The 144179-nt window shown below is 46.5% G+C and overlaps 2 protein-coding genes and 2 long non-coding RNA genes across 5 annotated transcripts; 2 read left to right on the forward strand and 2 right to left on the reverse strand.

The window, feature by feature from the left end:
* Positions 1–11208: 11208 nt before the first annotated feature.
* Positions 11209–14998, reverse strand: LOC149361168 (F-box/LRR-repeat protein 12-like). Its single transcript, XM_089572605.1, has 3 exons — positions 14801–14998; positions 13608–13848; positions 11209–13086 (listed from the first exon to the last, which is right to left on the reverse strand). Exons 1-3 carry the CDS (start codon positions 14881–14883, stop codon positions 12343–12345), a joined length of 1068 nt encoding a protein of 355 aa, XP_089428731.1. The 5' UTR covers positions 14884–14998; the 3' UTR covers positions 11209–12342.
* A 248-nt stretch (positions 14999–15246) lies between these two features.
* LOC149361169 (uncharacterized) lies at positions 15247–82566 on the forward strand. 2 transcript variants are annotated; one of them, XR_016288915.1, is made up of 3 exons: positions 15247–15361; positions 18324–18434; positions 69421–82565. It is a non-coding gene; the product is annotated as an uncharacterized LOC149361169 (long non-coding RNA). The 2 variants fall into 2 exon arrangements; XR_016288916.1 differs by lacking the exons at positions 15247–15361; positions 18324–18434 and adding exons at positions 63006–63824; positions 68357–68434 and having other exon boundaries at positions 69421–82566.
* Positions 21778–25723, forward strand: LOC149361170 (uncharacterized). The gene is made up of 3 exons (XR_016288917.1): positions 21778–23736; positions 25191–25328; positions 25434–25723. It is a non-coding gene; the product is annotated as an uncharacterized LOC149361170 (long non-coding RNA).
* A 32028-nt stretch (positions 82567–114594) lies between the features above and the next one.
* On the reverse strand, positions 114595–116616 carry LOC149361171 (uncharacterized). Its single transcript, XM_089572606.1, has 5 exons — positions 116340–116616; positions 115963–116263; positions 115412–115585; positions 115256–115330; positions 114595–114844 (listed from the first exon to the last, which is right to left on the reverse strand). Exons 1-5 carry the CDS (start codon positions 116440–116442, stop codon positions 114607–114609), a joined length of 891 nt encoding a protein of 296 aa, XP_089428732.1. The 5' UTR covers positions 116443–116616; the 3' UTR covers positions 114595–114606.
* Positions 116617–144179: the final 27563 nt, after the last annotated feature.

The following is a 144179-nucleotide window of genomic DNA, read 5'->3' on the forward strand; positions in this document are numbered from 1 at the left end:
CTTTTTGCTTGGTTGAAAAAGCTCTTTTTTAGGCTGTGCTCGCAAGACTTGATCAAGAGCTGCTTTTGGCTGGCAAGAATACAATTGTATGTGGCACTGGCTCGAGGTGCAGCTGCACCTTAGAGTCGTCGGCCATGTATGTGAGGCCGGTGCTGCTGCTACAGCAGCACCTCACTTAATTGGCCGCATCGCAGGCGCTCGGTATGCGTGTTGAAGGCTCCTTCAATGCAAATTGGCGGCAGTCTATGCGCCAGCCATGTTGCCGACGGTCTACACTGACAGGAAGTCCACTCATATATGACACGTCCGGCTACGTGACCTGCGGCTGTAAAGCAGCAATGCCTGGAATGAAATAGTGGGCTCTCTTCGACGTTATTATAACGAGGTTCAAGTGTGCCCCAGTTTCTGGCTTTTGCAGGGCACCAGCGAGCCCATTCGCCCAGCCCAGCGCTGGTGCAGTCATGGGTGCATCTCTCATCCGGTTCCCAAAGATATGTCGATCATCTCATTTTCTTTTAGTTCACCATCCCATTCCACGAGTTTCTTCATGTAAAACACCACCCATTCATGCAAGGTCTCACTGAATCAGCGTTAACTCTGTCATCAGCACATGTCCCTCACTCACCTGTTCCACTATGCTGTTAAAAATCAAGCTGGATTAGAAGAAAAATAAACCTGTACATTGTGCTGTGAACTAAGGCTTTCATGCGCCAGATGAGGGTAGAATTTTTCAACATTTTGTAAAAGAGCTTAAGTATGTTGAAAAGCTCCATTTGTTGGAAGCTGCCCTACTTTTTAAAATGTAAAAATGCAAGAAATGTTCACTAATATTTTCTCCTCTGAGTGAATTACGGTGAAAAGCAATGCATTCAAAATAAAACCATGGGATATGTTTCTTCATCAGTTTCTTGTGTTTTGTGAATGAACATAAAATGTGGTTTACATTGATCACTTACCCGCACATCTCGTACGTTGGTCTAGATATCTTCTTGTGCAAGACTAAAACAGTGTGCAAGGTGTGCGTGTCCAATGTGAAGGTGACATAAAACAGCTTCAATGAAACAATTTTGGTGTGAGCATGACTTCCATTCACCTGCGATGCGAGTTATTATCTGTAGCTTGCTATTTACTTCAAAAAGTGGTGGGGTTTAACGCAATTGAACCAAGTACACATGTGAAACAGGGAATACTTAAAGGTGCACTGAAGAGGAATCTGAACTCGTATTTTTACCACTAGAACTCGATCTACACGTTCTGAGTGTTCTTGTAAACTTCGAATCATTGCCCTGTGCGGCCGATTTCCTTAATTTAAGTCGGGTTAACGTCTGGCTCCCGCCTTCTTTTTTTTTTAATTCCCCGCGAATGGTGGGAGGAGTCGACCAACATTTCGCCCAGTCCCATGGCGGCTTGCCGCTCTGCCATCGGCGGAGTGATACATAGTGATCGGCGAAAGCAGAGTCCACGCGTATTTTTATTTCCGTGGGCCTAATTTGCAGCTATGTAGCCTCTGACTAGCCCTATTTATTCACGGAAACCTAAAAGAAAAAAATAAAACGAAAGCAAAGTAGCCACGTGACTGCCTGAAAGGCACTACATGAGACTCCTCTCCCCGTATGCGGGAATTCAAAAAAAAAAAAAGGCGGGAGCCGGATGTTCGATTTAATTAGGGAAATCGGCCGCACAGGGCAATAAATCGAAGTTTCTAAGGATGCTGGGAACGTGTAGATCGAGTTCCCGCGGGAAAAAGACGAGTTCAGATTCCTCTTCAGTGCACCTTTAAGCTTCGCCGTAAAGGCTCTAGTGGGTTAATGCCTATATATGAAGAATTGATTTTTCTACTTATCATTCACGGACGGCGGCGAGTCCTCGTACCACTATCAGCGCAGTAGTTAAGGGATGCGCCACTGCACTACACTGGTAGGTGGCTGTTTCTATCACAGCTACTGGTAGGGACTGTGCAAACCATGTTGCTCTTCCTAACTCCTGAGCAATCTCTTGTGACCAATCATTAATTAACTGCCACGGTGGTCAGTTTGCTCACAATCCAATGGGCAGGTTGTGACGATGCCACAAGGTAAGAAGACAAGACAGGACAAGATTCTTGCTCAGGGTTGGTATAGTCTGGAGTACTGCTTTCACACTGTATTTCATTTAGACTGCCACTTATCTGAGCACACAGTGTACCAACTTCATGCAGTTTATGTAAGGAATGTTTACTTTCTTGATTTCTTTGCGCCAAGGTTGCGCTGCACATCTACTTTCTTGTTGCCACTGACTCTGATGCGTCAATTTGTGCATGCAGTGGTGCCAAGCAACCTCTCTGTTCTCTTCTATACTTCAAACTCACAAAACAGAGAAGCACCAATGTCTCATCAGCACTCTATACATTATAAACACTATCTGTAAAGCATCCCTGACTTCCGTCCACATCTCAGCCCGGAAGCTCCATGATATGGGCCTCTTATTCCCCTTTCCTGATCACTATACCTCCACAGAGACAGGCGGTAGGCTCGAGGGTCCAGCATTGTGCAAAGTCATTGGATTCTAAAGCCTATCTCTACTCCCTTGCACTATCCCCGAGTGCATCTGATCCTTTCCCCCATATCTCCGGTTCGCTCCTGTGCCACATCACACGGCCCCTGGTGTGAATGAGAGGCACAAAGAGTTACACCACACACACCGTTGCATACACTGATGCCACCACCCTGAACGTGAGCTCGGCAGTTTACATTGTCTTTATGCCTTTGCAGCAAGACCCACAACTTCACACATGAGGCCCTTCTTCCCGCTTTGCAATTCCACAGATAGTGCCCATTGTTTGTATACACCATCATGTCCAGATGCTGGGCAGGGCATGTAATGCGAAGGCAAGATAACCGATGGTCCTTAAGGGTAACGGAGTGGATTCCAAGAGAAGGCAAGCGTAGCAGGGGGCGGCAGAGGGTTAGGTGGGCGGATGAGATTAAGAAATTTGTGGGAATATGCTGGGCGAAGGACAGGGTTAACGGTGGCCGTTGCTGGCGAAGGACAGGGTTAATTGGAGAGACATGGGAGAGGCCTTTGCCCTGCAGTGGGCATAGTCAGGCTGGTGATGATGACTTGGAGGCTTTGCTTGCACCAGCCCTGGTGAATTCCCCGTGACGTCAGGGAAGACCTAGATGCCTTCTGTCCTCTGGTCACCATGCAGTGGGTCCTTTGCCATTCACAGGAAACGAGCTGGCTCATCAACTAGTCCTCGATTTCCACATCTTGGTGTCTGTGATCCCCGAGCATGTTCTCATCCCTCAAGCTCCAACAGCCCTGCTCCCTACGCCAATCTCATACCCTTTATCCCTTTCCCTTCACTTTTCCTCTCCTGGAGGGCCAGGCTGTTGATGGCAACCAGGTGCAGAATAAACAGGCTGTTTCACCTAAGATATTCTGCAATACCGTGCTTTTTTCAGCATAGCATCGTCAGCAGTGTAGTGCATCAGAATACAACTGAGACATGCTAACCAGTAGGATGTGTGACTAATATCGAGTAGTTAACTTTGTAACTATTACTGTAAGTGTCCTTATTTATTCAGCATACATTCCACCAGCAAGTAATATCCATATTAGCTTTTAGAATTTCAAAAACGCAGCTACCGCCGGCGCTGTGGCCCAACAAATTTTGCCTGCACAGTACCAAAATACATGCGCTTACAGAAAGCATAGAGGCAAAGCAACCCCTCCAGTGCATGTAACACGTCACAATAGCCAAAATTTGCGGGGCCACAACGCCAAGGGTAACTACATTTTTGAAACTTTAAAAACCAATATAGATATTACTTATGGTCGCTACATGCCTCTTGAAAAATAAGCAGACTAACAGCAATAGTTAAAAGGTTTACTAAATATTAGTTACACATCCTACTTGTTAACACAGCTGAATTGTGATGCGCTACCCTGTTGACAATGCTATGCCAAAAAAGGTGCGCTTTTAACTCAAAAAGCCTATCTTTAAAAGCTGTGAAGCATCTTGTGTGAAACACCCAGTAGTGAGCGCTTGATCTGCGCCATTTAACAAAATGATTCTTTCTCTGCATCTGCAGTCACTGCCTTTCAAGACATAGCTGGTACAAAGCTCTGTCAATTTTGTGTTACCAGATATTTGACAATATGCTTTGTACATATCTCAAGAACGCCTAGTACAATTCGTTCAAATATCTACGAAGATTTCTTGTAGGTACACAAAATTTTAGACTATCATCTTATGACAGATTACTGTGGCATGCAGGCTGGCACCGAGTCACCCACTCATCGGCACACATTCAAGAAAAGCAAATACCACAAATAAAATATCGCATTTCCTTCACTGAACCAGAAAACTTTCACTCATCTTTAAGTATCACTCCGCAAGGTACTACCGCCAGGTGAATGAGGACTGCCGACCAGCCATATTACCTGAGGTTTACTTGTGGCTGATAATTTGTCCGACATGCAGTGTTTTCTAAGCTGAAGACTGTGATTCCATCCCGAACACCAGAAATCAACTCTGAGGTAAACGCTGTTCCTGTAAAGCAACAGCACAAGCAATCTACAAAAAAGGTTCAATAGAAATGACTCAGTGGCTAACGAAACATGTGTGGTTTGACAAATTTAACTTCATTGCAGTTTTTTCAAATAGCTAGGTGCTCAATGGGCCCCTTGTGCACATCTGTCGACCACATCTCAAGGTCTCATCAATCACTGAAGTTTCACAGACACCTCATTAAGCTCTTGAGCCAGTTCGAACACAAACACAAGGATGACATAGTGGCAAAAAAGCTACCACAAACACCCGTGGTCCATTAACCAGACAGTATGTTAGTGTTCCCTACAGGATTCCATCAGAGCCAAATATGGGGAAAGCAGTTCATTTCGAACTTCAGTTTTGTGCTCCTAACCAACGAGTCGAAATCAAATCAACTATAGCAAGAGTGGATGCCTCACAGACAGGCTGTGCTGCAAGAATGATCAAAGACATGCACACCATGTCAGAACGCACAAAGACCCTTCAGTTTTTCTTCTGTTGCTCACAGGGGGATTTTGACGCTAGTGATAAAGCAGCAACAAAAATTTTTAGGTTTTAACGTAGTTAAACCGAGTAGAGGTGTGGAAGCATGTGTTTGCAAGTCTGGCAATGATATTAGACTCAGGTTTAGCTCTGTTCCATGTTAAACTGATCTGACCTGTTTGCACCATACATCGTTGATGAAGATGACGACATGCAATGCAGAGTGCCAGAGTGCGCTGCAGTTCCATGTGAGGCGTGTTCAGCTGCAGCGATGACCTAGTACTCTCATGCAGCAATCTGCGAAGCTGATCTGTTCGCACTGGTGTGGGTTCGACTCCCAGTTGTGGATATTTATTTGATTTCTTTTTAACTTGACATGCCGTTGCTACAATAGTCAATGGCACAAGAAAGTCCGAGGCAAGTTTCATGGTTGGTACTAGTGAGCGTAAGAGTGCTTTCACAATAAAGCGCAAGGTAGGAAGGCAGATTCTGGGAGAGGGATAATACGGGCTGGTTGGTACATGTCGACGGAAAAGAAAAAGCGTTTTTCGAAGACGCGACAGAGGACAAGACAGACACCTGCGCTGACTAGCAACCAAAATGATTTATTGCAAAAATTGAAGCAGCATATAAAAGACACCTGGCGAGCAAGATAACAAGAGCAATAACAAAAAAAAGGAAAAAGGAAAACCACACGCCACGCACTTGGGAAGAACTATTCATGGTCACTGATTAAGATAAGCATGTTCCTGTGGGAACAAGACTATTGATGGGCTACTGAAACATGTGTCATTTGCATTTTGTATATTGTAGGCCTCGGAAATGAGGTTTGTGGGTTCGACTCCCGCTGCCAGCTGGGTACCCACCGGTTTCCTCAAAATGGGTGCAAGCTATGCCCCGGCCTGGTGTTCGGTTTCCTGGGGCTGCATAGCTTGGGAAAGGAGCCTGCGCCTTCAAATCCAGTCACTGTGGGCTTAACGACTTAAATGTCTTGTCTTTATATCTGGAGGACATGGTGGTACAGTTCAAAAACGCTTCACACTTCTTGCACTGTGCACAATGAATGGCAAGATGATATCTTTGGCATGCTCACGTAGGCGGTCGCTGATGCAGAGTCCCGTCTCACCGATGTAGAAATGGCTGCACGACATTGGAATGCAAAAAGAGCGACTATGGACAACGCCAACCGTTGCATCAAAGAAGGTGCAGAGTCCCTAGGCCAAGAGGTGAAGAAAGGAAGTATGCAACGCCTCAGTGTCGCCACTGGAGCCTTCAGGGATGCAGGCATCAAGTTGCTCCAGTCCGACAAAGAGGGAGGCTGCATCATGGCGCCAAATGACTTCTATTAACAGAAGGCTCAAGCAGCTCTCCATGCTAACGCCCGAGATGTCAAATCACTAAAATCTTCAAAATTGCAAAACAAAGCAGTCCAGCTATGTGAGCAATCCGGCCTATCGAAACTAGCCTCTTGTATCAAGGCATACAAGGGAACCAACCTATCAGTGTTCTTTATGTGTCAAGACACACAAAAATCAGTGCTCCGTCTGTGTGATCTTGTCCGAATGCGGCATGTGGCAGCGTGAAGTTGCAGCGTTTTTGCACAGTGCCTTTTACACCTAAATGTAGCTGACCCATCCCTCATCAGAAGGCCCAAGGCTGTATCAAACTTCCCTCAATATAAAGAAATTCCTTCAAATGCCTACCTCTAGTAAGCGCCTTTTCTGTTGACGTGAAGGACCGATACTATTCCTTGCCGCGGAAATAAGTGAATGCACTGATCGCTTCAGAGTGACGTTCCAGAACACATGTGGAATGAAGCTTAGCATTGACCGCTTCAGAGTGATGATCCAGAACACATGTGGAATGAACGTTAGTAGTTTTCTAGAGATGGTGAATGGGTCGTAATCTGTCTCAGGTCTTGCCTTGCTCTGATCTTGAGTGACCTACTTCTTGCTTGTTATGACAGCCAAGCTTGATGACACAACCGTTGTTGAAGTCATGCGCTACATTGTAGACTTTTAAATTTTTTACCACACTGATAACGCTCAGCAAACTTAATGTCTTACAGTTGACTACAGAGTATATCCCACTAACAACAGGCGCTTAGGCTTTTAGATCTAGAACTTATCTCTAACGAACATTTGTGTTGGGTGTATTAGCCATGGTCCTGATGGGCCTTTTCAACAATGCTTGCTTAAAAGCTGCATTGCACAGGTCATGCGTACATCAGACAGAAACCAGTTTCCAGACACAGGTGGACGACCTAGACCACAAGATGCCACATGAAGATTTTGTCAAGCATTGTGGAATCTTTGCTTGCAGAGTCCAGAATCCGAAGGAACAAGCACCCCAATGCTGACAGGATGGTCATGAAGAAAACAGCATGTATCCTGTATGTGCCCAAAGTTTTGCACAACCTCAAAAAGATTGTGAGTAAAAGCGGGCGTGAGGTTGTTCTTTTCAGCACGGAATAAACTAGGAGGGCTGTGCAGAAAAGTGAACGAAAAAGGAAAAAGAAAAGAGGGTGTCAGAAAAAGCACCAGAACAAGTTTGTTGAATGCAGCATTCATGTAATGTACAAGATTCCAAAGTCATGCGACCATTTCTGTATCAGTGAGACAGGACGTTGCATCGTCTGCCTACGTGAGCATGCAAAAAATTTCTAAAACAAGTCGCAAAGAAATTATTTTGCCATTAGACTGCACAAGTCTGAAGCATTTTTTAGTTGTACCGCCACCATCTCCACATATAAAGACGAGACCTCGAGGCTCAGCCTACGAAATACAAAATGCAAATGATGCGTGCATCAGCAGCCTGTCGATAGCCTTGTTCCCGCAGGAATGTGCTTATCTTAATCAGTGACGATGGACAATTCTTCCAGAGTGCGTTAAGTGTGGTCCCCCTTTTTTCTTGTTATTGCTCTTGTTATCTTGCATGCCAAGTGTCCTTTATATGCTGGTTCAATTTTCACAATAAATCATTTTGGTTGCTAGCCAGCGCAGGTGTCTGTTCTATGTCCCGTCTTCAAAAGCACTGCTATTTCTTTTCCGCAGACATATTCTGGCTGGTTGCTACAGCAGCACGCTATGCACCACGTGCACTGACTTAATGGGACACGTGGCGGTGCTGTGCAAAAGCTTTATAAATCAAGCAGGACCTAAAATTTCGTACTACTTCAGCCTCTTAAAAAAGAATTTTTTCCTTGCATGCACATTCGACACGATCGTTTGGAGCAGTGTTCGCAGCATCGTTGAAGCAGATGTGCAAAACATGTGCACACCGTGTACTGACGGTAGGTGGTAAGGGACGGGAAAACAAAACTGGACGGGACTGGATTCCATCCGCCATCTTTCTGGTCACAAATCGAGAGAAGGAACCAGTCATGTCTCCGTGCCACGGCATGTACAAAGGAGGGAATGGAAGGGACAATGGACCCCATATTTTGTCCCATATTGCTCCCTCCTGCTACCCAGAAGAAGTGAGAACCACAGCGGTGGCTCAGTGGTTATGGTTTGAGGCTGTTGACCCGAAAGACACGGGTTCGATCGTGGCCGTGACGGTCGCATTTCAGTGGAGGCGAGATGCTAGAGACGCATGTCTCGAGCAATGTCAATGCACGATAAAGAACCTCGGGTGGTTGAAATTATCTGGAGCCCTCTCCTATGGCATCCCTCATAGCCTGAGTCGCTTTGGGACGCTTGGGAGCAGAAAACTTGAAAAGGTGCTACAACGAGCTTTGCCCCCCCCCCCCCCCCCCCCCCCCCCCCCCCCCCCTCCTTTCTTTTATGAAGAGCCCTGTGCATGCTATGCTCTGCACATGGTGTGGGATCCTCAGCCTCTTTGCATTTGCTGCAGCTCTTGGTCTCCAGAATAGCGTATTGATGCAGCCTTGGCACAATTTCAGCAAAAGCTACCAATTTTCAGCAGTATGCAGCAGGTTTAATGCAATTGTGCAGGTTGGCACGATTGACACAGCATTCCCACCACTGCATCGTGTGAGTGACTGGTCTAAAATGCGTGCAAATACGAGGGGACTCACATGATCCGCCCGCCTGTATCACTGGTGAGTGGGTTGCAAAGCAGCGCCACAGTAAATCTGTTCCCAAGTACGCTCATCCCATGAACTTCTGCTGCCAAGTTCAGCAACAAGTTCAGCAGTAATTTTTCTAAGCCACACGAAGCACTGCCTCGGACCATGCAGTCAAGTTTCAATATGCTAGCTTTTGATGTTTGAAACTTTATGCAGTACTTCAAAAGACGATTTACAGTAACAATTAGAGGGAATGGAAGAAGAACAATATATGGTACCTTCAACACAAAATGGTCAAAGAACACTTGCAGTCACCGTTCAAGTGCCACATCTAAAAAATTCGCAGACACCTAATTACACTATGAGTTGCCATTACGACAGCATTAGAAGCTGTTGATGCCTATACCAGAAGTAATGCTACTTCCCCCTAGTCCCTAATGGGCGAATTTTATGACCAGCAAAAGATTTTTTTGAAGTGAAAGCTTCTCTAGGGGACCTCAGGTTTCAATCGGGAACCATGCAAATTTGACCTTCAAATGACCTTGAGCTTCGAAAACAAAAGAAAGGTGCATAACTAGCCCCCTGGAACCGTGGACACCTTAGTTGCGCTTTAAGCTACGAAACCAATGGAGCCATTGGAGCTTGGAAAGCAAAGGCGCACAACTGCCCTCTTGGAACAGTGGACACCTCAATCGTGCTTTAAGCTACGTGGCAGTAGTGACAGATGTGCGCTGCATGCTTTGGCATTGACAACCTAGTGGCAGAAACGCTGCACTGAAGCCATGGGCTGTCGGCGTTCATTGTGTTCATTGGCGCTGGCATTGTTTTACACTGCGATGATTTTAAAGGGACACTGAGGAGAAATTGAAGCTGGCTTGTATCGACAGAATACCAGCTCCTGATTACAAAAACGCCCCTCATACTGACAACAAAGCTCTTGTAACGTAGAAAAGAGCAAGAACCAAAATACAGGTATCGCCGCCACAGGCCAAACTCGCAAGTACAAGCTTATGACGTCATAGGACAAAACAGTGTTGCTAGAACCAATGGTTCTAGAAACATTAGAACACGAGAAGCCACGAATCACTGTGGCGCAGCAAATGCATGCGCAAATCTCCTTGACGTCGCCAGATGGCGCCACATATCCGGCAGCTACGCGCGCGCCTGCAGCATCGGGATCAATCAGCGCCTGCTCTCCGGCAGTAGGCGGGCTCCCGGTATTCCGCTAGCGGTAACAAGGTACACGGTATGCTAAAGGTGTCTATTTGCGAGAACTTCGTTGACGACTCCGAGAACGGGATCCACCGTAACGCTGGCAAAACGCCGGTGCAAACGTAAACGAAGCGACTGTAGCGACGGCCGCAATAGCCGATAGATGCCTTCAACGTGCGGCCGGCAGTAGCTTTGTTTTCGGCTGCTGCCAGGCCGCACTGCTGGCCGTCAGAAATCACGGAGTCTGCGTAACGTCATGCGCACGTCATGTTTCACGTCACTTAGTCCTGTGTCGTCATAGGAGAATCCCAAGTTTGAATCAGAGCGGCGGGAAAAACTTCTTCAACTTCGAATCCAAATTTCTCAGAAATAAATTCATCTTTCGCTGCCGGCCAAGTGGCAACAAAGCCATGAAATGCCAAACTATCGGATTTTGCTGTAAAAAAATATTGATAGAGCTCTCCTCACTGTCCCTTTAAGGAAAGGAAGTGCGCATAACTGGCTCCCTGGGTCTGTGGTCGCCTGAATCGCACTAATAGGTATGTAGGGTGATGAAAGAGAGGGATGTGGGCTGCAAGTGTTAGTGCTGACAACGTTATGGCAGACATGCGGCACTGCTGCAATGGGCCGCACCGTTCATTGGGTGAGCAAACTCTCGCGATCTACCATTAACTACCACCTGCCAGGGTGGCAGGGTGGGCGCGCTGCCTATCCAGTGTCCGGAACGCACTCAACATTACAGACGCCAAGCCGCTTATAGCTGACCAATACGCCGTAGCTTTCGCTCTCTAGCCAGGTTAAACAGTAGTTGAACCGCACCAGTGTTTTCTGATGACACTTCTAATGATATCGGACTAAAAGGGAAACATTGAGAAAGACCCTTCATAACTGCTCACAGCAGAACTAAAGTTGTTTGCTCTCTGTAGTCACAGACACAGACTTGCTGGCACCCATGCAGAACAGAAATTTTTTAATGCGCCATTAAGATTAATAAAATAAAGTGCTTTGCTCCATTACATTTACAACTCTCGTGCCAATATTTTTCGTGTTCTATATTTATGCTCGCATACTGATAAATAAACGGTACTAATAAAACAGTACAGAAATAGTGTGAGCACTGAAGAAAAATGAGAATACACCACAGCAGGAGTTAAGCCAAACATACAAGGCATGCTAATTTCATCATCTATTAGCATGTCAACAAAAGAACTAAAACAAATGGACAACATGTGCATGATCATGTAAATCAACCAGATGACCAACCACCGCCATCTCTGTTAAGGGCTCCCTATCTTCAAGGTTGCACATATACGGACGCAAAAATAGCTACAGGTACCAGCAGATGATTTAGCTGTGGTGATGTAATCAGCTATGCAGAACTTTTTGCTGGGATAGTTGGTGCACGATACGGATCGAAGAAGTGCCAACATAGACGGAGACAAGAAAGTGACATGGACAAGCGCTTGTACTTGACACTCTTTGGTGTTCATCTGTGTTGGCGTCTTTTTGGTCCGTATTATGTAATCAGCTATGCTTTCTTCAAAACACCACAACAAATCTAAGGAAACTACCCTAACAAATACTGGACAGGGGCTCTTCTACAGCTGCCTAGCCAAGGTATTGCCTTTTCTTTTTCTGTGAGCATGACATTGAAAGGGGCCACACTAGTGTCCCAACCCTCAGCCCAAGTCAGCATCTTGTGAGAATGCTGCAAAGAAAACCTACCACCCTGTCCACCTACAAATTAGTCCACCTACATGGCCTATCATTGCATGAAGTCCTACACATAAATATGTACCTCCACTTATGAAGTGGAATGCCACCTTTATGAAACACAACACATGCAGGGTGCACATCACGTCCACAAGCCATGACTTCAACTAGCTGCATAAGGCCTCGTCTATCACAGCACAGACAGTGGAGTCAGTGACTTTTTGAACCATTCTCCCATGGTGGAACACACACAACAGCTTTTCAGGTGCAATAAGCGACACATCACCGAGAAAAAATGCGATTTTTCACACTCTGAAACGGCACAAATTTCCAGCAGCCAGGCCTCTCCACCACTGAATCAGTGCCTCATTCAGCCAAGAGGGGTGACAGGCAGTTTCAGGTTCTGCACCACATCGGAGGCAAAGTGGCGGCAGAAGGTGCTGGCATTGACGTAGAACGGCAGAAACTGCACAAACTGGCACGAGCTGGGCACGGCCTCCTTCACCCTGGCCCTCACGTCGGCCGACATGTGGCGACTGGTCACCGCCAGCCACACCAGACGCGGCACCATCTCCAGGAGCCGGTACAGCGGCTCGTCCTTCACTAGCGTCCTCCGGAGGCAGATGTGAGACAGCTTCAACTTGCGACGGCCCCGGAGCTGCTGCGAGACCGACACAAACGCCTCGCCCGTGCACGCCGTGTGGCCTAGAAACAGGAACCGAAGGTTGGCGCCATGCAGAAGGATCATCTCCACACCCCGGTCACTGACGTCGGTCCCCTCAATGTCGAGGGCAACGAGATGGCTGATGAGAGGCAGGATGTTGCTCAGGCCTCCGTCGTTGACGCGGTGACAGCCTTCCAGACTCAATGCACCGAGGGACGGCCACTGTTCCAGCCGGCCCAGTTCAACACTCGACATGAGGTTGCAGTCGGCGAGGTCAAGGAGCTGAAGACCGTGCGGTGGAGGGCGTCCAATGTCGGCACGAAAGAACTCGGCTGGGTGAAAGAAGGAGCTGCGCAGCGAAAGGTGAGTCAAGGTCGGCGGGAGGTTTGAAACTGACATGTCGGTGGTTGTCATGTTGCGTGCAAGGAAGGCGTCTGTGAGGTGAAGTACCTGCAGAATGGAAGCCACCAGCAAAAGAAATGCATCGGTGAATTGTTATTACTACTTCACTCTTGAGCAAACAATTATGGAAAATGAAGGTTACGACAAATACAATGAGATACAGGATGCTGATCCGAAAGACGCGGGTTCGATCCCGGCCGTGGTGGCTGAATTTCGATGGAGGTGAAATTCTAGAGGCCCGTGTGCTGTGCGATGTCAGTGCATGTTAAACAGCCCCAGGTGGTCGAAATTTCTGGAGCCCTTCACTACGGCGTCCCTCATGGACTGAGTTGCTTTGGGACGTTAAACCCCAATAAACCAATGAGATACAAGAACAAAATTGACTACACAAAGAGTTCAATGCCACAGATTGAGAGGGACCTCTTTCAGTGCTTACTCTGATGGCCTTGGCAACTGTAATTACGAATGGTCAATTTGTGCCACTCAGTAGCTGAAAAATTGTGATGGGCCATGAGATCACCTTACTTCCCCTGCAGTTCGCACAAATCTCAAGAGCTGTGACCACTCGCCTTCAGCGACGGGCAGTGCTGCGTGAGGTGCTTGAAGAACTTGGGCGTGAAGGTGTGCTGCGCCCTCCGGTTCGAGAAGAACATGTGCGCGTTGCCGGATATCCGCACCTCCACGACGTTCGCATCAGCGTGGGTTCGGAGGAGACGCCAGGCCTGGTGCGCCGACAGTGGGTGCGTCGAAACGTCGATCACCTTCCGCAACACCTTGTCGCGAGCAACCCGTCGCCAACGCCGGCACACGCTGAAATGCCATTCCATGAAAGACAACGCGTCAGTGAATACCAGCGTCAAGCACTGTCGAGGCTATCTGTGTGACGCTGAAAGTGCCATTGAAGCAAACGAGCAATACAAATTCATCAGGCCGTCTAACAAGGCACCAACATAAAGTGGTCAAGAAAGGGCTGCTACTGCTTTGCACCGTGCAGAAGTTCGTGTGGCGCCTAGGAGCGTAGTCAGATAATCGGTAGGCTGGACAGTCGGCTCCTTCCTCGTTGGCGTTGCATAACCCTCCTCGCAACGGCACCCCTCCTCCTCCGCTCTAAAAGTGTGTTCGTCGCATTTTCCCGTTGTTTTCGTTTGTTACTGGATGTTTCTATTGCACTGATTTGTGCACCTTGTTTGAATTATTCGTAGCGGCGACTTGGGTTTTCTTATAATGTTTGCACTCCTTACTTTGCACCAGCGGAAAATAAAATTGTGTGCAGTTGACCTACTGCTTGCCGCTGTCCTAGAAGGAATGAATCGAGCTCCGAAAAGTCTACAGAGAGAATACTGATGCTGCATCTAGTTTGTTTCATTCGGGCTGCATTTGCTCAAAACAAATTAATTTCTTGCCTTTCCCATCGAATGCCGATTGCAATAATTATCCGGCAATTCCTGAGCGTGGAAACGTTTTCGCGGTATCAGCGCGGACGCCAAGCAGTCACAAACAAAAACAGCTGTCAGCTCTTTCTGAAGACGACAATCGACTTCAGCTAACGTCCAAACTTATTGTGCCCAGTTGTAAGCGTGTCCAAAACATGCAGTTGAGGCAGTCCGTCACCCATCTCGAGCTCTATGATTCGCATTAATTTATCCATACACTGTGTGCTCAGAACGTAGTTCGCGAACGCCCAGAAAAGACGTTTGCCGAATTCGCTGAGACAAAGCTGGATGGACATCTCGCCAGGTAGGAAACACAAATGGTACGTTACCTGGCGCAGGAACAAAGGTCCTTGAACTTCAGGTGTTGAAACATCTCTAGAAGAAGGCTTTCCGGTAGGTCTTCGATTTCCATTGCTGCTTTCAAATGGCGCAAATAATGAATCGCATCAATTTTGTTCGCACTGATTGTACACAAAGTTTACGTACACATGGGCGCCGCCATCTTAAGAAATTCATAGATGACGCATGGAGGAAAGAAATGAATGATATGATGCGTGGATAAATGACAACACACAACCACTGATCTCCACAAGGTGCCCATTACATCTCCTGAATAAATTTATAATCAATAAATTTTTTTTAAATTTTAATTACACAACAAAAATTACGTTGCTCATTTTTTTAACTAAACTTTTGTGGCTTTGACAGCTTTAACTTCAAATATTGGTTGACTCGTCACGAGCGTCCCCTGCTTATCGTAAACCTTCACGTGTTTGGCCGCCGCATTTACGCATTTACTGCGCGAATATGAGCCCGCGGTTTTTGCTCTTGGGCCCTGGCGCTAGTGGCTAACCGTCGCCCACTTGCTCAAGGAATGGAGCTTCATAAAGGCAGGTTCAAACGCCTTGTCCTTATGTTGTGCAAAAGTTGGTTTCGAGGAAAAGACAGTGAGAGTAGTTTCGTGGCTGATTGTTATTAAGCGGGCGGAGGACTGAAATGCTCAGAACATTGTACGCTTTCATGCTGGCAGTTTTCTACTAAAATAAATTTATTTGTAGATTCTTGCTCGTGCAACACTATGTCACTCTGCATTTGCCTGTTCTTTTTATCGGTTCAGACATCAAGCACAGCGAGCTAGTTATGTTTCTTGGTGGTTGCATTCTTGCCACCGGCATATTTCATATCTGTTGGTTGCATTCGACGTGGTTTCGGAATTCTTTCACAGCGGCCATGCATAGCGTTTAAAATTCATCCCGATTTCTTTACCAGTTATTCTAGCTTTGATTCAAAATCTTTATTTCCAACTTCACTTGTGGTCATTTCACGTACTTCTGAGTAGGTTTTCCGCCTCTTTGTGGGGGTTCTACGCCGTATCCTGGTGGATAGGTGCGATTTCAACTCTGGTAAACAGTAACTTCTTGCGAACTCGGGCCTGTTTGGGAGGAAAGGCAAGCAGTGTTTTCGAAATTTGCGGCGAGCTGTCATTATTGAAGTTCGCAAGGACTTCTGTTCCAACTTGCTTTTGTGAAATGCAGGCCGGCATCTTTGTTTCTCTAGAATTGACTTAATTCTTAAAAATCAGAACTATGTATGGGAGGTATTCACTGAGGCCGCGCTACCAGACGGCGCGAGCGTCGCCGCGGCAAACGCGCCATGTTTGCGGTCGTTTCACGCCAGCTCGCGCAGTGATCACGGTACGCCGTGAGGTACCCGGCAGTGATCCGTAACATATTTGCACGTTGTTATTACATGCATCAGCGACCGCGTACGCTTATTGTGCATGAAGTTTGCAGCAGAATTCCTCTGTGCCGTGATAAAACAGAGCTGCCCCAACTCAGCAGCAAAACTGGCTGGCTGCACTGCACATAAAAATGTACACGACTTGCTGCTTTTAATATCAGTTGATAACTGTCAGCTAGTCATTCAAGGCACATCGTGGATAAACAGCACGATTAACTACCGAAATTCCAAAACTAGCACCGCAGAAACTGATAATTCCAGCGGCAGAACGGTCAAACAAATGCTCGCAGCACGAACGTCAGACCCAGCGAGAATATTTTGCAGTTTTTATTGTAGCTACGTAGCGCTGCTTCGAGCCGTAGCAACACGTCACTTTCAGCAGATAGAGGTGACAAGTTAAGCTACAGCTAAGCGAACAGACCCTTCGAATTACTCACCTCTCCAAAAACAGCACTTCGGCTTTCGGCACCTCGGCCTTCGGCACCCTAAGCACGGCTCTTGGACTCACCCGCTTGTCAAGTAATTGCACCCTCTCATAGGTTTGTATGCTTTAATTCCTTGGCCTGTCAGCAAACTTAAGCCGTGCACAAGATGGGCCTCGATACCGGTGAATTCAACGCGCGGAAGCAGTCCTGTACGTCGCACACCATGCCGGCGCCTCCGCATTCCTACGGGGGGTCGACCTTTTCACAAGGTAGAAAGAAGCGTGCCCGCTCTTTTCCGCTTCGCACAGTTCACGGAATATTTACTCAGTCACGCGGCGGTACGGGTCGGGCAGAAATTACCTGCGGCGAGACGCGAAATACACTCACATTTCACCCACCACCAGCTACTTAAACGCTGCGGCTGGCTGCGGCGGACGCGTGCGCGACCACCAACATGGCGAATGCCGCGCCGGTCGCTAGCGCCCCTTGCGGATGACGTCATGTGAATACCTCCTATTAGGAGAGCTTATACCTCTACGGCTCGCTAATATGTCTGAAGTAAGCAGCGCATTTTGTTAGTGGAGTTCGGTAAGGGTGGGAGGGTGAGGCAATTGTGACATTGTGTTCAGCATACATGCCCTCATATTGTCTGTGTTCATGTGGCTGTTGGAACAACTGAGACCTGCAAGCGGTTGAATGTGCTGTTGGGGTGGAAATGGCCGGTTGTACTGTGCAGTGATCATTGGTTTGTGGTCTCTGCCCGCCAGTTGTCATACAACCCAGCTGTGACTTTGTGCAGTTAGGGGGCACTGCTGTCATCGAGCCATAGTGCATTTATGCCCTGTAACTGTCACTCCGCAGTGGCTAACTGTCTCTTCCATCACTACTAAGCTAGCACAAAAAAAGGGATGTACAGAAGATTCTCTCCTCTTCTGTACATTCTGTACAACATTAGAACAAAAGTTCTAATGTTGTCTCTCCTTTCCATTTGTGTTGCCTCTCCTCTTCTGCATGTTCTGTTTTTTTGTGCACAAATTTTATAGTCTGGGAAAACACAGCCATGGCCATTGAGACAGCATTTAGTTTTGTTTATTTAGTTTAATTTTATACACTGCAGCCTCACATGAGGCTATGGTTGGAGGAGGTAAAAAAATGCACGGTAACAATCAGCAGCTCATGATATACCGTGAAAGCGCAAGAAAATGTGCCATAGAAACGTGTCAACTACAAGTCACAGCATTTAAAACTCTTACATAGGTAGTCAATCATCTGAGTGATTGGGGCCCATGCCAAACGCCAGAAGCACCAGCAAGGGGGGATCTTGCTGCCTAACCTTAAAGTATAGATAAGCGGCTTTTTCAGTGGTTGGGAATGTTGTTATATCAGAAACCAGTAATTGTATTTTATGCTTTTGTCACCAAATTAGGATGTTTCATGTGTACAGCATACATTGGTCTCTGGAGTCCTTTTCAATTCCATTGCTGCTCTTTTTGATGAGTTCATAGTCAAATGTTGCACCTTTGGCATAGTTGACTGACCAGTTTGCTTTTGATTTTATTGGATTTAATGTCGCAATGCAATTCAGACAATGAGGGGCGCCGTAGGAGTGTGCTGCTGATAATTCTGACCGCCTGGGGTTCCTTAAGATGGCCTGACAGCATGTTCCTCTATCATTTTGCCTCCTTAGAAATGCGACCGCCATAGCCGGGATCGAGCCTGCATTTTTCGGGTCAGCAGCCGGGTGCCATAACCACTGAGCCACCATGGAAGCTGACTGACCAGGGAATACAGCAACTTGGTACTGCCTCATCATTTCTAGTTTCTTCATCTTTATACTTTGATATGTTGTCTTGAGTTCAGACAGCAGGTCTGCAGAGTTTAGAGTTTATCATCTTACCTTTGTAGACACTACCATTGAATTCATTGGTTGCTTTGACAATCTGAACTGGTGGCACATTTCTGACTGATATACTACTCAAAGATAAGACAACAAAAATTATTATTAAGTTGTCATTCTGTAGAGTAAGGCTCTCCTCGGTTCTACTCGGTTTATCTGACTGAGTGACTCAGTTTTCGGAGTTAATTGCTTTTTAACTCTTTCCTGTCCGCGGGGAAAATGGTGGTTTTCAGGTCATATCATTAATATTTTCATTTCTTTAACAAAACTTGCTTGGTACAGGAGTGTATGGTACCGAATTGTAGAGGAGGAAATTCTCTTCACATTGTTATTAGTCACAGTCAGCATGTTTATTGAGTTAGAGATGAAAAAAAATTATCAGAAAGAAAATTGTAGTTACAAAGAAAAAACACACAAAAACATCAAAGTATCGTCACAAAAATAAAACAAAAAATTTCGAAATATATATTTTTTACAACAGGGATCGATGCAACATTGCAGCAAATTTTAGTTTGCTGCGAACAGTATTAGCTGGGCTAGGAAAGGAAACAGTAGTCCTAGTGACTATCGTGCCACCGCGCGAAACAGTTCCTTGTTGCCGTGAAGCAGAGGTTGGCCGCACATGTCTCACAGAAAACATTTGCTTTTTGTTCCACCTTTTTTTCTTCGTACTACAATTTGCAGTTCCGGTACTTTGCATTTTCTGCGGCTTGTGCTGCAGCCCCTGAGGTGAATCACGAGGCGGAAACAGAGGGCGAACATTGGGGTCCTCAGGATGTGGCTCATCAAATCCGAGGAGTTGCTCGATCAATTCAAATCTGAACGCGAACTGATCACATCTTGATGTCCTCGACAATTCTGGCGCTTCGGGATGCTCCTGGCGATGCGCGTCAAAAAGTATGAAGCTGTTGACGACCGCGCCGCCGAGCGCCGTGCGCTGAGGTCGACCCCTGGCTGTCTTCGAGCCGAAAACACGACTCTCTGCGCTGCCGGCGGCAAGTAATCCTGCCCGAAAGACGTTGACACCCTGCATATAAGAGTTATGACCTTCAGAACACTCTGATCTTTTCCGATAAGCGCGCAGCAAAAGCGGAACATTTCGGGGGAGAAAGCGAAACTTACCGAGGCATGGCTGTTGGCGTTCCGGGTCGGTCTGACGCAGTTTCGCTGTCGGTGCTGAAGTCTGAAGAGCCGAAGTCGTCTTCTGAATCCTCACTGCTGCTGTTCTCGTCCAAAAACGAACTCTCAGGAGCATCAATTTCTGTGGAAACGCGCGGTTTCGGCACTGCAGCAGCGCGTGACGTCGACGCCGTGGTGGAAACAAGGAGTGCCGGTCAGCTGACTCCGGAGGGGCTTCAAAAATCACCGCTTGGCGGAAAAAATCAAACCAAAAGCGAAACTGAAAGAAGTGTTCTTTTATTTCACACTGGATGACGCTAGTTGTCCAGGAACGCTTCAAAAAGCAGAAAAATACGAACTTGAAACCATCGATAGCGGGCTATCGATGGGAATAGGCGCAGACAGGAAAGAGTTAAGGAAAGAAGCATGCTTGAATGTTTATTCATGAGAGATGAGAGAAGCCAACAGCCACAGAAACCAAGGGGCACCGGGGATTTTTAATTAATTTATTTATTTTGTGGTGTAGATCAATTTAGAATATTACTGAATATGTTATTGCTTAAAGGTAATTGATTAGAAAACCAGAAGAAAAAACAACCACATGCCGCCGGTGGTATCCGAACCCACGACCTCCGAATTACGCATCCGGTGCTCTACCTCTGAGCTACGGCGACGGCTGTCAAACCTTCTGCTTTCGGGGGTATTTATGTTTACAAATGGGAGTGTTCATCAGCGCCACCCACGTTCGTAAGCGGCGGACGTAGCACGTCCTGAGTTACCGTAGGTGTGACGTAGAATGTCATCAAACGGCGAGGGTGGAAGCTGTGTGAGAACCCTCTTATGCTTCCTAAGGCATCAAGGCTGCCAGAACCGAGGCCCTCGTTAAGCAATTAAGCAGACAAGGGAAGGGAATGAGGGGCTCGTTATAAACATGACAGAAGCCAACAGCTACAGAAACCAAGGGGCGCAGGGGATTTTTAATTTATTTATTTATTTTGTGGTGTTGATCAATTTTTATTTATAGAGAATTGTATATTCGGTAGCTGTTTTAACCACATTTCATGGTGCCTAGCAAGTAAGTGTGTAGGATACTGAACACTAGCCATACATAGCCACTGTAACCAGCCGCCTCGGTGGCTCAGTGGTTATGGTGCTCGGCTGCTGACCCGAAAGACGCAGGTTCGATCCTGGCCGCGGCGGCTGAATTTCGATGGAGGCAAAATTCCAGAGGCCCGTGTACTGTGCGATGTCAGTGCATGTTAAAGAACCCCAGGTGGTCGAAATTTCCGGAGCCCTTCATTACGGCGTCTCTCTTAGCCTGAGTCGCTTTGGGACGTTTATGTTTATGTTGGTTTATGGGAACCCCATAAACCAAACCAACCAAACCACTATAACCCTGCACTCCTTAACTTAGAGAAGCTGGTTGCACAGTGTTAACATTGGTACAAAGGAGCTAGAAAAAATTACCAGGTGACCATGAAAGATGCTGCAAATTTAGTGCGCACCGTTTGCTTAACCCCAAGTCACGGCCGGCGTTATTGCAACCCGGTCGGAATAACGAAAAGCCGGCCCGAAGCGTTATTTTCACCCATTGATTGCCTTGGCTTTGTTTATTGTTGTCAAATGTGATTTGTTCCTGGTTGTACCCTGGTTGGATCAAGCGTCATGTGCTGTAACGTTGGGCAGGATCGTGTGTGACGTGAGCGTAGTGTGGTTGTTTTCATGCCTCAGCACTCACTTCGCATTTCGCTTCATGGATGATGTGAAGTCGAGATGGTCCTAAAATTGACTTGCTGACCTCTGTGTTCATTCTACAACTCGGTTTAAGTTTAAAGTTTCCTGCTTCTCGTGGAGAGCCCCTTTATTAAGCGTGCATCGTTCCCTTCAGTGTATTTCGACACCAACCTCGGAAAACTTCTTGTGGCATTTGGTGATTTCAGAAATTGATTTTTTGCCACTGCAGAGCCTTCTTGAGAAGGTAAGTGTGCCAGGGGCGTAGCCAGGGGTGGCTTATGGGGCTTCAGCCCCCCCCCCCCTCCCCCCCCCCCTTCCCCCAATCTCCGAAATTTTTTCAAACTCTCACGGACCGCAGCACGGCCCAAGTACATATAGCGACTTCTGCTATCATAGTTTAATTGTTGCCTGGATCGTCTGTCATTCCGTGTGTAAAGTTTACTGTGATTGCACAAGATGTTTATTTGCATTGTTTGACGCATTATGTATAGTGACTTTCGGTTAGATATGTTGCTAGGTTTTGTGTATACATACAGTGACTTTGATTCCAGGGACACTTTTCTGTCCTTTATCAAGTTGTATCTTCTGATTTCTAATACTCCATTTTGTCTTTGCACTTCTAATGTATATTTTGCAAAACTTCTCGTTTGTTCATGTGCTCGTTGTTGCGACTAAAATTTCGGCACAATTACTCGCAATGCATGACCGGTGACGGCTGCTGCTGCACAGACAGCGTCATTAAGATTTTTCTTTGGCCATTGCATATGTACAAAAGTGTAAAGGTTGTTGAACGACAAAGGTTCATTAACATATTTTTCCTCTACTTGCTCATTTCATGGCCTTTGTTTTTCATATCAGCGGCATGCACTGCTTTGCTGCTTTCAGACTGATATAGTTCTAGACTTCGTGTGATATTTTCTTTACTTATTAAATACGCAGAAACATGGAAGCATTGCTATCAGTTATGTCTGCCACGATTTTTAAGACATACGGATACATTCTTTTATTTAAAGAACTGCATATTTCACTTGTCTGGACAGTGCGTAGCATTATCTAATACACAATGGCATTGCCAATATGGCAGTGCAGTTGTTATTCTTACATTTGATCCCTCCACAAATCCTATGAGGAGGCTGGGCTGCAACATGAGCCCCCCCCCCCCTCCCGAACAAAATTTCTGGCTACGCCACTGAAGTGTGCAGCATTTGAGAAAATTGTTCCGTTTGTATTTGTTTAATGCCACGAAGGTGTGTTGTCACTGAGGGCCTTAAAGCCCAGTATGCACAGATGCCGCACACACCTTGTGCATTTTGACAGAGGGAACGACTGTCTCGTGTCACTCTCCCTATACTTTATGTAGTGAATACTTCTGTAAAATGGTGCAGTCTATGTCGGGCCTGCTGTCTATTTCGTGAAAGGTATATCAGGGCAGCTGTCTTGTGCAGCTTGCCTTGCGTTTTGCTTCGTTATTCCTTTCAGCAGATGGGTCACTCGATGCTCTCTTACCGGTTCACGTCTTCCTAGGCCGGCCAGATGTCCACTAATGTGCATGTGATACTTGGTCAGCTGCATGAACCTACTGGGCTTGTGCCAGCTAACTTTGAGACCATATTGTTAAAGTGATTCATATTGTATGCAAGTATAAACCAATGAAGCCGAGGAAAAGTGCACAGTGACCATTGCATATTACTTATTTCCCCAAAGGAATTCTAGAACACATTTTTACCGATGCAGAGTGGTTGCTCCTAGTGAAACAATGCTGAAAAGTTGCAATGATTTTTCAGACTTGCTCACAAGAGTCAAGGAATGGAATGTGAAATGTAGTGTCTACCTCAGCTTGTTGTTTTTTTTACTAAAGCCACTTCTGCTCACTGTTGCCAGTTGTAATCCTGCGCTAAGCAAGGCTGATCTCAGCCATGCTTCATCGTTTAGTTGTCGGGGCCTTTTTCAACAAGGCAGAAAATTAAAAATTATCTTGTTGATGGATTTATCTACTCGTTCAGGCATCAAATGCAGCATTGCTTATTATGACACTTCATCACACGCACTCTAACAAACAGCATGTGAAATTCCAAACTAGTGACAAATATCTAGGTGATCATGTTTTCCATTCTATAAGAAAAAGTAATGTAACCATGAAAGCTGTTACTGGGTAAAAGTAAATTGGTTACCGGTCTGAAATTGAATTGTGAAGCTTTTTGTCATTTTGATAAATTTAATTTGGCAACATTTTAACCCTTTCAGGCGCCATTTATTGTTTTGACTGAAATCAATTATTTTTTCACCTAAGAGGTATATTCAGGCCCCAAGAAAGGGAATTTGTCAGTTTTCGAGCGTGAAAGACCAGCAGGTAAGTTTTTACAACGATGTGGAGAATTCCGTACAAAGTGTCAGATTTGTTAGAAATAATAACATCGAAATGTTCTCGTGCCCTAGGGATCAGGGAATCACTTTGTGTTCCGAAGATGCACATTACGCTCGAAATTGAGCAAAAACCATCGATGTTTTCACTTGTGGCAAAATCTGTTCTGCACAAAAACGGCAGACAAAGTGCTACCCAGCTCACTCTCATGTAAAATATTATTTACGGCATTCGCTACATGGTACAAAAAAGCAACTTATTTGCAAGAAGAAGGGTGCTCAATTTGGTTGAAATAATGGAATTGCTATTAAGGGGGGAAGCTGGTCTTAGAAAAAAAAATTTGTTAATGAAGTCACAATTATGCAATCTTCAAGAAACATGTATTTTTGCATGCTGATTCCAAATATGTAATTTAATTTTATGTAAAACAACTCCTTCTGCATTTATATAATATGTTGTATAACTTTTTTGCCGAGAGCTTTCAATAAATTTTGCTGCAAGAAATTTGCTAGGACGCATGCCATTGGCTTGACTTGACATCAAACTATGCAATAAGGACAAAATTATTATCCTGCCTATCATAGAAGTTAAGCAAACAAGGGAAGGGGAATGAGGGGCTCGTTATAAATATGACAGAAGCCAGCAGCCACAGAAGCCAAGGGGCACAGGGGATTCTTGATTTATTTATTTGCTTTGTGGTGTTGATCAATTAAGAATATTACTGAATATGTTATCGCTTAAAGCTAATTGATTAGAAAAGCAGAAGAAAAAACAACCACATGCCGCCGGTGGGATCCGAACCCACGACCTCCGAATTACGCGTCCGGTGCTCTACCTCTGAGCTACGGCGACGGCTGTCAATTCTTCTGCTTTCAGGGGTATTTATGTTTACATGTAACCTAACCTTGAGAGTGTTCATCAGCGCCACCCTCGTTCATAAGCGGCGGACGTAGAACGTCCTGAGTTACCGCAGGTGTGACGTAGAACGTCATCGAACGGAGAGGGTGGAAGCTGGGTGAGAACCCTCTTATGCTTCCTATGGCGTCAAGGCTGTCAGAACCGAGGCCCTCGCTAAGCAATTAAGCAAACAAGGGAAGGGGAATTAAGCAAGCCCGGCCATAACATTTCTGGCTTACTTTTTGCACAGCAGGAAAAAGATATATATCTCCTTGTGATGTTCAAATGATGCATTAAATATCAAATTCTGCCTACTACTTTGGCTTTCCCACCTGGTACTTTCCCAGATGTGTAGGGTTATTGTCATGTTGGAGGCCCATTAATATTATTATTAGGTTGCACTGTTAACAGTCAAAGCAAGAAATCAGCCTCCATATTTATCCAATTTTTACCATCGCAAGCTTGAATGAGAATTTCTAGGCCTTATGACTGGGCAAAGAAAGGAGTGGAGCCAAATTCATTTACCTTAACCCTTTTCTTTGCAGGCTGGCGCAACTCGAATCCAGGCATTCAAACACTTAAGCTTGGCCTGTATGATGGACCTGTACAGGGGGCATGCTATCGGTTTCCTACATACCCCATTCAGCCAACATGTCCATCCGAAGACTTCAAATGCAGTAACGGTAAGTTGCAGTCCAGTTCTCTAATCTAGTTCAGCTCTGTATACCAGCAGTGAGATGTGTGTCATTCTTGGAGGTGTTGGTAATGTCATGTCCTTGGTTTTTAAGGGGCTCTGAAGCACCTGCTAAGGAGACTACATAAACTCGCTCAATCACTGCGTTGTGTCGTCGTGAACACCTCAGGCAAGTAAATGCACTTCTACATGGAACAAAGAAGCCCACAAACATTAGTGAAGCTTGGCAAGTCCTTTCCTGTGACTTTTTCATGCTTGAGGTGCCATCCTCCATTGCATGTTTCTGTGTTACTCCGTTCAGAGACTATTATTTACATTCTTTCAGGCGCCATGCAGCTACCCATGACCAATTAGCAGCTTCATTTTGGCAGTTCAGCAGTCGGGGGGGGGGGGGGGGGGGGGTAGGTCTAAGCTGTCTGTCACCTCCCCCAACCCGGGATATCCCGCATGCACGTCAGTGGAAGAGCGGCAACCTTTAAGTATTCAAAAAGTGACCAGAGGAGAAGGAAAGTCGCGAAGACGATGAAATTCAAATCTTGACTCGGATTACTTTGCTTCTAGCAAACTCATTTAAAAAGTTCTTGCTGGACGGTATCCATGAAGCGGCATCCTTTAACATCCCAAGCATACCGCAACTTTATTGAGAGCTCTTTCAAAGCCCTTCAATACATGAAATTAGGCCAACACATGAAGTGTCATGTGTTGTGTCGCTATAATTTAGATGCTAGGCAAGTCCTTGAGGTTCATGCCTGGGTCACAAACTCCTCATGAATGCTGATTCAAGCACGCATTTTTTTTTTTGTGTTACATTCTTGGCTCAATGTATTGCGTATTACACTCCAGATTCAGGCTCTCTTGATAGAGCTATCGTCTTGGTGCAATTTGCCGGTGTTGCTGCCTCAAAAGGAGCCTTTTTTTTTTGCCAAAAGTTTTGTTACACTCTAGTTCTTGTAGGATGTCATCTTTAAAACAGTTGAAGCATGATAAAACCACCTACTTCCCTCAAGCCAACTTTTAATGATTCCAGAGCGAGAACTATTGCAGCCAAATAACTTTGCCTGCCAAGCGAATGACCTTCACATGTAAAATTACTTTCCCCTTCTATATAGCCAAGATTCTCTGCAATTTTTAAAAACAGGCTTTTCCCATGAGAAGAAAGAGCTCTTTTTTCAGCACAGCATTTTCGGAAGTGTAATGTTTCATGATACAGCTAAGATCTTATAACTAGCAGGCTGGTTAAGTAGTATTGAATAGCAGCTCTTTAACTATTGCTGTTACTATACTTATTTACTGAGAAGTTTGTAGCCCTCCGTAAGTAATATCCATATCAGGTTCTAGAATTTTGAAAATGCAGTTACCCTAAACCCTGTGGGCCAACAAATTTTGTCTATTTCGACGATTTACATGCACTGAAGGGGGTTGCTTTGCCTGCGAGCATTTTGAAAGCGAATGTATTTTGGTGTTATTTGGGCGAAATGTGTTGGGACACAGCACTGATGGTAACTGTGTTCTCGTAACTCTAAAAACTCGTATGGATATTACTTACGGTCCGCTGCACGCCTCTCGGTAAATAAGTAGACTAACAGTAAGAGTTAGAGAGTTCACTGATAAATATTACTTAACCAGCCTCCTAGTTAGTACGTCTTAGCAGTATTCTAATGTCCTACACCGCTGACAGTGCTATGCTGAAAAAAGTGCTCTTGTAACTCAAAAACCCTGTGTTTAAAAATTGCACAACATCTTAGATGAAACACCCAGTAGATAATGACTTGAAGCCACATCATAGGTTGGCACACTCACTGGTGAGTTCACTCATATCACCTTACTCACACTCACGTCTGTGAGTGGACGCGAGTGTGAGTGTGCGAGTAGATATGAGTCTGGGTGATCATGAGTGTGAGTGAGTTGATGTGAGTGGAGATAAGTGTGAGTGAATGGATGTGGGCGTGACTAGATGTGAGTGACGAGTTGACATGATTCGACGTTAGTGGCAAGTGGGTATGAGTGGTGAATGGATGCGACAGCAAAATAGGTTGTATGTCTTCTGCGATGACAGTGCTATTTTCATGTTGGTGAAAGCTGAGGGAAGCGAATATTCACTACTGAGGGCGCTCGAGGCAGCACAAGGCACCATACTGGTGTCTTTGGACAATCGAAGCAGGGGATTCCGCTGACACTGGAACGGCAATCTTTTATTGCTGTTCGCTTTTCTAGTTCACCGTTGGCATGGGCACAGACCCTTCGCAGGTGCAAAGTGCCGCTACGAGTTATATGAGCTCCCTTTGATAATTTCGCATTACCACTGCTCTTGTGACTCTTTTCACAGTTTTTACATGGCTCGTGCTTATTTGTGCACAGTTCCAGTGTTTGCTCCTGAAACAACGACCGTCCACTTCTTGGCCATAACTAGCGTAAGGTGGTATCTCGAGTACAGCGGTGGACGCTTAGGCTTTTTTCTGTGCCTGGGTCTGCGTACTGTAGAGCTCTGCCCTTGCCGTAACCTTTTGGCTGGGGCTGGACTCACGCGAAGAACCTGACCTACTTGGCCCAGCCCTTGAACTGCACAAGCTTGGCTCAAGCACGGAAATGACGCGAAAACCAAGCGCAGTTGTTCGTAACGCGAGAGGTTCTTCTTTCTATCTTGCACTTGAAGGAGCCTTGCGTCGCAAATGAAGCATGTGGTTTTTATTTTTTTATGTACGGCATCTTACATGGTGATGTCGTGATGTCAATAAAATAGCCTAAGTGGTAGTATTTAATGTTTTAATGGGCACCAAAGATTATTGTTTCTTGTCGGTGGTGATAAAAAGCTGTGGCGATTTCCAGCAGTGGATATGAGGTGGCAGCCAAACTGGCTGCACCCTTTTTGTTGTTGGATGTGCACTTCGAACTTAATCCTGATATACTCTCTTAAGAGATCTGAAATATAATGTCTCTGAGTATTGTCACCGTTTTGCTCGAGAAAAAAAACTACAAAACAAAAAGCAGTACAAGCGAATGAAAGGTAATAACAATCAAGCTAAGCCAACAGTTTTCCTTTCGCCTAAAAGTATCGTGCACGTGAATGCTGCTCTTCAAACTGCCAATACCGAGATGTCAGCGATGGACATCATAGCCGAAAATGTGCTTTTAGTGCATTTAATAATAACAGTCGCCGACCGTTTATTCGGACCTCACGGGGACCGCGGAAATGTCCGAATAAACAGGTGTCTGAAAAAACAAATTCAGAAAAAAAAGAAAGAAATCGTTTATTTACATGCTGCCCTTATCCGGTCTCGGCAGTAGGCTTGAAAAAATCGTGAATGCGCCGTTGTACCCTGTTCTGTTTGCGTGCGATGAGATCAGCCTGAATCTCGGAGAGGGTCGTGCGGTCACTATAGGCGGCTGAAAGCACAGTCACCGCTTGTACAAGCTCCGCGTGCGACGGCAGCGGCGCACTTGGTGCGTCATCTTCAGACTCCGAGTCATCATTGTTTGGCGGGGCAGCAGAAACCTGACGAATGATCTCGTCGTCATCGAGTTCTGCACATGTCAGCACAGCACTGTCAGCATCTGAGAAGGTGTCAAATGAAACAGTGTCCGGAATCGCAATGCCACCACTGCGCAGGTCCCGAAGAACATCTTCGGCGTCAGTAGGGAGCACATCGGACGGCGACGGATCCTGGGGCACCACGGCATCCGCTTCATCAGGTCTGACAAATCCAGCATGCCGAAAGCAGTTCTGCAGAGTGACAGGGGTCACCGCCTTCCAGGCATCTGCAAGCATGTCTATTGCCGACAGAAGGCTAACCGCATACTGCTCGCCGGTGTCTACGCAGAGGATCATGCGGCTCAAGAGGCGTGTCCTGTACAGGACCTTCAAATTTTTTTTGACACCCTGGTCCATGGGCTGGAGTATACTCGTGGTGTTGGGCGGCAGGAATTCCAAGTTGATGGACTTGAGACTGTGGATATGCCCATGTGCACTGCAATTGTCTACAAAGACAATTAATTACCTTCCGGTCGAGTTTGCGGATGTACTCACTGAAAAGCTGCTGTGTGATCCATGCTTCTGTGTTGGCTTCATACCACACGGGCAGCGACTTCACGCTCTTGAAACACCTCGGGTTTCTCGATTTTCCTACCACCAGAAGCGGAAGCTTCTCCGTCCCCGACATGTTGCTGCCTATCATTACGGTGACGCGCTCTTTACTATGCTTCCCGCCGTGACAAGGATCGCCCGACACAGAAAGGGTCTTTTCGGGTAGCATTTTATAGAATAGAGCTGTCTCGTCGCAGTTAAAAACATCGTCCGGCAAAAACTGGCGCAACAGCGACTCCAGAGTGTCCGAGCGATAATTTGCTACAAGGGTCCGGTCGACGGCACCACTCTCGCCACACATCCTTCACTCGTACCGTTTTTTGAAATTGCGGAGCCACCCGTCACTGAACATGAAGCCCTCGATGTTCATCCGGAGAGCGAGCGTTTCTGCCTTCTGCTTCAGGAGGTCTCCCGAGACAGGAATCCTCTTGGCGACCGTGGCACACAACCACATGTGGAGAGCTTCTTCGAGCTTCGGGTGGCTGCCGTCTCTAAAATTTTTCCTTTCCAAGCTTCAGGAAGACTTCGTCGCTTCGCCGAGAATCTTTGCCTTGTTGCGGATGTAATCTGAGACCGTCTGCCTCGAAACACTGAATTCTCGGGCAACTTCACTTTGAGACCGACCGCTCTGGACAAGTTGCACAGTGGCGATCTTTTTCGCCATTGACATTGTGGTGTATTTACCACGCTTGCCGGCTTTCCCCGGCGCAGACTCCACGGGCACTGTCGGCGCCATTAGACACTTATGCCACGTTGAACTAACGCAAACTCGACTCAGACCACCACCGCACAGTCACGCAGGCACAAACGGCACAAACTTAAAACGTGGCCGAACACCAGCGTCGCACGCGGATAAACAAACAAAGCGTCTGCTGGATTGCCTTGAGATGGCTTACTAAGCTGCGGCTGGAACTGGTGTGGTGCGCCACCATGCGGTGCGCTACCGAACCACGCGGAAACGATGATGATGAGCGGGAATAGGGAGCCTGCATGCACCGGTTTTTTAGGGTGGTGACATATCTGAATGTATCGCTGCAGGCCGCCCCCAAATCTGGCGGAAAAGCCGCCGTGAGACTATGGTGGCCAACATAGTGAGACGTATCGGCCACTAAATTTGGCGGGCAGCCATTTTTATTCTCTGCAGGTGTTCAGGAGCGCTGGTACTGCTTGCATGTGCATGCATTTCCACACTCGAAACCGTTCAGAGCGGTTACCACAGTTCAATATGCCGCACGTGGCTACAATTTAACTTCTAAACGCCGACGACGGAAGGTAGCAAGGCTGCATTCTCGCCGAAATCTGGTCCCAGCTCATTAGTTCGTATGGGTATTCGATGGGATCGTCACGGTCAGTTTGCGCTGTGTTTGTCTCGCCTCTTCTCGTCCGTCGTTTTTTCCTGCTGTGAGTATGTCCTGTGATCTAGCCTCTTCAGCTCTTATTGCATGCTCTATTGCACCTGATTACCGGCAGCCGCCGCGGTGGCTCAGTGGTTATGGCGCTCTACTGCTCATCCGAAGTTTTTTTTGCAGCCATTCATGCAACGTGTGCGATGATAAGTAAGGTGCAAGACCTCGCCACTATAGAAACACGAAGCCACATATAAAGACCATCACTACAGTGCAATCTGCAATTTTGCACTGCCTGTTGCTGCTGTTCTGCGCTCAGAACGCATGGGGCGGAACATCTGGTAGAGAGAATCAGAATCATGTTACCATTGTCCGTATTAATGGGACAAAAATGCATGGGTCCCAGTGGGCTCCGTGCATATTCACGCTGTCGATAGTCCGGACAGCGAGTTTCCATATTAATGAGGGGTAAATTCATTGAAACGTTGGTCCCCAGAAAAGGTGTCCATAATTCGAGTCGTCCATATCAACAGGGGTCCTATCACTGGGGCACAACTGTACACCATTAACACAAAATGTAAGAGATTAGAAAGGAGAGTTAGGATTGTACTGTAAAGAAGCACGATGTGGAGGCGCTTGCATACAGTGAATGTAACGGTGGCCCATGCACAAATACAGCAGGTAGGTGTGCAGTGTGTTGCTCATCGAAGTCTTCTAACAGGAAGTTTACTTATGAAGTAACATATTTGACCCACTATCTGGCTGATGGCTTTACACATCAGGCAAAACTTGCTTATGCGGCACAGTGGTCAAGTGGCTACTTTAAAATGTTTTATATTAATAACTACTGCCATGCAAAGTAAAAAAAAAGGAAAGAAATCAATATGTTGCATCCAGCAGACAACCCAGAAACAGTCTGTATTCACACTATGCCACTTGGTTCAGAATTAGAAAGAGCAGCCTACAAAAACCTTTCCCGATTCTTTTCCTTGACCTATGATAGGTTTACTCCAGCACACGTCTTGCTGGAATGTGCCTCAACACATCGAGCCATTTGTTGGCGAAGATGCATTCGCAAGCGTGAGCGAACATACTTCTCCAAAAGCAACCTTTCAACTTTTTCTTTGTGACAACTACACACTGCTTCGAGATTAACGTCCACGTTTTCAGCCAGGAACCTTGATATGGTTCTGAATGGAGCCTTCGTGTCCAAGATGGTATCAGCTGTGACAAAGGCCTTGAAATGTTCCTCAGAGTGAACCAGAACACCCATCACAGCATTGCTTGGCCTGATTAGGTTGTGAGCCCCCTTTACGTACTCTTTTAAGTTGATGAGGGCATTGTAGCTCTCCTTTTCTCCAACTAATACTGCTCTGCATGGCTCGCAATTCCCAGTTGCTTTCAATACAGCCTTGAGAAGAAATCCTCCAAAGTAAGCGAGAATGTCACATTCAGTTGAAGAAATTTCCTCAATAATAAGGTCCTTTAGCTGCTCCTCGTCATCCTCAAACTCCACAAGCTGCTTTCGAAGAGTTGGTCCAAGAAGGTCAGCGAGGTGCAGGCTGTCGTCAGTGTCATAGCTAGATGATTTCGGTGTATGCAGAAACTGCCCTACACAAACTAGCTTCAAAGCACATTTCACATCGTATGCACTTGGGGCAGGCTTTTTCATCCGCATGATTGAGAAAATGTTTCCCAGGCAGTCCTGGCTCAATCGACTGGTCAGGATGTATGCATACCCACGGTGGTACAGAAGTTCTTCTGCAAGGCTAAGTACAACAGATGTGGAGATCGGAAGGCCTGCCTGAGACGGCTTCCAGTGTGCCGTTCCCATCTTCACATGTCGCAACGTATGTTGGGCAAGGTGAAGCGTTGCTATCGCCTCTTCATACTTGGCAACATCTCTCTTGCTCAGAGCAAGCACAGGATGACGGGACGACATTGAACTATACCATCTCCAAAGTAGCTCGAAAAACCAAGCCGTTGCCTCTGCTTCTGCTGGAAGCCTTCCTTTCTGGATTAGGTAGCGAATACCAGCAGGGGCTTCTCGAAAGAGCTGTACAGCAATGCTTACTTTCATTTTGGTAAAATGTCCAGTGCCCGCATGGACAGCAGACAAGCCATATGCTATCTTAAGGTCGCTATCAGAGTCATGCTGGAGTACTTCCTCTACATCCTTAATGTCGACTTTGTTGCCAGGAAGACCCTGCTGGTTCACTGTGTCAGTGCTCAAGTAGAGAAACAGCTGATCCACAGAAGCTGAGCCCGAAGGTGTTTTATAACATGTGCTGGGTCTGCCATAAAATGCAGCAGCCTACCTTCAAGGTGAGGGTGAGGTATACTGCTAACTGTTTCAGAGCTTCGGTGGCTAGAAAGCCCTAGCAACCGCCACACTGCGCAATTTGCTGATTCCGTATCACTGGTTACAGCAAGAACTCGTAGTGATATGCTGTGGAGCCTTTTTATAAGGCTTTGAAAACGAAGTCTTTCAGCAGCCGTCCATCAGTAGATCTGCCTGTGAAGTGGTATGCAACCACTTGCTACACTAACGCGTGATTTGCAACATTGTCTGGCATGTCGGGCAGGGTTGTGCTGCCAGAAAGGTAGTCTAAAGCACGGTCATGCTCGTACCCTTGAGCGATTTCCATTTCATCCATGAAAAGGACACAGTCCTTTTCAATATCTTCCATGGCCTCCACTTTCCGTTTTAATACATCGAACACTTCATCGAGGACGCCTGGAAGGAAGTGAATGTTTTGTAACCTCCTGATCAGGGTTCTGTTTGAAGGCAGGGGATACGATAATGATCGCAGAAGTTCATAACCAGCTGCACCACATGCATGCTTGATTTGCAGCGATGTTCTGATTGTTTTCTCAGACCAAACGCATCCTCTGTTTGTTTTTCTGGTCATTACCTTCTTTTGGTCTTCATTTAGGGATGTCATCTTGGACATGGAGTCATGTTTTTGGCGCTCAGACTTAACTTGTCGTTTGAGGCTTCGAAAAGAGGCCTTTGCCTGGTTGTGCAGCATTTCTAGCCTCTTGTACTTCCGTGTTAAGTCGCTGTACCTTTTCTTCAGCTCTGCAGTGACATTGCGTGCAGATTCTAGTTTTTGGCTGGTGTCGTTTCCAGAGAGAGGGAACAAGACGGGACTGGAAGTTTCGGGGTTGGCACAGGACTCTGCCATTTCTTCTGGTGGCAGTTCTGGCACTACTATGCCATTGCACTCTGAATTAATGTCGTTCAGCTGTAGTGAAGGGAGCATGTTCTGAGAAGTGCTACCACTGAGGTTACCCAAAGTGTGGCTAGAGGGCTCAGTGGATACATGGGGGAGGGATGAGGAGCTGCACTTATTTCCATAATCTAGACTGCTAGCAACAGAAATTTCCGGAGTGATGGTAGTGGCAGCATAAATGCTGCTTAACTTACTACACGCGGCAGTAGTAGTCCTCTGTGAAGGCTCCTCGTCCTCATCACTGTCAACACTGCAGCTGACAACTACACACCTTGGCAGGCGAGTGTTTTCCTCTAATGGTATCGAAGTTGGTGAACGCATGCAGGGCTGCCAAGTTGGTGAACGCATGCAGAGCTACTTGTCGAGCTACAGCTGCCTGGCGTATGACACACATTCGAGTTGTCATGCTGGTGCGGTGAGGGGACCTCATGACTATCACAATTCTCAGAAAGCTGATCTTCCACAGGTTCAGCTGCCATCTCATCAGGGCACAGGTTTGGTGCGCCACCACACTGGCTTGTAGATCCATTATTAGCAGCCAGTTCAGTTGCCTCCGCATTGGCCAAGGCTGCTTCTTGGAAGAGACGCTTTGGTGGCTTGCGGCGTTTTGGCACAGCTGCAAAAAATTGTGAACAAGTAAGAATTTGGTTTGAGGTGCTTATGCATAAGTTGGTCGCGCGTGTCAAGAAACTCCCTCACCATGTTTGTTTGCTTTGCCAGGGCTCTCACCACGACATGGGTCGCCCAGTCTGTGCGCTATATGTCAGTGAGTTTTAGACCAACTGACCTGTCTGCTTTGGGGCCGCAAAAGAGTGGCAGCACCGCACTTCTCATCCGCAAATCCGAGTACGCTTGTATTATTCAATTTGTTTGCACCAAGTGTAGAAAACAGCCAAACGCTGCAGCGAGCACTCAAAACGTCCACTAATGGGCCAGCAGCCTACATTTGGTGCAGCATTGCATGAACCTCGGAGACACACAGAAAAATGAGATAACTTGTGTCAGCATATTTAGGGGGTGATAAATAACCCTCCTGTGCCGAACAGATAAAGTTAGGGTAATGCCAGGGCAATCAACAAGCAAAATGACCAGAATTCGGAACGAGTCGTGGTTTTTCTCAGAGTGAATGCAGAACTGTTAACGCTGTTCAGTGACTCTGCCCTACTGTTCCACATTGGTATGATAACATCTGTGGGTTTCTAAGTGGACACAGGCCACCACCCACCGCGGGTTCGAGCTTCGCGCGAGCCAAGGGCCCCGATCAGCCGTCACCACACACCACTGGGACACCGATGCAGCGCACTCAACCTCCGCTGGGAGGAGAGCGATTCGCCGCAAAGAAATAGGCCTCCAAGTTCACAAAGGAGACGTTTATTCACGTCGTCCTTCAGCAGTACACACACACTCAATCGTCACCCCGTCCCGGGGGCGCGCGAGGAGCAAGGCTCCGCTGCGCGCACGAAGCGACTCGAGCAATGCGCGACGCTAGCACGCCGCTGCAGGAGAATGTCCCCGCGGCAGTGCTGTGATCTCTCTCTCGTGTCGACCGTTGGGCCGGTTGCGAGAGAGAGTGGGCAATCAACGCAAGGTACGCCTGTCTGAGGTCGCTGGACCCCGCTGGACAGGCTCGAGCCGCTGCAGGTCAGAGGACACGTGCGGGCGAGCTCGAGTAAGCACTGGTCCGAGCGGCAAAGGCCGGCAGGGACAAACAGTAACGTACGCACCTTTCGCTGTCTAGGAGGGATCTCTCTCTCCGGGCCCCGCTCGGACGGTCGCGCGGCGCGCGGCCGCCCAAAGCGGGGTCCCGAATTCCCGCCAAAAGGCTCCAATGGCAAAGGCCCTTGGGGAGCCGGGGCGGAGCTGTGGCTAAATGACAGTGATTAGTCACCCAGCCGCCTCTCCACCGCCTGAGGCGGGGGCAAGGGAAAGAGGAGAAACAACGCGGGTGGCCGGCACAGCCGCGCAAAGGCGACGGCGCAAAGCCAGGATTCCCACACATCTCACTCCATGTTAATGACTTGAGTGCATGCCGATCTGAGGAAGGTACAGCCGACCTGCCTGTGAGTTAGCTACAACTTGTCTTAGGGCGTTGGTGTCATGATATGTGAAGCAGATAGTAAGATTGCACACTATAAGCTCTGTAATAAAATGGAATGAAGCAGCAACATATTTCCAGTTTCCCCTAGCACAGCACAAGAGCCAGCCATCAACACAACATGCTGACTGTGCATATACTATAATAAGTGGAGAAAATACTGCCCTTTGGCGAATTAAAAAGGCGGTTGTTCTGCACGAGATTGTCAGCAAACTGCTACCAACCCTCGATTCTAGTGACGTGTTTTGCAGTTCTTGACACACCCAATAACAGCAGCTTTATATTGTGTTTGTTGGTAACTCGCAAATCAAGTGGCAGTTTCTATGTTGAGGACTTAAAGGAATAGAAACCAACTGCTCGGCCATTCAGCAGTGGGATGGGCTAAATTGCGGCATTCCAAGGAATTGTAAAGAATGCAATTATGGCAACTTCTAATACCCCGAAATGGAATGGGCAACACTAGAATAAGATTATGATGCTGGTCCTCATTCTAGTGCAGAATGGTATGTCCTTCACGAGGAGCAAATCGCACTCCTCATGACCGTGAACGGTGCAGTTAAGTGCACTCAGAACACATTAGCTGGCTTTCTGCAAAGTAATACGGAGAATCATGTTTTTTTTTTACCTACTGCAGCAAATGAAAATATCACGGAAGACATAAGGTTTTACACATGTAATGGTGCCGTGAAGACAACACACATCCTTATGTTATTTGGACTGGCTTTTGAAAGAACTTGCCCTTAGGCCTTCAATCAAAAGGTGACAGTATTTTAAGTTTCCAGAAAGTAATGTCAGCAGTTACGTCATTGGTGCGGCAACAAAAACATAACAATCTGTACATTAACTTGATGTAAGCATCCAACGTACGAGCCGACAAGAATTGAAGGCACGCTATTTTACAATCTGCCTTTCAGCAATCACTTTAGTCGCCAGCAGCCCATCACACAGACTAACCCCCGTGATGTCCCAGGTGCAAAGTGGGAAAGCGGCTGGCAAGTCATTACCTATTTTCGCATGTCAATCTTTCAAAGGAACCAGAGCTGTAAGTTGTCTCGGCGGCACATATAATGCACACTGATGCATGGTTACTTAACTTTAGCCTGGTAAAAAATCTCCAGCTCTTTTTTGGTCACCGAGAGAGGCCTAAAGCTTGGAATTTGCTGCTACGTGAAGAAGTCATGGCCAAATTTTGAACTGTACATTGTGGCAACCAGCATGTATTTTTTATGCATTAGTCATCCTCGCCACCTGTGCAAGAGTTGTGGTTTGGGCTTGGTTGGGTTGCATTGCCAGAGGAAGCAGTGCGAAAAGACGAGGACGAACACACTAGTTGACAGGACAGGTTTCAGACTGCCAATGATTTATCGAGAGCAACAAGCAGCTTTTTAAATACCAGCCAAGGCCCACGTGACACCAGAAAAAAAAGAGCAAAACAAACAAAGCACAGATATCTGCATATCAAAACACCATCCATTGATAAGGGTCTTGATGGATCATGTTTTGATTTCAGTATTTTTTTTTTTTGCTTTGTTTGCTTTTACTGTTTTTGCGCTGTCAGGTAGGTACTGGCTGGCATTTAAAAAGGCGCTCGTTGCTCTCAATAAACTGTTGATAGTTCAGCGCCTGTCCTGTCAGCTTCTGTGTTCGTCGTTTTTTCGTGCTGCTTTTTCCAGCCATGCTTCCTCACCATTGCTTTGGAGGCGATCTGCAGAGCGCAGCAAAACCGTCATGTTCCATGGGGTGCTGCCATCTCTGTTATCTTCATTTAATTGTTTTGTATTCCCCATTTCACTTTTTCACATCTGCATAAGTGGCCTTATTACCGCAAGGTAGTGCCTGACAGTATGCATAAGCATATTTAGGCTGCAATGAGCTTGAATTAAAATTAAATATGGTGCAGACTTATATTTATTTGCCTAAAGTGATCGTCATTGCCACGTGCCCGATATGTTTACTTCTGTGGTGCACATTCATTGTACACCACTCTCTCTCCCACCAATGCACGTACACACGCACGCACACACACGCTTGCACGCACACACACGCACACACCTCCCGAATACCCGTTATGCCTCGGGTTAAATTCTACATATATCCTTTCTTCCAATTGTGGAGGCCTGCTAAAGCTGTGATAAGCACCAACAAGCATGAATTTTCAAAAGAATTGAAAACCCACAATCCTACATCGATATTGGCATAAACACTCACAACGAAAAGCAAACAAACTTGGGATGGCATTTCTTGTTAGCTTCTTCCAGTTATCCTTTCTTTTCTGTTCAAAGCTGCAGTCCTCAAAGTGGGCCTGCAACACAGAAATTTAGTAAATATCACCAGTGTATCACCAATGCTTCGATTCTCATAGCACCCAAGCAGCTACAAGTGTAAGTGTGTAGAGTCTGAAAATATATTGTTACGTAGAAGACAACGAAGAAGCAGGCAGTGGCGCGGGACGGAGCGCTCGCGCTAGGCCTGCAGCCATTAAAATCATCTTGCACCTACCATCAAGTCGCCTGTATTCATCGGCTTGCCGCCACGTATCAATATCACCACTTATGCATCATGAAGGGGAAAGCTGTTTTTCATAGGCATCTTATCTATGCAGGAATGATAGCAGTGTGTACGACAGCCCTCCACTAGAGCACATAACATGTCAAATAGTAACCCCAAAATAAATTAATCAGAGTTACTGGTAACTACGCTGGCATTAGCAAGGAAGTCGAACTTGTTTAAAAGCCCTGGAAATACACCCGCTGTAAATCAATGCACTGCTCAATATCTACAGCCTGCTGCAGCCGCTGCCTATTCCCTTTCACATGGCCTCTTCCAGCATTTTGTATCAACAAATTTCTTGCTCTGGCCATGGGAGCACAACCATTTTCAGAATAACAGCAATCAAGCTATATAACTATGAATATAATGTCATGATATCACACTATTATTCCTAAAGCAGCCAACATCAACCCGGCCGAAGGTTCCGTTTTTATTTATTCTGCGTCTGCGCGCGGTCTCCAGATTTACTTTTCCTCGTCTTTTGAACTTGATTATTGTGCTTGAATAAGTGCATGAGAACGTTTGCGCAGACATGGAATGCCAGCGAGATATATTTCAGGTTAGTGCCGTCGCTGCAACGTTCAAGGTACAAACAGCAACAATTCCAAACCTTGCTGTGCGGGGCTCGTGCAGTTAAAATCGTTTTCATCTTTATGTGCTGCTTCCGCTGCTGCTGGCAATTATTGAGGCTAGGCAGTGCTGTTTGCGAGGGCATTACGTACGCAAAATTCAGTGTGCTGTAGCACGAATCCCGACACACATTCGCTCGTTAGGCTGCCGCGGTGGCTGAATGGTGAAATGCTCGGCTGCTGGCCCGAAATACGCGGGTCTGATCCCGGCCGCGGTGGTCGCCTTTCGATGAAGACGAAACGCTAGAGGCCCGTGTACTTGTGCAATGCCTGTGCAGGCTACAGAACTACAGGTGGCCGAAATTATACAAAGCGCTACACTATGTCGTCCCTCATAGCCCGAGTCCCTTTGGGGCGTTAAACCCTCATAAACCAAACCAAACACTGACTCATCAGTTGACTGTTGATATTCTTGATGTACGCATGCAGCAAGACTTTATACTGTATGCCAAAAATCACTCTGGACCCGCATAAGGATTGGAGCAATACTTACACTGCATACGTATGCCGAGGCGGTCGGTGTCCATCGGTCTCGCTTGATTTGTGCAAGCCAGTGTTTTCTTCTGGTAGGGCTGGCCGGAAAACGGAACATTCGCACGCCGTTGTGGCTGTTGTTCGAGCACTGCGGTACGCAGCAGCCGGTCATGATTCTCGTCGTCGTGGTCGGGACGAGAAGGGGTACCGCCCGCGGCCGTGCGGGCGCTACAGTTGCGGGAGCATCCCACGGCTTTCACACAACACAGAATTCAATTCCTTGCAAAACACGAAAGCAGACTGGCTTCCGGCTTCTCCATGTCGCTGTAGCGCCGACCGAACCGCACAAAATAGGGAGGGAACGTCAGGCTTGGCAATGCGAGGAGCACCTATCGCACTCGCTGCGTCGCGTTGGGCTGGCGGGTGGCAGTGGCCTATCTGCGAATCAAAATGGCGGCAGGGGGAGCTGGCAACAGCGCCGTCCGCAACATTCAGCGGAATTCTGGCTACCGGCGGCATGAACGCCTACAAAGGCTGGCACCACCCTAAAAAGCGGTACATGCAGGCTCCCTAAGCGGGAATTTGCAGTAGCGCCACCTCGTGGGGCAGCAAGGAGGCTCAGTTCAAAACAAAAATGGCGTTGAGCGAAGTGAACCGCGCGTCGGTGAGCGTCGGTGCGGCAAGTGCTGCCGGTCGAGTTGGCTCAAGGAGTGTCCGAAAAATCAGACGAGAGGCTGCAAGATGTCCGAACTTTCGGCAGTTGTTATACATTACGGTCTATGGGGAGAGTGGCGGTGCCACGAAGCATTCTGAATAATCGAGCATGTCCGAATTTTTGGAGTCCGAAAAATCAGTCGGCGACTGTAAAACTCTTTCGTAGCCCTATGTGAAGGCGCATGTTCCTACAGACTCAAACTTCCTAACACTTTGAAAATATTTGAAAATATTCGAGAGTTCCGAAGAGTGCTATTTGATTCGAAGCCCGAATCGAATACCACATTATTCGCTTCGATATTCGAAATGTTCGAATATTCGCACAAGCCTGATCTGCGTTACAAATGAGGCATCCAGTGACACTGTATCTGGTGCACTCTCTGCAGACATTAGTGATCATTTACCTGTTTTCTCTTTCATCTCTACTGTGCATAGGAAAAGCGTCTGTTGTGAGGGCGCTGCTGGGGCTAGAGGACCACAGGCCAGGCTTGGGTACTTTAGAAGACAGCCTTTATTGCTGCCAACACATATTTGCAATAATTACACTGGGCCTGAGCTTTGCAGCTGAGCTCGAGAAGGGCTAGGCAAGCGCACCGCATGGCGGGCAGGCTACTACCACCCAACACACCACGCAACTCGTCGGTCGTCTCCCTTGCTCCGAGCGGCAGCGGGGAAGGCGGCGTCACTGGGATGGTGGCGCCATCTGTGAGGTAGTCGGCGAACTGGGTGCTTGAGAGGAGCTGGTACCTCACATCCGGCCCCACTTTTTTCATCAAAGTCCCTTTTGATGAGTGCAAAAATGAAAGTAAACTCTGGGCAATGTGGGAAATGGCAATGTGGCAAATGGCAACTAACAATAGGCCTGGCAGGTTCACAAAAGCACTAAAAATTAAAGGCGAAGTCAAAGGCAAAGACGGGCATGAATAACACTAAACAAAGCCAAGAAAGTACAAGCAGAGCACTTTCAAAGGTCCACTTCATAGTCCTGGAGATAGGTGGGCCGACGGCACTTTCTTACGGGACGCTGAGTGTTCAGCACTGAAGTACTTTCGGCTGCAGAGTTAATTGTCGAACTGCTGGTCGACTGCTGCAGGTTGGGCGAATTGCACTGCTGAGGGCACGCAAGCACATCTTGTCCAGTGAACGAAGGCAAAGCCGGCAATGTGTCCTCTAGGCCTCTTGTAGGCAGGGGTGGTACGTAATGTTTCATTTGCGACACATGCACTGTTCTTGGCTGAGCTGAGTGCTTGGTGGATGGGCTGGAAACAGGGATGGCTCTGAATGTGGCAGGCGTAAGACATTCCACTAGGCAGTAGATGCCTTTGAAGCGAAGGGACAGTTTCTCAAGTCCCTGTAGCACAGGTTGTTGGTGGCGGATCCACACGAAATCACCAACACTGAATGTATGTGGGCGGTGTGTTCTATCGTAGATGCTCTTTCTACGATGTTGAGCTTCTTCAGAGTTGGCCATGACTTCAGCACGAAGTGCTTGGACATCCAGAAGGCGATCCGTGAAGGAAGAGTTGCTCACTGGACGGTGGCGTTCCGCTGGTAGTCTGGGTATGTACCCAAAAAGTAATTCAAATGGACTGAAGCCAGTGCTGGCATTGAATGCAGTGTTTACAGCGAATGCTGCTTCCTCTAATGTAGTTTCCCATGATGGCTTATTTTCTGGGGAGACCTTGCAGAGGACTGATAATAATGAGCCATTGCTGCGCTCGACGAGTCCATTGCCTTCTGCCGTGTATGCTGCAGAGTAGTGTATTTCAACCCCATGAAGGTGCATGAAGCGGACGAACTGAGAAGATTCAAAAGCAGCACTATGATCCGAAAGGCAGTGGTCAGGTGAGCCAAAGCGATAAAAGACAGAATGTAAATGTTCAATAACTTCTTTTGCACTTGTGGAGCGAACAGCAGCAGGCACCACGTACCGTGTTGCAAAGTCTATGACATTAAGGATGTAGTGAGCAGTCTCTGTGGGTGGCATCATGATGTGGTCTATCGCGATAATCGAAAAGGGCACATCTGATGAATGCATTAGTCCCAGAAGACCAACATTCTTTGACGCAGGGCGGTTATACATCTGACATGTTTGGCAAGATGAAACATACTCTTTCACATCGGTCGCTAGTCCTGGCCACCAGTATCGGTCTGCCAGTTTACGCAGTGTGCGGTCAGTGCCCAAGTGACCTGCACAGTCATGCATTGAATGGAGAATTGCTGGACGCATCTTTGCAGGAACAAATATAGTGGTAGGTCCTGTGGATGACTGCTTGTACAGAACTCCATCTATATCCACTATGTCTTCTGAAAGACCTTCAGCTATGTGCTGTCGTGCTTCTGCACACTGGGGATCGTCTTGCTGCAATTCAGCTAATGACCGATTGTCAGAGAAGACAGCAAGTGACAATCGTGAGAGGTGGTCAGCAACTGTATTTTGCCGACCAGGCCTGTGCTCCACGGTGAACTCAAACTCTATCAGGTCCATAAGCATGGATGTGAAGCGGCGTGACGGTCGGACGTTTGCGGTGAGACAGGCAACCGTCCAGTTGTCAGTGATAAGACGAAACTTCTTCCCCAAGAGGTAATGGCGAAACCGTTGTGTCACTGCCCAATGCACGGCGATGCACTCCCATACATTGCTGTGGAGTTTCTTTTCATCTTGGGTGAGTGCCCGGCTGGCATATTCTATGACTACTTCACGGCCATTCTGAAGCTGAGACAGCACAGCACCCAGGGCGGCAGCAGATGCATCGGTGGACACCGTTGTTGGTGCATTCTCACAAAAATGGCCTAGGAGAGGGGCTTATTCGGTAAGTGCTGATCTAACAGCCTGGAAAGCGTGTTCACATGACTCATCCCAGTACCACTGTGGTGCCTTGACCAAGGAGAAGAGAGGCGCCACAATCTTGGAAAAGTTCCTGATGAAGCGGCGATAAAAATTGGCAGTTTGCACCCACGACAACAGTTCCTTCTGGGTCTGGGGTTTTGGAATGCACAACATAGCACCAACTTTAGCTGGGTCTGGCAGCTTGCCCTCACTACACAATATGAAACCCAAGAAACTGATGGAGGGAAGACCAAACCGGCACTTGTCAAGGGACACTTTTAGGCCATGTTGCTGTAGAAGCTGAAGTACTTGGATGAGCAGTTCCAAAAAGTCTGTGAAGGACGATGCGAACACGAGGATGTCGTCCAAATACACTCTGACACCCGACCTTGCAGGAGGTTGAAGGTCTTGAAAGATGAGTTGCATGGCACGTTGAAAACGTTGAAGGGGCATTCTTTAGTCCAAAGGGCATACGTGTCCACATGCATGTCCCACTATGTGTGATAAACGCTGTCTTGGAGTAGTCTGCCGGTCGTAGGCTGATTTGTCAGTAGGCAGATTTCAGATCCAAACATGCAAAATAAGATGCTCCAGCGGCGTCTTGCATGATATCATCAGCATGGGGCAACGGGTGTGCAACACTTATGGTGAGTTTGTTCAGTGGAACATAATTGACGCAGAGGCGCTTCTTCGCCCCTCTTGACACAACGATGACTGGAAAGGCCCACGGCCCAGTGGCAGGCAGGATGATGCCTTTACGCAAGAGCTTGGTTGTTTGTTCATCTAAGAACTTGCGGTCCTCTGCACAGTATCGGTATGGGCTTCTGCTGTAAGGCACAGCATTGGGCACTAGGTCGATGCAATGTTCCACACCTTGGAAATGGCCAATGTCATCCTCATCACGAGCAAATGTGAGATGATGATCAGAGAGAGCAGTAGCCAGAGTTACTTTCTGTGTCTCTGAGCGATCCTTTGCAACTAAGGCAGGAGGCAGGTCAGGATGAACTGTTACAGCTACTGTACCATCCGGTGCAGTAGTACCTTGTTCTGGCAGGTTCTTGCACAAGGGTTTCCAAACTGGCTCCATTCCTGGGAGGGGCACGTCCTGGAGAGCCAGTGAAGATGGCACTTCAGTGCATTGATCCAGGAAGGACTGCCGAAGGATCACTGCACATGAGGCACGTGGATAGAGCTTCTGCTGCGCCTTTATGACAGTACCCGAGGCAGGATGGTGAAGTTCGGCTGGATTTGGAGGCTCGAACACGAGTCGTGTGTTGCTGGCACGAAACCAATCTTCACCCAGTATCACAGGCAAGACATTGTTGCTGATGATGGCGGCTTCCACTAGAGCTGTGATGGGGCCCACTGTAATCTTCAGGCAGACTGTACCTTCAGGATGCACACTTGATCCACCAACGACTGCTAAGGGCTCATGTGTCCAAGGTATCAGAGGAAGATCTTTGACTGCTGACTTGGTAATTATCGTCACCTTGGACCCTGTATCCGGAAATGCATCGTAGGATCCCAAGAGTCTGATGCTAGCTGTGAAGAATGAGCATTCCAGCTGAGAGCCATAGATGTCTTCGGAAGGGCTAGCGTGCAATGCAGGGGCTGCTGCGTGAAGTAATGTGGCGGCTGTGGCCGGCTGTTGTGTGACAGTCTTTTGTTTTGTGGGGCACTTTGATGCTAGGTGGCCTTTTTCATGACACTTGAGGCAAACAGCTTCACTCAATGACTGTCCTGGACGAAAGGCTGGAACACCATAACGTTCTGACAGGGCTGAGTACCGAGCTTCCTTTTCAGAAGGCGGCAGATCCGCTATACGAGGACGATTTGGAGGGCTGGCAGCACGGGATGTAGGCGCACGGCTGGGCTTGGGATTGGAGACAGCCGGAGGTGTCACTTCAGATATAAATGGCATCGAAGAGACTTGTCTGGAAGGCGGGCTGCCGTTATTGTGACTGTGAACGGTCTGCCCGGGACGATGAGCAGGGCTCCTTGCGATCTCCATATGTTGTGTTGCCCGGTCAAGCTGTGTGCATATGTCAATGAAGGTCGCCACTGACGACGGACGTTGCGCTGCTATGCTTGTCGCTGTGCCTGGGCTCAAAATACCTTGCAAGAGATATTCAATTTTTTGAGGCTCGGTCAGCGGTGCTGGACATTTTTCGATGGCGCGAAGTTTTGCGTAGGCATAGTCGCGGAGAGACCGAGGGCTGGTCTGCACCAGGGACATAACTTGCTGCTGCCATTGCAGTAGCGTCAGTTCGTCGGCAAATGCGTCGAGAAAAGCTTTACGCCACGCATCCCAAGTCGGGAAATGCGCGCCAAGAGTCAGGTGCCAATTTTTTGCTGTCCCTCTCAACTTGCGGCGATGAGGAGGGTTGTTTCTGGCGACCATGAAGCAAGCTGCTGCGTTCGTTGAATTTCTTCGATCCACATACGCGCACTTTGCCTGTGGCAGTTCTCGAACAATGGCAAGGTAGACGATACGTCAGGCGTGGTTGTCACGTGTATCTGCGGCTTGTAAGGAACTTGGTATTGCGGTGACGACGTTGGAGAAAATGGCATTCCAAATGGCGTTTGGGAGTACTGTGGCTCCGTTGCAAGTCCAGGTGTTGCTACGAAAGGCTGCGGTTGCCGCGGCAGCGAGAAAAGTTCTTGCGCTGGCATGGCTGCGGCATTGTCAACGAGCGGCTGCGCGGAAAAGTACAGTGGCGGAGGCATGACGCACGAGGCTGCATTTGGGGCTGCTTGAACCTTCGTAGTAGGAGGAAAGGCACTGAACTGCACTCCAGGCGAAGCGCACATATAATGTTCATAAGACAAACTGTTCGAAGCAACTGGCGCAGAGGCAGGTCTGGGCGCTTGCATGGGCAAGGCTGCACGGGCGTCTTCCAGGCACGCTGTGAAGCGCTGAACTAATTCTTCTCTTGACCCAGTAGCGTCGATTCCGCGGCGCATGAGCTCTCTCTGAATAAAGTCAGAGCTGAAGCACGCGACTGTAGCGGCGTCGGCTTCGGCCCAATTGATGCCCAGCATGGCGCTTATTTCGTACGAGTGGACAAAGACGTCGTCTAGACCAGCATGGCGAACATGGCGGGGGCCGAGAAACAAAGGCTGCGTCTAGTCAGGCATGGCGGGAGCGGCGTGCTCGAATGGCGAGGCTGCAGGTTCTGTCGTCGACTGCGCCAAATGTGAGGGCGCTGCTGGGGCTAGAGGACCACAGGCCAGGCTTGGGTACTTTAGAAGACAGCCTTTATTGCTGCCAACACATATTTGCAATAATTACACTGGGCCTGAGCTTTGCAGCTGAGCTCGAGAAGGGCTAGGCAAGCGCACCGCATGGCGGGCAGGCTACTACCACACGACACACACTACGCAACTCGTCGGTCGTCTCCCTTGCTCCGAGCGGCAGCGGGGAAGGCGTCGTCACTGGGATGGTGGCGCCATCTGTGAGGTTGTCGGCGAACTGGGTGCTTGAGAGGAGCTGGTACCTCACACTGTAATAAATTAAAATATCAATTCCGAGACATTAATTTAGAATCGCTTAATAGATTTAGTACTTTGATTGATACTAGAGATGTAAATCAAGAAATTTTGAATGGCATGAAAAAAACCGTTTTTTCAGGGTTTTTTTCATGAAAAATTGAAAATTTTGCAAAACGTGACAAAAACAGATTTATTTGCAACAGCTATCAATAATAATGCTCCGAAGTTCAGTCGAATATGCAGTTATGGATTTTATATTGTGAAACGAACTTCTTGTTCTATTGCACCGAGAAAGGGAATGTGAAAACTGATCTACACTCGATATCGCACTCAGAGTCACTGTTGCTGTATGCGGCACTACGCGCAGCAGCATGAATTGAAGTTGTGTCCACAGCTAGGTTCGACTGCACAATTCCACAATTCTGTGCGAAATTATGGCTTCTAGCATTTTTTTCCAGAATTGTGTGTTCATAGCCACATTCTCTTTCTTTGATGACGTTGCGCTTGTGTGCATCGGTAGGAATGATAGAATGTTAGGAATGGAATAATTTAATCATTTAGCAACAAATTAACTTCTGCTACTGTCTTGATTGACACGCTTGCTTCCCCATCCACTCATGTAAGGTAGCACATAAGCACTGCGGTTCTGGCAGCACACTCGTGTGCTTCTGTGCGATGAGTCACGATACTGGGGCCTATCAGAAGCACCATTTACGTATTTACGCAAATACAACGTGCGTTCCTTGAATCACATTTGCTTTAGAAAGTGCTTACCGGCAGATCTGGAACTGAACTACGAATTTCGTGCGAATTGTTTTTTCTGTTCTTTGAGATAGCCTTAGTGAGCTCACCCACGACACTACGAGATTTGAGAAAAGGCCAACTTCTCGGCGACCCTGGCCATTCAGGTGAAGTGTGCTGATTCTGTGCAAAAGGCACCACACATTAGTACGTGGGAGGCTTTCTGTGGAATACTGCCGATTCTTTGTTCTCAGTTTGCAGAATTAATTTTCCTCCAAGGAAATTAGGGGGTTTGATGGTAACTGCTCAGTTCATTAATAAGTGTGCTCCCACTTAAGTAAGAGACCCCTGACCTGCTCTTTGTGCCAAATCTCGTTGCTATGGGGATTCCGTATGTGGGAAGTAAAAAATGTGCAGTCGCTGGCCTAGTCTGACATTGCCACTTTTGCAGGCACGTCTTGCCCCGTCACAAATAATGGCATGGCTTCTAATCTTTCATATGGACCCACTGACTTCTAAGCCACTGCAGTGCGATAACTACTGGCAATGTGGTCACAGTGCAGGCAATTGCAAGTCCAGCTTGCATTACTGCAAGTGTGGGGCAGTCATTCAAGGAATACATGCACAGAACAGAATGAGAGGTGCTGCCTTTGCTCTAAGGCCCATGAAACTGCCCCTCATGGGCAGAATCCCAGATCTTAGAGAATCTTAGAGATTATTGACAAGAAGCTCTATTTGTGACAAGAGGCCTTAGCCAAAGTTATAGAGAACATAGGGCTACACATCTGTGGCAACTCTTCAAGGGGGTTCACGTTAACTTCCAACGCTATCTCAGGCGACCACGGCTGCCATGGAAACATCCATGAGTAAGGGGGTTGAGCCAATTGCAGCAAGGGTACAAGAATGCGTGACATTCTTGCAGCTCATCTGATGCATGCCATGCAGGCTGGTATGGTGCCTCTTGCGATGCCTGTGCCCTATCAACTTACCCAGCCTTCAATTTCTGACAAATTTCGGCCCCAGGAATTAATTATTGCCCCTTCTCCTAGATAATTTGTAAACTATTTGTAAATTTTTATTTGTAAACTAATTTGTAAATCGTGTCTTATTTCAGAGGAGTGTGTGCTCTGCCCTGGCTTCTGTTTCCAACGTCGCCAAAAATAAAAAATTATGTAGCATCTGCCTCACTCTTGACAAATTCCACGAAAAATCAAAGTTTCTGGTACAATCATCAAAAGGAATTTCATCCAAAGGCAAATCCTTTTTGTTGCTGGCAGAATGCAGATGGTTGTAGGGTATATAAGGCAGAGAAAAATTGCATGAAAAAAATTGCTTCATAACCAGTGCCCAAGCAACTGGATTCATCAGTGGCATCTTTCATCATCACTGCCATTTCTTCATCCCTGCCGTTGTTGATTGCACAATCTAAAAAAAATGAAAGACAAATATGACCCTCAGCATTTCTAGTAGCCTGTCGAATTCGGCCAACCAGTGAGGAGTATTTGGTTTTTTATGGTCGAGGAAAAAGCTCACGACCATATCAAATGTACCATCACTAGGTTTGGCTCCAAGAAAAAGCCATTGAGACAGTAGAATCAATGGCCAAGGGATTGGAGAAGCAGATCTTGCCTTTTCTTCCTTCCTGGCCAGTTTTCTTTGCGTCAGTGGATTGTGACTCGCAAGTTACTGATTCAGACATCACTTCTGTTGTATTGAGGCTGCCGCCAGCTTCTGCGCCTGATCTCGATGGCGTCATGTCGAAAATGCCTGAGATTTTCTTTTAAATGTCCCCTGATTGCTTATTACAATTGCTAAATTGTTCCCTCAAATATGCCTGGGTACTTCCAGAGTGGAAGCTTGCCAAGGTGAACCCATTACTTAAAAACCAGGGCAGGGACCATGTTTTGGATATTTGGCCTATTTCTTTAACCTGCAATGTAATAAAATTATATGAAAGGGTTGTGCACACTTGTGTTGTGAACTATTCTCAGCCTCTACCAAACTTCTTTCAGGCCGGGATGTTCGATGTGGAATGTGCATGATGACCTCGGGAGTCAGATTCTCTTTGCTCGATGCCATGGCATGTATTCTACATTGGGTACACTGGACAAATCCAAAGCTTGAGGCAATGTTGAACACTCCAGGGTGAAGATAAAAGAGTCACCCCTTGGAAGGGCTTGTGCAAATTCTCTCTGCTGTGTAATATCACATGACTGATGTATAAATTACGTGTTCTTTTCATTAAAACTTTAGTTGCGAGTCAGCGCTCGTCTGTGGTGACACTTTCTTTTCTGCTTTCACCTGTTTCGCGCTGTAGCACCCACAGTGAACTTACCCAACTTACCCAGCTATCCATCCTTCTTCTTCTCTAATGGAGAGAAATGGAATAGGTGTTTGTCATCAAATTTGTGCCACAGTGACTGCATCCATAACTTATTGACTCAACACTGGGAATGAATGCACTTGGGCACATTTATTCATATGTTTTCACTTGAATATTATGGGCTCCGCGATCGATGTAGGTAGTTATTTTCGACTATTTGTGAGAGAATTCAGGGTACATTCCCTTAAAAGTCCTGAAAGGTACTTTGGTTTCGTCGTCATTGCTGCTGCTGCCCTCTGGACTCTTTCAGCTGCTATACAAAGTGATCACAGACAGTATAAATGCTCGACTTGTCCGCACCTTACAAGCGGTAATTTAAACAAGTGCCCAGGGTTACCCAGCGATTTTTCAACCTGTGCTAAAGATAGTAATCTTGCCTTGGCCAATCTGGAAGTGGTATCATAACATACTTACGGGTTCTGTGAAAATCCACCTTTACTCGGAAATCTAGTATGAATTCCTGAGGATAATATCTTCGTAGAGAGAACTGTGGAGAGTTAAACTGTTCTCCATTCTGAGCAAAGGGCGTAGGAGCATGTCGCTGGGATTCACCGTGAATAAATTTGGCACTGAAAATTTGAGATTTAATTTGTTGCTATCACAACAGATTGTGTATTGCACTTCAGATGCCAACTCGAGGGAATGGTCAACCCGTTCCCCTGGTGCAACGCCTCTGTGTGCTGGGACTCCACACACAGGCAAATGCAGATGCCAAATACACCATACACCTCCTAAATAAGCAGATAGCACAAATAGACAATGTCATAAAACGTGTGGCAACCCACAGTTACAGCCTGGGGGAACAGGACACGCTGCGCATGGTGGACGCACTCATTGTCAGACGCCTCGCATACGACTTTCCCTACTGCAACATCACACTCAAGCAGACAAAAAAAGGCCGTTATCATCTTACAGAAGCCCCGCGCATCCCCTTGTACACCAGCAGGGGCAGGCTTCTCCAACTCCACAACAACTTCACAACACTCCACAACTTCACAACTGCACAACAACTTGACAGCACTCCACAGCACGACACTTTAGAGGCCTATGGGTCGAACCGGCACCAGCATCTGCATGTTACACCCGGTGGCTGCAGACTCCTCCGACAGCTCGGATACCCCATCGTGGAGGGGACGCCGGACACTGCAGTGAGACCGGTTCCGACTCGTATAGCTGAAAAGCTGCGACTCCAACCTCTGCTGTGCAATATGAATCCGGAAGACGAGCTCGCGCCGTACACCTCACTAGCCAATTTGAGAACCACCAGGGTGTTTTGCACATGGACGTGCCGCTCCACCACGATAGTGGGATTGCCACTGCTGAAGCGTCCTCCATTATGTTACTATGGCAGCCTTGCGCACTCGGGACTAAGGGGAAGCAGAATGCATCGCCCTAGGCCCAACAATTGACCGTGCAGCTCGGCACACCGATGTGATGACCATCTGCACCGATTCACAAACCACACGCAGACACTTTCTCTGTGGCACAATCTCATGCAAGGCCACATGTGTACTTGAACACTCACCCATTCCACAGCACCCCGTTATTGTCATGCGGGGACCTGGGCACGGGGGTATCCTTGGTAATCTGCGCGTTCATGCGTGCGCTCGAGAAATCTCTTGGCGAGCGCCAATGGATCCCTCTCCCAACCCCCGTGGCAGCGGCAACAATGGCATTCCTCACTACTATGCGGTCATGACATACAACAGTGAGAATAGGGGCCTTAACCCACCGCCGCACCACTTCCTCGAGAGTTGACACGCACGAACTCACATGTCTCGTCGGAGAGTTGCATGCACCCGGCTTACCCAACTTACTGTTACACCTATCGGGCCCCAGCGGCCAAACTCTACCGTTATCTTTGAGCCTGCCCGCAACCGTAGCCGTCGGGCTCATACTGAACCCATCTCGCTCTTCCTGGGAGGATGCTGTGCTTGCTGCTGACCTGATAAACCGGCAAGTACTGGGCACCCAGACGAAGTGCAAGGCGGAGGCCAGTGGACTTCTGGACTTTTAGGAGCCCTCCGAGGGTTTAAGTCAGCTGATCAGCATTTTTATGTCCCCAAATCTATTGTTGCTATCTGTTGTTTGGGCAGCAACATTAGCAAGAGGGCTCACAGAATGTGGTCAAAAGGTAAATCTGAAGATGGAAGACAAATTTGAATCGAGGCAGAAAAGGAAAATGACGAAGAAAACAAGCAGAAGAAGAGAAAAGACGAGGCGAAGGGTTTAAAAATAGAAGAAATGATGTGGTATTGAGGCATGTGATTGTAGTCTTAGCATTGTAAGGTAGCAAGCAGGCTTTGTAACCGCCCGGGGCGTAGTCACCAGGTGTAGACACTACTGGCTACCTCTCTGCTCCCATCGTTTATGGTGTAGCCTTTTCACTGCAACAAGGGCCCTAGTGGGCATCTTTGGGACATGATAATGGTGACGTGGTTGGTAACCCTGGACCTTTGTTGTCACTGTGAGGGATTCGGTCCAGTAGGCTCGTGTAACCTGTATATGTTGTTTGTGCACTGTTGTACGCTGTGAATACGTACCAACTAGCCCAACTTCTCATGTTAGCATTGTTAATACCCTCTTGTATGCGTTATTTTCTACTGTCTACAACCGCCTGGTTGATTGCTTCTGCTTATAAGGCACGAACATACAGAACACTGCAAACTTTTTGGCAATCTGTGAGATCATAACGAACATCTCCGTGAGAGCTGTAAAACCTAGATACTTCACATGAGGGCTTGCATACGCGCTTGTTGAGTAAACTATTGCTTACCTAACAAGCTATTGCATTGGTAAGCTATGGCATTGCGATTGTAACCAACTGCTCAAAAGTAAAGCTGTCCATATTTACATTTGTAAGTTTCCAAAATATGGTTCAATTGAATACTCCGTCAATGAGGCAAGAGTGAAGACGACTAGTTTTCTGTGGGTGGTAGTAAGATGCTTTCTCATATCGTGGTCCTTGTCCTTGCCTGCTATTTTGTATATCAAAATTTGACAGCCTTCATTTCCTTGTACAAAATGCACCTTCGCTTATGCATGCCATTTGTATAGGGGTTATGGGATGGCATCTTATTTGCCTAACTTTCTGCGGTGGAAAATCTTTTATTTCACGAATTGACAACTGTTGTGTTTAGGTAACATAACTGTAGTTTAATTCGCATTGGTTACAAGTGACCTGCGTCTGGTCGTACATACACAGTCGTTCCAGGAGGGTCCTTTCTCCACGAACACACACAAGACAGTTCGCTCTAAGGCGGCGACTCCACCTACCGTACTGCACACAACATACACAGTACTTGCTGAGGCGGTGGCGCCATCTAGTGCAACGCACACAAGACATGCATACACAGCAGCGCCAATAAAATCTGCGGTTACCTGTTGAGGTAGTTGGCACCATTTGTCGCAAGCACTGTGAGGCAGTTATACTTTGATGTAAGGACCAAATGAAACCTTGACCTTCACGCTATGCAGGCATGTTCAGGTGTGCGTTGTTGCGGGTGCTTCAGTAGCCCAGACTGATTTCATTTTGAGACGCAGCAGCCCAGAACTTGTAATTCCATCTGTGAGACAAACAGGACCAGTTTCACTGTCCCAGCAGGCGCGAGGTCAGAGGTATTTAGTAGCTGTGCAGTCTGATCTGTTGACTTGCAGTTCAACTGTCGCAGACAAATAAATCGCCTCATTTATGTTCTAGTCGCTAACTTTTCACTGCTTGTTTAATTTCAGCTTCAAGGATTGTCATCATGCCTGCACACACTGCCGTGTATAGAAGTATGCTAGCTAGCTGCAATGATCTTTGTTGTAGCAGGTCGTTTGTAGTACAGGAGGCAATAGGGCTATCTGCTTACTCTGACATGCTGCCCTCCTTAGTAATATAAGTGATAGGGAACTGAGACCCAGATTAAATCAGGGTGATTACAGAGCACATGCTCTTAACGAAATAATTTAAAAAGTCAATGCTTGCATTTCAACAAGAAAGGACAGGGCCCAAATCTGCACAGATTCAAAAAATAATACTTACAATCTTCTAGTGACCATATTGCACCTGATGAAGCTTACTGCATCAGTGACATTTCACTGGAAGAATTATGAAAAGTTTGTTCACTAAAACTTAGTTTCATGCATGTCACATAATGCAGCTGACGTGAGATTAAATCTAATGTTATATCCCTTATGCGGCTTCGAGTCCAAGTAAGGCAGCAATCGTGTTGCAAAAGAGATGTGTGCCCGGGCCGATCGATGCAGACCGGGGTGAACGGGTGGAAAGAAACAAGTCGGCAAGGTAGTGGTAACTGTTGTCCTTCCCCAGTTCCTTGCCGGGCCGGATCATCCTCTTGAGCTCCTCGAAAAGTTGCGTCGTGAATACCCAGTAGTAAACCTCTTTTGGACAGCAGGATATTGCACTGGCGGCTCGTTGGACATCGCCTAGGACGTTAGTCTTTCCCTCTGCACACTAATGTCCCTGTATCCCGGCATCATGGGTTGTGCAGGCATGTAGGAACATGTCGGCAGTGGCGGAAAGCATTCGGAGGGGCTTATGCCCTGTCCAGGCTGTGTAGTTGGGCCAGTGATTTAGATATTTAGATAATCATCTGGCATGTTGTACGGTGCAGGTGCCAGGAGCTCTCGGAAGTGAGTTTCAGTCTCTCTATGCGTTCAGGAGTTCCGCCCTGGGCTTTTGTGTTGAGAAGGCGGTAGTTAAGCGCTATGCCAGTGGCAATGGTGATCTGAGGAGGTGGATCCGTTCTCGCGAGGGTGACGTCGGGGAGGTGGTGTTCCTGGTCAGACAGTTCCACCTTTAACAGAGATAAAGGGGTTATCTCCTTCCTCCCCTATCACCTGATCAAAGGATGCCCAGTCAGACAGGAGGGTCGCTCTCAGAGTGCAGAGGTACATAGCGAGGAACCACGCGGCTCGATCAGGATCTAGATTGCCATTACACAAACCGCCGTGCACTTGTCTGGTGATTTGGTCGGCCGGAATGCGCAGGTTGTACATGACTAGACTGGGTTTGCTGTCAAGCTTAATGAAATATGACACTATTTATGCTTCAAAAACATGTTTTTATTAACGATACAATGCCGATCGAAGCATGTCAAAATGAAAAATAATCGCTGATTTGCATTTGTTTGCGCTTTCTTCGCCGCGACTCGAGAAGCAATGTCTGCAACTTGCCCAACATCTCCAGAGCAGCATCCGAATTATTATTGGTAGAGAAATAGCGTGCAGCCAGATGGAGTGCTGATGCTGCTTCACATGTGCTCGGGGGTGGCAACAGATCTTCCGCTTTGTCGGATTCGTCGTCGCTCTCATGCGTGCTCGTTGCTCTCATGCGTGCTCGCCGCACGAGTCGTGCTGCTGACTGCACACAGCCTCGATAATCTCGGCATCACTTTAAGGCCCCGATGTCTCCATGCCGTTGTCTACGTCCACAAAGCTCTCAAAGTCAACACCCTCCGATAAAACAGCGTAGGCAGGGTCCAGCACGATGGAGCCATCACGTTGAACCACTTGAACATCAAAGTCTGCCATGCTGCAGGCTTCTGTGGCTTAACCAAAGCCATACTTGCGGAAACAGTTTGTGATGGTGTCTGCCTTGACGCTGTTCCGCGATGTTGCCAGCATGTGGCAAGCTCCGAGCAGGTTGACATCGTATGGCTTCCCGCTTTCCATACACACAAGAATCCGCTCTAGAAGGTGGAGCATGTACAGTGTCTTGCAATTTTTGATAATCCCGAGGTCCATAGGCTACAGTACAGCAGTAGTGCTTTTTGGCAAAAATGCCAGACGGATCGCCTTCAGTCCATTGATGTCACCATGCGCCGAACAGTTGTCGACAAACAAAAGAATATTCCTATTCTGTGCCGCGAACTTTCTGTCTCGTGTGTGCAACCAGTCCGTGAAGATTGCTCACGTCATCCAAGACTTTTTGTTCCAAGTGTACTCAACAGGGAGCGTCTTCAGGCCTTTAAAGCAATGAGGCTTTGCTGCTTAGCCTATCACTAGCAAGCGGCACTGTTCCGTGCCCGTCACGTTCGTGCACACTAGCACGGTAACCTTTTCCTTGCTGTGCTGCCTGCCCGAGCATGTATCGTCTTTATAATTCATAGTCTTGTTTGGGAGCAGATTAAAATAAAGTGCGGTTTCATCAGCATTGTAGACATCACTGAGCGAGTAATCAGCAAGATACCCCTTTAGTTCACCTGAGACCCAATTTTCACAGGTTTCTTTGTCTACTGCGGCTGCCTCTCCACAGACGTTTTTTAACGTCAGCCCGTGGCGGGCCTTGAAACGAGATAACCAGCCTTCCGATGCATTTATCATAGCATTTAATAGGTGTAATAGTACATCATGGGTCACAGCCAGCTGCAATAGTTAACGCATTTGCTACAGCAATTAGGCCACAGTCAAAGCTCCTGTTTTTGCACTGCCTTTACATGGACATTTAGATAGAAGTGAGATCCATCATATTCATTACCTGGTGCATTGCACTGAGTGGAACGTCCTCATATAGTGAATCGTACATAAAAACTGTATTAGGAGAGCCTCCACAGTAGCTCACTGTTACCCAGTGCCCAGGATTTGGAATGTGCAGAATTTGGATAAATCTGCTCAGTTTCTTGAATTGCAGTTTTTGCCCACAGTGTGTCCTGAAACCCACATCTCTTCTGGAAATCTCTTAGAAATTATACATTGTGCAGCATTTATGATATTGTCTGACAGTCACCCTGTGCCTTGCAAATCCTTCACATCCACAGAGGTTATTTTGTAGGGATTCCAGCTCGTGCGATTGAGAACGGCTTCAGCAAAAACAGCAGTGTCATCATCACGCCACTCCTCTTTGACGTGCTGCATGTCGGACGCTGAAGCCTGTTGCTGCACATTACTAGGAAAGCTAATCTCAAAGCACATCTTTTTTCGTGGCTGCTTTTTCTGCGGTGCGATTCTCTTGTTACTTGCTCAGCCATGAAACAACTTCACAAGAGCAAGGGTCATGACTGCTGGCTCCGTTGAAGGATGCCCGGGCGTAGGAGTCATGTTTGGTCAAGCTGTATGAGTTTCAGAAGTTATTTGACCCTGAATTGTAGTCTCTTTACAATCATCACGTTCCGCGACTTGCCGGCTTTGAAGTTGACTCCTGTCACTATCTGTATCATCGCATGCTTCCTTAACACACACTGTGTTTTGATGCTTTTCTACTTGCTTACAGTTTTTTTACTGTTTCATCTGCCACTGAAAACATTTCTTTATTTGTGGCGTGAGCCATAACTTTGTCAACGAATTTGTCACACTCTCTCATCCTTTCCATAAATTCACATTTATTGCATTCTGCTAAAATACTTGCGAATGATGAGAAATGTTTACTGGTATATTTATACCTAGCTTCTATGGTATCAATCTTTAGGTCTCCCTTTGTTGCCTTAGTAAAAAGTTATGTCTATGTTTTGATGCAGGAAAGGGACATCAGTTTGTATGAAGTTCGATTTTAGCCATTGCTGTGCAACACATCTTTTATCAAAAAGCTCTACATTTTGTTTTGCTTTTACTGCAAAAATTGTGCCTACATGGCAGCCCATATCGTCTGTTAAATGTGCACACTGCCATGCTGTTGGTAACTGTGTAACATTTAGTACTTATATGGACCAATTGTTGGTCATTGGATATCATACACTTTCCATCGCTGTGAAACACGTCTTTTATCAAAGAGCTTTACATTTTGTTTTGCTTTTACTACAAAACTTGTGCCTACATGGAAGCCCATACCGTCTGTTAAATGTGCACGTGCATACTGCCATGCTGTTGGTAACTGTGTAACATTTAGTACTTGTATGGACCAATTGTTGGTCATTGGATATCATACACTTTCCATCGCTGTGAAACACGTCTTTTATCAAAGAGCTTTACATTTTGTTTTGCTTTTACTACAAAACTTGTGCCTACATGGAAGCCCATACCGTCTGTTAAATGTGCACGTGCATACTGCCATGCTGTTGGTAACTGTGTAACATTTAGTACTTGTATGGACCAATTGTTGGTCATTGGATATCATACACTTTCCATCGCTGTGAAACACGTCTTTTATCAAAAACCTCTACATTTTGTTTTGCTTTTACTACAAAACTTGTGCCTACATGGAAGCCCATACCGTCTGTTAAATGTGCACGTACACACTGCCATGCTCTTGGTAACTGTGTAACATTTAGTATTTGTATGGACCAATTGTTGGTCATTGGATATCATACACTTTCCATCGCTGTGAAACACGTATTTTATCAAAAACCTCTACATTTTGTTTTGCTTTTACTACAAAACTTGCGCCTACATGGAAGCCCATACCGTCTGTTAAATGTGCACGTGCAACTGTCATGCTGTTGGTAACTGTGTAACATTTAGTACTTGTATGGACCAATTGTTGGTAATTGGATATCATACACTTTCCATCGCTGTGAAACACGTCTTTTATCAAAAACCTCTACGTTTTGTTTTGCTTTTACTACAAAACTTGTGCCTACATGGAAGCCCATACCGTCTGTTAAATGTGCACGTACACACTGCCATGCTCTTGGTAACTGTGTAACATTTAGTACTTGTATGGACCAATTGTTGGTCATTGGATATCATACACTTTCCATCGCTGTGAAACACATTTTTTATCAAAAACCTCTACATTTTGTTTTCCTTTACTACAAAACTTGCGCCTACATGGCAGCCCATACCGTCTGTTAAATGTGCACGTGCAACTGTCATGCTGTTGGTAACTGTGTAACATTTAGTACTTGTATGGACCAATTGTTGGTCATTGGATATCATACACTTTCCATCGCTGTGAAACACGTTTTTTATCAAAAACCTCTACATTTTGTTTTGCTTTTACTACAAAACTTGCGCCTACATGGCAGCCCATATCGTCTGTTAAATGTGCACACTGCCATGCTGTTGGTAACTGTGTAACATTTAGTACTTATATGGACCAATTGTTGGTCATTGGATATCATACACTTTCCATCGCTGTGAAACACGTCTTTTATCAAAGAGCTTTACATTTTGTTTTGCTTTTACTACAAAACTTGTGCCTACATGGAAGCCCATACCGTCTGTTAAATGTGCACGTGCATACTGCCATGCTGTTGGTAACTGTGTAACATTTAGTACTTGTATGGACCAATTGTTGGTCATTGGATATCATACACTTTCCATCGCTGTGAAACACGTCTTTTATCAAAAACCTCTACATTTTGTTTTGCTTTTACTACAAAACTTGTGCCTACATGGAAGCCCATACCGTCTGTTAAATGTGCATGTACACACTGCCATGCTCTTGGTAACTGTGTAACATTTAGTATTTGTATGGACCAATTGTTGGTCATTGGATATCATACACTTTCCATCGCTTTGAAACACGTTTTTTATCAAAAACCTCTACATTTTGTTTTGCTTTTACTACAAAACTTGCGCCTACATGGCAGCCCATACCGTCTGTTAAATGTGCACGTGCAACTGTCATGCTGTTGGTAACTGTGTAACATTTAGTACTTGTATGGACCAATTGTTGGTAATTGGATATCATACACTTTCCATCGCTGTGAAACACGTCTTTTATCAAAAACCTCTACGTTTTGTTTTGCTTTTACTACAAAACTTGTGCCTACATGGAAGCCCATACCGTCTGTTAAATGTGCACGTACACACTGCCATGCTCTTGGTAACTGTGTAACATTTAGTACTTGTATGGACCAATTGTTGGTCATTGGATATCATACACTTTCCATCGCTGTGAAACACATTTTTTATCAAAAACCTCTACATTTTGTTTTCCTTTACTACAAAACTTGCGCCTACATGGCAGCCCATACCGTCTGTTAAATGTGCACGTGCAACTGTCATGCTGTTGGTAACTGTGTAACATTTAGTACTTGTATGGACCAATTGTTGGTAATTGGATATCATACACTTTCCATCGCTGTGAAACACGTCTTTTATCAAAAACCTCTACGTTTTGTTTTGCTTTTACTACAAAACTTGTGCCTACATGGAAGCCCATACCGTCTGTTAAATGTGCACGTACACACTGCCATGCTCTTGGTAACTGTGTAACATTTAGTACTTGTATGGACCAATTGTTGGTCATTGGATATCATACACTTTCCATCGCTGTGAAACACATTTTTTATCAAAAACCTCTACATTTTGTTTTCCTTTACTACAAAACTTGCGCCTACATGGCAGCCCATACCGTCTGTTAAATGTGCACGTGCAACTGTCATGCTGTTGGTAACTGTGTAACATTTAGTACTTGTATGGACCAATTGTTGGTCATTGGATATCATACACTTTCCATCGCTGTGAAACACGTTTTTTATCAAAAACCTCTACATTTTGTTTTGCTTTTACTACAAAACTTGCGCCTACATGGCAGCCCATATCGTCTGTTAAATGTGCACACTGCCATGCTGTTGGTAACTGTGTAACATTTAGTACTTATATGGACCAATTGTTGGTCATTGGATATCATACACTTTCCATCGCTGTGAAACACGTCTTTTATCAAAGAGCTTTACATTTTGTTTTGCTTTTACTACAAAACTTGTGCCTACATGGAAGCCCATACCGTCTGTTAAATGTGCACGTGCATACTGCCATGCTGTTGGTAACTGTGTAACATTTAGTACTTGTATGGACCAATTGTTGGTCATTGGATATCATACACTTTCCATCGCTGTGAAACACGTCTTTTATCAAAAACCTCTACATTTTGTTTTGCTTTTACTACAAAACTTGTGCCTACATGGAAGCCCATACCGTCTGTTAAATGTGCACGTACACACTGCCATGCTCTTGGTAACTGTGTAACATTTAGTATTTGTATGGACCAATTGTTGGTCATTGGATATCATACACTTTCCATCGCTTTGAAACACGTTTTTTATCAAAAACCTCTACATTTTGTTTTGCTTTTACTACAAAACTTGCGCCTACATGGCAGCCCATACCGTCTGTTAAATGTGCACGTGCAACTGTCATGCTGTTGGTAACTGTGTAACATTTAGTACTTGTATGGACCAATTGTTGGTCATTGGATATCATACACTTTCCATCGCTGTGAAACACGTTTTTTATCAAAAACCTCTACATTTTGTTTTGCTTTTACTACAAAACTTGCGCCTACATGGCAGCCCATATCGTCTGTTAAATGTGCACACTGCCATGCTGTTGGTAACTGTGTAACATTTAGTACTTATATGGACCAATTGTTGGTCATTGGATATCATACACTTTCCATCGCTGTGAAACACGTCTTTTATCAAAGAGCTTTACATTTTGTTTTGCTTTTACTACAAAACTTGTGCCTACATGGAAGCCTATACCGTCTGTTAAATGTGCACGTGCATACTGCCATGCTGTTGGTAACTGTGTAACATTTAGTACTTGTATGGACCAATTGTTGGTCATTGGATATCATACACTTTCCATCGCTGTGAAACACGTCTTTTATCAAAAACCTCTACATTTTGTTTTGCTTTTACTACAAAACTTGTGCCTACATGGAAGCCCATACCGTCTGTTAAATGTGCACGTACACACTGCCATGCTCTTGGTAACTGTGTAACATTTAGTATTTGTATGGACCAATTGTTGGTCATTGGATATCATACACTTTCCATCGCTTTGAAACACGTTTTTTATCAAAAACCTCTACATTTTGTTTTGCTTTTACTACAAAACTTGCGCCTACATGGCAGCCCATACCGTCTGTTAAATGTGCACGTGCAACTGTCATGCTGTTGGTAACTGTGTAACATTTAGTACTTGTATGGACCAATTGTTGGTCATTGGATATCATACACTTTCCATCGCTGTGAAACACGTTTTTTATCAAAAACCTCTACATTTTGTTTTGCTTTTACTACAAAACTTGCGCCTACATGGCAGCCCATACCGTCTGTTAAATGTGCACGTGCAACTGTCATGCTGTTGGTAACTGTGTAACATTTAGTACTTGTATGGACCAATTGTTGGTAATTGGATATCATACACTTTCCATCGCTGTGAAACACGTCTTTTATCAAAAACCTCTACATTTTGTTTTGCTTTTACTACAAAACTTGTGCCTACATGGAAGCCCTTACCGTCTGTTAAATGTGCACGTACACACTGCCATGCTCTTGGTAACTGTGTAACATTTAGTACTTGTATGGACCAATTGTTGGTCATTGGATATCATACACTTTCCATCGCTGTGAAACACGTCTTTTATCAAAAACCTCTACATTTTGTTTTGCTTTTACTACAAAACTTGTGCCTACATGGAAGCCCATACCGTCTGTTAAATGTGCACGTACACACTGCCATGCTCTTGGTAACTGTGTAACATTTAGTACTTGTATGGACCAATTGTTGGTCATTGGATATCATACACTTTCCATCGCTGTGAAACACGTCTTTTATCAAAAACCTCTACATTTTGTTTTGCTTTTACTACAAAACTTGTGCTTACATGGAAGCCCATACCGTCTGTTAAATGTGCACGTACACACTGCCATGCTGTTGGTAACTGTGTAACATTTAGTACTTGTATGGACCAATTGTTGGTCATTGGATATCATACACTTTCCATCGCTGTGAAACACGTCTTTTATCAAAAACCTCTAAATTTTGTTTTGCTTTTACTACAAAACTTGCGCCTACATGGCAGCCCATACCGTCTGTTAAATGTGCATGTGCAACTGTCATGCTCTTGGTAACTGTGTAACATTTAGTACTTGTATGGACCAATTGTTGGTCATTGGATATCATACACTTTCCAACGCTGTGAAACACGTCTTTTATCAAAAACCTCTACATTTTGTTTTGCTTTTACTACAAAACTTGTGCCTACATGGCAGCCCATACCGTCTGTTAAATGTGCACGTGCAACTGTCATGCTGTTGGTAACTGTAACATTTAGTACTTGTATGGACCAATTGTTGGTCATTGGATATCATACACTTTCCATCGCTGTGAAACACGTCTTTTATCAAAAACCTCTTACTACAAAACTTGTGCCTACATGGCAGCCCATACCGTCTGTTAAATGTGCATGTGCAACTGTCATGCTCTTGGTAACTGTGTAACATTTAGTACTTGTATGGACCAATTGTTGGTCATTGGATATCATACACTTTCCATCGCTGTGAAACACGTCTTTTATCAAAAACCTCTACATTTTGTTTTGCTTTTACTACAAAACTTGTGCCTACATGGCAGCCCATACCGTCTGTTAAATGTGCACGTGCAACTGTCATGCTGTTGGTAACTGTAACATTTAGTAGTTATATGGACCGATTGTTGCTCTTTGGATATTATACACTTTCCAGGTTCTTTCATGAACATTTCAGATTGTTTGGCCACCTGTTCCCTTGCATATTGTGTGCATTCTGCTGACGCCAGCAAATAAAATTTGTTAGTGTGGCGAGTGTCAATGCCAACTTTAGTTTCTTTGAATTGACATGACTGACTGACAGGGTATCATATTTTATGTGTTTTATCTGACCTCTCACTCCCTCCACTAGATGCATTTCACGCCTCAGAAATTTCTTCAACTTTTGGTTATGACTCCCCATCCTATTGTTTGTATTATTTCCTGCAGTGCACACATTACTCCGATAGGCGTGAACCCACATAGTCATACAGCTATGCCAGTTTTTATAATAATGTGCAAGAAGAGTTTTATCATCTTTTAGTACAGTTTTGAGATCGAGGAGCTGTTCTTCATGAATGTCAACATCTCAAGTGAAAGCTAATTTGGTAATTATGGTTTTCACATTACTCTTATCCATGGTGTTTGAACTGTGCTGGGCTATTTTATTATGCAGGTGCTTCAGAACATGCCAAGAGCACAGCAAGATTCTGCACTGAGCCAAGATTTCGGTGACTATATTCATTTCAGTGAAATCTGTGTCCATTACTACAACCTTTCATTTTTGCTTAACACCTGGATTTAGCTTAGGAAAGTATCTAAGAATAATTTTAGGATTTTAGTTGTCTCTCACTGAAGGAATACATAACATATGGGCCTCCCATAACTTCTTCCATCCTCACAAAGCATTGAATGCAAGACATAACCCTCTCTTTTTATTTTATAGGTGTCATCAGAGAATAATACCTTCGGGTACTTTTCCGCTAACTGGGTCATAAGCTTTGATTGGAGCGGTATGAATAACAGGTCGCCATTAGTACTTTTTTCTACGTCAATCTTCCACCCCATTTCACTAGAAAGAAGCTTCTCCAACTCTTACAACAAATGCTGACCATGACATGCAGTGTTTTCTATTTTATGACCTACCCTGTGCTTCAGGTTTCTGATGTCCTAAGATGTCATCAGTTTTTCTGTATGCCTAAAAGCAGCTTCCCTGATGTCTTTTGGGTTTGCATTGCAAGAAATCAGATCTGCTATATATTTTTTTTTCAAAGGACATCCTTTGTTTTTCCACTGCTCAAAGCTGACCTTGAATTCTCTGTAGGTTTTCAATTTGGTACCTCTGGAGGGGTTTACACCACCTCCTCCAGTTTGGCCCAGTGACACAGCGTTGGACTTTTCAGTTTCCTTTTTGCCATAACTCGATGGCAGGCTACTCTGTTCTGGATGGCGGCTAATGCTGCGCTCCCCACTCCCTGCCTCAGCCGCATCTGCAACGCCTGAATCCTCAGCTTGTGCCATTTTGTCGCGTTGTGTACAAAGCTCCCCACCAACCGAGTGCTTAAGTGTCCTACTATTGCCCGCCATAGTGTTGCCTCTGCTTGTCGAAGATCGGGAGACAGCACTTTGTTCTTGATTTGCACCTGCAACAACAAATCCACATGCCCAGCCGTGTCCTGTCACTTCTTCCATAACAGACACAGCTTGTTCAGCCCCTGCCTTCGTACTGAGTGCAGCATTGCGCTTTGTGGCCTCTTCATTTTTATTACTGGTCTTAGCCATAAAACATCTGATGTTTACTTTCATGTGGCTGCCCCAGTGCCAGCAAAGTGTGAATGACCGATTGCTTCTTCCTTTCCCCAAAATGCAAGCCATAGATCTGGGTATCTCTGTTGTAGTGCCAGTGCAGCGCTGGGGAACCGTAGGTGGTTTTTTGGAATAGTGAGCGGCACCTTTGTGCGCCTTCTGACTGATCCAGACACCGCCAACAAGTGCAGGGGCATATGCGCGGCACATTTATTTATTTACAGTCGAAACCCGCAATAACGAAATCGCCAGGGACACCAAAAAAATTCGCTTTCGCGAGAATTTCGTTGCCGCGAAAATGAGACAAAAGATAGAAAACAGCCCGCAAAAAGAAAATTTATTGCCAAAAGTCAGTCAGCTTAGTTTGCCGAGCCTTGCCTTGCAGCAACTTCATGGTTCTATTCTCACACTGCAAGAAGTGATCCATTGCCACGTCGTCGTGTGCGCCTAAGAACGACCGGATCGTGTCAAAGGCGTCCAACACATTCCTCGGGTTCGGGTTTACCGTCTCTCCATGTTGTGGACCTTGGTCCTCGGTGTCGTCAGTTTCGCACACGCTGCTGATGATAGCCTCATCGGTCATTTCTTCATGGACAACTACGTCGTCATCAGCGCGAACGAAATTATCGACACTGAGGCCATCTGGAAAAACATAGTTGTCGACGGCACAAAGGTGCACCCCATGCGTTGGCCAGCGATTGCGGCACTGCACTGGCAGCACAGTCATCATGAAGTGTCTCTTCAAGCACGTTTTCATTTGGCGACTCGTCCACGCATGATGTCTGCTGAGTGGGGGCGAAGCCCGCATGCTTGAAACAGTGCTCAATGACGGTCGGACGCGTCGCAAGCCATGCAGCGGCCAGCATCTCAAGAGCCATGAACAAGTCCACGTCGGTGGGGCGCTTGTGATGAGGGTTAAGAATGAGACGCTGAATTAGCCTCTCTTTGTAGGCGCACTTCACACTTCGCATGACGCCTTGGTCTAGTGGCTGCACAACAGAAATGCACCCGGGCAGAAAAAAAAACAACCGCACGTTTGTGAGCTCCATATGAACATGATGGGCGGTGCAGTTGTCTAAAAAAAGATGCACCAACCTGCCTGCCTTTCTCATGTCCGCATCGAAGGCCTCAAGCCAGCTGGAGCGGGTCATCCATGACTTCCCGTTCGAGGTGTACTGGACAGGCAGCGTGCGGTTCCCCTTGAAGCAGCATGGCTTCTTGCTCCGGTCAATGACAAGAAGCGGCCGTTTGTCACATACTGTTACGCGCTGCTTGCTGTGCTTCCCTCCGTGGCATTTTTGACCTTTCAGGTCCAAGGTCTTCGAAGGCAGCATCTGATAGAATAGACCCGTTTCGTCCGCTTTATACACGTCTGAGGGTTCGTACTGCCCCAGGATTTCTCGGCAGTCAGCTGCCACGACGATGTTGCCACCGGGTCCACTCCTGCTGCTTCTCCCGAAATCACCTTGGCCACAATATCGTGACTGGCTTTAAAACGGCTCAGCCAGCCAGCGCTTGCTCTGAATTGGTCATGCCCGAGCATGCAGGCAATGTCCAGAGCCTTCTGTTGCAGCACTTTGCCAGACAGAGGCACTTTGTTTGTGCGCTGTTCACAGAACCAGGCAAACGCCGCCTTGTCAACGTCCGGGAACGCCGCAGCCGTCATTGTTTTATGCTGTGCTCGAGCACCATTCTCAAGTGCACCGAGAATGGCTGCCTTGCTTTTCAAAATTGTCAACAGCGAGCTGCATGCAATCCCGTACTCGTCGGCGATATCCATTTTTTTTCTGCCTTTTTTCTGCTTGAGCAATGATGGCAGCCTTCTCTTGGAGAGACAAAATTCTTCGTTTTTTGGCTGGCGGAGATATCTCAAACGCAAACGTGCCGACTGCTGCTCATACACACCGCCACCGCACACAACAAACACATGTGCACCGCTCGCAGGCCTAAAAGTGCAGTGCCGATGATCTAGTGTCGCCCCCTGATGGTGTCGCTGCGAGGCTGCCTTCCCTGAACATAGCCTCCGAGATAAACAACCACGCGGAACCGATCACAGAGGACATGCGCTGCGCCGGTATGGTGGCTAGCACCGGCTCAAGGTGGCTAAAGTTTTTAAAGTCGTTTCGGCTGCAAGGTTGCCAGGCGCCAACAGTCTCGCTGCAGCCACGCAAGCGCGCTATTGCATTTTGCTCAATTTGAGTGCTTTTTTGACGCTGTTATTCATAATATGGGAGACAGTACGCGGACCGACGTTGCAGAAAATTTCGTTATCGTGGGATTGCGGTACGAAAATGTTTTGTTACCGAGAGATACGAAATACATTGGCCCCTATGGGCATTTGCCGGGAATTCGGAAATATTTCGTTGCGGCGAGAATTTCGTATTCTCGAGATTTCGCTATCGCGGGTTTTGACTGTATTTACATACCTACAGCGCCCCTGCAAGCATGAGTGTAGGGGGAAAAGAAAAAAAACAATACGAGTGCACAGATGATATAATACAAATTCTGCAACAAATTGAAAAGCATGAAACAAGCAGTGAAAAATAAAATGGTATGTATACATGTAGTTGTCTTTATATTTGCATCAGTTAATCACACTATCATGGTGAGTGCAAAACACAGGTATGAGAAGTTAAACGAAATGCTAAAACCCATTCAAAAAGAATATTTTTCAGATTCTAGATAAAAGCCTAAGGGTTTCCGGAAACAATTTCTGCAGGCAAAACATTCCACTTATGTATTGTCTTAGGGAAGAAGCTGTTCTTCAAAGAAGATGTCTGCTCGTGTAGATACATATGTTGGTTTCTCTAGATATCTATCTTTATCGATGCCTGTTCTAGAGTTATTGATATTATAAAATAGCGACATGCGCAGGTCGCTATACTCATTAATTGCTTGCTGCAAGCATTCCCTGCCCCCACTACACCTGTCTCTTCATTTCCTGGGATTGCACAGTGCCCTGTTGTGCTCTGACAATACTTCTTACAGCTTTCAAGACAAACAAATCAGCGCTCGAAGAAGTTGTACAAAGAGAGTATTGCGGTAGCAAGGGTGACAAAAGGCATGTATCTCGACCAGAGAGTCCAGAATGAAAAGAAACCCATCTTCTCATTGTAGAACTAAGACAGCGGGTTATCAGAGTTGGGTGAAGTAGTTTCATCTTTGAAGGCCATTGTCTCAAATAGGTGCTCCTTTTCCTCTGCGCCGCCGCGGTGGCTCAGTGGCTATGGTGCTCGGCTGCTGACCCAAAAGACGCGGGTTCGATCCCGGCCGCGGCGGCTGGAATTTCTTTGGAGGAGAAATTCTAGAGGCCCGTGTACTGTGCGGTGTCAGTGCACGTTAAAGAACCCCAGGTGGTCGAAATTTCCGGAGCCCTCCACTACGGCGTCTCTCATAGCCTTAGTCGCTTTGGGACGTTAAAACCCCATAAACCAAACCAAACCTTTTCCTCTGCTAGCCAAGTCCAGCGTTCCCATGAGCCGCTAGTACCTCTCGGTGGTGGAAACTGAAGTGTTGAGAAAGTCAAGTTGAACAGGTGAGTCAAGTCAATAGTGGTTATAGCCCCGTTAGAGAAAGACGAGCAGTGTGACTCAGGAGTTTCTGGAACGTATCGCCCCTCTTTGTATATATAATGATCAGCACAATTTCCATTGGTGTCTCGGGGAATCTGGTAGCATGGACACATGTGAAAAAGTCTGTCATTGAACCACTTGGTTTTCACTTGAACTCCCATTATCCTTCGGATGAGTTCGTCGTCCAATTTGGCAGAGCTTTCAATCAACTTCCTTGTGGTGATCATGAGGTCCCCCACACTGCGTAGGAGTTGGAAGAGATTGTAGTTAGTTTCACTGGACTCGTATATCACGGAGGTAAGGATCGGCTTGAGATCATCAAGAGAAGCGGCTGCTGCAATTTTGTTGACTTTGTACACTTTGGTAACACCATATTTACCCGTTTTCTATTTGTCTTTTCCGTGTTCGGCTCCAAGTCGTACTTTCAAGATGATATTATGATGACTGCCGATTCCGTCTTCATCAACATCGAGGATCACCCCTGACGCTTCACCTAAACGATGCAGGAAAGGTAATTGACAAGTCAAGGGGGAGCTCTCCTGCTGGTAACAATGGACATCAACCTCGAAGGAAAATGGGGGCTTCAACCTACCATACAAGATGGTTGTCTCCTTGTCCAGGGTGTGGTAGTCATCCTCCAAGCTTATCGTGTCTCCTCGGGCAGTGACAGTGTAAGAAAACACTCCTGTGGTGTTCATGAGAAGGTACACCGGGAATTCTGAGACGTGCCAACCACACCTCCAGGTTGAAATGCAGCTGTGACGAGCAAAGACCATCCATTCCTCATTGAGCCCATTGTACTCCTTGGACTTTGACCAGGTCAAGGCGCTCCTAGGATCAAAGCATTTGTCAGCTTCACTGCCCCAGCACGTTTCTCCTTTCCTTGGGGGGTGCTGGTGTGTCTCTGCAGAGCGTTGCTACTCTTGACGTTCTCAACATCTAAATGTAGGTTCGCTGTCTGGCATGAAATGCTGTGCTGCCTTGATGCCTGCACTGTGCTGCCTGGTTCCGACTGCCTGTACCAATCGTTCTGAACAAGACTGGATGCTGCAGTGCGCCAATGGACATGATACGGCACTCCTTGTGGTACACTCCCACACCGCCGACAACTGCTGGAGAACGAGCGCAACGTGTTTGCCCGGATGGCCGCCGCTGCCGCTTACCACTCCGAGTAGATGGTTTGGCACGTGGCCCACCACTTGTCGCCTGTGGCGGAGAGGCTTCTTTTTCGCACTGCCACCCACAGTCGTTGCGTACGTCTTGGTGGAACTTAGTAGTAGCCATACTAGTAACCATAGTAGTAACCACATTACTGGCTTTACATGGACATTTAGATAGAAGTGAGATCCATCATATTCATTACCTGGTGCATTCCACTAAGTGGATTGACCTCATATAGTGAATCGTACATAAATTCTGTATTAGCAGAGCCTCCACAGTTGCTCACTGTGACCCAATGCTCAGGATATGGAATGTACAGAATTTTGATAAATTTGCCCTGTTTCTTGAATTGCAGTTTTTGCCCACAGAGTGTCCTGAAACCCACATCTCTTCTGGAAATCTCTTAGAAATTATAAATTGTGCAGTATTTATGATATTGTCTGGCAGTCACCCTGAGCCTTGCAAATCCTTCACATCCACAGAGGTTATTTTGTAGGGATTCCAGCTCGTGCGATTGAGAACGGCTTCAGTAAAAACAGCAGTGTCATCATCGTGCCACTCTTCTTTGTCGTGCTGCATGTCGCACGCTGAAGCCTGTTGCTGCACACTACTTAGAACGCTGATCTCAAAGCACATCTTTTTTCTCAGCTGCTTTTTCTGCGGTGCGACTCTCTTGTTACTTGCTCGGCCATGAAACAACTTCACAAGAGCAAGGGTCATGACTGCTATCTCCTTTCAAGGATGCCCGGGCGTAGGAGTCATGTTTGGCCCAGCTGTATGAGTTTCAGAAGTTATTTGACCCTGAATTGTAGTGTCTTGACAATCATCTCGTTCCACGACTTGCCGCTTTGAAGTTGACTCCTGTCACTATCTGTATCATCACATGCTTCCGTAACACACACTGTGTTTTGATGCTTTTCTACTTGCTTACAGTTTTTTACTGTTTCATCTGCCACTGAAAACATTTATTTCTGGCGTAAGCCATAAGATTGTGAAAGAATTTGTCACACTGTCTCATCTTTTACACAAATTCACATTTACTGCATTCTGCTAACATACTTGCAGATGACGAGAAATGTTTACTCGCATATTTATGCCTAGCTTCTATGGTATCAAGCTTTAGATCTGCCTTTGTTGCGTCGCTGAAAGTTATATCTATGTTTTGATGCGGGAAAGGGACATCAGTTTGTATGATGTTCAATTTTAACCATCGCTGTGAAACACATCTTTTATCAAAAAGCTCTACATTTTGTTTTGCTCGTACTGCAAAAATCTGCCTACATGGCAGCCCATACTGTCTGGTAAATGTGCACGTGCACACTGTCATGCTGTTGGTAACTGTGTAACATTTAGTACTTATATGGACCGATTCCTGGTCATTGGATATCATACACTTTCCAGGTTCTTCAATGAACATTTCAGATTGTTTGGCCACCTGTTCCCTTGCATATTGTGTGCATTCTGCTGACGCCTGCAAATAAAATTTGTTAGTGTGGCGAGTGTCAATGCCAACTTTAGTTTCTTTGAATTGAGCATGACTGACTCACAGGGCATCGTGTTTTCTGTATTTTATCAGACCTCTCACTGCCTCCACTAGCTGCATTTCACGCCTCAGAAATGTCAACTTTTGGTTGTGGCTCTCCATCCTATTGTTTGTATTATTTCCTAAAGTGCACACATTACTCCGATAGGCGTGAACCCACATAGTCTTACAGCTATGCCAGTTGTTATACTAATGTGCAAGAAGAGTTTTATCATCTTTCAGTACAGTTTTCAGATCGAGGAGCTGTTCTTCATGAATGTCAACATCTCAAGTGAAAGCTAATTTGGTAATCATGCTTTTCACATTACTCTTATCCATGATGTTCGAACTGTGCTGGGCAATTTTATTAGGCAGGTACTTCAAAACATGCCAAGAGCACAGGAAGATTCTGCACTAAGGCAAGATTTCAGCGATTATGTTTATTTCAGTGAAATTTTCATCCATCATTGCAACCTTGCACTTTTGGGTAACAACTGAATATAGGTCTAGAAAAGTATCTAAGAATAATTTAGGATTTCTGTTGTCTCTCGCTGAACAAATGCATAACATATGGGCCTCCCATGACTTCCGTCCTCACAAAGCATTGAATGCAAGACATAACCTCTCTTTATTTTATAGGTGCCATCACAGAATAATACCTCCGGGTACTTTACTTCTAACTGGCTCATAAGCTTTGATTGCAGGAGTATGAGCAACAAGTCACCATTAGTACCTTGTTCAACGTGAATCTTCCACCCCAATTCACTAGGAAGAGGCTTCTCTAATTCTTACAACAAATGCTCACCATGATATGCAGTGTTTTCTATTTTATGACCTACCCTGTGCTTCAGGTTTCTAATGTCCTAAGATGTCATCAGTTTTTCTGTATTCCTAAAAACAGCTTCCTTGATGTCTTCTGGGTTTGCATTGTAAGAAATCACATCTGCTATATCATTTTTTCAGAAGACATTAACACACGGTATTTTGAGTACCACATGAAAACTTGAGAACCTGTTTTGTGGTTGTGATCCTCTTCTGTGCTTGTAATTTCATAGAATGGGTTTGGAGGAGGCCGAAGCACAAGTTTTCATTTTGCCTGGCAGCCTGATCCATAATGTTGATTCGGCCGGATGCTCTTCCCCCTGATATTGGGTTGGCTCGCATAACAAGTGAAAGTAATGTGTATGTATAGAAATATTCTTTCACTTTTGTCTTTGACAAAATCAATTGGCTTTTTGTCGGATTTTGAAATGCAGTTGGGTGGCATCTTTTATTATTCCACTGCTCAGAGCTGACATTGAATTCTCTGTATGTTTTAAATTTGGTACCTCTGGAGAGGTTTACACCTCCTCCTCTTCCAATTTGACACAGTGTTGGACTTTTTAGTTTCTTTTGTGCTATAACTCGATGGCAGGCTACTCTGTTCTGGATGGCGGCTAATTCTGCACTCCACACTCCCTGGCTCAGCCACATTTGCAACGCCTGAATCTTGAGCTTGTGCCATTTTGTCACGTTGCGTACAAAGCTCCCCGCCAACCGAGTGCTTAAGTGTCCTACTATTGCCCACCATTGTGTTGCCTCTGCTTGATGTCTGGTGATGTCTAAGACGAAACCTACGTATCAGCTAGAACCACGTCCATGATTAATTTAGAGATACTACAAACAGGCAATTTATACAAAATTTATATATCTATCACTGTTCAGTGGTACAACAATATGCAACAGCACATTTATGTCCCTTCTGTTCAAACCATTTTTTGATCATGAACTGAAAGATATGTACTCTGTGCTTGACTGCTTGCGGCCAGGCCCTGCCAAAAAAAGTGGTCGCACACTGTGCTGTTTTCCAATGATTTTTTTTATGCGCATATCGTATATTCGAACGTTTATTGGAGAAGTTTGGTCTCTCTAGGTCTCATAAGGCCAGAAAATTCTCTTACCTTCAAGAGCTCCGTTAGCAAGGCGGTCTTGGCAGGTGTCCATAGCTCCTCTTCAGGTGGCGGTGCGGCTGGAAAGGGCTGGAGCAGACGCTTGCAAGACTACTGATGTCGCACTCTGCTCGACGTGAAGCCTAGCGTTTCCAGGTGCGATGAGGACAGGGTCGCCGACTGCACACACACACGCACGTCGTGGTGCAAATGGGCAAAACATCAAATGCGTTGATCTCCTACAATCTTTTTGTTTTTGCTGCAAACTGAGACTGCCGGCAGTCTGTAATCTAGAGCAGAAAAAAAGTTCGTATACTCACCGTTGGTAATATAAACGAGCTTATTCTCGTGAAGAATAAGTTGTCCATCTTCCGTGATGCACGTCCGTGCCTGCAGTTCGGTGCTGTCTTCCGCTCATATATTTACGACGTGGTCCATTGGGGCGAGCATCCGTCGCGGTCACGGCTGCCATTTCAAATATGGCATTGTGTGTTCAAAAACCCCGCATCTTTTCTGTCGTCTGCTAGCTACGCTTGTAAAAATCGCAGTGTAAAAAGTGTAGTTTGCAAGCTGCACTTTTTGTTAAAAAAAATGCGTTCATTAGGTGGGCAGAGCTACACTATTTTTACACTGGCAAAAAAAAATGATTTTATGATGGACTGGCTACACTAGTGTAGCCAATGTAGTTAAAAAAAAATGGCCCTACTATTGCCCACCAATGTGTTGCCTCTGCTTGCACAAGATGGCAAGACAGCACTTTTTTCTTCATTTGCACCTGCAACAACAAACCCACATGCCGAGCCGTGTTCTGTCACTTCTTCCATAACAGGCACAGCTTGTTCAGCCCCTGCCTTCGTACTAACCATGGGTGCAGCGTTGCGCTTTCTGGCCTCTTCATTTTTATTACTGTTCTTAGCCATAAAATACCTGATGTTTACTTTCATGCTGCTGGCCTCGGTGGCAGCAACGTTTGGATGACCCATTGCCTTTTCCTTCCCCAGAATGCAAGCCACAGGTCAGGGTTTCTCTGTTGTAGTGCCAGTGCAGTGCTGGGGAACCGTAGCTATGTTTTGGGAATTGTGAGTGGCACCTTTGTGCACCTTCTGACTGATCCAGACAACGCCAACAAGTGCAGGGGCATATGTGCGGCACATTTTCTTTAATTGCTTGCGGCAAGCATGCCGTCCCCCACTACACCCGTCTCTTGATTTCTTGGGAGCGCACAGTGCCCTTCTGCACTCGGACAATACGCCTCCTTACAGCTTTGAACATTAACTTTGGGGTGTGCTACTGTGTCTCTGCAGAGCGTTGCTACTCTTGACGCTCTTGACATCTAAATGTAGGTTCGCTGTCTGGCATGAAATGCTGTGCTGCCTTGATGCCTGCACTGTGCTGCCTGGTTCCGACTGCCTGTACCAGTTGTTCTCAACAAGACTGGATGCTGCAGCACGCCAATGGACACGGTACGGCAGTCCTTGTGGTACACTCCCACACCGGCGACAACTGCTGGAGAACGAGCGCAACGTGATTGCCCTGATGGCCGCCGCCGCCGCCTACCACTACCAGTGGATGGTTTGACTCCTGACCCGCCACATGTCGTCACTGGAGAAGACGCTGCTTTTTTCACACTGCCACCCATAGCCGTTGCCCACATCTTGGTGGAACTTAGTCTATTAGTAACCACATTACTGTCTTCACATGGACAATTATATAGTTAGAAGATCCATCATATTCATTACCTGGTGCATTGCACTGAGTGGAACGTCCTCATATAGTGAATCATACATAAAAACTGTATTAGGAGAGCCTCCACAGTTGCTCACTGTGACCCAATGCTCAGGAAATGGAATGTACAGAATTTTGATAAAGTTGCCCTGTTTCTTGAATTGCACTTTTTGCCCAGAGTGTCCTGAAACCCACATCTTTTCTGGAAATCTCTTAGAAATTATACATTGCGTGGCATTTGTGATATTGTCTGACAGTCACCCTGTGCCTTGCAAATCCTTTACATCCATAGAGGTTATTTTGTAGGGATTCCAGCTCGTGCGATTGAGAACGGCTTCAGTAAAAACAGCAGTGTCATCATCGTGCCACTCTTTGTTATGCTGCATGTCGCACGCTGAAGCCTGTTGCTGCACACTACTTAGAACGCTGATCTCAAAGCACATCTTTTTTCTCAGCTGCTTTTTCTGTGGTGCGACTCTCTTGTTACTTGCTCGGCCATGAAACAACTTCACAAGAGCAAGGGTCATGACTGCTGGCTCCGTTGAAGGATGCACGGGCGTAGGAGTCATGTTTGGCCCAGCTGTATGAGTTTCAGAAGTTATTTGACCCTGAATTGTAGTGTCTTGACAATCATCGCGCTCCACAACTTGCCGCTTTGAAGTTGACTCCTGTCACTATCTGTATCATCACATGCTTCCGTAACACACACTGTGTTTTGATGCTTTTCTACTTGCTTACAGTTTTTTACTGTTTCATCTGCCACTGAAAACATTTATTTATTTGTGGCATGAGCCATAACTTTGTCAAAAAATTTGTCACACTCTCTCATCTTTTCCATAAATTCACATTTACTGCATTCTGCTAACATGCTTGCAGATGACGAGAAATGTTTACTCGCATATTTATGCCTAGCTTCTATGGTATCAAGCTTTAGATCTGCCTTTGTTGCGTCGCTGAAAGTTATATCTATGTTTTGATGCGGGAAAGGGACATCAGTTTGTATGAAGTTCGATTTTAACCATCGCTGTGAAACACATCTTTTATCAAAAAGCTCTACATTTTGTTTTGCTCGTACTGCAAAAATCTGCCTACATGGCAGCCCTTACTGTCTGTTAAATGTGCACGTGCACACTGTCATGCTGTTGGTAACTGTGTAACATTTAGTACTTATATGGACCAATTCCTGGTCATTGGATATCATACACTTTCCAGGTTCTTCAATGAACATTTCAGATTGTTTGGCCACCTGTTCCCTTGCATATTGTGTGCATTCTGCTGACGCCTGCAAATAAAATTTGTTAGTGTGGCGAGTGTCAATGCCAACTTTAGTTTCTTTGAATTGAGCATGACTGACTCACAGGGCATCGTGTTTGCTGTATTTTATCAGACCTCTCACTGCCTCCACTAGCTGCATTTCACGCCTCAGAAATCTCGTCAACTTTTGGTTATGACTCCCCATCCTATTTGTATTATTTCCTAAAGTGCACACATTGCTCCGATAGGCATGAACCCACATAGTCTTACAGCTATGCCAGTTTTTATAATAATGTGCAAGAAGAGTTTTATCATCTTTCAGTACAGTTTTCAGATCGAGGAGCTGTTCTTCATGAATGCCAACATCTCAAGTGAAAGCTAATTTGGTAATCATGCTTTTCACATTACTCTTATCCATGATGTTCGAACTGTGCTGGGCAATTTTATTATGCAGGTACTTCAAAACATGCGAAGAGCACAGGAAGATTCTGCACTGAGGCAAAATTTCAGTGATTAAGTTCATTTCAGTGAAATTTTCATCCATCATTGCAACCTTGCACTTTTGCTTATTGCTTAAAAACTGGATATAGCTCTAGAAAAGTATCTAAGAATAATTTTAGGATTTCAGTTGTCTCTCGCTGAACAAATGCATAACATATGGGCCTCCCATGACTTCCGTCCTCACAAAGCACTGAGTAGAAGACATAACCTTCGCTCTTTATTTTATAGGTGTCATCAGAGAATAATACCTCCGGGTACTTTTCTTCTAACTGGGTCATAAGCTTTGATTGGAGCAGTATGAGCAACAAGTCTCCATTAGTACCTTGTTCAACGTGAATCTTCCACCCCATTTCACTAGAAACAAGCTTCTCTAACTCTTACAACAAATGCTGACCATGATATGCAGTGTTTTCTATTTTATGACCTACCCTGTGCTTCAGGTTTCTAATGTCCTAAGATGTCATCAGTTTTTCTGTATTCCTAAAAACAGCTTCCTTGATGTCTTCTGGGTTTGCATTGCAAGAAATCACATCTGCTATATCATTTTTTCAGAAGACGTTAACACACGGTATTTTGAGTGCCACATGAAAACTTGAGAACCTGTTTTGTGGTTGTGATCCTCTTCTGTGCTTGTAATTTCATAGAATGGGTTTGGAGGAGGCCGAAGCACAAGTTTTCATTTTGCCTGGCAGCCTGATCCATAATGTTGATTTGGCCGGATGCTCTTCCCCCTGATATTGGGTTGACCCGCGTAACAACAAATGAAAGTAATGTGTATGTATAGAAATATTCCTTCACTTTCCTCTTTCACAAAATCAATTGGGTTTTTGTCGGAATTTGAAATGCAGTTGGGTGGAATCCTTTGTTTTTCCACTGCTCAGAGCTGACCTTGAATTCTCTGTATGTATTATATTTGGCACCTCTGGAGAGGTTTACACCTCCTCCTCTTCCAATTTGACACAGTGTTGGATTTTTAGTTTCTTTTGTGCTATAACTAGATGGCTCTGTTCTGGATGGCGGCTAATGCTGCACTCCCCACTCCCTGCCTCAGCCGCATCTGCAACGCCTGAATCCTGAGCTTGTGCCATTTTGCCATGGCAAAATGCCATTCTGCCATGGCAAGGCAGCACTTTCTTCTTGATTTGCACCCACAACAACAAACCCACATCCCGAGCCGTGTCCTGTCACTTCCATGGCAGGCACAGCTTGTTCAGCTCTTGCCTTCGTACTGAGTGCAGCATTGCGCTTTGTGGCCTCTTCATTTTTATTACTGTTCTTAGCCATAAAATAGCTGATGTTTACTTTCATGCTGCTGGCCTCGGTGGCAGCAACGTTTGGATGACCCATTGCCTTTTCCTTCCCCAGAATGCAAGCCACAGATCTGGGCATCTCTGTTGTAGTGCCAGTGCAGTGCTGGGGAACCCTAGGTGGTTTTTTTGGAATAGTGAGCGGCACCTTTGTGCGCCTTCTGACTGATCCAGACACCGCCAACAAGTGCAGGGGCAAATACACGGCGCATGTTCTTTGATTGCTTGCTGCAAGGATTCCGTGCCCCCACTACACTTGTCTCTTCATTTCCTGGGACTGCACAGTGCCCCGTTTTGCTCGGACAACACTTTTTACAGCTTTCAAGACAAACTTTGCGGGGTGCTGGTGTGTCTGCAAAGCGTTGCTACTCTTCACGTTCTCTACATCTAAATGTAGGTTCGCTGTCTGGCATGAAAGGCTGCGCTGCCTTGATGCCTGCACTGTGCTGCCTGGTTCAGACTGCCTGCAACAGTCGTTCTGAACAAGACTGGGTGCTGCAGTGCGCCAATGGACACGATACGGCAGTCCTTGTGGTACACTCCCACACCGCCGACAACTGCTGGAGAACGAGCGCAACGTGTTTGCCCAGATGGCCGCCGCTGCCGCTTACCACTCCGAGTGGATGGTTTGGCATGTGGCCCACCACTTGTCGCCTGTGGTGGAGACACTGCTTTTTTCGCACTGCCACCCACAGTCGTTGCCCACATCTTGATGGAACTTAGTGTAGTAGTAACCACATTACCTTCGTTATTGTGTGCAGGAAAATTCACCTCATCTGCCCAATGTCCAGCCAGAGCATCAGCACGAGCTCTGTGCATTTGCACATATGGTGGCTGCCTACAAACACCAGTGCAGGTTTGACACATGGCGCCCCCCTTGTCGCCAGTGGAGGAGAGGCTGCTTTTTTCCACTACCACCCACAGTCGTCCACATCTTGATGGAACTTAGTGTAGTAGTAACCACATTACCTTCGTTGTTGAGTGCAGGGAAAATCACCTCATCTGCCCAATGTCCAGCCAAAGCATCAGCACGAGCTCTGTGCATTTGCACATATGGTGGCTGCCTACAAACACCAGTGCAGGTTTGACACATGGCCCCCCCCTTGTCGCCAGTGGAGGAGAGGCTGCTTTTTTCGCACTGCCACCCACAGTCGTTGTCCACGTGTTCGTGTAACTTAGTGCAGTAGTAGCTTAGTGCAGTAATAGCTTCCTCCATACAGGCACTTACAGACAACATAGTTATAAAGCCAGCATTGTGAATTTGTATGCATTTCATATGAGTTTACACCCAAAATTTCACAGAGATTTGTCAAAATAAGCAAAATTAGTTAAATCCTATCTCCAAAGAAAACAAAAATAACTTTCCTTTTGAATGCACATTTTGTAGATTAAACAGCACAGCATACTCTAGCCATTTAGTTGTGCACTGCAGCTCTTGACTCTCCATAAAATGTAGGAGCAAACACTTGGCAGCTCATTGGCTGCCATGCTCGTTGCTACCACTGACAACAATCTTGCATCGCATTTTGAGCCATCTGCCAAAGCCATTTAGCTAGACATGGATAAGCAGACTTCAGCACCCAGCTTCATTGCTGGGCTCAGCGGCAGTATACCGATGTGTAATGATGCAATCGTCGCCTCTAGCCACATTGAAGGGGAAAAAAATAAATATACAAAATAGTGAACATATTCTGCAAACCTGGCAATCCATGCCGTTTCTAAGAGGAAATGAGTGTCACTAGTATCCCTTTCATTATATATACTGTGAAACAAAAACAACAGTGCACGACAAATGAAGACAACGTGCATCTACTCTAGTGGTGTGCTTTCAAATGCTAGTTATAGCACACACTGCTTTGCATTTTCGTTAGCATGTATAACTTATGTTCGGTTTCACTATGATGAATGCTACTTAGATGGAGTTGCACTGATTTCTGTTATGTTTGTTGTACTTCCCTTCCTGTGCATGCAGTGTACATGTGATGCAAGAAGAGCGAAGTAGCGGGTACAGGCCAGGTCAATAGACACCCAACACTGCTTTTACTTGTTGCCCTTCGAAAGGCAAAGAGAGAGTGGTGAAGAGGGCTAGTACTGACTGGCCTAATTCTGCACGTTAATGTCTTTTCAGAGTTTGTTTCAATCCCTTTCAATTTTGTTTGGAAGGCCACAAATGTACGTTTCTTCTTGATTGACGAAATTTATGGAGACACAGGTGTCAGCCACCTCTCTTGGTAACACCACATCAAAAACTGTCATGTGACAGGAAGCACTCCCTAATGTGAGGGGGAACAGCCAGGTTGTCAGAAATGATCACAGGCCTGCAGAGAAGAATGCAGCTGTTCACTTCCTTCAAGAACAGTATTTTCTCAATGCGCTTCTAGTCTCCACTGTCCGTCCGTACAAGTCGTGTCTGATTTTGATGGTCTCTCATATGCAGTGCTGCAATATATCTGCTTGCCCTTTATGAACTGCTCATATTCCATGCCACATGTCACAGAAACCCCACAGCAAAGCTGAATTTTGTCCTGCTCAGAGGTGCTGAGGGCTGTGTCTTTGCCTTTTCCTAAGAGAGAAAGGTCATGCACTTTCAAGGCACTTTTTACAGGTGTGTAGCCTATCAAGCCCTTGCAGACCTGCTTTTCTTATTTGTAAGAAGGTCGCCTTCAATAAGCCAGTGAAGCTTCTGCAGCATGATCACTCTTTCTGTAATTTGGTGCGGCAGACCATTTGCTGATGACACAAGCCACACAATGCTGCCATTGCCATCCTCAAATACGAAGGCTGAGCGAGCCCAAGGTGTTGCAAGACATGAACGTTGAACGTCATGAATGCCATCTCATACAGTGTCTGGCAGCGGAAAACAAAGGTGTTCAGAAGAGTCTCTGAAATGAAAAACAATTACTTCACGTGACCCTAAGAACTAATTTTAAATAATTCCATAGAATAAATTTTGAACTGTTAAATAGTGATCTTATTTTTGCTATTAACCATATCGATGCAGTGTTAGATTATGCAAGTATTCTTACAAATTATGTCCCAACTTGTGATAAGGCAGAACTTATGAACAAATGAGAGTGGCATAACTTTACATCACATATATGATTTACCACACTGCAGTGAAAAGATTAATTTTTTGTTACAACATGCAAATTTTGCTGCTAAGTTGGAGGGTTTAGAGTTCATGGTTTAAAATGACAAAAAAGAATGATAAACATAGGTTGAATTCATTTTTTGAAATTTGGTTTAATCAAAAAATATTCTGTTAGGAACGGGGCCACAATATCCCACCGCTGCCACCAGTGTTGAGAACGGGGCCACATGCCCACCGCTGGAACCAGTGTTAAAGATGGGGCTTCTATCCCACCGCTGGAACCAGAGTTGAAGACGGAGGGGTCCTGGAGATGACTAACTCGTTTAGCCTCGCAGGTACCGGCTCCGAATGACGATGTCGGACTGCGTTACCGAGGAAACTGTACAGAAGGGTTTATTCTACATATTTACAGATGAGAATCGAATCGAATGCAATGCGAATCTCCGATCACACAACAACATTCCGTTAAATACGGTTCGCGTTCCCTAGATCCCTGACTGGGGAACTTGGTTCGAATAACGTTGTCCAATCGGATGGGCCATTGATGACGCTGGCGGTACCACCCACGGCAGGGCGGTGCTGATGCCCTCTCGCTCTCTCACAGCTCGGGGGATGAGAAGGGGAAGACAGTCATCAAACACAGATGCATCACCTTGACCACTGCCGCAAGTGTTCTGTGCGTTGCCTCCGTGGGAAAGCAGAATCCCGCAGTCTCCTCGCAGGTGGTTGAACCTTCTCGAACTCCCCCGCCGGATGGCCGAAGCACGAGACCCATTCGACACAGCGTCTTTCAATTAGCAGCCTCGCTCAGCGTGACCTTGCGTAGCATCATCCCGTTCGGTGACCCGAAGGCCGACTCGGCCAACGTATACCGCTGCTTCCGCCGTGCTTCATGTGCATCTCTGCTTCCAGCGTTGTTGCTGCTGTGCCAAGTTCTCGCCGCATCTTTGCCTAACGACGACACTCGTCTGACAGTAATTTCTCCCAGGTCCGTGGGACACACCCTCCTTCGATCGGTTCGGAGGTTCGGTGATTTGGAGTGCAACAGCCCCGGCCGTCGTCGTCTATGCTTCTGCCGCCGGCGCCAGGCCTCGTCATATCCCTTGCTTTGCGATGAGTCACACCCGGTTCCCAGGGCCACGTTGTCCACTCTTAACAGCTCGTCCGCGGCCCGAAAAATCTCGAATGGCCAGCGTTCACGACCGCTGGGCAGGAAGAGATGAGGCTGGAGTCGGGTGGAAGGGCTGGTTTCCAGTAATGGCATCCAAGCTCGAACATTCAACAAAGAATGGCATCAGTGGACTGTTCCACGAGACAGGGCACTGACCCACAAGCAAGCGCTCGGAATTTGCCAAAGACCCACCAGGCTTCCCACAATGACAACAAATGTTTACTAAATCATGACAGAATTTTGGCGCAATTTTGGTGCCGAGAAAGCGCAAAATATCCCCTTTGAAATCGCCAAAGACGGACTGCTTGTACCAAGGTTAAAAACAAAAACCCACACACAGTAGGTGGTCCTACCAAGTACTCCTGTCTACAACCATCGGCTGAATCCATCAGCATTTCCGTGCGGTTTTCCCTTCCTGAAACGCATCAAGAAATTGTTTTTGGAGAGCAGGGCTCCGTCTAAGCAAGCGACCATTTTTGGGGGGACAAAACTGTCATAATCATGTTTGAGACGATGGTCAGTCTCAAACATGAACTTTGCGCCGTTCAAGTAACTCTGGTAACCCGACATCTGTGCCGCCTAAACCAAACGCGCGCTCTTTGTCTAAAGCGCTTAACGCTTCTCTACATGTCAGCCTGCGGCTGACGTACTGAACATGGTGCTCTTCGTGGCCGTCGCCAACTTGTCTTAATATAGCACCCAGTTCTCTATCACTGGCGTCACACTGAGCTTCTTTAACAAAATAAGTGGCCCGAATCAAAGGTCTGGACACGAGCGCTTCCCCCAGACGAGTTTTCTCTTCGGTCATTTCAGTGTACGTCAGTGAGGCTCCCTTTTCGTAAGGTGTCAGTCAATCAAGAGATCAACGCTCCGCCTACGCGACGCTAAGCGTAGTTCTACTCGAGCGGCACTCCTGTGAAGGCCGTTATCTCTTGGTAGCATGGGAAATCGACACCTGTGATTTCTAACTCAGTGACGCCCTAGCCTTTCTAACTCAGTGACGCCATAGCCCTTGTCTAAGGTAAGGAAAAAAAACTAACCTCCGATCAACTCGTTTTAACTCAAAAAGCAGCCTTTCCATGCCTGATTTCATAAACACACAAAAAAAGAGGAATAAAAAAAAAACAGCTACTTCAAATCGCCACGCGGGGGGGAAAGCTGACTCCCCGCCGCCGAGTTGAAAGGATTAGTCTTTCAGACGCGCCCGCCGGGGTCGCGCTTTGACTGATTGTACTGCGGTCAACTCGTGACAAAAGGCTGCAGAAAAAAACGATCCCCTACTCTCACTGTCGTTTCCGCGCCCCCTCGAGGCTCTCCGAAAACCTTGGTCGCTCCTACAATGTCGATAACCGACTCTGGCTCTGGACAACGAGCAGTGACCAGCGCGAGAAGGTGCCTCTTTCTCTCGCCCCAAGCAGGAAGCTCGGCTACTCATTCGCCATGCGCGCTTCCTAGAATACGGTGCCAAATGTGAAGGACGATTCCATTTCAAGTGCGCCCGCCGAACACGCCTGCATGTGTCGTCTCGGTTGTTCGACGCCTGCGTTCGCATGCGCTGAGCACCGCGCAACCTTGCGCTTTTTGATCTCTTGGGACGCTTTGCTTTTTTTCTAACTGGCTCTTTGTCCCGACATCGCGGTCTAGGCTTTCTTACAGGCCGATGCCCCTTGAAGCACTTTGCGCTTGTTCTGGTCGGAAGACGTGCTCTCCCCTTTTCATTACTGCGGTCAGCCTTTGACTCGCGTGCCGCCTGACCAGTAACTGCAAGCGTAAGTTTACGAGGCGCAACGCGGGAAGGCTTCGCCTTTCCTTCCACCGCATTTCTTTCTTTCGCCCCTGTCTGCGCAACCAAATTTAGGGCTTTGAATTTGATCCGTTTCCTCTTGGTTCTTGCCCTTTTCCTTTTTCTGCGCCTAGACTGTGCCGCGTGCGTCTCCTGATGACAACTAGCTATCTCTAGTTTTTCCGTCGCACCTCGGAAATATTCATGAAATTCCAAACTGGCCTCTGTGCCTTCGCAGCAGAGTGCCAGATCCACGCAGCTGACAGACGGGCATGAAACTGCCCCTGAGATCCCCAGCTCATTCCCTCGGGAGTTGTCCTCTCCAGCTTGCCTATCGCTCTGCGCGCCATTCTCTGCATTGCAGTGCTCAGCTACAACTGAGCCCGCCTGGTTGTCGCTCTGCGCGCCATTGTCTACATTGCAGTGCTCAGCTACAACTGAGCCCGCCTGGCTGTCGCTCTGCGCGCCATTCTCTCTACTGCAGTGCTCAGCTACAACTGAGCCCGCCTGGCTGTCGCTGTGCGCGCCATTCTCTCTAATGCAGTGCTCAGCTACAACTGAGCCCGCCTGGCTGTCCTTTTGCTCGGCAGTCTCGCCTTCTGCTTGCGCCAGCATTGCCAAGGTAGCCTCTCCGGAGCCTTTGTCACTGAAGCCACTGTGACATCCCAACTCGCTCTTACCGCGGTTGTTACTCTCAAAAGGGGTTTCCACTGTTTCTACTTCGAAACCTTTCTCGATAGGAAAATCTCCCTTTTCGCGGTCCTGCCGGTTTGACGCCTGTATCGACTCTACTGAAAGGGTCGCGCTCGTAACTGTCCCGACAAAGCTGTCCATTGCCACTCCTACCTCACTTGGAGGAGAATCCTCGCACTCGTGTCGTTGAGACGCTATCTCGGAATGCTCTCTCTTAGCATTACGTCCAACTACACTGGACACGGTCTCGGATTCTGCGGCTTTCCTTGGACTACCGCACCCATTGAACGCGTTCTCTGCCACTTCCCTCGTGGTGTCGCGATTTACCAACGCGGCTACGGTCACAGACTTCTCGGGTCTTATCTGCGGACCTATTTCATAAGCATCGCTTGCTCTTTCAGGAGTTCCGGCTCTCACACTACCGCCCTTTCTTCGTATTTCGTTTTGAAGTTCTAATATCTTTAGTTTCCTTGTTTCAATTTCAACCTTCCACTGTTGCCGTTGCCGTTCCTTCTCTTTTTCCCACTCTCGATCAGCTTCCTTTTTAGCCTCCTGGTCGGCTTTCTCTTTAGCCTCCCGGTCGGCTTTCTCTTTAGCCTCCTGGTCGGCTTTTACTTTGCGGGCTTTTTCCCCTTGTACCAAATTCCACGTATCTACCAGCAACTGATCGTTATGCTTGACTTGTTTAAGAATGAATTCGCCCAATTCAATTTTGGTTAGTTTGCTAGGCACTTCAACCGACAGTTCCTCGCATATCAACAGCAAGTCCGACTTGTACAACCTCATTAGGTCCATGACAACGCTTTCTCCGCTCTGGCTCTGCTAACACAACAATGCCTTGAGAATAACCCCTCTCAAACGACAAAGCCCTGATTCCCAGTCAAGATTATTCTCTGAATCTTAAAGCCTGGCGAATCCCATAGCAAAAGCCAAAACGCTCACCCGTGGAGAAAGCACGATGTCGCACGGTCCATCCCAGCTGCTGCCAACCAGTGTTAGGAACGGGGCCACAATATCCCACCGCTGCCACCAGTGTTGAGAACGGGGCCACATGCCCACCGCTGGAACCAGAGTTGAAGACGGAGGGGTCCTGGAGATGACTAACTCGTTTAGCCTCGCAGGTACCGGCTCCGAATGACGATGTCGGACTGCGTTATCGAGGAAACTGTACAGAAGGGTTTATTCTACATATTTACAGATGAGAATCGAATCGAATGCAATGCGAATCTCCGATCACACAACAACATCCCGTTAAATACGGTTCGCGTTCCCTAGATCCCTGACTGGGGAACTTGGTTCGAATAACGTTGTCCAATCGGATGGGCCATTGATGACGCTGGCGGTACCACCCACGGCAGGGCGGTGCTGATGCCCTCTCGCTCTCTCACAGCTCGGGGGATGAGAAGGGGAAGACAGTCATCAAACACAGATGCGTCACCTTGACCACTGCCGCAAGTGTTCTGTGCGTTGCCTCCGTGGGAAAGCAGAATCCCGCAGTCTCCTCGCAGGTGGTTGAACCTTCTCGAACTCCCCCGCCGGATGGCCGAAGCACGAGACCCATTCGACACAGCGTCTTTCAATTAGCAGCCTCGCTCAGCGTGACCTTGCGTAGCATCATCCCGTTCGGTGACCCGAAGGCCGACTCGGCCAACGTATACCGCTGCTTCCGCCGTGCTTCATGTGCATCTCTGCTTCCAGCGTTGTTGCTGCTGTGCCAAGTTCTCGCCGCATCTTTGCCTAACGACGACACTCGTCTGACAGTAATTTCTCCCAGGTCCGTGGGACACACCCTCCTTCGATCGGTTCGGAGGTTCGGTGATTTGGAGTGCAACAGCCCCGGCCGTCGTCGTCTATGCTTCTGCCGCCGGCGCCAGGCCTCGTCATATCCCTTGCTTTGCGATGAGTCACACCCGGTTCCCAGGGCCACGTTGTCCACTCTTAACAATTCGCATTCTTCAGATATATGCTTTAGCTTGCTGGCTGTTTATACGAGTTACAGTCAGTCACAGCATAGAACTAACAAAATGCGGACACCAGGAGAGCACTACAACAGTGGGATAGTTTGAGTAAGTAGAGCAGTTGTTTGTTTTGAGGTATTGATCATCTACTTCAGACAGTTGAGCACCGAGTGGACACCAGTAAGCTCTGTTAACTTGTCGAGCTTCATCTTGTAGCACAGCGCAGTGCAACCACAGCCTGTCATCTCTTTATCACAGCTGTTACTTGGTTAAGGAGTTTTTACACGCTAGGTATGCAAGCTGATGTTTGGAACTGTAACAAGCCACTTTAGACTCAAAGCAATGCACAAGTGTCACAAAATAGTGTCATGTTGTGGCTTGTACGAAGGTTCAGGGGAACTTGTATCACTGTCGTCATCATGCAAACTTTGTGGTTGGAGACTTGCCCGGCGTTTGAACTTTTGCTGCAGTTACATATTTCTTCCCAATCCAAAACTTAGTCCTTGTGAAGCGTTTTCTGCTTTCACAAATCGTTCCGTGACTGAAGAAGTGAGCAGTGTGCCAGTCACAAGCAACAAATGTTCTATGATTTATCCACCACCAGATAAAGCTATTCTGACATAAAGGTTACTAGACAGAAAGGCCCAGTTCTGCTTGCCTAAGTGGGGTAAGTATGTGTGTGTGGTTCTTCTGATACTTTCACTTACTTTTTTATCATTTATTTGGGTTTTTGCATGCCAAGTATTTCTAAATAAACTTCTATTTATGTCTTTCTCCTATGTCTTCATCACACCTATGTGCTGTCTTGGAGAACGCGTTTGTGTGATGCAAAATTAGGCTGTTAATATTGTGAAAAAAAGTGCAAAAATGCTGTCAACATGCTCGCGAGCATTGTTTCTTGCTTTGCTCAATGGCTTGTGTTTTGTAGCGCGTACTCCAGCGCATAGTTCCTATAATGTAAACAGGTCAGACAAAGTTTCAGTGTGTGGGTGCACTCTACCTTAGGAGGGAACGCAGTGAATGTCATGTTTGCTGCGGTACTGCGCAGATTGCCTGCATTGCATGCAGAAAGCTGCAGGTTTGCCTGTGCAGTCTATTCACTGAGTGCTTCAAGTCTGCTACTCACGTGAAACGGGATAGTGAACACAGAACACAAGCAAATGGCCTCCGTCGTCGTATAATCAAAAGCGTTTTTCTTAGTGTCCTGCTTTTGACTCAGCAGCACTACCTCTGATATCAATGTAAAAAAGTTTTACTACTATGTTTTCTGAACATCGCGTAAGTGGAGTTATTTAATGAAGTGACTCCAAGAGAAATCAGTGGGAAGGAACACACGCACGGTGAAAATAGAGCAAGAGTGAGCCTCTTGAAGAAGAAAAAATAAATTTATTGCACGTAATGACAGGAAGTCGTTATTCCATTTGCTTTACGACCTTGAGAAATGTCATCTATCTCCTCCACGTCCCCCTCCTCGACAAAAAAAAGGAACATTTTTATTGCTTGTAGGGGAAATTAATGCAATCGCAAACTAGCACTGGACAGCAATGTTAGACACGATATTGAAGGCATATCTATGCATTGAAAGAGCATTACTTTAAGAGAAGTTAATTTCATGAATTCATGAATGCAACAACGAAAAACAAGCAAAAATGCAGTATTATCAAAAACTAGTGGCATATACGAAAATAAATGAAATGCACCAACCAACCTCGAGAACTTCATCAACGTGTATAAAAATTGCAAGAATCGACAGCAATGCAAATGACAATGCTACTTCCTCTTTGGTAAATATTTGATTACACAGCAGAACCTAATAATTTATTGCATCTTATACACTAACGTGGCGGTATAAACAAAGGCCTTAAGCACGGGTTTTTACGGTTACCTGCGTAGCAAGTCGTACATTCATTCTTTGAAGATTATTCGGCTGCACGTGCGCTGCTTTCAACTTCGGCGCCACCTTTAGGTGCTTGTCCCTTTCCGTTTCGTACAGAGCCTTATAGTGGCCGAAATTTATGTGTTGCATTCTAGCCTGAAACACGAATAAAAATGGTAGCAGATTTTCCTCACGACAATGAAAATATTTCGTCACGGCTATACTTACTTGGCCCCTTTGGTGCTTTAGAAGATGATTTCTCACGCACTTGATGATGTGTGGCACATCGCAGACAAAGATATGAACTTGCCGTCCGGTAAGCATGGATGTGGCTGGTACCAGCCATGCTGCCACACGGATTTGTTGCTTCCCGCTCCATCGCTTACAATGGTGAGGACTGTTGCTCAGTACTTGTGAAGCCTCACCACTAGTTCCGCCAAGATGCGCCCAGGAGCTGCGCTTTTGGTTGCGAAGCTGGCAATTGGCTGCACCTATCCTTCAAACATTGACACGAACATAAGAACTAACTCATGGTCTGCCTGCTCGCTAGCATTTCCGCTGACGACACCACCGTAGTCGATGAAGCCGTCGACTGTGTATGTAGATTTGTTCAAGTCATAGCATTTCCGCTGACGACACCACCGTAGTCGATGAAGCCGTCGACTGTGTATGTAGATTTGTTCAAGTCATAACATTGTTTTAACTTAATTTCGTCCAAGGTTAGAGTGCCGAATTTTCCATGGCCATCTTTTGTTTCCATGCGCTTTTGGATTGCTTCAAGAACAACAGCATTAAAACCATATTTGCAGGGAATGCCCTTCAGTATTTTGAATTAGGCGACTCCTGCTTTGTAGTGGTAGCATCTTGAGCTCATTCAGAAGCTTGTATGCTCTCGGACTTGCCAGTCTCACAGGCATGCAGTTAAGAAGCCATTCGGCATCATATCTCATTCCAGATGGCTCTTTGGCTTTTATTTGCCTAAATACCATGATTAAAGCCAGCCGTTGCAGGTTTGGAAGGCCCTCTAGATACCGTTCTAGTTGCTCTTCTGAGCTCTTCTCGAGCTTATCATTTAACTCCGGTTTTACTACCTTCCTTTTCTTGTTAGCTGCCACAGATCACAGCAGGGCTTTTCTAAGATATTGTGTCTTTAGTTGTTGCCGATGTTTTATTTTTTCAGAATTTTTTGCTTCCCGAAATTATCTTCGCAGCCTTAAAGGTGCACTGAAGAGGAATCTGAACTCGTCTTCTTGCCACGGGAACTCGTTCTACACATTCCTAGCATTCTTAGAAACTTCGATTTACTGCCCTGTGTGGCCGATTTACCTAATTAAATCGAATTAAAGCCCGGCTCCCGCCTTTTTTTTTTAATTCTGCCTCGTACGGTGGGCGGAGTCAACCAACGCGGGGAGTGCCTTTCACCCAATCCCGTGGCGGCTTGCCGCTCTGCCATCGGCAGAGTAATATGTAGTAGTCCGTAGAAGCAAATAGTCCGCGTGTATTTTTATTTCTGCGGGCTTATTTTGCGTTTATATTATATGCGAATGAAAGTATTTATTCATGCAAACCTAAAAAACAAAATGAAGCGAAAGCAAAGCCTCCACGGAGCTGGCTGAAAGGCACTCCCCGCGTTGGTCGACTCCGCCCACCGTACGAGGTAGAATTTAAAAAAAAAAAGGCGGGAGCCGGGCGTTAATTCGATTTAATTAGGGAAATCGGCCACACAGGGCAATAAGTCGCAGTTTCTGAGAATGCTAGGAACGTGTAGATCGAGTTCCCGCGGCAAAAAGACGAGTTCAGATTCCTCTTCAGTGCACCTTTAAGCAATAAGAAGAAACTCACCGCGACGTTATGACAGACAGTTCTTGTGATCTCGTATCTCCGCATGAGCTTTGAGTTGTGGCTCCCTCACACAATTTCCTTTCATCGACCTGCTTCAAAAGAGCTTCTATATCAAACACTCGTAACGTGATATGAGATCTTCTTGTGCAGCTTGCTATACGCGTTCACAGTACATGATATTCGCTCATCAATTACAATGGTCTTCTCAACAAGCAAGTTCCCCTGCATTAGACGGCGAGTGTAAAATATGCCGCATCTTTTGTTGGTTTTGTCATCACGAAAATATTCAAATTTCCAGTGCGTTGTCGATAATGCTGCAGACTCCAGATGATTAAGATTATAATCACTTTCAGCAGCGCAACTGCATTTCGGAATGCACTGATGCGCTTTCGGAATCCTCCAAGTTACCTTGTGGCACTGCTGTCGTGACACAGTGGGCACCAAGATCCACTGGAGGCTTTGGCGCACTCTTTGGCGTAGTGCATTTCGGATATTACACAACGCAGGGGCAACACACGAACTGATGCAAATGCCTCTTCTCTGCAAGTACATTTCTGTTTCAAGGGAAACAAACCTAGATCTCAGGTAATATTCAAGTAGGGATAAAAATTGTCAACCCTTATTCCAGCTGAGTTCTGGAATGCAATGGCCCCATTATATTCAATATACACTCCCGTACAGATTTGAAAAGGTCACTATGCGGAACTGAATAAAATAAATCTTCTACATCAACAGAAAACAGGTATCCTTATAGAAGACTGCACTTTTAAAAAGGCTGTCACATCTGCACAACTCTTGGTAGCGAAAGGATCGTCTACTTCCAGCCCTTTCAGATGTTTCAGGAGAAATTTGCTTCCTTTTGCTGCCAAGAATCCCGCTCACTAACAATGGATCTGAACGGCATGTCTGGCTTATGGGTTTTCACCACGAAAAACACAAAGAGACCCCTTCTGGCAGTCGATGATTCCCTTTGCCAGACCGGAGAGCTGCAGCTGATTGCACAACGCGATGGCTTTCGTTTTTACTATACAGGCACTCTTCTTCACCTGAACAAAGTTCTTCAATATGGCCTGCGTCGCCTTTTCTTTGAATAGGCCCTCCGGAACCACCACAAAACTGCCTTCTTTGTCCGCTTGAAGGTCTTAGGTCGTTATCCTTGAAGAACGCCACGACGTGTTGCATGCGCTCCTTTGGGGAAAGGTCCTTTTTCCGGGATGTCCTCAGTATTCCGTCAACACCATCCAAAAGGCACCTTTCCCAGTCCTCACCGGCTTTATCTGCCAGCTTCCTGCTCAGGGAGAGTAGCTCGAAGGCTGGGATTCTTGGAGGAACACTGTACTTCGGCCCTTTTGTTAGGGTAACGGCAACTTATTCTGGAACGGAGGCATTCCCAAGGACGACCAGGCTCCTAGGCTTTGCAGCCTTCTTTTCAGGCTTCTGCGGGAGAACAGAAAGGTAACGTTGCCACAAAAACTCTGTGGATTGCGCTGCGTGAAGTTTTAGAGCATTCAGTTCCTTTTCAGCGAGCCAGTCAGGGTTAAAGTTGAAACACAAGTCGCGCAACCAGTCATAAAACAAACGAACTTGTCTTCACAGTTCAGAGTTAAGAATTCGGCAAAGCCGTTTGACGTGTCCAATGAAAGGCTTAATCACACCAAGAAAGGCATTCACTTCCGAGGGAATAAGTCCCTTGCGGAGACAAAATGTAATGAATGAAATGAAATGAATGAATTGGAAGGGCGAGTGTGTTGGATGTATTCCCCCCCCCGAGGAAAACAGGAACTGCTTCCGTACGGATTGGCGCATTCGAAGACTGTCATAAGGGTGATCGCTTCACTTTGCCTCGAGTTCGCATTGCTTAAAGGGACAGTGAGGAGAGCTCTATTAATATTTTTTATAGCAAAATTGGATAGTTCGGCATTTCATGGATTTGTTGCCACTTGGCCGGCAGCGAAAGATGCATTTATTTCTAAGAAATTTGGATTCGAATTTGAAAAAGTTTTTCCTGCCGCTGATTCAAACTTGGGGCTTGCTTATGACGACACAGGACTAAGTGGCGTGAAACATGACGTGCACTTGACGTAACGCAGACTCCGTGATTTCTCTCGGCTAGCGGTGCGGATAGCAGCAGCCGAAATGAAAGCTACCGCCGGCCGCGCGTTGAAGGCATCTATCGGCTATTGCGGCTGTCGCTTCGTTTACATTTGCACCGGCGTTTTGCCAGTGTTACGATGGATCCCGTTCTCGAAGTCGTCAACGATGTTCTTGCAAATAGACACCTTTAGCATACCGTGTACCTTGTTACCGTTAGCGGAGTACCGGGAGCCCGCCTACCGCCAGGGAGCAGGCGCTATTTGGTCCCGATGCTGCAGGCGCGCGCGTAGCTGCCGGGTACGTGGCGCCATCTGGCAACGTCAAGGAGATTTGCACATGCATTGGCTGCGCGCGGGCTCCCGGAACTCAGGTACCGGTAACGGGAACACGGTACACGGTATGCTAAAAGTGTCTAATAACTTCGGCCTGCACTTAAGCGACCCCAGCCCCACAGAGCGTCAAGTAGTTGGAAGTCGACTGGCACAACTGGGAACGTTTCACCGGGCGAGTGTACGAAGACTCAAGGTGCTTTTTACACTGCAAACTGCCTTGTACGATCACCAAAAATCATGCCATTATATTTTTTCATCGACCGTGACGATCATCTGACCAACCTTAATAGGCACCTTCAAAAGTTAACTAGCATTTGGAGCGGCACTTGGAGTTCCTCTGCTGTTCCGCGCCATGATATACCGAAACTCATCTGGCCACCTGTGGCGCCGCCAAGTATTGAATTTCTTCTCTTGCAACATTCAGGTTGTCTTTTATTGGTCTTCCTTGTATGATAAAAGTGCACTATTGGTTTCAAAACAAAACTTACTTCAGTATTCAACCGCGCAACATTCGTTTGTCAGCCTCAGTGATTCGTGGCTTCGTGTCCCAGTGTTGCTAGAACCAATGGTTCTAGCAACACTGTCTTGTCCTAAGACGTCATCGCGCTTGTAATTGCGAGTTTGGCCTGTGGCGGCGATACCTGTATTTTGGTTCTTGCTCTTTTCTACGTTACAAGAGCTTTTTTGTCAGTATGAGGGGCGATTTTGTAATCAGGAGCAGGTAATTTATCGGGAGGCCTTCACTACGGCGTCTCTCATAGCCTCAGTCACTTTGGGACGTTAAACCCCAATAAACCAACCAACCAAGCCAACTTCAATTTCTCCTCAGTGTCCCTTTAAAGTTGCATTGAAGAGGAATCTGAACTCGCCTTTTTGCCGCGGGAACTCGGTCTACACGTTCCGAGCATTCTTAGAAACTTCGACTTATTGCCCTGTGTGGCCCATTTCCCTAATTAAATCGAATTAACGTCTGGCTCCTGCCTTTATTTTTGAATTCTCTCCCGCACGGGCGGAGTCGACCAACGCGTGGAGTGCCTTTCAGCAAGCTCCGTGGGGGCTTTGCTTTCGCTTTATTTGGTTTTTTAGGATTCCGTGAATAAATAGTTTCATTCGCAGATAATATAGCCGCAAAATAAGCGCAGAAATAAAAATACGCGCGGACTATTTGCTTCTACGGACTACTACGTATTACTCCGCCGATGGCAGAGCGGCAAGCCGCCGCGGGACTGGCTGAAAGGCACTCCACGCGTTGGTCGACTCCGCCCACCATACGGAGGAGAATTCAAATAAAAAGGCGGGAGCCGGACGTTAATTAGGTAAATCGGCCACACAAGGCAATAAATCAAGGTTTCTAAGAATGCTCAGAATGTGTAGATTGAGTTCCTGCGGCAAAAAGACGAGTTCAGATTCCTCTTCAGTGCACCTTTAAGTCCTGTGCTCACATGGCTGAGGCTAGCTTCAACAATCAGATTGAAAGGCTTCAAATCGCTGGCTTCCCACGTTCTGTCGTCTGCAGCTTAGCGGAGACCCTCTTTCAAAAAATGAAAGGCAAAAGGAAAAAATCCCATTATAACGTGGGGTCAAGGCGACCACAAGTGGTCCCTTATATAAACCGAGTGGTGCACAGCTTGAAGAAGGTTGCTGGCCGGTACAACGTTCCTGTCGTTCTCTCCATGCCCAAAAAGCAGAGCGGTTTATGCTCGCGGATCGGCCAGAAGAAGAAAGCCCTGTGCGAAAAGGGGCACTGCAGGCATTTCGTTTCTTGTGCTGTCGAAGTGGTGTATGAAATCCCACTGACGTCTACATAGGCCACACGGGTCGCTGCATTAACGACAGGGCACGGGAGCATGAAAAATCGTTAGAAAACGGAGGCAGGTCGAATTTGCCCCTACATTGTAAAGATTGCAAGTGTGAGCCAGTGCTTATAACGGAATGAGGATTCTGGGCAGGAGTAGCGATCAGGTGGCACGTGAAATTCTTGAGGCTTTCATGATCAAAAAGAAGGCCAGCATTTGTGTTAGTGGCACTTCGGTATCCCTCCGTCGAAATAAAGTGTCCTTTCTTGACAGTTTTTGTGATGCGACTTTTCAGCCCTGCATTTCTAGCTGTTATTTGTTTAGGTGGGTTGTTAATATTGTTCTTGGTTTTGCTTTTTCCTTTGTTGTTTTTTGGGTTCTGACTGCTTTTGCTTCACATGTTTGACTCTGCTTTTGCTACGATTGTCATTTGTTTCTTACTTTTATTTTTGGTGTTTGATTTCTGACTTCTTTTGCTTCTCATGTATGACTGCTTTTGCTATGATTGTTTGACACTGCTTTTGCTCCTCTTATGTTTTTTATCAGAATCTGTTGGTTTATCTGCAGGGGTTAAGGTTGTTCCTGACCTTGCTGCTTCTTTTCCACGTGTTGGGTTCAGAGCGACAATGCGATGAGTCTCATGCTTGAGCTGTATGTTAAAATATGCCGCCTTTCCGCATAATAAACAGATGGTAGTGTGCGCATGTGGTGTTCCTTTCTTGTTAGTGTCCTTGTTGCGCCAGCGTTCATTTCATCATGCACCGACGATTATTATAGTATGCGTGTCATCGGCACCAGCCTTGTTCCAAAGGGAGATGGAGAACCTTTTCCGAGGGCTGCCACATGTTGCAGTATATTTCGATGACATTCTTGTCACTGGCTCGAATGACTCGGAGCATAGTCGCAACCTCAGTGCTGTCCTATCTAGACTCCGTGATGTTGGACTTAAGTTGAAGTTTGACAAGTGTCATTTTTTCGTCCGACAAGTTGAATACCTCGGGCACATCATAAGCAAACAAGGCCTGCCTCCAAGTTTAAGCAAGGTATCTGCCATCCTTCATGCACCTGCACCCCGGGGTGTCAAGGAGCTTCAAAGTTTTTTGGGACTTGTGAACTTCTACAGGCGTTTTCTACCAAACCTTTCCGGACGCCTCCGCCCTTTGCATTTACTTCTCATCAACGAGAAGAAATGGGTGTGGGGAAAAGAGCAAGAAAATGCATTCAATGCAGTGAAGCAGTTCATAACATCCTTCCCATGAGCATTTCACACGGTGCTCTGCCTGTGACTTCATGTGGCGTGGTTCTGTAATGAAATAAGAACCGTGAAATCTGGGTTTGAAAAGATCCAGATCCACTATTCTTGATCTTGTTCTTGACAGTCAGTACGACACGCTCTGCCGCACCATTCGAAGCTGGATGGTATGGAGGCACAAGCATGCGACGTATTCCATTATGTTCCAAGAATTCCAAGTACTGTTCACTTGCAAAGGCAGGCCCATTTGTCGGACACTATGAGATCCGGCAGTCCATGCTGCGCAAATGTTGTTCGCAAAGCATTGACAACAGCATCCGCTGATGTTGACGCCACTGGAAAAACATCGACCCACTTTGAATAGGCGTCAACAGTGACCAGGAATGTATGACCCGTGAATGGGCCCCCAAAGTCGACTTAAAGCTTGGCTTATGACTTTTTCGAAAGTTTTGTAATAACTGAACAGTTATTATGTATGTTATCGCGGAGGTCTACGTCTTAGCCGGACCGTTTTCTCGGCAATACATGTAGTGAGGCTCAGGGCAGGCGAACACTACATGTTGTTTTTCCTGCATTGCTATGGCAAATAGGCAATTATGCGAAATGTCTGCAATTATGAAGAAAGGATTGCGAAGCATGAAGTTGAAATTTCTTGAAGCAATTGCAGGCAGAGGAAGCAGGGAGTCTTGTCCCTTCACCGCCCCTCTTTCCAAGGGTCTATGCGGTAAAGCCCCAGTGTTTAAAGGCACCAGTTTAGTCCTGCGGCAGCATTTTGTGCTCGCTCATTACACATTTGTTGTTTGAGGCCCTTGACCAGGGCCTCTGTGGAAACGGCCATGGCGTGTGCTGAATGCGTTGCGGTGCACGCAGGTAAGCTTGGCAGGTTTCGCAGCTATTTACTCTTAGCGATGTCTCTATCAATTCCCGGCCACCAGATGTGGCTTCTGGCAATTGTCTTGCTTTTCTCAATGCCAGGTTGCCCTGCATGAAGTATCATTAGGATTTTGGCTTGCAAAGATTTTGGGATAACAACTCTGGAACCCCACAGCATGCAACCTTCGTGGAGGCTGAGTTCGCTGCTCCTTGCTGTGAATGGATTTCCTTCTGGTCCTGCTGGAAGTTTTTCCCCTCGCAGGACAGCAAGAGCTACATGGCTCAGGAATGGATCCTTTTTTGTAGCTTGTGCCACAATGGCAGGTGACAACAGTCCTGGGTATGCTTGTTCAAGCATGAACATTTCAGCAGGTGCAGGTAGATCCATGTTGTTTGCAGGCAACGGCAACCTACTGAGAGCATCCGCATAACCTAAGTCCAGACCAGGCTTGTACACAAGCTTCACTGCAATAGCTGTTTTCGTTTCAGGCGGTTTTCACGGAGGCTTCTAAGGTTTCTATGCCAGGAGAGCTTCCACTCGTGGCTTCAGTATGCAGAAAGTTTCAATGCCCATCTAACCAGTCGTGGTTATGCTTGCACTGGAATGGGTTTGTCATCATTCAGTAATCCTAGTAGAGGCTTGTGATCCGTATAAGCAGTGAAAGGAGTGCCCCACACAAGTGCTGGTGGAACTTTTCAACACCAAATACAAAGGCTAATGCCTCTTTGTCGAGTTGGCTGTAGTTTTGCTCTGCACGAGACAAACATCTGGAGGCAAAACCAATGGGCAGTTCGCGACTATCAGATTCTCGGTGTGCCAAAACTGCGCCGATCCCATACGGAGAGGCATCGGAGCTGAGACACAGTGGCTTCCCTGGGTCGAAATGTACTAGGACTGGGGCGGATGTTATTAACTGCTTCACTGCATTGAATGCATTTTCTTGCTCTTTTCCCCACACCGATTTCTTCTCGTTGATGAGAAGTAAATGCAAAGGGTGGAGGCGTCCGGAAAGGTTTGGTAGAAAATGCCTGTAGAAGATCACAAGTCCCAAAAAACTTTGAAGCTCCTTGACGCCCCGGGGTGCAGGTGCATGAAGGATGGCAGATACCTTGCTTAAACTTGGAGGCAGGCCTTGTTTGCTTATGATGTGCCCGAGGTATTGAACTTGTCGGACGAAAAAATGACACTTGTCAAACTTCAAGTCCAACATCACGGAGTCTAGATAGGACAGCACTGAGGTTGCGACTATGCTCAGAGTCATTCGAGCCAGTGACAAGGATCTCATCGAAATATACTGCAACATATGGCAGCCCTCAGAAAAGGTTCTCCATCTCCCTTTGGAACGTGTATACAGGAAGGCGTGTATACTGGAATAATCCCATGTGTGTGGAGATTGTGACATACTTTCTAGATTCTTTGTCAAGAACTATTTGCTGGTAGGCGTCCCTCAAATCCAGCTTCGTGAACTTCTCAGCTCCTGACAGCATGGCCCACAGGTATTCAATTCTTGGAATTGGATACTTTTCTACCATAGCCACTGGATTAACGGTAATTTTGAAATCTCCGCAAATCCTGACGCGTCCATCCTTCTTGGCCACTGGAACAATTGGTACAGCCCAAGCTGAAGACGTGACTGGCTCCAGGATGCCTTCCCTCTGTAGGCGCTAAAGCTCTTGTGACACCCCATCCTTCAGTGCAAAGGGCAGTGGCCGTGGCTTGAAAAACTTTGGTACAGCATCTTTTGGAACATGGATTGTAGCTTCTGGACCCTTGAAAGTTCCCAGGCTCTGTTCAAACACCTCAGGAAACGCTTGAAGAAGGTCCTCAACATCAGAAACAGCATGAACGTCTGCTTCCACGCGAGCAATGTCAATGCCCAGTTCTCGAATCCAGTTCCGGCCCAGAAGTGTAGGTGAACGTTCCCCAGTCAGGAATAAAGGTAGCACTGCTTTTCTGTCACGAAACTACACTGTGACATCCGCTCTACCTTGAACTTGTGTGAGCTCACCCGAGTAGCTTCGCAGGAGTACATCAGACGGCATGACAGGTACTGACGGTAGGAGTTCCTGAAGACGATTTTTTTCCATGACAGAAACGTTCGCACCGGTGTCCAGCTCCATACAGAGCGGCTTACCGCAAACGCTGGCTGTCACGGTGAAGGGTGGTGACGTGCGACGGTGTCGACTGGCCACATGTCAAACACGTCGGCAGCAACGTCGTTGTCAACAGTGTTGACTGGATGAGTCCCACACGAAGTTTTGCGAGCCGGAGGCGCGGACGCATGTGGCTTTGTGAATTTTCCCTTCCGTGATAAAGCGTGCTTTTTCTTCGAGTTGCGCACTCGAGCAATGTGTCCCTGCTTCCTGCAGTAATTGCACGAACTATTGATGTGCTTGCACACGGACGCGAGGTGTTCGTCCCCACAGCGGTAGCATCTGTGACACGCCCCTTTGATGCCGCGACTTGATAAGTAGGAAGCGCACTTCGGCTTGAGCTCGCTATCTCGCCGACATCTTTCTTCGCAGCTTCCATGGCAAGTGCAGTTTGTACAGCGTCTTCATACGTAAGGTCTGCTTTCTCGAGGAGCCTCGTCTGCACGGCTGTGTCGTTGATACCGCACACGATGCGGTCCCTCAACATGTTGCTAAGCTCAGTTCCGAAGTTGCAATGTTCAGAGAGGCTTTTGAGCGACGCCACAAAGTTACAGACTGACTCGCCCTCCGCGCGAACACGCGTGTTGACTAAAACGCTGCGCGACAGCAGATGGCTTGGGGCAGTAATGGTCACCAAGAACAGAAAGAATTACTTGCAAGGTTTTGTCTTGCGGTTGGGCGGGCTTCACGAGATCCCGCAAGAGAGCATACGTTTTCTGTCCACAACTAAAGAAGACTGACTTCTGTTTTGCTTCTGCGATGTCATTCGCGATGAAAAAAGCTTTAAGACGATCAACGTAGCAAGGCCACGCATCTCCTCCTCCGTCGAACGCTTCGAGGTTGCCGAACATTGGCATGACGGAATTCTTGCGCGTTGAACTCGTCAGAACAACGAAGAACTCACGTGCGCAGAAGGGGCGTAGGAAAGACGAACTTGAACTTGAATTTTTCTCCTCGTCGCCACTTGAAACGAGTTTGTGGACCGAGCAATGCCGAGAGGCGGACCGGCTCGGCGGTCGCCGTCAACGGCTAGGCTCGAAGAAACGGACGATGACGCTCCACTGCGCAACGAACAACTGCTCCTTGAGCTGTGTCCTTTTTATTGCCTTGCTGCCTCGCTAGCCACCATAGCCTCGCAAGTTCTAAACCGTCGGCACCGGGTGGCGCCACAAAACAAACATCAAACCGAAACTGTAATACTAACGAAGTGCCTCTTTTTTTTTCTTTCACAACTACATTTCCAGGCAAAAACTATTCGCTTCGAACTGAGCATTCATCAATCGCACATGACCCTGCCCTGGCCTTCTTTCAGCATGTTATCAGCTCGTGTTATTGCTGAGTGTCGCAGGCAGTTAGCATCGTTCATTAGCCACCAGCGGAATGTAGCAAAATTCTGTGCACGTAAAACAAATCTGGTGGTTGGGGCACAAACAGATACGGCATGCGTGATTTCATGATTAAATAACAAGGATAGTCCTTAGTTCTGGGTGGGTACAGCAGGAACAACAAAACGCAAACGCAGAAAGAAACACAGAACGAGAACGAAGCTGACTGTCAACTAAAACTTTATTGGAAAACCCGCACTTTTTGTTTCCTTGTCATAATTATCTTGCTTTTCATCTCCCATGGGGTTCACTCGAGAAGGGAATTTCTTTTCTTGACAAAGTTATAAATTTCCAATAAATTTTCAGTTGACAGTCAGCTTCGTCCTCGTTCTGTGGTGTTTCTGCGTCTGCATTTTGTTGTTCCTGCTGTGCCCACCCAGAAGTATGAACCAACCTGCTCAGTTTTCTACACTTTTAAAGTCCTTAGGAAAACACGTTGTGGGGCCAATTGGTGATGCACTTTCTTTTCTTCAAAATTAAACAGCGTTAAATTTTCAGATGAATACACAGATAGACATGACAGGATGGGCGCTCTCATGTCCATCTGTGTATTCGTCTGAATATCTAGCCCTGTTTAATTTTGAAGGACAGTCCTGTGCCAGTGGAAATTGGCACAAACCGGGAAAACTCACGTTTCTTGCCTTTTCCCACCGGCTCCTAGCTAGTTTGACTGCAACTACGCATCCAAAATCTGCACAGCAAAGGAAGGCCCAAATTACGCGAGAACACTGCGCTAAAGAATAAACTAATCGGACTTACCGCTTCCACTCCGCACTCTTCCCGCCGCGGGAAAGAGCGACGCCAGCGACGCGCGCCACCACTGGACCGCCTTTGGCAGTGGCTGTTGATGGCTGGACCGCAAAAGTAATGCTACGTAATGCGCGTGCTGCGAACAGCTAACTGCTTCGTCAGCGCCACGTGTGCCCTCTTCCGCCCTGCTCATCTTATCACACAGCGTCACGGCCAAGCACAGCTTTCCTTTCCTTCTCGTTTTCTTTGACTGGCTATGAAAACCAAAGCCGCGAAATAAACAACGTTCTTTTTGCTCCAGCCACCCGGCCCGTTTCGTTCTAGCGGGCTCCGCCGCCGACCCGTTGGCAGACGTCCGCTAGCCACCGGCCCGTTTGTAACAGCGCGTTTTGAATTTTTTGGATATGTAGAAAATGTATGGTTGCAGAGCTAGATTTATATTTGACGCATGTAACTGCTCGTTTGACAACCAAAACTCGTACATATGCACTTGAAAAATGTCAACTGTACAGATATGTACAGCGGATGACCAGAGGATCATACCGCGTCGGACCGACTCATACGTCCAAAAGAGTGAATCCGCAGGACTTTCGCCGGTTCGACGTCCAAAAGCGAAAATCCGCAGGACCTCCGATGGTTTACTACCAGTGGACTTTGCTAATTTCCGATTATGGACGTTCGGTGTAAGACCGATGGACATTCAAAATGGGTTGCGGACAGCAGCGGACGTCCGGATCTGCAACGGATGTCCGACGGACTTTTGTTGCATTTCAAAATTCCAAGTGTTTTCGATCCGTGCTCGCGTTTGACTCAATTTGAAGTTGAACCTCCTTTCTTGTGCAGACGTGTCCGTGGTCGCGGAACGGCGTCATTATAAACTCACGGAGAGGGTACGCAGCGTCTCCGAAAACATGCAAGAGGTGCCGTAGTGGAGGTCTCCGGAATAATTTCGACCACCTGGGGATCTTTAACGTGCACTGACATCGCACAGCACACGGGCGCCTTTTTCGTTGCGCCTCCATCGAAATGCAGCCGCCGCGGTTGGGTTCGAACCCGGGTACTCCGGCTCGGTAGACGGGCGCCTTAACCTTGAGCCATCGCGGCGGGTTGACAAGATTCAATTAGGTTTTGGAGCATGCCTCTAGCGCATAGCCTGGACCTGGCGCCCGGTGATTTCCGCTCCTTTTTTATCCGAATGTATAACAGCCAAATAAATAAAGCACAATCGACTGCACGTGCATATCCGTCAAATATATACTTGCTTGTAATAAACACGCGGATTTCAGAAAAATAAATTGGTGTTCATGAATGTGAATCGATATTTTACAAGTGAGAGTGAGCACTTCTCGTACCATTTATCGTTGGTAATTGAACTGTCAGCATGAACTAAATTGCTTCTAATATGTTTCGATAATTGATTTCATTCGATATACGAAATGGTCAGGTGTCATGTAATGAAGCGTTCTTACATGGGCCTCTACTGCCAGGAACACTCCGTTTTTTTTTCTGTCTCGCCGCGGTGGTTCAGTGGTTACGGCGCTCGGCTGCTGACCCGAAAGACGCGGGTTCGATCCCGGCCGCGGCGGCTGAATTTCGATGAAGGCGAAATTCTAGAAGCCCGTGTGCTGTGTGATGTCAGTGTACGTTAAAGAACCCCAGGTGGTCGAAATTTCCGGAGCCCTTCACTACAGCGTCCCTCATAGCCTGAGTTACTTTGGGACGTTAAACCCCCAAAACCAACCAAACCAACCGTTTTTTTTCAAGAAGTCTGTCTGAGGCATAAGTTGAGAAAGGGGGAGCGGAATGTAGGATAATAATAATAATAATGATTTTATCTGCGCCTAATGAATACATGGCGCGGGAGACCCGCAGTAAAAGCTCTCACAAGCGGCAGCTTGACAAAGGATATACAGAGAACTTCGTTTTTATCTGGGGGGTTTTAAAATATTGCTGTGAGCAAACTACTTGCCTAATCGAGAGTACAGTGCACTAGAAGGGGGCAGTGGGCTTACTCACCCGCTCCTCTGACGCAGTCAGCGTCGCATCCGAGAGGTGGCGCCACAGGCAACTTCAATGGGAACTTTGCCTGGAGCTCTCATTTCCTGGCGGTTCTGTTTATTTCAATTCAAGCCGTCGACAGACTCGTTGACTTTAATTTTAAAACACTTGAGAGTCTTTACATTTCTTTAGCAATCAGCGCATTTTTTAGGCCACATGATATTTCCCACCTTAGTAACTTGCGTAAAAGGACGAGGGCAACTCGATCGGCTTGCTGCTTATCCTAACCGCGAGGCATTTTAACCAAATAAGGCGTCGCCGACGGATTTTGCTTGTGCAGAAAGGGCCTTAAAATGTTCCAAATTATCAAGCAACCATTAAAAAAAATATAAAGTAGAAATCTTGAATTATAGTGTGGGAGATGAAATATACCGTTTCATATCGTGTTGCACTAACCCAATATAATTTTGTATGAAGATTATGTCTGGTAGTCATACCTCCTAGTCAAGCTCAAAAAGAAAAGCAGGCATGCTATGAGGTTGGTTTGCCAAAATGAAATTGCATATATAGCTTAAATATCTCACTGTTTAACCTATGTTGTTTCACGTGTGACAGTATACTTCTGCATTTGTTAACAACCATGCAGTTACAATCGTGACATGCTTGTCTACAGCAATATAAGAGTAAATAAAATAAAGACAACAGGGCTGTTTGTTGCTTACACGAAGCTTTTATTTCAAACAAGTGAAGTTCAACAGCCGGCCAATGAGTCACGCAGCATCTTGTGCAACGGCTCAACTCGAGCTGTTTGGCCCTCGGCCGCTCTCCTGCCTTGTCGCTCTTAATTCCTTTCACATAAAAATGCCGACGTGTGACAACATAAAAACTAATAATTTTTGCTGTGAGGGAAGGAGCATGGGAACTGTAACCGACCTTCTCGGAGAGCACTTCTGCATTGGAGGTCAACACGGCCGTGCAGTACACGACATCGGCGTGGCCGGGAAAACTATGTTTGCTCCAGTATACTGATGGCATTTCTAAATTGAAATAAAACTGATTTAAAACACCGCAAGCGGAAGACGTACACGCTGGTGGGTATTTTTGACGGCTTGTTCGCGAAAGGACTTGGCGATCGAAGCTGTTTTCTTGCGTATCAACTGAGTCCTCGGTGCGAGAAGACTGCACGGCAGCAGCATTATCACACGGGCAGTGTCGGCTTCTTAGTAACGTATGTCGGCAAATTAGGAAGACTGGATGGCACGGCATCGGCGCGCAGAATCGGCTCCACGCGTGCTATCCTCACCTCTTTGCCTTGGATTACGTGTACATAATCCCTTATAACGCGGCTCGAAATGGAGCTCGCATACTGCGCTCGTGTCGTCCAGGGGCTCTGTGGAGGTTCTTCTCCCACTCTTGCTGCCTGTTTTCATCCTTCAAGACGCCAAACAAAGAAAATTTCGGTTCACCCTTGACATAAACGTAGCCCGTTTGGCACCCAGGCGCGTAACAGTGTTTTTGCCGATGTCGCGGCACAGCCCAGTCCCTGCAAAAGCACACTTATAACTTCATGCTGTGCTCGCCAAAAACACTGCACGAAAAAACCCACGCGACGACGTCCACCGCAAACAAACGCAGCTGCGCGGAGCTGAGGTAGCTGAGGGAAATGAGCGCGCGGGCCGCTGCTGCTACCATCTGCTACATGGATGGATGGATGGATGGATAGGAGCGCCCCCTTTGAAACGGGGTGGTGGCAATTGCCACCATGCTCAGCTTTTCTTTATTTATTATTTTTTTTGTTTACTGTGTTGGCAATTCTCATTAAGATTCTCCATCAACTTTGCCTACGGTTTCCTACTATTCTAACCTTATTCCACATCTCTGCTTTTCAGCCACCAATCCTCCAATCGCTTTTTGCTGACTTCCACTGCAGATTTATTTACATGACCATTGTTATCTTTAAACCCTAGGGCCTCAGAAAGAGTGACTGTGCCTGCATCGACATCCGGATGGATACCATCACATTTGATTATGAGGTGTTCAATTGTTTCCACAGATCTACCACACACTGCACATGTGTCATCATCTTCGTTAAATTTCTTTTTGTAGCTGCGCGTTCTAAGACACCCTGATCTAGATTCAAAAAGTAGGGCACTGCCTCTTGAGTTATCATAGAAAAATTCTTTCCTGATCTGCCTTTTCCAGAATCGATATAGTTCTACACTATGTTTCTTTTCCATTGAATTCATCCAATTTTTAACTTCCGCGTTTTTGACCTGTCGTTTAATGCTCTTTCTTTCTCCGTCCTCATGACCGGCATACTTACTGGTTAGTTTTCTAGTTCTTTTCCGCCACTGTGAGTCAACGTTCTTTCTGTATAAATATTTAAATACCTTAGCTGCCCATCTGTTATCGTCCAATTTCCTCAGGCGTTCTTCATATAGTATTTTACTCTTAGCTTCCCGTGCCTCGAACGATGCCCAGCCCATATCCCCTTGTACTGCCTCGTTTGTGGTTTTGCCGTGGGCACCTAGTGCTAATCTTCCAACAGCTCTCTGATTTACGTCTAATCTCGACTGAACTTCTGCCCTTAAGCACAGAACCGCATTGCCGAAAGTAAGTCCCGGCACCATTATTCCTTTCCAAATACCTCTTAGTACTTCATATTTGTTGTACCCCCATAATGCCCTATGTTTCATTATCCCGGCGTCTCTTCGTCCTTTTGCCCTAAGAGCCTGTTCATGCTTTTCCGTGTATATCTGCCCTTCGTTTAGCCATATCCCGAGGTATTTGTATTCGGCCACTTTGGGTATTTCGTGGCCTTGTATTGTAAGCACCTGATCAGTTGTATCGTTAAAAATCATCACACCTGATTTAGTTGCGCTAAAACTGAATCCTAGAGCGTCTCCTTCGTCTCCACAGCAATTAACCAAAGTTTGTACATTGAAGCCGACACCAGCGCCGCCGCTCGGCCTCTCGGAGAAGCACATATCGTCGACCGTGGCCGCCGCGATCTGCTCCGGCGGCGGCGCGCGCCGATCGCGGAGGCCACGCGTCGACGTTCGCGGAGCCACCGCTCCGCATAGCATGTGCCGGCGAGTGAGCCCACTGCCCCCTTCTAGTGCACTGTATCGAGAGCAAACTTCGCTCATGGGGCAGCATATTATGGTATACGTTATTTGAGACGTAATTAAACGTCGGTACTTGCCTGCATTTCCTGAAATTAAGGAAAAACTGCTGTCAAGTGCGAGTAAAGCTGTCGCAAACGCGAGCCAAGCAGCTGGTTTGACAGGGCGCGCCATCTGCCGGAAGGCGAGGAAAACGACGTCCCGGCTCAGTGGGTGGGAGCGTATCGCGCTGGCTTCGAAGATGCGGCTCGCAGCTCATCAAAATGAATGCGACAAGAAAGAGTCGTCGCTATTAATACTACAACCACGGTGAAAATGTGACATCGATTGCACTGCACACAAAATGATAACTTGTCGCTTGTGGTCGCGCGTTCTTTTCGGTGTCGTCTGCTTTCGACAGTTTGCTTTTTTTGACGACTTTGAGTTGCTTTCCGGGTGCACCTTCTGGAATGTCGGAGACGTTTTTAGTCGGATGTTGACGGAAAGGGCGTAGCCTTGCGTGTGCTAAGAGATGCCCTCCCCTCTCGCTCGTCGGCGCCAGACCAGAAAGGTCTGGAAGCTCCTCGAAGCCCGTCACAGCGCTTGACCAGTGGGGACGGGCGCCCGGCGCGAGAAGGAGACTGCACAGCCGATACTGTGTGTATGTGCGCGCCTGCCTTGGCGCGAAGAACAGACAGACGTGGAGCAAGCCTAAATAAGAAGGGCGTTGACCGCTGTCGGTCAGCCCGAGCCACCGTTTAAGCTTTCGAGAAGCGCACCCGCTCGACTCCCGGAACAACACCACTCGCCCAGCCACGGTCCAACGAGGCAGCGTTGGACCGCCGTTTAAGATTCATCGAAGCGCGCCCCTTCGACTCACGGGAAAACACCACTCGGCCAGCATCGGACCAACGAGGCAACGTCCGCCAGTCTGCGGGACGGCATCGCCGTGAACCTCTGGTCGTCGGACAGTCGCAGTGCCCGGTGAAAAAATTGTGTGTTCGTTTGTTTGCATCTCTCTTGTGTTAGTGCACTTTAGGTGCAATAATTCATTTGTATTGTAATCTCTCTCGAGTGTAACTTTGCGAGAGTTCTATTGTATATTAAATCACTTTGTATGTGCTCGTACGAGTGGTTGTGAAATCGTCTCTTTGCTGAATAAAGTTTGTTTTGTTTGTGAACCTGTGGCTCCGACCCATTCTCTGGCTGGCGACCGGTGAAAGCTGGTCACAAAACGACCAAACCTGTTGTCACTTCGTAGCTGGTCTCCGGTGAGCTTGTCACGCTGAGTCGAGGGCATGTCCTTTGTGTTCGAGACCGCTACCCCTGCACGCTATAAGGGTGTCTGGGAATGCGCACTAAAGTTCGCGAAGTGGTGACAGCCTGTCGTGGGGGGTAGACCACTACGAGAGCATCTTCTCCATCGTGACCGCTTCCGTGAGAAACTCGGCAAGTCCCTGGTGGACTCCGCACGAGGCCAGCGAACAGTTGCTCTTTAACGCCGCGCATGAGTTGGCGCACGTTTTTCTCTTCGGGAATGGCCGAGTCAGCTCGCCGGAAAAGCCGGGTCATGTCCTCCACGTACATGGTTACAGTCTCTTTCAGCATCTGAATGCGGGACGTCAAAGCCCGCGTTCGCGCATTCTCGACGATCCGTGCTACTGTAGGTCTCCAGAAGGCGTCGGCAGAACTCGCGTCATGATATTAAAGGGAGACTGAAGCACTTTTTTTGAAAATCAGGCTGGCAGCGGCGTCCTATAGTTTGTCATGCTGTCTACTGGAATATCGCATCCAAATAATGCAAAAACAAGCGCGAATTGCCTTTCTTAGCAGAAATATGCGGCCTGTGCCGCGGGGCACATCGTGCGGCGCGCCGCCGCCCGCGATTGGCCAAGAGAGGTCGTGACGACACTTTGAGGACTGGAGAAGCTGCCGATGCGGAGGCGGCGCTGCTTTGAGTGCAGATCGCAGCTTTCCGTGGTGTTGTAAAAGCGAATATGGTAACTATTTTTTTACTGACCGCCAAAGAAAAGTATACTACAGTTTGCTAATTCCAAGTATCACCTGAAACCAAAAAAGACACAAGCAAAAAATTCTACCCTTAGCACAAGCATACGCCAGCGTGAAAGACGTGTATACAGACCATGCGTAAAAGGTGCCAGTACAACCTCGGATCATGTTCTCGGAAAGAAAGCGGTGCGAACAATACCCAAGTCAATTACCACCACCCGACGCCTCCTGGCTCGCCGGAAAGAGCGTCATCCGAAAGAAAAGGCTCAAAGCGCTGTGTACAAAAAATCCTGTTCTCAGTACCCGGCGTTGTAGGTTGGGGCAAGAAAGTATTTCAAGGAAACAATGAAGCAGCGCGAAGTTGATGTCAAAATGAGCGAAGTGCAGTGGCCAAGCACTGCGAGGGATGTGACCACAGGATAGTGACGCAATCATTGTGCGCTCGAAACCAAGCCAAATACGCGCACAAGGCTACTGCTTCACTCGTGGCGCGTTCAGCAGATGCCAGAAAATGTTAATCGCTCCCTCGGAAATGTTCGCCCTTCCTAGATTTGCACTTTAGATTCAGTGAAGTGATGGCCAACTATATGTGTGTTTAAAAGCTAAGCTAGCTGCAACTCGCCCGCTGCCACAGCTTGAGGAAGATACCGAATAAGGTTGCGAAACATGGTGTTTTTTTGCAAAAACTTAATTGGCATTCATTTCTCTCTCAATTTTGCATGCGAAATCAGAACATCGAACGCTTTCATTTTAATCGCTTAGATACGTTTAAATGAGATGCCGCATATGAAGAGCTTCGATGCTTGCTTGCTTTGCTTTATTGTGCTTTGCTTCGCTTGCTTGCTTGGACACGTCGAACCGAGTATAAAATCACTAACCGAACCTTCCTGAGTATGCCTCAGGTGGTCTGGCCATTACCTAAGCTGACGAGAGCGACATATACTTGAGCCTCTATAAGGTTTCTCCAGGGGCTAAGTGATAGAAGAGGCGCTTCTTCGGAATGGTGACACGCCTCTCATGCGCGAGAAAGTCGAAGGAACTGTGTCGTGGTTCAGCCGCACCTTTTCGGCAGAAACCTCCAGAGATCACATTAGGGACAAGCCCTGCATGTAGCCGCATTTACGAAAGTGCTTTGAACAGAGTACGCTTGCTTTGGTCGGCTTGAATTCTTGGTCACAGCAGCGAGCGCTTGCGCTGCGAGCTCATGGCGGAGAAGAGTGGAAGACGACAAATCATGTAGGCATCAAGAACGTTTTACCGAAGTTATTTTATGTCGGCTCCGCATTGGACACACCCACCTCACGCACAGCTTTCTACTAACCAAACAGAACAAACCTCTCTGTGACATGTGTGGTGCTGAACTCACGGTGAACCACATTTTAATTTCATGTATCAAACTAGAACAACTAAGAAAGAAATATTTTACAACATTTTACAGGGAAAGCATCCCTTTACACCCCATGTTACTTTTAGGTGATCGAGCACTAGTTGACATCTCTTGTATTTTTAGGTTTCTCAAGGAAGCCAGCGTTTTAAACAAACTCTAAGTATAAAAAGCTTCACCTTTAACAAAAACTCTAACCTTGTGTTTGGCGCATCATAGCCTCAGTTGCTTTTGCGCTATTAAAATCAATATAACTAACTAACTAGTGGAAGACGACACAGTTGCGTCCGTTGTTGTTCGTGGATACGAACGCAGAGTAGTACCTTGTGTTGAGTCTATTCACAAGGTCCGCTGACAAGCTTTGTTCGTCACAACGCACGCAGTACGAGGAACAACGCACGCAGCACGAGAAACAACGCGCGCTGAAAGCTCGCTCGGGTGCGCCGAAGTAACCCCGGCTCCTCAACGTGACGTCACGTTGGCCGACATGGATGAGGTTTCCGTCTCCGCTGTTCTCCTCCCCAGCGCCCTAGCGGGGCGCGGGAGATTTAAACATCGCGCTTTCAATTGGTGATTGCGGCACTGTTTTAGCCAAAATCGAAAAAATAATTTCACAGGCCCGATCAGCAATGACACTACTTCAGAACCCTAAAAAATTGGCTGATTCAAAAACCGCCTCAGTATCCCTTCAAGGTGTCTGCTCGGTTCTCGTACCAGGTAAGAGCACCGTCCTTCAGGCTGAAGAAGACGTTTCGAAGCTTGGGCTTGGCGGCGGCGTCCCACTGGTTGAACAAGGCGACCCGTTCAAACTGGACAATCCAGTCTTCAACATCTTCGAGCCGAGTGTCGTGGAATGGTTCGTGCAGTCGCGTGTTCTGTAAAGTGTAATAGGCCGCAGCTTGCATGACAGGTCAATGCGTGGATAAACTGCAAATGTCTGTTCTCGGGAGGCAGGCCTTGATTTTTCCGACTAGCCCGGTGCACAGGGGTGTCGACTGGCAAAATAATGGAGCCCAGGGAGTGCGGAGGAGTATGGGACACATGCTGGGATTGCACCCAGCACCTCCACCAAAATATGTCACGAAAAAAACGGCGACATTTCTTGAACAGGCTGTATTCAGCAGCCAGCTGTGGTGTCCGGCTATCGCCGCCGTCGCTAATGCGCAGGCGCGCCAGAAACGAATAAAAGGCGTGCGCCGCAACCTACGGGTGGGTTATTCTCGGCCAGCAGCGTACCGACGAACATGCGGGAATAAACGCCGCGTTCACCCCTGGAAACTTGTCTGGATGTCTTCCTTGTCTGGAAACTTGTCTGGAAGTTTGGATGTCCTCAAGAAAGTTTTGAGCGACCACCTGTCCCCGAAGTCGTCCGTCATTGGAGAACGGGCCAAGTTTCACCGGAGGTGTCAACGAGAAGGCGAGTCCATATCTAGTTATGTTGCCGAGCTTCGTAAACTGTCGCAAACGTGCGAGTTTGGAAGCGCCCTTGACGAGTCCCTTCGGGACCGCTTCGTGTGTGGCCTGCTACGAGAAGACATTCAGCGAGTGCTTTTCACAGAAGATAGCAAGCTTGCATTCCAGAAAGCGGTGGAGAGGTCTCTTGCAATGGAAGCGGCTAAGAAGAGTGCTGCTGAAGCACGCGGCACAGACGCCGCAGTCAGCGGTGTGTACAAGGTGCAGGCTCACGCGCAGAAAACACGCAAAAGCTGTTTTCGCTGTGGTTCGCCAAAACACACGAGTGAAGCATGCCCTCACTTGGACGCCACCTGTTTCAGTTGCAACAAAAAAGGGCATATCCAGAGAGCCTGCAGAAGCAGTGGTAAGACTTTTTCCAAGAAAAAGCCAATGAAAAAGAATGTGAAGATGCTGACAGTTGTGTCTCGGAAAACTTCGACCCTCAGTCTTAACGGCGTGTCGGCAGCTCAGTGCGACCCTGTCACCGTGCTGATGACCGTCAACGGCGTCTTGGTGAACATGGAGTTGGACACGGAAGCGGCTGTTTCCGTCATGTCAAAGACGCAGTTCCGTCAGCTCTTTCCTTCGGCTGTACTGGTGCCTACTACAGTTAAACTTCGTACCTACACAGGAGCACGGCGACCATTCTGCAATCCTTCCACTCTACGTCGTAGATTACAAGGGACCACCTTTACTGGGCCAGGAGTGGCTCCGCGCCGTCCGGCTGGAGTGGGCGAAAATCTGGAACCTGAACAACATTACAAGGTCAGACACTCCTACTCATATCGGCGTAAAGAGAGGCTTGACGCATTGCTGGCGAAGTACCCACCCCTTTTCAAAGACGAGTCAGGCACGATAACGGAAGAGCACGCCGAACTTTTTCTTAAACCTGGTATGAAGCCGAGATTCCTAAAAGCCAGGAATGTTCCGTTCGCGTTGCAAAAAGCTTTCGACGCTGAATGAGCCAAAAGGGAACACCTGGGAATTATATCGCCGGTTATGACGTCAGAATACGCTACGCCTGCGGTGCCCGTAATCAAGCAAGATGGTAGCATCAGGATTTGCGGCGACTACAAGACGGCCGTTAACCCGTGCCTTGATGTCGACCGCTACCCATTACCAAAGGTGGACGACCTGTTCACAGCCTTGTCGGGGGGTAAGCATTTCTCGAAGATTGATCTCAGCCGGGCCTATCGGCAAGTGGTCATGTCTGAGTCGTCAAAACAATACCTCACGTTAAATACGCAAAAAGGATTGTTTGCTGTTAATCGACTCGCGTTTGGAATTTCGTCCGCACCTGGGATTTTCCAAAGAATAATTGACACCATGCTGAAGGGCTTGCACGGCGTTTGCTGCTACCTAGACGACATTCTGGTCACTGGTAAATCTTATTTCCAACAGGACATTCGCTACCTCGGAGACAGAATCAGCGCACAAGGCATCTCGGCAACGACGGAGAAGGTTGACGCACTCCTCAAGGCTCCAGCCCCTAACAACAGGCAGCAGCTGCAGTCGTTCCTGGGAGTCGTCAATTTTTACGGCAAGTTCCTTCCTAACCTAGCAACGGTGGCACAACCATTTTTCAGGCTGCTACGTAAAAACGCCCCGTGGTGCTGGGATGAGCGTTGCCAGGAAGCGTTCATCAAGATAAAGAGCTTGCTAGCGTCTCCGCCGATTTTGGCGCACTACGACCCGTGCAAACCGTTGCAGCTATCACAAGGTGGATGTAGAATGGTGGCGAAGGCTGGGCCCAAAAACGGTTTAGCGCGACTGCAGCACAGCCACTTTGGGGGGCCGAAACACTTGTATAATGAAATTCAAAAGCACAAATAAAAACGCTATAAAACAACAAAAGAAATGAATATTTTAATGCCACGTTTTATAAAATAGGTAAATTATTTCAGCAAAACATTACGCCAAATTTTGAAATTTTTTGCAACGCCCTTGTTGCGCCCCCTGTTGATGAGTGTATGGAGCATTTGCAGCGCGACTTTGCAGGCCTTGTTTCGGGTCTCCTCGATTTGGCTACACTTTCTACACTAGTTCCCAAAAGTGCCGTGCTAGTGCAGCGCCACCTCTTCCAGTGTGAGTGTAGCTCGACACTAGCGCCTTCGGTGCAGCGGTCAAATCGAGGACAAAAGTGTAGAAACGTGCAGGCCTTCGTCTGCTGCGGTAAATTCTTGTACCTATGTTGGCGTTTGTTGCGTGTGTTGACATGTGCGCGGTATTGTGATATTTCAACGCTCAGCTTGACTCAGCACTGTACAGTTGGTCAAAATGGCGCATTATTTGGCAGCGGCCATGGAACTCGTTGACTCCGACAGCGATGAAGAATTTGAGTGTGCGCTTTCTGTCGCGCTGTGCAAAGTGGCGCGGGTCGACCGTCACCGAATCAACGGCTACTTTGAGCAGGTGACAACTCAATACTTGGGCTTTGAATTCAAGAGGCTGTTCAGGCTGTCGCGCGAGACATTTGACAGTTTGTGCGCGAGGTTCCGGCAGTCGCCCTTCTACCCGAAAAGTGTCTCCGGTCGTCCGCAAATCACTGCAGAAGAGAGTTGCCTTATAACTCTGACCTACCTTGGAGCGCAAACAAGCATGTACTCGGTAGCTGACAGATTTGACGTGTCTGAATCGTCGGTTGTGCTGTGCATGCAACGGGTACTGAATTTTCTGCAAGCAGTTAGCGGTGAGGTAATATGCTGGCCAAGCGCTGCCGACATGGCCCGCAGCAAAATTGCCTTCCTGAAAAAAAGCGGTGGGAAAGGGCCCCGCAACGCCGTGGGGTGCATTGATGGCAGCCACATTGAGATCCTAAAGCCAGACGACTCCACTGCATCATATATCAACCGGAAAAAGTGGCCTTCAATAATCCTTCAAGCAGTCTGCAACGATCAAAACAGGTTTTTGGATGTATTCATTGGCTTTCCTGGTTCTGCACATGATGCCCGGGTACTGAGAGAAAGCACCTTCTTCGAAGAGGCTGCAGACAAGTGCGGTGATAATTATATACTAGGCGATTCCGCATACCCCATGCTACCTTGGCTTTTGACGCCGTACAAAGACAATGGTTCCAGTTTTCCGGCGTGGAAAAAAGGATTCAACAAATACCACAGCCAGCAGAGGGTGGCCATTGAAAACTGCTTTGGCCTTCTGAAGCAACGTTTCAGAAGACTTTATTTGGTCGATGCAAAGACAATTATGCAGTGTTGTCGCATTGTTATGGGAGCATGCGTGCTTCATAACATGTGCAACTCTGAAAGGGATTTTATATCGGAGCTTGCAGACCTGCCTGCTCACGACGAAGTTGGCAATGATGAAGAGCCAAGGGAAAGTGACACATCCACAGCACATTGCGAGAGCCGGAGACGACACATAGCCCAGCATCAATGCTGAGCAACATGCGAAAAGAAACTAGTTGAACTCATTTATTTGCCTCGGCAACAAGTACAAGAGACTGCAGAAGGAGCATTTTTTCATCATGCTGCTTCTGCTTTGCAGCTTTGGCATCCTGCATCACTCTAATCAGGCTGGCAATGCATGTGCCTCTCTGCCGACTCTCCTCGATGCTGTCACTGCGCTGCTGCAGGGTGCTGGTGCTGCCTCATCTTGAACGTCGTCAGCAGGACCATTTTCTGGCAGCATGCAGGACACTGTGAAAGCCGAGGGAAGCTAATAGCCCAGCACCAGTGCTGACCGAAAAAGAATGCACACAGGAGCAATGTGAACTTGACACTCATTTATTAGCTTCAGCAGCTCGCACTAAGCGCTCCAGGAGACGCATTTTCTCCTCGTGCTGCTGCTTCTTCTGCGCCATCGCTTCTTCCAGCACCTTCACGAGGCTGCCAATTGCAGTCCTGTCCTGCCGACGTCTGCGAGCTGGTGTTGCTTCGGTGCTGCGGGAGGGTACGGCTGGTCCCTCCGCAACATCAGCAGGCCCACTGTCGGGCAGCATGTTTTCTTCTTCCCTATTGCTTTCATTAATAAAGGTTCATTAATTTCAACACAAAAGAAATTGTTTGTTCCATGCTGTAACTATATAAGAGAAGTGGCAGAGAAATTTGCTGTTGGGTAGCTTGGTTTCTCGCCATTCCTGTAAGCAGAGCAGCGTACATAGCATATTTGAGAGCTGGAGAGGTCACTACAAAGCGAAGAAAAAAAATGAATTGCAGATTCAAGAAAGTCATTTATCTAAATTGTACAATAATAAGAATTCATTAATTAGTCAAGATTTCTCTGTATGGGGTCCCACAACAGACACAAGCATGCGAAAGAAAATTAGAACCACAACTAAAACATGCCAGTTAACATTATGTGAACACAATAAGATGGCACAGCTTTAAAATATTGCATCCTAGAAAAGAAATGCCAAGTTGTAGACTTACGCAACTACTCTTCCTGGTGCAAGCAATGCCACCGGAGTAATATGGTGCTCGACCTCCAGCACCTCGGCGAGTTCGCTGTCAAGAAAATACAAGGTCAGAGATTATCTTTAGAGGATAGCTACTTGAACAAACAACTGAAATGCTTGCTGTCCATACCGTTCGTACATGCAGGTTGCTCGCGAATGGCCGGATGAACCATTCTTGGATTTGACTTTTTTATAAGCTCTCTCCATTGTTTTCCACTTATTCTCCGCCTGCAGAGGCGTGACGCGGCAGCCGAATTCGGAATTGACTTGCGCTGCAAGTCTCTCCCACATGGCCTTTTTTGTCCTGAGAAAGAAAGATTTCGCCAAGCGTTAGTACCTCACTATTATATAAGTTCTTGCATAAGGATAACATAAGTTACAGCACGTTGCAAGCTTACACCACGGACCTGTGTGCTTTTGTGTAACTTTTAATAACGCTGAAGAGATGACACCGAGAAACAATGAATGATGTGCTTCTAGAAGTAGATAGTAAACATATCCGTTGCCACTACGTCGAGCCCTAACTTAAGGCTGAGAAAACGTGCATCCAAAATTCAGCAACAAAATCAAAGGGGTTAACGCCACAATTAGTACGCCTATGGTGCGTTGCAGAGATCGGGCTTCTGCGCTATCTGGTGTATAAGCACGCGTCATTACGGCATTTCACACGCTGCGACTTACCTAAAGCCACCCTTTCTGCCAATGCCACGTTTAGCTTCTTTATATTTTGCGATCAGGAATAGCGATTTCCTGTCGCCCCACGACTCGCGTTCACCGTCGCCGGACGGTGGCGGCGAACCACGAGACAGAGGTGACGGCGTGGGTTGTCGAAGAGGTGACGGCGTGGCCTGCCGAAGAGGTGACGGCGTGGGCTGCCGAAGAGGCGGCGGCGTGAGCCGACTGGCACCCTCAACGACAGCCGGTGTCGTGGGTGAAGGCGAGCTGGGTGCTGCCACATGCAGCACACTTATGCGAAGGCCGCCTGGACAAATAAAATAACTTGCAGCACATCACAAACGGCGACATAGCCCACGTGCTTAACCAACAACGTTACTCACCTTCAGTCTCGTACAGAAAACCACCATCGCTTTGCATATGCGAGCCGTACTCATCAAGCACGGCATATGCCTGTGTCTCGACGCCGTCTATGAGCACCAGCATGATGGCTGCGGAAGCGTCTGCTAGGTACTTACTTAAGCGCTTACACGACGTGTACTCTCCGAAACGGTAGTGCAGAAGTGTAGAAGAACTCGTGTAGCGCTTGGCCAAATCGAGTGCCGAAGTGTAGGTGGCGCTGGCTACACTAACAAATCGAGTGCGCGAGTGTAACACTGCCTACACTAGTGTAGAAAGTGTAGCCAAATCGAGGAGACCAGAAGCTTACGAAGCGATTTCTTATCTCCAGCTGTCTGCTATGGCGCGCCTTGGAATGCGTGCAAATTAAGCTCGCCGGTCTCGAAATGGCTCCTTTAAGAACTTCTTGTCGTCCTTGCTCGCCGCTTCTTTGTCATCGTTTGGTAATGTCTGCACCCCGCTGCTCCGCTGCAGCAGTTTTATTGGTTCTGTCGTTTCCTTCGGTGTATGGCCAGTGCGAAACCTTTTCCCGAGGCTTCGCGCTCATCGTTTCAATCGCTTAGCTCTGCATTTCAAGATGAGCTGGCGGCATGTGAAGAAACCTTGCTCCGTGGCACATTGTGACAGCGTGGGTCGTACCGTGGGTGTCTTACCGAGACTACACCGCTTCCCTCTCGACTTTCGCGGGTGAGCTCTTCCCGTTGTCGTCTGCTCTTGTTATGCTTTTGTCGGGCTTTGCGCGCCTATTCGTAGCTGTAACCGTTTCATACGCACTTGGCTTTATGTTATCGGGATATTCAGGTGAACTGCAGGGCACGCACTTGCAGTCATAAGGTGTCGAAAAGACACCCATCATTTGTCTTATTTATAGCTATTTTCATGCAGTCGACTGTCACCAACGTGAACTTTATACCGGGCTCTCTTGAGCAACCACGTGCCCTCTACTTGCCGCATGGTCAATTTAAAACCAACTGCGCTGCCTAACAGCTCTGAGCATGACATTAATGGGTTTTGCAGCACCGTGAAGCCAATTTGAGGATCCCCTTGCAACTGACAGCATCGAAACTCAACCATGTGTATGTGCGCCGCATTGACTTTGCCTTAACTGAATTCGGCCAGCAGTAGTTATTGCCGTTCTACGTATACATGACCGCCAATGTAGTTTTAAACTCATATCGCTGCATCGCTCTCGTCACTCTTTGGGCACAGAAAAGCAGCTAGCCGCGTGGTATCAGGCGAGTGTGACCGCACTCAGAGGCGCGGAGGCTTGGCGAGTGCATTTTCGGCCATTGTTATGACGTACTGCATTTAGGTGAAAGGAATCATTGCGTATTGACGTTTGGAGTGTGTGGTATTCATTTCGGTTTAGTTGTATAACGTGGACGCTGCATCATGTCCAGGTGCAAAACGTGGGTGCAGTTCTGCCGCGACCTCAGCCTGGAGAAGACGCCGTGCCAGCTGCGAAACCTGAGGGTTTCTTCCAAGCACTTCGAACTGTCTGCGTATCTGCGGCCAGGATGGCTGCGTCTCGATGCTGTGCCTACTCGAGGAAGTAGTGGCTGTATTGAATGTCCTTGCACTTCACTTTAAACTGCACTTCATGTATGTTTTAGTTAGATTAGAATTGCTTTAAATTACTTCGGTTAGCGACAAGGAGGTCTCGAGATTGTGCGCAGGCCCTATGTATGGTGTAATGCTCTAGCGTTGAGCAGGTTTGTTGATGCTAAAACTTGTTTTTAATATTGTCATGCATGTGTAAACATAGGTGATTTATTCTATCAGTTGAAGAAATGAAATGTGAAGAGTAATCCCAGTGTGCTGCATGGTCTACGTGTTCATGCGTCTACTTATGTCATGTCATGTTTGCCTCAATGGAAGCTGTCGTAGCATTGTTTTCTATACTTTTCAGTTTCCTTCTGGCAACGGTCGTGCAACTTAAGGGCTTTTTCCTATCCGCACTGTGACCATTGAGATGAATAGCCAGCTTAAAACAACTGCGGCTTGAGCTGCCTTTGACGTGCATGTTTTGTTGGTGTGCTTTATCACTGTATTTGTTTGGTTGCTGTAATAAACCGTGATTATGAAAACCATACTTGCCGTACACTGTATTGCAAACTGTGCACTTGAGCCTGTCCTTTGTGCATCATAGCTTGATGTACTCAAAAGTACTAGCGCCAGTATTTTCACCTAGGTTTCCACTACGAATCATGCATGCTTAGCCAGCGTCTGAAAGTGTTTCTGCCTTTCTATGCTGCCTTCTTTGCCAGTCACTTTCATTGGGTACCCAATTGCAGGCCATAACTAGCAGGAACTCGAGCACATTTAACTGGCAAAGGTTGGTGCGCGCTGAAAGGCAACCTTCAGGATATACCGGTTCGAAAATGCGGGTTCTATAAAAAGACCACTTTATAATTCGCGCCAAAAGCATACGTTTACGTGACGTCATTAACGTCACTCATACGTAGTAGCCCCCCAAAATGGGGCGCTGGGGTGTCCCATGAGCCGCCATTTTTTTGATCAATGGGCCTCTATGGAGCCTTCGCTACCATTGTGTATCTACCTTGGCTATCATGCGACGCATCGCACTATGGTTTAGGCGCGGCTCTTTCTCATGTTTCGGATGGTGGCAGCACAAAGCCCATCGCTTTCACATCGCGTACCTTGACCGATGCCGAGAAGAAATACAGCCAGCTTGAGAAAGAGGCCCTTGCAATAATAGCATTTCGGCTACAGCATTAATATAATGGTTCGTTAGAATGTTAAGAACGTTACTGCGCACCATTTGTTAAATTTGTTAAATTTTAGCATTCATATAACGTTCCGGTGTTGCATGTAATGTTACTGCAAGTGTCGCAACAATTTATAGTATTATTAGAGTGTTGGATGGTTCTTGGTTATCTTGCCGATAGCCGTGGGGAAAGCGCTGGCGTTTAAATTTCCGCGACCACTTCAAAATTAACAACCATTATATCATTGCGCGTAGCTTAGAGCTTCCTGAACGCGAGCTCAATTAGGTCAAGGCTCACGAGGTTCCAGCGCTTGCGTTTTGTGACATTCTGCAACTTTCCAATTTAATTGTATAGCATATTTGCACTCGCTCAAACGTTACGGTTTTAAATAATAGCAGGCGAGCTGTGCTCAGCAAAACAGACCTGTCCACTGTACGCACACGCGTTGAAAATGCTGCTTCCATCCAACAGCGAGCACTTTTATTACGTTTATTTAATTCTTCGCCTCGCATTCCGTTACGGGAAGAGCCGCATGAATTCCCTGGAAAGTTTTGGTTCAAACTTATCATTCTGCGTCTCGAGGTAATACTAGTTGACGTTGGAAATATGTTTTTCAAAGGAGTCTTCTCTCTTCAGTTTGCTGTTAAAACAATGATTCGACCGCAGGCAGTACAGTCCGCACAAAAGCGCATGTGCACAATGCGAAGTACAGAGGGCAAAAAACGTGTCTAGAACGAACAAATTATGTGTTCCGCAGCTCCCAAATCAACTGCGATCAGGAAGGCAAAAAATTACGATGAAATCCTATCAGTTAAAGTGCGCGTGCTTACATCCAGACTATTTTTAATCAAGCGTTTATCGCTAGATATCGCGTGTTCAACCCGAAACACACCCAGAACGCTTTCTAGGCAAACGTTTTGACCTCTGTACATTTCAGATTTAACAAGTTATACATGGTGGAACAACACCGCAAACTTAGAGAACACAAAACAATAGAACACACTGCCGGGTTTGCAAATGCACCCCCCCCCCCCTTTTCCCGAGAACTAATGTGCTTTTTCGCCACCAAGACAAGGTGACCCGGGAGCTGATGGAAGCCTTCTTTATTCGAAAAAACGGCAACCGGTGCGTCAGCGAACCTTCAGTGCCCCTGTCAGATATGGAATTCAGATACTTGAACAACTGGGTGCACACGCGCTCCGCTGTTGTGTAGATATCTCTTTCCCGCCATGCACGTAATTTGTACCCCCGTGGTTATGACGTAAGCAGTCTTAGGTGGTTACTGTATATATTCTGTTCATTTTTCTCATAAACCTTAGTTGCGAGTCAGCGCTTGTAGTGTCTCCCCTCTTGATTTGTGTTCTCTGTCTAAGTTTGCGCTGTTGTTCCACCATGAATTCACACCAAGTAGCCCAAATGTCTGCTCTGCTGACAAGTTATAACAGGAACATGGATTTAATGAAACGAAGGCTACATTTCTGTACCTGAATGTTGCTGGCACAATAGATATTTAAAAATCGTGGCAATGTATAATCATTTGCCATCCAGGTTGAGGTCTAGAACTACGAACATGCCAAAATTCTAACGGTCGAAATTGGTAAGCAGGAACATTGGCCTCTAAATCTACTAGCTGCAATAACACACAATGATTTTATTGACTGATTTCTTAGACCTAACACTCAAACAATGCTCACATATGTTATGCACCGAGACAATACTGAAACGTCGGAATAGATCTTCAGTATGGGCATAAAAATTCACTTTGGCAATTCAGCGTATCGCACTTTTTTTGCCAAAGGTATAGTTTACTAACGTTTTTCTGTTTAGAATTCTCCCACAACAAAAAAAGTAATTAAGACACGAAAGAGTACGTTGTGAATAGTAAGCTTTATAGAAACGGAAAGAAAACAGCGAAATCTGGCAAGAATTCTGGCACTTTTGCAGAGTTGAGTTTCGACATACTCATAATGCGCATCCCAGGACATGTTATGTTAAAGAGGACACCTAGAGTTTTTGCTGTGTCAACAAGTTCTATTCGGCAGTTACCAAGATATAGTTCATAATCTGCTGGCGCCACACGCTTTCGTGGATGAAAAAGGACGGCTTTAGTTTTTGCAGTAATAATGAGTAGCGAGTTCGATACACTCCATTTACTACCAGGCTCTCACTAACAGTTCGCACCAGTGATTGCATGTCGTTGCCTCGAAAGGGCGAAGTAGTATCATCGGCGTAGATAACGTACTCAGGGTTATTAATAATAGAAATCATGTCATTAATATACAAAATGAAAAGCAGCGGCCCCAGAATGCTTCCCTGGGGAACACCAGTATAGAACTCTTCAAAGGATGTTGCAGCGTTTCCAGTGCCAACGCACTGAACGCGGTGCTGCAGATAAGGCTGGAGGAGATGCGGGGCTGTAAAGGTAATGTGAGCAAGCAGTTGGACAATAGCATCAAACGCATATTTTGCCGGTTCAGTTTGAGTGTCATCAATGTCTCGTGCCTTACTGCTCCTGGAAGAATTATATATATCTCGAACTTCAAATTCATCTGTAGGCTGTAAATATACAGGGTGATCAAAGTTAGACTTTACTGATTTAAAAAAGAAATGCAAAACGCCGTACGCTAATGCCGCTTTTGTTCCTTGGTAATGTGGCCAGGCGGACACGCATTGGGGTAATAATTGTCCGCATAAATTCAGTAATTAGCTAAATATTATTAATTAACTTTCTGTTGCCTGAAGTTAGCGTGCATATGTATATTGAGAGAGGCATTCGCTTTTCAGGGCTATTCCATTTTGTACAATTTCCGTAACACGCCTGTGCCCTGAGATACGCACGTCTAAAATTTCGTCCCAGTGCGTCTAATTACGCATGCGAGACCGCGGCTCTCAGCGTGAAGCACGCAAGCGTGCAAGAATCTGCGTGCAAGAATCAGCGTGCAAGAATCTGCGTGCAAGAATCTGCAGCGCGGGGCAACGCGGATGACTTTACGTTCTCGGCAGCGTTTTCCTTCTTGGCGCGCGAAACCGATGAATCACGTAAAGTTCCCTTGCAGCAGTCACTGCGAAACTGGTTACGTACGCTTTTCATTCCTCTGAAATGACTAGCTTGTTGCGGTACTGCTTGAATTTTTTCAAGTCATGGATTCACTTTGTTTTCAGCAACGTTTTGCATAATTTGATGTTACGTTTTATCCGTTTCAAGTATTCGTGGCTGATCCATGGTTTGCGACTTTTGGCGCTACTCCTTTTGATGCATTTTTCAGGGAAATGTTCATTGGTAAATGCGCTTGAATATACGAATAAATGCTTCGTAGGCAGCATCAGCGGAGTCATAGCATTTGACCATGTTCCACTGTTCTTACCTGAGGCTAGTCATTCTCTGATATGACTTTTCCGCACTCTGAGGCGTTGGTTCAACGGCAACTTTCAAAAGGAAAAAAAAGATAGGAAAATGATCACATATATTTGAGCACTGCGCGCCTGATAAGGTATTGTCTACGTTTGTATTCGTGATAAAATATCAATGTGCGTCGCTGTGCACGCGGCAACACGGGTGGCCGTGTCTGCGATAACGGCATGACCATTGGATTCCACAGTTGATAGAAGCAATGCTCTTTATTAGCCTTGAAAGGTCAACGTTAACGTCGCCTCCGAGTAGCAACTTAATTTGTTCTCGTTAACGTAGCTCAGGAGACTGTTAAGGTTGCCTATAAAAGAATTCAAATTACTATCCGGGGGACGATACATTATGCTGTAACTGTAATCCCGAGATGATAAAGAGAGGCGTTCGATGTCTTGAGAGATAAAGGAAAATTCGGGAAGAATTTCGCATTGTATTTCATTTTTCACTAGATTAGTGACACCCCCTCCACGTCGGTTTGCCCCATTTAAAAAAAATCGGATAGCCCTCACGCTTGTGTATTTCAGTATCAAACTTGTATCATGTTTCTGTCAGCATTATTAAATCAAAATCGAACTCGTCCAGCACCACTAACAGGTCATCATCTTTGTGTCGGGCAGACCGAATGTCTCGATGAAAAAAAGTAAGCTTGCAATTTCCAAAAGAACTGACTTCGTGGTTGACGTGTATAGGAGAGACCGCCGTTTTCGACGTGATCGAAAATCTCGGCAATGAAACGGTACATTTACGCTATCTTTTCAACGTCGTGAAAGGTGCGGATATAGACAATAGGTGATGTTTCTGTTGGCTTGGCCAGTATTTTTCTACCACTTGTCCAGACATAATGCAATTTCGCAGATTTCTTTTTTTTTCTTCCATGGCCTTCCACGCAGTTGTTGAACTGCAGGGCTTTATTTATTTATTTATTTATTTATTTATTCAAGTTACCTCTAAAGGCCCTCCAGAAGAGGGTATTACATGGGGGGGGGGGTACAATCATAAGTAATCGTGATACATTTTAACAAGTAAGTGTAACAAAAAAACGTTAATTAAAACATAAGGCATCACACAACGAAAAATTGAACACTAACAAAAACAGCAAACATTTACACATTTCCGTCACAGCGAAGAAGCTCTTGGAATTTTTTATTGTCAGTTTCTGTGGCGATGACTGATGGCAAACTATTCCATTCAGTGATAGTACGGGGAATATATGAATTGGCATAAGACGATGAATGACAGTTTACGCGTTTAACTTTGAAAGAATGATCACGGCGTGGAAAGAGAGCATCAGGTGACTGAAACAAATCACGGCGAAGGGATGGGTGGTGATAAAGCTTATGGAAAAGGGTTAAGCGAGCAAGTTTACGGCGATATGACAAATCTTCCAGTTCGGAACGTTTTTTTAATGCTGAAACGCTTGTGAAGGGTGAGTTGTCTGAAAATATGAAACGAACAGCACGGTTTTGCAAGGATTCAATGTTAGTGATAACGTAGGCTTGAATAGGGTCCCAAATGGCCGCAGCATATTCGATTTTAGGGCGTATTAGAGTTATATAAGCAAGCTTTTTAACGTGTATAGGGGCGTATCTGAGGTTACGTTTAAGAAAACCAAGTGAGCGGTTAGCAGATGCTAGGGTGAGGTCGATATGGTGATGCCATGTTAGGTCAAACTGAAGGTGCACCCCAAGGTACTTGTATGTTGATGTTAGTTCCACAGCATTGGCATTTAGAATATAAGTGGTTGGAATGCGAGCTGTACGGCGAGTGAAATATATTAGTTTAGCTTTAGAAACGTTTAATGTCATTAACCATGATGAGCACCAAGAGCTTACTGCGTTCAGGTCAGATTGTAGGGATTGGCGGTCACTGTCTATAGTAATGTTACGGTAAATTACGCAGTCATCAGCGAAAAGGCGAAGTCTAGGTGTTACACAGGCAGGTAAATCATTAATATAGATTAGAAAAAGCAAAGGCCCTAGCACGCTTCCTTGTGGTACCCCAGATGTCACATTAGCAGAGGAAGAGTTAGAATTATTAACGGAGGTAAACTGAGTTCTAGATGATAGAAAGTCCTTAATCCAAGCGAGCACGTTAGTGTGTATATTAAGCTGTGCTAGTTTCAGTAGAAGTCTTTGATGAGGAACCCGATCGAAAGCTTTTGAGTAATCCAGGAACACTGCGTCGGCCTGAAAGCCCGCGTCAAGTGATAATTGTAAGTCATTAATAAAGCCAGCTAACTGAGTATCACAAGAAAATCCCTTGCGAAAACCGTGCTGATAATCGAAAATAATGTTAGGATCTTCGAGATAGCTGATGACTTGGCTGTGAATGATATGTGCAAGTAGTTTGCAAACAGTGCTGGTTAACGAGATGGGTCGATAGTTTAATGTAGAGGAACGCTCACCTGATTTAAATATAGGTATTACTTTGGCTATCCGCCAGTCATTAGGAATTAATCCGTGTGATAATGATTGCGAAAACAAACAGGACAACACAGCGCTAATGCTTTGGGATGTGTTCTTCAGCAACTTATTGTTGAAGCCGAGGTGATCTGAACTATTAGTTATTTTAAGATTGTTTAATAAAGCTAAAATACCAGTTTCATTACTAACTATTTCAGGCATGCAAATATCTTGGATTATATCTAAGTCAGTAATGTCTTCTTCTGTGAATACTAATGAGAAGGCGTCGTTCAAAACCTGAGCACATTCATACTCTTTAATTATGACGCCGTCGCTGTCGGAAAGCAAAATGTCGGGTTGAAAGCCATGATTTATGATGCACCAGAATTTACGAGGGTTGTTGGTTAGCAGAGATGACAGGTCATGATTGAAAAAGTGACGTCGAGTAGATTTCAGTAGTGACTGGTAGTCCTTGTCGCATTTCTTGTACTTTTCCCACGCGCTTAGAACACCATTTTTCACTGCCTGCCGGTAAAATCGCTTTTTCTTGTTATTCGCACGTCGCAACATCTGGGTAAACCATGGTGCACTGCTGCTACATCTAATGGTCATTAAAGGAACGAAATCATCGATAAGTTTATTAAAAGTACTCTTGAATAAATCCCAGTTTTGCTGAACAGTTCGCAATAAGTATTGATTAATGAACTGGGCGGAAAAAATTTCAAGTTCGGAATTTATTTTTTCATAGTTAGCTCTGTTGTAACATCTGATTTGTTTAACAGTCGTTTTCTTTTCGTTAAAAGAACCAGTTATGCGTCCTGTTATTACGTCATGATCCGAAGTGCCATCTAAATGAATAATGTCTGAACAAATATCGGGAATATTTGTTAATATTAAGTCTATAATGTTGGCAGTACTCGATGTGCGACGCGTGGGATTGGTAATGAGTTGCGATAGTGAAAAATCAAGACATGATTGAAGAAACATGTTAGCTTCGGTTTCACTCGCGGTGACGGATTGTGTGAACCAGTTTATACTAGGGAAGTTAAAGTCTCCAAATATGAGTAAAGTACAGTTAGGAAAACGCGTACATATTTCACACAGAATTCGACTAAATTCAGAAGAAAAGCCATTATTCATGTTAGGAGGACGGTAAAAAACACCAATAATTATATCAATAGAACAACACTTAAAAGAAACCCATATACACTTAAGAAAAGAACTAATCATGAGAGGCACAGTTGTCAAATCATCCCTTATCGCCAAGAGTACACCACCTCCTCTCCGGTACGGTCTGTCGCAACGAAAGATGTTAAAATGTGTCTGGCTGACAAAAATTGAATCATCAGGAATAACATCACTGAGCCATGTTTCGGTTAGCGCTACTAATGATTCTTGGAAAAAACAGCGCTAAACGAAGGACAACGAAAAAGAGTACAACAGGACCGGCGCTGACTATCAACTGAAGGCTTTATTAGAAACAACACGCAATATATACTTCAATGAAAACCAAGAACTCATGGCAACACCAAAAGCTACAATGATACATCAATCACCTGGATCAAGATACTTCAGTTCACAGTCATGAACTGTTACAGAGGGGATGCTGACGCACGCGTCACTGTTTTTTTGGATATGAAAGGCTTCACTGATTTCGCGTGTTAGTTTATCTTTGTGCTTGTACAGAATCTTAGTTTCATTAAAAATGAGGGTACATGATTTTTCAGAAGAATCAGGTCGGTTATTCTGGGAACAGTTCCTGTAATGCAAGGCCAAGTTTGACGACGGAGCCCCCCTTAATGAAGTGTTGTGGTCTCTTAAGCGGGTGTTCAAGCACCTTCCTGTTTGACCTATACAGGTCTTCCCGCACGTGAACGGCACTTGATACACAACCCCTTCAGCACAAGGGACAAAACGCCGGTCATGCTTAATCTGGCAACCTTTTTTTGTTTTTCTTCGTTTCTTTTCCTCTTCCCTGGCCCTTCTATCTACAATGGCGCACAATTTCCCGAGCTTGTTTGGTGCCGAAAAAAGAACATCAATGCCATATCTGCTGCCTACTTGTTTCAAACGGTGTGGCATTTGGTGAATGTACGGTAGAACAACGAATTTCTTTCTTTCCTTTTTTGAAGATTCCTGTGGTTCATGCCTTTTGACCCTTTTAATTATCTTACTGCAAGCAAGCAATAAAACATCACCTGGAAAGCCCGCACTTCTTAGCCTCTGAACCTGCTGATTAAAACTTGTACTGATGGCATGCACGCATGATTTGGTTATGGCAGCACCTAAGCAAGAAACTGCTATGCCACATTTAACAACCTTGGAATGCGCTGAACGAAAACTGAGCAAAGGCTTCTCTGATCTCTGAAGGAAGGACCAGCACACGTGATCTTGCTTCGTTGTCAATCTTTTATCTAAAAACTGCAGCTCGTTGTTGTGAGGTTTTTCAAAGGTGAAAGTTAGTCCGTGCCCGCTTGCGTCGAAAATCTTTAACACCTCATCGACCTGCCTATTGAAGTTATGATGTTCGACAAAAACAAGATAATCATCCACATATCTAAAGATGCGTTTTATACTGACGCCCAACTTACTTTTAATAGCCTGATCTACATAACTGAGAAAGATGTTACTTAGTACAGGAGCCACTTTTGAACCAATACAGACCTCCTGTTTTTGAGCGTACAACTTCCCTTCCCATTCAATAAAGGTGGACTTAAGATAAAAAGACAAAAGCTCCAAAAAGGCACCCACAGAGATCCCGCATTTCGAAATGAAATCACTTTCGTCATTATCGTCTATTATACACTTGCTAACATATTCTAGCAGGCTATTGTGCAGAAGTGAATAAAATAAGTCCTGAACATCTATGCTGAACATACTGCACAACCCCGGATTACGACACTTCAAATAGTCAACAACAGCCAGGATATTAGACACAAGAAACGGATCAACAATTGTTAGTGAACTAAGGTTTTTCTGTAAGAAACCTGACACCTCATATTGCCATGTTGCTCTCTCTGTAACAATACAGCGGAATGGAACATCGGGCTTGTGCGTTTTTGCTGAAAAAAATACATCCAGACAATCTTCTTTAGCATTCTTAACAGACGAGTGGAGCAACTGAGTGGGCATTTTGTCATTCTCCCGGAAAAACTGTTTACTGAAAAAGCCAGAGTAGCCATTGCAAAGAACTTTAAACCATTGTCTGCAAATGTTAAACAGCAAAAGCGAGAAGCCTTGAAGTTACTGGGGGAATTGAATCTACAGTTGCTCCACTCGTCTGTTAAGAATGCTAAAGAAGATTGTCTGGATGTATTTTTTTCAGCAAAAACGCACAAGCCCGATGTTCCATTCCGCTGTATTGTTACAGAGAGAGCAGCATGGCAATATGAGGTGTCAGGTTTCTTACAGAAAAACCTTAGTTCACTAACAATTGTTGATCCGTTTCTTGTGTCTAATATCCTGGCTGTTGTTGACTATTTGAAGTGTCATAATCCGGGGTTGTGCAGTATGTTCAGCATAGATGTTCAGGACTTATTTTATTCACTTCCGCACAATAGCCTGCTAGAATATGTTAGCAAGTGTATAATAGACGATAATGATGAAAGTGATTTCATTTCGAAATGCGGGATCTCTGTGGGTGCCTTTTTGGAGCTTTTCTCTTTTTATCTTCAGTCCACCTTTATTGAATGGGAAGGGAAGTTGTACACTCAAAAACAGGAGGTCTGTATTGGTTCAAAAGTGGCTCCTGCACTAAGTAATATCTTTCTCAGTTATGTAGATCAGGCTATTAAAAGTAAGTTGGGCGTCAGTATAAAACGCATCTTTAGATATGTGAATGATTATCTTGTTTTTGTCGAACATCATAACTTCAATAGGCAGGTCGATGAGGTGTTAAAGATTTTCGACGCAAGCGGGCACGGACTAACTTTCACCTTTGAAAAACCTCACAACAACGAGCTGCAGTTTTTAGATATAAGATTGACAACAAAGCAAGATCACGTGTGCTGGTCCTTCCTTCAGAGATCAGAGAAGCCTTTGCTCAGTTTTCGTTCAGCGCATTCCAAGGTTGTTAAATGTGGCATAGCAGTTTCTTGCTTAGGTGCTGCCATAACCAAATCATGCGTGCATGCCATCAGTACAAGTTTTAATCAGCAGGTTCAGAGGCTAAGAAGTGCGGGCTTTCCAGATGATGTTTTATTGCTTGCTTGCAGTAAGATAATTAAAAGGGTCAAAAGGCATGAACCACAGGAATCTTCAAAAAAGGAAAGAAAGAAATTCGTTGTTCTACCGTACATTCACCAAATGTCACACCGTTTGAAACAAGTAGGCAGCAGGTATGGCATTGATGTTCTTTTTTCGGCACCAAACAAGCTCGGCAAATTGTGCGCCATTGTAGATAGAAGGGCCAGGGAAGAGGAAAAGAAACGAAGAAAAACAAAAAAAGGTTGCCAGATTAAGCATGACCGGCGGTTGTTCCCTTGTGCTGAAGGGGTTGTGTATCAAGTGCCGTTCACGTGCGGGAAGACCTGTATAGGTCAAACAGGAAGGTGCTTGAACACCCGCTTAAGAGACCACAACACTTCATTAAGGGGGGCTCCGTCGTCAAACTTGGCCTTGCATTACAGGAACTGTTCCCAGAATAACCGACCTGATTCTTCTGAAAAATCATGTACCCCCATTTTTAATGAAACTAAGATTCTGTACAAGCACAAAGATAAACTAACACGCGAAATCAGTGAAGCCTTTCATATCCAAAAAACAGTGACGCGTGCGTCAGCATCCCCTCTGTAACAGTTCATGACTGTGAACTGAAGTATCTTGATCCAGGTGATTGATGTATCATTGTAGCTTTTGGTGTTGCCATGCGTTCTTGGTTGTCATTGGAGTATATATTGCGTGTTGTTTCTAATAAAGCCTTTAGTTGATAGTCAGCGCCGGTCCTGTTGTACTATTTTTCGTTGTCCTTCGTTTAGCGCTGTTTTTTCCAAGAAACATGTACCAACTAGCTCAACTCTCCGTTTTATTGAAGCTACTAATGATGCGGAGCACGAGTCGATTAGCGAAGATATTGCAACATCTTTCGATAAAGCACTTCTGATGTTAGTGTAAAGGAAAGAAATGGTTTTGGGAGTATTACATGACGAACTTTGAGAAGAAAGGAAAGCTGGGATCTGATTTCAGTAAGTGACAGAAGAACGTCAGTCTTCTTGCGTGGGGTGCTGAGAAACACATACCACGCGATCAGCCTCAGTGTCCCATACATAGGCATCGTTATTAATGTGAAGCTTATTAAAGGCGAGACGAATGCGGTCGCCTTCCTTTTTCACGGATTTGGCGTACTGCCAGAGATGACGGCGCTTTTGTCGGACGGCCTCAGAATAATCGCGAGAGATGCTGAAATCTGTGCCCTTGAGCTTTGAACCGTTGCTTAGTAAGGATTCAACATCTTTATCATCGCAGAATTTAGCAATGATTGGTCTCTTCTTACTTGGCGAAAAACGGCCCAGACGATGCGCTCTCACAATCGAGGTTGATAGGACATCAAGTTTGGTGTAGCAAAATTCATTCACGAGCTGCTCCGAAGTATCCCAGGTTTCATCGTCTGTGTCTTGGATGCCATAAAAAAGAACATTTGACCGTCTAGACCGGTTTTCTAAATCGTCAATTTTGTCTTGCATTTTAGACAATTCTAAATTCGGGCTGAACTGGGACTGAGCAGCAGGCGCCAATTCTATTTTAGATTCCAGTTGAACGACACGCTTTGTTAGTGCATCCAAGTCATTCTTTAGGCTGATATGAATGTTAAGGATCTTATTCAATGATTCCAGAACTGTGGTATGGCTAGTTTCCAGCCGCTGGACCGCAAGAGCAACATTGTCTAGCTTGTCCTCTTGTGCGTTAGTCATGGGCTCAGGGTTGGACTCAACATCGCCACCGAGCAGTAGGACGCGCCAAAGGTACATCAAAGCAGTACGAACACTTTTGAAAGAATTGTGTGGCCACCACACCCAAAGGCAAACATCATCATTCCGGTAACAGGGAGTTTCGTACTGACAAACCTGGAAGAACATCAGCGGTGAGCGTGACGTCGTAACTGCGGTGCCGTGGCCCGGTGCGTCGGTGAAAGGTGGGCGCTTTTGAGCGGCTGGGTCAGCTGACGCCGTTCTGTGTTGCCGGACTGCGTACACCGCAGCGTCCAGAACTGGCAGTGGTGGATGCCGTGATGCGGTGTACTCGGCTGAGGATCCGGTCGCACAATTCTTTGCGGCATCAGGACACCAAGGGAATTGTGGCATACCCAGCCATAGCGGTGCCGGCGTGACAGGAGACAGCTGGCCCAAGAATGATAGGAGCAGCACCTGGAAGAACATCAGCGGTGAGCGTGACATCGTAACTGCGGTGCCGTGGTCCGTGGCTTAGGTGCTCATTCACGAAAGCAGGCTCCTTGGGTCTGAGACCAAAGCCTTACATTGATATGCGCGTTTTTCTTGCTTTCTGGAGCACCTCGTCGCCCTTAGAGCGGCTTTTAAACTGAACCACAATATATGGTGGCTCGTTTTCTTTTTTTCGTGGGAACGCTGCGACATACGTCTTCCGCAGTGGGCACATTCAGAAGTTCCCCAACCCTTTCGAGGGTTTCAGGAAGGCTTTCATTCTCTAGCTTAGGCATTGCTTTGATCTCTAGGTTGCCCCTGCGGGAGAACTCTTCTGCGGCTGTAATCCTTTGCTCGAGCTGACCGCCTTGCTTTTTCAGAAGATCACATTCAGCGGTCAAATTTCCGTTGGCTTCCCTTAGAGCCTTGTTTTCTTTTTCCAGCTCACTTTGCTGCTTCTTCGCTTTCTCAAGCTCCGCATTAAAGAAATCTAGGCTTTCCTGAAATTCTCTAATTTCCCTTCAATACTCACGTTCCTTGTTAGCCTTGATATCGGGGATTTATTTGCTAAGTTCTTCTGCTAAGTCCGCCATTATTTAACGCTTACAGTCAAACGAAGAAAGACTGCACAATCAAGCACACACTGATATGGCAGCAGCAGAGACAGCGATGAGAAGAATTTGCCTGAAGACGGCAATCACAAAAGAGAAATTCCTAACTTGCAGCAGCATAAAGCGGGCTTATAGCGTCTTGGTTCCGCTGCCTTGGCTGCTGCTAAGTGAACATCCACCGGTGGTGCCGCTGTTTTTGTACCGGTCCAAGAAGCAAGCCTCCCTCTAGTGGGCGTGACGTGCTGGCGTGACGTCAACGACTTGATGCTTTGTCACCGCTGTATAGCTTTTCCCTGTCTTTGGCGGTCGATTGGTGGCAGGCTGTAGCAGCACAAAGAGGGCTTATAGCGTCTTGCTTCCGCTGCCTCCGCTGCTGCCAAGTAAGGGTGTGACGCAATAGCTATTGGGTTACTAATGCCATATATGCAGAATTGGTCTTTCTCTCTCTACTTAGCATCCATAAATCCCCAGGAGTCCTCATGCCATTCCTGGCGAAATGATTCAGCGGTTAAGCGATGCGCCACTGCCCTGCGGTGGCAGGTGCTGCCACTGGTGCGCGATGCAGCCTAGCTATTCCCAAGCAACCTCGCGCGAACAATCATTAATTTAACCGCCACCTGCCTGGTTGCATGAATGCTGTGCTTGCAAGATGGAGGACGCCATCTTTTACGGGTACCATCGAGTGCTATGACACGCACGCACGCACGCACACCCGTAAGCGCGCGCGCACACACACACACTCCCCGCAGGGAGGCGTCTGCAGCATGCAGACGTTGGTGAGCGGCGACACCACGGGGTTAACCCGAGCATCCGCAGGGACATCCCCGCAGGGAGATGATGGTGAACAATGCGTCACCACGGACCCGAGCATCCGCGCTTAGCCGTGCGTGGCATCGCCGTGTCCGGGGAAAAGGGGATCCTGGTGGTTGAGCCGATGCCGAGCGTTTGGACCCTTAAGGCCCCTCGGCGGAGGCAACACACCACTTTGGCCCCAGCCACGGCCGCTTAAAAGCGCAAAGCGAGGTGCGGCCAGCCACGTCGCGCCGCCGACAATGGGCGAGCATGTTCTGGCGGAGTTTACAGCCGCGGCCGCTGTTTTCGGTGGGGGCGCCACTGTTCGGGGACAAGTCGCCTGGTTTCCCGGGTTTGGACTCCCGAAGCGCTCCTTGCTTCGTCGTGTTCGAGCGCGTTTGCCTCGTGTAAAACCGCGTTTGCCTTCCATATTCAATGCAAAATAAAAACCACTACTACTACTAGTCACATTCCTCATGTCTGCAGTGCTTTCTTTGGATTTTCTGCTGTGCGCGTGAATGAGCACGTTCGCCTCGCGTCTGCGGTGCTGGATTTGCACTTTTCGTGTGCGCGTGAATGAATGTTTGCCTCGTGTCTGCCTTGCACGCTTTGGGCTTTTCTTGCATGCGTGTGTGGAGGTCAGTGACGTGTATGGGGCACGATGCCGCGCATCTGCTGTGTGCCACTGTCCGTCACAAACTCCAGAAAACAGCGAACTGTCATAAATCACGAGTTTCCCTCCGAACTACAGCGTCGAGAAGCGTGGTTGAAAATATCGCTCGCCAAGGACTGTCAGGGAAAGGAAGCAAGCGGGTGCCAAGCGTCAGGTCTCTGGTATGTTCTTTGCATTTTACAGAGAATGACTACAAAAAGTAAGGTCAAGGAAGGTTCTTCGTCTGTGAATGGTTCCTTCCTTTTTTGTATGACCATGGTTACTTAGTACTTAGTGGTTTTCTCGGCTGCAGGTGGGCTTATGAAGTTCCACAACTTCAGCTATAATTGTTTTATTTTCTTTTTTATATATTTCAATAACTTATGTATATAAGAGCCAAAATTCGACGTGACACGAAGCAGAAATTTACTGCGTGTGACCAGCTGTGCGTGTCCGTCTCATTCACCGTCTACATGGGGTAGCGAGAAGTGAATAAAAATCAGGGGAGCACTTTAACGATCTAAAGTGCGAAGAGGCGAAAGCCTTTAACCGCCTCTGTCGCTGCCCTCTGCTTGGCGACGGTTGAAGATCGTTTGGCGACTCGAACGCTTCCGTACGGCATCACGAGCGCGTTTCGTAGCGGGCGACATTGGAGCGCGCGCAGGCTGCATCCTTCCTCGACCAACGTTCAGAGAGCAACTGAGAGAGCTCTGGGTGATACGACCATTGTGCAAACTTTTGACGTCAGGGCACATGCGCCGTAGTTAAACCACCTGAAGATTGCGCATGGGGCACTGCGCATGCGCAGTGTGCGCGTTTAGTGGGTATCATTAACTAATCATCATTACTACACCATTAACTATCATTACTGACTTTTCAAGTAACCATTATTGACAGCTTCCGCGGACGCATGGACGGGCGGACACGCTGGCGAGTCATGAGCCATAAAAGGCTTTCGCCTTAAAAATAGACTGAAAGCTTCAGGCGCATTAACGCTACATCCTGAGGTAGAGCCGCTGGCCTGGTCGTGCATAGTATGGGCGGCCGTTATGGACAGCGTTCAGACAGACACTAGAAGGGGGATTCCCACCTGCTGCGGTGATTTGTGACATAATTCGCGCTTTCAATGCAGCCGTTAATGAGGCACTAGGAAGCACACTATTTACGCCCTCAGACAGCCAGCACCGGGCGCACCGACGCAGCTGTCGCGGCGTTTCCCTGCCAGCAGTTGTCCCCGAGCAGTGGCGCCGCGGCGGGCGCACGGAGAACTAGGCCCAAGACGCCGTTTCTGTGCGACGTGGCGGGCCGCACCTCGCTTTGCGCTTTGTATCTAGCGGCCGTGCCCCAGCTTCCTGTAGACGGCACCTCCCGCCTGACCCGACCGGGGGAAATCGGCAGTCGCCTTTTCCTGTCCTCCCCTCTATCTTTCACTTTCCTATTTCCTTTCTTACAACTTTCCTGTATCCACCTCTCTTCTTCATTTTTCCTCTTTTTCCTGGCGGCGAGGGTTAACCGTGTGTGACCAACTACCCTGACTTGATTCATATTAGTTATAGTGAAGGTGTACAGCTGGCGTGGGCAGGACTTTCTTTCAAGTTCCTGTCACGTCCCCTTGTTGGACTCCATCGTGGGTGGTTGGCACCATGACCGAAAAACATCAAATTTTATGGCTCCCCCCCTTTCCAAACCAGATCGCCCTCTCAAAAGAGGGCGGACCGATGTGACAGCTGAATACATCCAGAAATCTAAAGTGACTTTCACCAAATTACATGTGCTCCACAGCGAAGCAACAGATAAAACTGCCCGAACTATATCTCCATTCTTGGTAGCGAAAAGCCTGACCGATGCCTTGGGCACAGGTTACAAGCTAAAAAAATGCCTAGTGGCGACCTCCTTCTGGAGCTTAAAGACAACGGCCAACTTTCCAAGCTCTCCACCATATTGTCAGTCGGGGAAACCCCAATCTCAATAACTCCACACCGTTCCTTGAAGAGTGTCCGTGGTGTCACTGAGGAAGACATCCTTGAGGGTCTCAATGACCAGAATGTTACAAACGTGCATCGTATTAAAATAAGGAAAGACGACAAGGAAATTCCGACGAAACATATTGTTCTGACATTCAACTCCAACACACTTCATGAGACCATCGAAGCAGGCTACATGAAAATAAATGTACGTCACTACATACCGAATCCACGAAGGTGCTTTAACTGTCAAAAGTACGGACATCGGTCACAGAGCTGCCGTGGCCACAAAACGTGCGCTAAATGCGCCTCAAAAGACCATGCTTCCGAGAACTGTGAAGGAGCAGCACTTCGGTGCGCAAACTGCGCAGGTGATCATCCAGCATATTCTAGATCATGTCCTTCCTGGAAGGCTGAGAAAGAAATAATAACAATGAAAACAAAACAAAACATAACTTTCAGGGAAGGAAGACAACTCTACCACGCAAAGAACACCTTCACGTTCTCAACAAAAACAAACTTTGCTGACGTAGTGCGCAGGGGCGGTGCACCACGCAGCACTCCGGCATCTGCCCAGGCCACCGTCACGGAGCCTGTGGCAGGGCCATCCACGCCCCAGGCAGGGAGTACCGGCCCACGAGTCGGCACCCCGCAGGACTTCCCCCCGCCGGGGGAGGCCCGACACCAACACAACCGCGGCTTCGCTGTCCTCCAGCACCTCTGGTGAGGTGATGGATACAACTCCCACTCCGCCCGCTTTGCAGCGGCGGACCGGCTCTCTCGAGAGAAGAAAAGATAGAACCCCGATAACGGCCCCAGAACAGTAAATTTCTTCCGTTTCATTCCCACCCAAAAAAACAAACATGACATTTGTGGTTCAATGGAACTGTAGAGGAATGTTGAGGAACTACAGTGATATAACACATATTATAGGGTCAGTGATGCCTCTAGCTCTATGTCTCCAGGAGACCAATCTTGGTCCACAACATTCAAACATCATAAAACATTATACAACTTTTAGGCGTGATCGCGAGCATGCAAATAGACTCTCGGGAGGCGTCACAACCATCATCCAAAGCGGCGTCCTGGCTCAAGAAATCGAACTTAAAACAAAACTTGAGGCGGTTGCGGTTAGCGTCATCAGCTACAAAACCATAACAATATGTTCCGTATATCTTCCCCCACACATCACATTAACATGCCAAGATCTAGAAGGCCTGATCGATGAACTGCCGGAGCCATTTCTGGTAGTTGGCGATTTTAACGCTCACTCTCCGTTTTGGGGAAGCGAACGCTGTGACTCTAGAGGCCGAACAATCGAAGATTTTATACTTTCAAATAATGTCTGGCTTTTAAATAAGGGAAAAGCCACATATTGTTGTCCAAGCTCAGCAAAAATGAGCTCTCTCGATTTAGCTTTCGCATCACCATTACTTTTTAACGATTTTAAATGGATTGTTTTAAATGACCCCATGGGCAGCGATCACTTACCTACCGTCATCAGGCTCTCATCGTCCACTTCAATCATCCCCACAAGGCCACGGCGCTGGAAAATTCAGCTCGCCGACTGGTCACTTTTTACAAAAAGTGCCACTCTGGAAAAGGAATTTTGTGACCACCTCAGCACAGATGAAATTAATGAGAAGTTTACTGAATGCATAATATCGGCCGCAACACTCGCTATACCACAAACAACAGGACTTGCACAAAAGAAACATTAAGTGTGGTGGACACAAGAATGCACATTAGCAAAAAAACAACAAAACAAAGCATCGAGCGCTCTGCGTCGATATCCCACTGCAGAGAACTTACTTACCTTTAAGAAGGCAAAAGCCAGAGCGCGGTATGTGCGAAGAAATGCAGAGAAAACCTCTTGGCAGAAATATGTCTCCTCAATAAGCAGCTCAACAAGATCAAAGAAAATGTGGGAAAAAGTTCGTAAATTTACTGGTGACCATACCCTTTTCACACTTCCTCTCTTGACAGCACCCGGGACACAAACATCTTTAGAAGAACAGGCCAACATATTGTGCGAGCATTTTGCTTAGATCTCAAGCTCATCCAACTACACAAACACATTTCAGAAACACAAAGCAATAGCTGAAAAACAAAAATTCCCATCCGGAGCAGGTATACATGAGGATTACAACCAGCCTCTCACACTGCAAGAATTAAATAAGGTATCTTCTGGAAAAAAGACAGCACCAGGACCAGACAACGTGCATTACGCTATGCTTGCCCATCTCTCTGAGGCTGTTGTAGAGGCACTGTTAAAATTCTTTAATAAAATCTGGATAACTGGAAATATACCTGACGAGTGGAAAAAAGCAGTCATAATAGCTTTTCTCAAACCCGGAAAACCACCAAGTCCTAGCAGTTACAGACCAATAGCCCTCACCAGCTGCATTGCTAAATCTTTCGAAAGTGTAATAAACATTAGACTGACCTTCGTACTTGAATCCTGGCAACTACTTGATACACACCAATGTGGGTTTAAGAAAACATGCTCCACCACAGATCACCTTGTCCGCCTAGAAAACACCATCCTGGAGGCGTTCATCCACAAGCAGCACTGTATTGGGGTCTTCTTCGACCTGGAGAAGGCCTACGATACCACGTGGAAGTTCGGCATCCTCCGTGACCTAGCGGAGCTAGGTATCCGCGGCTAGCTAGGTAACGACTTCCTGGCTAACCGCACATTCCGAGTCCGCCTAGGAGCAACTCTCTCCATGACTTTCACACAAGAGAACGGCGTACCCCAAGGGTGCATTCTAAGCACGACACTCTTCATAATAAAAATGAATTCCTCAGCTAAAGAAATACCCAAGTCCATAATGTATTCAGTTTATGTAGATGACCTACAAATAGCATGCACGTCCTCCAGCATATCAACCTGTGAGAGACAAATACAAATCACACTAAATAAACTAGGTGCTTGGGCAGACAGAGATGGATTTAAATTTTCTCCTCAAAAAACAGTAGCGGTTCTTTTTTCATTGCGACGAGGCCTACAGGTCGATCCTGATATATACCTGAATCACACTGCGCTACAAAATAAACAAGAACACAAATTTTTAGGCCTAACGTTCGACAAGAAACTCACATTTCTACCACACATTAACAACCTTAAAAAGAAAGCTTCTCAAGGCCTCAATATCTTAAAAGTGCTCTCACGGAAGCGGTGGGGGTCGGATAGAGCAAGCCTTTTACAAATATATCGCTCTCTGGTGCGCTCCAAGCTGGACTACGGGTGCATAGTATATGGTTCGGCAAGAGCAGCCTACTTAAAAAGATTAGACCCCATTCATAATCTTGGTCCGCGCTTATCATCTGGAGCATACAGAACATCACCAGTAGCCAGCCTTTACGTTGAAACTAATGAAGCCGCTCTTGAGGATCGAAGAACCGCCCTTACATGCTCATATGTCTTAAAAATCCGTTCTCTTCTGAAACATCTCTGCCATCCAATTGTCACCAAGTGCCCATCTAAAAGATTATTCATCAACAAACCACATTCTATCAGGCCATTACTACTGCGCTTTGAAGAGAAATGCGAAGAACTAACAGTACTGGACTGCTTACCGAATATTGCCCAAAGGAATGAATATTTGCCACCATGGTACAGCCTGCCTTCAGTATGTGACTTCACAATGACACATTTAGACAAAAAGCAAACGCCAAACGAGTGCATATTACAGGAATTCTTTGCACTGCAATAAAAGTATGACACTTACATTGAATTTTATACCGATGGCTCAAAAACAGAAAGTCACGTTGGAAGTGCAGTAATCCAAGAAAATACTAAACAGATAATACGACTGCCAGAATGCGCATCAGTTTTTACTGCTGAGTGTTATGCCGTCTTTGTAGCTGTAGAAAAAATAGTAAGAGAGAACATCAAAAATAGCATCATTTACTCCGATTCCCTCAGTATGCTCAAAGCACTGCACTCCAGGAATGCTGCTGAACCCATAATAGGAAACATCGTACATAACATTGTTAAAATCACAAAACAAAAGCATAACATTAAATTCTGCTGGGTTCCTAGCCATGTTGAAATTGTGGGCAATGAGAAAGCAGATGTATGCGCTGCACAAGCCCGGAATGGTCAAATAAAACAAGTGAGCATACCTCACAGGGATTGTTTAAAGTTTATATACAGTAAACTCAAAAATAAGTGGCAGGCTGCGTGGCAATAGCACTTAAACAACAAACTACATTCTGTGAAGCCAATTTTAGGGGAATGGCAATCATGTAGGCACCAAGAACGTTTTACCGAAGTTATTTTATGTCGGCTCCGCATTGGACACACCCACCTCACGCACAGCTTTCTGCTAACCAAACAAACCTCTCTGTGAAATGTGCGGTGCTGAACTCACAGTGAACCACATTTTAATTTCATGTATAAAACTAGAACTAAGAAATAAATATTTTACAACATTTTACAAGGAAAGCATCCCATTACACCCCATGTTACTTTTAGGTGATCGAGCACTGGTTGAAATCTTATGTATTTTTAGGTTTCTCAAGGAAGCCAGCATTTTAAACAAACTCTAAGTATAGAAAGCTTCACCTTTAACAAAAACTCTAACCTTGTGTTTGGCGCATCATAGCCTCAGTTGCTTTTGCGCCATTAAAATCAATATAACGAACTAACTAACACACACACACGCGCAAGCGCACGCGCACACGCACGCACGCACGCACACACGCACGCACACACACACGCACACGCACACACACACACACACACACACACACACACACACACACACACACACACACACACACACACACACACACACACACACACACACACACACAAAGAGAAATAGAAATACGGGACGGATTTTCGCTCAGTGAAGCACGGAAGGCTTGCGCTTTAAAAGCGCGTCGGCACGTGGCACACTTTACGTTGTGTGAAGGGCCAAAGAGCCAATCACGATCGATTCGAGAAATACACAGACGTCAGAAATTAAGCTTGGGAATATGCTTCTGAAAATGAAATCTTAATCAGGAGTAAAAAAGTTCCGTTATGTTGCTCAGGCATGCAAGATGGCATACAGATTTTTCATCAGAAATAAGATTGTGAAGTGGACGTGCATTACCGACGCATTCTGAAAAAGACAAAAAAAAAACAGCCTACGCAATCAACTGTCAGTCTCGAGAACCTCGAATGCCGTTTTCAAATCTCAGAGATAATAATGCTTCAAAGATTATGTATTTAGGAACTCTAAATGTTATGCTTAGTAACAACATATATATTTCGGTTGGTGAATTGACTGACACTTCCCTTCTGGGCAGCAGTGATGACACCAGTGCGCAAATGTTCGACTGTAGATAAGGTGATGCTGTCCAGTCACAAAGTGTGTTATGTGTCCTTGAAAGGTACTCAAGATGACGAGCGATGTTAAACACTGAAAATGCGTTCGTTTTCGTTTACACTTCAAAAATATTAAGTTAATCTCTCAGGAATAGAGTAGTGAAGCAAAATTTCAGCATAGATACTAAGGTATGACATTCACAGCCGATTGCTCATCAGAGTAACCATGCGAGCTAGTTGGTGTGGATCAAACATAATGTAACCCGAAACGAAACCACAAGAAGTGCACAGGACGGAGTTATTTTATTTTTATTTTATTTTATTTACAATACCCCTAAGGGCCCTCGTGCGAGGGTATTACATAGAGGGGGGGGGGGGGCGATACAATCATAAAAATATGGCACAGGAATTTGAACAAAATACACGTAATAATGAATTAAAACTAGTAATGTACACAAATAATAACAAACAACGCAGAATAAAATACTCACTAAATGCACATAATACAACAAAAATACCAAATCTGTTAGTCCATGGTTTGCTTTAACGAATGCTGAAACGATTGTGGGTTAACCTCAATAGCTATGTGTGATGGCAAGTTATTCCAATCTATTATAGTGCGAGGAATGAATGATTTCGCGTAGAGCAATGAACGGCATGTGATGCGTTTTATTTTGTTAACGTGGTCACGGCGAGGAAAGACTGCAGGGTGTGGCAAAAATAAGTCGTCGTGGAGGGTGGGATGGTGATACAGTTTGTGAAGCAAGATTAGGCGAGCGAAATGGCGTCGACATGATAGCGGTTGCAACTCGGCACGTTGTTTTAATGCTGTGACACTGGTGAAGCGTGAATAATCTGAAAAGATGAAGCGAACAGCACGGTTTTGCAGGGATTCAAGGTTGTTTATGATGTAAGCTTGATGAGGGTCCCATATGGCAGAAGCATACTCAACTTTCGGGCGGATTAGCGTGATGTGAGCAAGTTTTTTTAAATGTGAAGGCGCGTGTTTGAGGCTCGTTTGAGGCGCGAAGAAGGCGCGTGTACTTCTTGTGTGTACTTCCTTCTCTTGTGTTCCCGTTTTCGTTGCTGGTTGCGATATGTTTGATCCGATTGCTCGCGGAATGTTTATGCTGATACCGTTGTTCATGTCGTTGATAGCAATGCCTTTTAGGACACATTTAAGACAGGCTTAAGTGGAAGGCAAGGACTCAGTTATGCAGACGCTCCGATCAGGGATCTATAGGAAGTACGCACCGACGTCACATCGGTGGTCATTTTGTGTAACATGTAACACGGCGAAAGGCTGCAAGCATATCTAATCGGCTTATTGGCACCTGTTCCGATTTACACTGCTGAAGCTGCGCACTGCAGCACCAAATGGCGTCCGTGACGCACAGATGGATACCTTGGACTGTACAAACAGAGCGGAAAGAAAGAAGAAGGAAAAAGCATAGCATTCGTACCCGAGCAAATCAATGCAGCCATCAAGGCCTCCAAATCAGAGTCCTTCAACACGGACATTAATAACAGTCACAACTTCCGTTCGCGAAGCGGTTATCTTTGCCGTCAGTGCGTAGGTGGGTAGACTCGCGCGCACCGCAATCGAAGCGGAATTCCTCACTTCGCTCCACTAATTATCCTCTTTGCATTAGGCTAAAATGTATCAAGCAGAGCGCGCAGATATCGTGGGAAGCCAGGCTCCGTTTACAACGCGCCGGATATCAGTCGCAGGGGGAAGGGCTGGCCTGGCTGCCTGCCTGCCGATTCTTCCTCTCTCCCTGCGGCTCTCGTGGGAGCCCAAGGATCGAATGACGTAAATTTTTGTGTTTTACTTAGGCAGCCCCACGGAGCAAATATAGGCACTCTCTAGTAGGATTCAGCGCGATGTAAACGCAACTCGGCTGCCCGCCATATGTGTGCAAGCTCTGCTTGATACCTTTTAGCCCTGGGCGAATGGGGTCATTATTGGTGCGAACTGAGGAATTCCGTTTCGATTGCGGTCCGCATGACGCTAAATACCTGCAGACTGACGGTAAAGATAAATACGTCCCGAGCGACAGCTGACGGTTATTAATGTGCGTGTTGAAGGACTGTGATTTGGAGGCCTTGATGGCTGCATTGAGTTGCCCGATTACGAATATTATGCCTTTTCCTTCTTACCTCTTTCCGTTCTCTTCGTACTATAGACCCCCTGATCGGAGCATCTCAATATTCGGGCCCCCTCGCATTCCAGGTGCGCTGTGCCCTAGAAGTTACTGTCGAAGTAATAGACCTGCGCAGTATAGCGACCTAAATTCCAGAGATGTTTTCCGTGATAGTCCCCATCCTGGTCTTTGGCTCTGATCTGATCCATCCCGTGGGGCACGCAGAATGGGGATGTATGTGTTGTACTGTTATAAATAAAAACTGCACTGAGCAGTGCAGTGATTTTCATCTCGTTTTGTTTAGCACATTTTGCCGCTTTTTGTGACACCAGTACACATTCGCACAATTCGGGACTTTCTCGCTTGCCAATATAAGTGCTAAGATCGGAGGCCAAGTATCGGGAATCCGGTGCATTTTTGCCGAAGCCCCACACTCACCGAAAGAAAGAGCACACTTTAACAGGACATTCTCTTTTTATGTGCGGCACTTCGAGCTCCTTGGAAATATATTGCAGCAAGGACGTTGCTGCGAGATCTCTCCGAGGAAGAGGTTGAGCTTACTGTGTGTAGGGTAACGTCGCTGTGATGAGACACTGAGCCAGTTTTTGTCGTTTCTATATCAGTTAACCCAGCATAATGCTATTTCGACTGACTCCATCACGTCCTATATGGGACGCAAAGGTGCTATGCTATCTGCATGCGTCCCGCACGCAGCAAAAGAACCGACCTCCCCCAAATGTAATTTTTTTTTTCAGAAGTTCGACGTTTTGGTTGACGCGGCCTTCCAACTGACAACTTGCAAAAGATTCTCCGCAAGATTGTTTTTCAGTCAGACTTTCTCATTCACAAACGTAATTATCGCATTCCTTTTGAAAATTAAGGGGAAGATGCTTCTTAATCTGCGTTATCTCCGAGTGGCTGTCACCTGCTTTCAAGATCTAGCGTAGAAGGCAGTGGTCGAAAAGACATAGGTGATATTTTTAGTGAATTCTAATTTTTCATTGACTTCAGAGCACTATGATGTCATCCCCTAGCTAACACGCATCTAGCTTATAGAACAAAGGAAAGGCGACTGACGCCTCGTTCATCAAGCTTTCTTTGTTGTGTGCAGAGCAAGGCTGCGAACGAGACTTTTTGTTTAAAAATATTTTGCAGAAAGGCTCACTTACAGAACTTTTGAAGTTGGAAATTCGACCCCGATTAAATTAGTGAAGCGCTGAAGAACCGTTCGCAGGAGCGGCCTTTGAAGAAGACATGCAAAAATGAGGACAAGCAAGAGAGCACAGAGCAAGCGCATCCTGAAAATGTTCTGAGCGCCTGTAAGAATTTTGACGTCCTACGTCTGGACCCAGACACATTGACGTGATGGCATGCGGAGCCGGCCCGAACATCCCACACCCGTCACTGCGACTATACAGGTACCA

The sequence above is a fragment of the Amblyomma mixtum genome, chromosome 2, assembly GCF_055824585.1.
Source record: "Amblyomma mixtum isolate Tamu chromosome 2, ASM5582458v1, whole genome shotgun sequence".
In the NCBI taxonomy this organism is placed as follows: domain Eukaryota; kingdom Metazoa; phylum Arthropoda; class Arachnida; order Ixodida; family Ixodidae; genus Amblyomma; species Amblyomma mixtum.

Excerpts from the sequence above, each read along its gene's own strand:
- LOC149361168 (XM_089572605.1), bottom strand. The coding sequence starts at position 14,883 with ATGGAAATCGAAGACCTACCGGAAAGCCTTCTTCTAGAGATGTTTCAA. Across the intron at positions 13,849-14,800 it reads GACCTTTGTTCCTGCGCCAG|CGTGTGCCGGCGTTGGCGAC; the intron begins GTAACGTACCAT and ends ATGGCATTTCAG. Across the intron at positions 13,087-13,607 it reads AGCACTGCCCGTCGCTGAAG|GTACTTCACCTCACAGACGC; the intron begins GCGAGTGGTCAC and ends TCCATTCTGCAG.
- LOC149361171 (XM_089572606.1), bottom strand. The coding sequence starts at position 116,442 with ATGCTGGTGCTCATAGACGGCGTCGAGACACAGGCATATGCCGTGCTT. Across the intron at positions 116,264-116,339 it reads TTTTCTGTACGAGACTGAAG|GCGGCCTTCGCATAAGTGTG; the intron begins GTGAGTAACGTT and ends TTATTTGTCCAG. Across the intron at positions 114,845-115,255 it reads GCACCAGGAAGAGTAGTTGC|CAATAGGGAAGAAGAAAACA; the intron begins GTAAGTCTACAA and ends TATTAATGAAAG.